Raw genomic sequence first — 144179 nt, 5'->3', positions numbered from 1 at the left:
GGTGGGGGTGGGAGGAGTCTTTGCAAATTTTCTGAGCCCTGGTCAGGCAGCGCTTTTTGCGATCTCCTGGATAGGAGGAAGAGGAGTCCTGATCATCTTTTCCGCCGTCCTCTCTTATAGTGCGGAAAATACGGTAATACATGTTTGGTTTTGGAGTAATGTTTGGCGCAGTGGAAGAATGGCCGTGCGCGACCCGAGGGTCCCTGGTTCAATCCCCACCTAGTACCAACCTCGTCATGTCCGTTGTGTCCTGAGCAAGACACTTCACCCTTGCTCCTGATGGGTGCTGTTTAGCGCCTTGCATGGCAGCTCCCTCCATCAGTGTGTGATGGGTAAATGTGGAAGTAGTGTCAAAGCGCTTTGAGTACCTTGAAGGTAGAAAAGCGCTATACAATTACAACCCATTTATTTATTTATTTATTTATATATAGTATGACAGCTATACTGTTATATTGAGTAAAAAAAACTAACTTGTGTCTTTACAAACCTTACACAATATATTTTTTCTAGTAAAACTCACAAAGAGACATTTCCCCAGGTATTATTAGCCATTGTGCATGTGTGGTTTAGGAGTTATGTTTAAATAAATGTCAAATTGAATGTGGCAGGTATACTGTCATGAGTAAAACCTAATTTTTGTAATTGTAAACCTTACCAAAATACCTGATTCTGGTAAAACTCACATAGATTGAATATTACATTTTTAGACGGATTGCTTGTTTGGTTTTGGAGTTATGTTTTTACAACTTTCATATTTAGTATGACAGTTATACTGTCATATTGAGTAAAAAAAACAACTAACTTGCGTCTTTGCAAACCTTACAAAAGATCATTATTCTGGTAAAGACTTAGACTTTCTTTTTATTGTCATTCAAATTTGAACTTTACAGCATAGATAACACAATTTCGTTACATAAGCTCATGGTAGTGCAGGATAAAAAAGCAATAAGGTGCATATATAAATAAATAAATATAAATAATATATAAATATACATATAAAATAAATAAATATACTTAAATATATATAAATAAATAAAAAGGATACTGTGCAGATAAATATATTGCACTTTTTCCACATGCGCCCACGTTTATGGGTGTATGTTATATTGTTATTTTTTTTTATTCCAGCGAGTTAATCCATTTTGAGGGGAGTTGAGGGGATAATTTAATTATAATGCGTTCAAGAGTCTTACGGCCTGAGGGAAGAAGCTGGAGGTTCTGCTTCGGAGGCTGCGGAACCTCTTTCTAGAGTCCAGCAGTGAAAACAGTCCTTGGTGGGGGTGGGAGGAGTCTTTGCAAGTTTTCTGAGCCCTGGTCAGGCAGCGCTTTTTGCGATCTCCTGGATAGGAGGAAGAGGATTCCTGAAGATCTTTTCCGCCGTCCTCACCACTCTCTGGAGAGACTTCCAGTCTGAGGCACTGCAGGCTCCAGTCCAGACAGAGATGCTGTTGGTCAGCAGGCTCTCTATAACAAAGATGCAGTTCTCCAAGCATTATTAGCTATTTGCATTTGTTGTTTAGGATTTATGTTTAAATAACTGTCATAGTGAGTAAAACCTAAATTTTGTATTTGCAAACCTTACAAAAACAATTGATTCTAGTAAAACTCACAGATACAATATCACAGGCATTTTTAGACATAATGCATGTTTGGTTTTGGAGTTGTGTTTATATAACTTTCATATTTAGTATTACAGTAATACTGTCATATTGAGTAAAAAAAAACAACTAACTTGTGTCTTTACAAACCTTACAAAATATTTTTCCCAGTAAAACTCAAAGATACATTTCTACAGGCATTATTAGCCATTTTGCATGTGCGGTTTAGGATTTATGTTTAAATAACTGTCATATTGAGTGTGACAGTAAAGTCATAGTGAGTAAAACAAACTAACTTGTGTCTTTGCAATGCTTACAAAAGAAAATGTTACTAGTAAAACTCACAAAAGATACATTTCTTCATGCATTATTAGAAAATGTTCATGTGTAGTTTAGGAGTTATGTTTTAATAACTGTCAAATTGAGTGTGGCAGTTATACTGTCATTAAGTGTTAAACCTAATTTTTGTATTTGCAAACCTTACAAAAACAACTGATTCTAGTAAAACTCACATAGATTCAATATTGCAGGCATTTTAGACATTTCACATATTTGGTTTAGGAGTTGTGTTTGAATACATTTTAATTGTTTTTTTCGTTAGGGCAAGTCCGACTGGCAGGAGGCCACGGGGAAGCCCCAGGACACATTGGGAAGACTATGTCAGCCGGCTGGCCTGGGAACGCTTCGGGATCCCCCGAGAAGAGCTGGACGAAGTGGCTGGGGAGAGGGAAGTCTGGGCTTCTCTGCTTAGGCTGCTGCCCCCGCAACCCGACCTCGGATAAGCGGAAGAAAATGGATACATTTAGTATGACAGTTATACTATTATATTGAGTAAAAAAAACTAACTTGTGTCTTTAAAAAACCTTACAAATTATATGTTTTCTAGTAAAACTCACAAAGATACATCTCCAGGCATTATAAGCCATTTTGAATGTGGTTTAGGGGTTATGTTTAAATAACTGCCATATTGAATGTGGCAGTTATACTGTCATTATGAGTAAAACCTAATTTTTGTAATTGTAAACCTTACCAAAATACCTGATTCTGGTAAAACTCACATAGATTCAATATTACAGGCATTTTTGGACGGATTGCATGTGTATTTTTGAAATTATGTTCATACAACTTTCTTATTTAGTATGACAGTGATACTATCATATTGAGTAAAAAAAAACTAACTTGTGTCTTTGCAAACCTTACAAAAGAACATTTTAGTAAAACTCAAAGATACATCTCCAGGCATTATTAGTCATTTTGCATTTGTTGTTTAGGAGTTATGTTTAAATAACTGTCATATTAAATGTAACAGTATACTCTCATATAGAGTAAAACCTAATTTTTGTATTTGCAAACCTTACAAAAACAACTGATTCTAGTAAAATTCAAATGCATTCAATATTACAGTTATTTTTAGACATTTTGCCTGTTTGGTTTAGAAATTATGATGGAATACATTTGTATTGCTTTTTTCGCATTATCTCAGGATTTTAGGAATATTACTGTCATATTGAGTAAAAAACTACTTTTTGTGTTTGCAAGCCTTAAAAAAAGCATATGTTTCGAGTAAAACTCACAATAATGCATTATTTCAGGCAATATTAGCTCATTTTTATGTGTAGTTTAGGAGTTATGTTTATTTACTGTCATATTGAGTGTACATTGTCATGGTGAAAAAAAACTATTTTTTTTATTTGCAAAAATTTCAAACACAACCGATTCTAGTAAAACTCACATGCATTCAATATTACAGTTATTTTTAGACATTTTGCCTGTTTGGTTTAGAAATTATGATGGAATACATTGTATTGCTTTTGTCGCATTATCTCAGGATTTTAGGAATATTACTGTCATATTGAATAAAAAACTACTTTTTGTGTTTTCAAGCCTTAAAAAAGTATATGTTTCGAGTAAAACTCACAATAATGCATTATTTCAGGCAATATTAGCTCATTTTTATGTGTAGTTTAGGAGTTATGTTTATTTACTGTCATATTGAGTGTACATTGTCATGGTGAAAAAAAACCTAATTTTTTTATTTGCAAAAATTTCAAACACAACCGATTCTAGTAAAACTCACATGGGTTCAATATTACAGGCATTTTCCCACATTTTGCATGTTTGATTTAGGAAATATGATTGAATATATTTTCATTGCTTTTTTCGCAACATATCAGGATTTTAGGAATATTACTGTCATATTGAGTAAAAAACTACTTTTTGTGTTTGCAAGATTTGAAAAAGCATATGTTTCGAGTAAAACTCCGTAGAATGCATTATTTGAGGTATCATTAGCCATTTTGCATGTGTAGTTAGGAGTTATTTTTAAATAACTGTCATATTGAGTGTGACAGTATACTGTCATAGTGAGTAAAACTTAATTTTTGTATTTGCAAACCTTATAAGAACAACTGATTCTAGTAAAACTCACATGGATTTAATATTACAGGCATTTTTAGACATTTTGCATTGTTGGTTTAGGAATTATGTTGGAATACATTTTTATTGCTTTTTTCGCATTATCTCAGGATTTTAAGAACATTACTGTCATATTGAGTAAAAAACTACTTTTTGTGTTTGCAAGCCTTAAAAAAGCATATGTTTCGAGTAAAACTCATAATAATGCATTATTTCAGGCAATATTAGCTCATTTTTATGTGTAGTTTAGGAGTTATGTTTATTTACTGTCATATTGAGTGTACATTGTCATGGTGAAAAAAACCTAATTTTTGTTTTTGCAAACTTTACTAAAACAACTGATTCTAGTAAAACTCACATGGATTCAATAATACAGGCATTTTTACACATTTTGCATGTTTAGTTTAGAAATTATGATTGAATACATTTTTATTGCTTTTTTCGCATTATCTCAGGATTTTAAGAACTTTACTGTCATTTTGAGTAAAAAAATACTTTTTGTGTTTGCAAGCCTTAAGAAAGCATATGTTTCGAAGAAAACTCCCAAGGATCCATTATTTCAAAATTGTCATATTGAGTGTGACAGTTTACTTTCATAAAGAGTAAAACCAAATTTTTGCTTTTGCAAACCTTACTAAAACAACTGATTCTAGTGAAACTCACAAGGATATAATATTACTGGCATTTTTAGACATTTTGCATTGTTGGTTTAGGAATTATGTTGGAATACATTTTTATTGCTTTTTTCGCATTATCTCAGAATTTTAAGAACATTACTGTCATATTGAGTAAAAAAAAATACTTTTTGTGTTTGCAAGCCTTAAGAAAGCATATTTTTCAAGGAAAACTCCCAAGGATCCATTATTTCAAACATTATTAGCCATTTTGCATGAGTAGTTTAGGAGTTATGATTAAAAAACTGTCATATTGAGAGTGACGTTTACTTTCATAAAGAGTAAAACCTAATTTTTGTTTTTGCAAACTTTACTAAATCAACTGATTCTAGTAAAACTCACATGGATTCAATAATACAGGCATTTTTACACATTTTGCAATGTTGGTTTAGAAATTATGATTGAAGAATTTTTTTTTGCTTTTTTCGCATTATCTCAGGAATTGAAGAACATTACTGTCATATTGAGTAAAAAAATACTTTTTGTGTTTGCAAGCCTTAAGAAAGCATATGTTTCGAGGAAAACTCCTAAGGATCCATTATTTCAAACATTATTAGCCATTTTGCATGAGTAGTTTAGGAGTTATGATTAAAAAACTGTCATATTGAGTGTGACAGTTTACTTTCCTAAAGAGTAAAACCTAATTTTTGTTTTTGCAAACCTTATAAGAACAACTGATTCTAGTAAAACTCACATGGATTTAATATTACAGGCATTTTTAGACATTTTGCATTGTTGGTTTAGGAATTATGTTGGAATACATTTTTATTGCTTTTTTCGCATTATCTCAGGATTTTAATAACATTACTGTCATATTGAGTAAAAAACTACTTTTTGTGTTTGCAAGCCTTAAAAAAGCATATGTTTCGAGTAAAACTCATAATAATGCATTATTTCAGGCAATATTAGCTCATTTTTATATGTAGTTTAGGAGTTATGTTTATTTACTGTCATATTGAGTGTACATTGTCATCGTGAAAAAAAACCTAATTTTTGTTTTTGCAAACTTTACTAAAACAACTGATTCTAGTAAAACTCACATGGATTCAATAATACAGGCATTTTTACACATTTTGCATGTTTAGTTTAGAAATTATGATTGAATACATTTTTATTGCTTTTTTCGCATTATCTCAGGATTTTAAGAACTTTACTGTCATTTTGAGTAAAAAAATACTTTTTGTGTTTGCAAGCCTTAAGAAAGCATATGTTTCGAAGAAAACTCCCAAGGATCCATTATTTCAAAATTGTCATATTGAGTGTGACGTTTACTTTCATAAAGAGTAAAACCTAATTTTTGTTTTTGCAAACTTTACTAAATCAACTGATTCTAGTAAAACTCACATGGATTCAATAATACAGGCATTTTTACACATTTTGCAATGTTGGTTTAGAAATTATGATTGAAGAATTTTTTTTTGCTTTTTTCGCATTATCTCAGGAATTGAAGAACATTACCGTCATATTGAGTAAAAAAATACTTTTTGTGTTTGCAAACCTTAAGAAAGCATATGTTTCGAGGAAAACTCCCAAGGATCCATTATTTCAAACATTATTAGCCATTTTGCATGAGTAGTTTAGGAGTTATGATTAAAAAACTGTCATATTGAGTGTGACAGTTTACTTTCCTAAAGAGTAAAACCTAATTTTTGTTTTTGCAAACCTTACTAAAACAACTGATTCTAGTAAAACTCACATGGATATAATATTACAGAATTTTTTAGACATTTCGCATTGTTGGTTTAGGAATTATGTTGGAATACATTTATTGCTTTTTTCGCATTATCTCAGATTTTTAAGAACATTACTGTCATATTGAGTAAAAAACTAGTTTTTGTGTTTGCAAGCCTTAAAAAAGCATATGTTTCGAGTAAAACTCACAAGAATGCATTATTTCAGGCAATATTAGCTCATTTTTATGTGTAGTTTAGGAGTTATGTTTAATTTACTGTCATATTGAGTGTACATTGTCATGGTGAAAAAAACCCACTTTTTCTAATTGCAAACCTTTCAAACACAACTGATTCTAGTAAAACATACATTGATTCAATATTACAGGCATTTTTACACATTTTGCATGTTTGGTTTAGGAATTATAATGGAATACATTTTTTTTTTTGCTTTTTTCGTAATTATCTCAGGATTTTAAGAACATTACTGTCATATTGAGTAAAAAACTACTTTTTGTGTTTGCAAGATTTAAAAAAGCATATGTTTCGAGGAAAACTCCTAAGGATGCATTATTTCAGGCATAAATAGCCATTTTGCTTGTGTGGATTAGGAGTTTTTAAATAACTGTCATATTGCGTGTGGCTGTTAGTTACCTAATTTTTGTATTTTTAAACCTGAAAACCTCCTGATTCTAGTAAAATTCACAAAGATACAATATTACAGGCATTTTTAGACATAATGCAGGTTTGGTTTTGGAGTTAGGTTTATAACTTTTCATATTTAGTATGACAGTTATACTGTCATATTAAGTAAAAAAAAAAAAAAAGACTTGTGTCTTTGCAAACCTTACAAAATATTTTTTTCCAGTAAAACTCACAAAGATACATTTCTCTTATTAGCCATTTTGCATGTGTGGTTTCGGAATTATGTTTAAATAACTGTCAGATACAGAGACAGAGACAGTATACATGGGGAAGGCGTGGCGCAGTTGGGAGAGTGGCCGTTCCAGCAACCTGAGGGTTCTTGGTTCGATCCCCACCTTCTACCAACCTCGTCACGTCTGTTGCGTCCTTGAGGGAGACACTTTACCCTTGCTCCTGATGGGTTGTGGTTAGGGCCTTGCATGCCAGCTTCCGCCATGAGTGTGTGAATGTGTGTGTGAATGGATGAATGTAAAAATAGTGTCAAAGCGCTTTGTGTACCTTGAAGGTAGAAAAGCGCTATACAAGTATAGCCCATTTACCATAGTGAGTAAAACCAAATGTTTGTATTTACAAACCTTACAAAAACAACCCATTCTAGTAAAAGTCACACAGATACAATATTGTAGGCATTTTTAGACATAATGCATGTTTGGTTTTGGAGTTATGTTTATATAACCTCCTTTCTGAGCCGCCACCTTATCGTGGTAGAGGAGTTTGCGGGGCCCACTGATCCTAGGAGCTATGCTGTCTGTGGGCTTCTATGCCCCCTCGTAGGCTCTCCCAAGACAAATAGGTCCTAGGTGAGGGATCAGACAAAGAGCAGCTCAAAGACCTTTATGAAAAGTACAAATAGAGGTCCTAGATTTTTCCTCGCCCGGCGCGGGTCACCGTGGCTCCCCTGTGGAGCCAGGCCCAGAGGTGGGGCACGATGGTGAGCGCCTGTTGGCTGGCTCAGCTCAATGAAGCAACGTGGTTCCCTCCACCAATGGGCTCACCACTCATGGGCTGGGTTATAGAGGTCGGGTGCTGAGCGGCAGCCGAAGGCAGGGCACTTGGCGGTCCGATCATCGGCTACATAAGCTAGCTCTTCTGACGTGAAATTAAAAGTTAAAGTTAAAGTACCAATGATTGTCACACACACACACTAGGTGTGGCGAGACTATTCTCTGCATTTGACCCATCACCCTTGATCACCCCCTGGGAGGTGAGGGGAGCAGTGGGCAGCAGCGGTGGCCGCGCCCGGGAATCATTTTTGGTGATTTAACCCCCAATTCCAACCCTTGATGCTGAGTGCCAAGCAGGGAGGTAATGGGTCCCATTTTTATAGTCTTTGGTATGACTCAGCCGGGGTTTGAACTCACAACCTACCGATCTCAGGGCGGACACTCTAACCACTAGGCCACTGAGTAGGTTGCTAGGCCACTAAATGTCACCTCGCTGGGAGGGAAGGAGCCTGAGCTGATGTGCGAGGTGGAGAAGTTCCGGCTAGATATAGTTGGACTCACTTCGACGCACAGGAACCTGTTCTCTCGAGAGGGGCTGGACTCTCTTCCACTATGGCGTTGCAAGCAATGAGAGGCTGGGGTGGCAATTATTGTTGTCCCCCCGGCTCAAAGACAAGAGTATGGGGTATCGGACTGTCTGATTGTGGCGGGTCGCTCCCTGTATGATCAGTGTAGGGCAGCCTTGGTCCGCCAAGGCTGCCCTTTGTCACCGATTCTGTTGTTAACTTTTATGGACAGAATTGCAGTCATGGCGTTGAGGGGATCCGGTTTGGTGGTTGCAGGATTAGGTCTCTGCTTTTTGCAGTTGATGTGGTCCTGATGGCTTCAACAGGCCAGGATCTCCAGCTCTCATTGGATGGCCGAGTATGAAGCGACTGGGATGAGAATCAGCACCTCCAAGTCCGAGTCCATGGTTCTCGCCCGGTAAAGGGTGGGGTGCCATTTCCAGGTTGAGGTGGCGATGGCACATACTAGATGGCCCCAAGTGGAGGAGTTCAACTACCTAGGAGTCTTGTTCACGAGTGAGGGAAGAGTGGATCATGAGATCCACAGGCGGATCGGTGCGGCGTCTTCAGTAATGAGGACGCTATATTGATCCATTGTGGTGAAGAAGGAGCTGAGCCAGAATTAAAAGCTCTAAATTTACCGGTCGATCTACATTCTCATCCTGCACCTATGGTCATGGTTATGACGGCCAAATTGAGTTTCCTCCGCCGGGTGGCGGGTCTCTCCCTTAGAGATAGGATAAGAAGCTCTGTCATCCGGGAGGAACTCAGAGTAAAGCGCTGCTCCTCCACATTGAGAGGAGCCAGATGAGGTGGTTCGGGCATCTGCTCAGGATGCCACCCGAACGCCTCCCGAGGGAGGTGTTTAGGGCAAGTCCGACCGGCAGGAGGCCACGGGGAAGACCCAGGACACATTGGGAAGATTATGTCTCCAGGCTGGCCTGGGAACGCCTCAGGATCCCCCGAGAAGAGCTGGAAGAAGTGGCTGGGGAGAGGGAAGTCTGGGCTTCTCTGTTTAGGCTGCTTCCCCCGCAACCCGACCTCGGTTAAGCGGAAGAAAATGGATGGATTTAGTAACGACAACAAAAAATGCCCATCCATCCATTTTCTACCGCTTATTCCCTTTTGGGGTGGCAGGGGGCGCTGGAGCCTATCTCAGCTACAATCGGGCGGAAGGCGGGGTACACCCGCCACCTCATCGCAAAAAATAATTCTAGTAAAACTCACATTGATACAATTTTACAGGTATTTTTAGACATATTGCATGTTTGGTTTTGGAATTATGTTTATATAACTTTCATATGTATTAGACAGTCTTTACAAACATTACAAACTATGTTTTTCCAGTAAAACTCACAAAAATAATGTTTTCCAGGCATTATTAGACATTTTTCATGTGTGGTTTAGGAAATATGTTTAAATAACTGTCATATTGAATGTGGCAGTTATACTGTTATTATGTGTAAAACCAAATTTTTGTATTTGCAAACCTTACAAAAACAACTGATTCTAGTAAAACTCACATAGATTCAATATTACAGGCATTTTTAGACATTTCACATGTTTGAATACATTTTTATTGCTTTTTTCGTTAGGGCAAGTCCGATCGGCAGGAGGCCACGGGGAAGACCCAGGACACATTGGGAAGACTATGTCTCAGGCTGGCCTGGGAACGCCTCGGGATCCCCCGAGAAGAGCTGGACAAAGTGGCTGGGGCTTCTCTGCTTAGGCTGCTGCCCCCGCAACCCGACCTCGGATAAGCGGAAGAAAATGGATGGATTTAGTATGACAGTTATACTGTCATATTGAGTAAAAAAACTATTTTTCATAGATTCAATATTACAGGCATCTTTAGATGGATTGCATGTTTGGTTTTGGAGATATGTTTATACAACTTTCATATTTAGTATGTCAGTTATACTGTCATATTGAGTAAAAAAAAAAAAACTTGTGTCTGCAAACCTTACAAAAGATTATTATTCTAGTAAAACTAACAAAGATACATTTTTCCAAGCATTATTAGCATTTGTTGTTTTGGAGTTATAATGCTTGCGTTGAGAGGCGACGGGCTCGGGTGGCAATTCTTGTTGCCCCCCGGCTCAAAGCCTGCACGTTGGAGTTCAATCCAGTGGACCAGTGGGTAGCTTTCCTCCGCCTTCTGGGTGGGGGGACGGGTCCTGACTGTTGTTTGGCCTTACGCGCCAAACGGCAGCTCAGAGTACCCACCCTTTTTGGATTCACTCGAGGGAGTACTGGAAAGTGCTCCACCGGGTGATTCCCTCGTTCTACTGGGGGCCTTCAACGCTCATCTTGGCAACAACAGTGAAACCTGGAGAGGCGTGATTGGGAAGAATGGCCGCCCGGATCTGAACCCGAGTGGTGTTTTGTTATTGGACTTTTGTGCTCGTCACAGATTGTCAATAACAATAACAACAATATGACAGTATAACTGTCATACTAAATATGAAAGTTGTAAAAACATAACTCCAAAACCAAACAAGCAATCCGTCTAAAAATGTAATATTCAATCTATGTGAGTTTTACCAGAATCAGGTATTTTGGTAAGGTTTACAATTACAAAAATTAGGTTTTACTCATGACAGTATACCTGCCACATTCAATTTGACATTTATTTAAACATAACTCCTAAACCACACATGCACAATGGCTAATAATACCTGGGGAAATGTCTCTTTGTGAGTTTTACTAGAAAAAATATATTGTGTAAGGTTTGTAAAGACACAAGTTAGTTTTTTTTACTCAATATAACAGTATAGCTGTCATACTATATATAAATAAATAAATAAATAAATGGGTTGTAATTGTATAGCGCTTTTCTACCTTCAAGGTACTCAAAGCGCTTTGACACTACTTCCACATTTACCCATCACACACTGATGGAGGGAGCTGCCATGCAAGGCGCTAAACAGCACCCATCAGGAGCAAGGGTGAAGTGTCTTGCTCAGGACACAACGGACATGACGAGGTTGGTACTAGGTGGGGATTGAACCAGGGACCCTCGGGTCGCGCACGGCCATTCTTCCACTGCGCCAAACATTACTCCAAAACCAAACATGTATTACCGTATTTTCCGCACTATAAGGCGCACCTAAAAACCACAAATTTTCTCAAAAGCTGACAGTGCGCCTTATAACCCGGTGCGCTTTATATATGGATAAATATTAAGATTTATTTTCATAAAGTTTCGGTCTCGTAACTACGGTAAACAGCCGCCATCTTTTTTCCCGGTAGAACAGGAAGCGCTTCTTCTTCTACGCAAGCAACCGCCAAGGTAAGCACCCGCCCCCATAGAACAGGAAGCGCTTCTTCTTCTACTGTAAGCAACCACCCGCCCGCGTAGAAGAAGAAAAAGCGCGCGGATATTACCGTACGGTACGTTTCATTTCCTTTGTGTGTTTACATCTGTAAAGACCACAAAATGGCTCCTACTAAACGACAGGGATCCGGTTCATGAAAAGACGCAATCTCTCCATCCGCACACGGATTACTATTTCACAGCAACTGATATTCCTGTGAGCCGCACTGTGGATACAACGGGAGCACGTACGGTGAATATTCGCACCACAGGGAATGAGAAGTCATCCTTCACTGTGGTTCTAGCTTGCCATGCTAATGGCCAGAAACTTCCACCCATGGTGATATTCAAAAGGAAGACCTTGCCAAAAGAGACCTTTCCAGCCGGCGTCATCATAAAAGCTAACTCGAAGGGATGGATGAAGAAAAGATGAGCGAGTGGTTAAGGTAAGTTTAAGTTTACGCGAAGAGGCCGGGTGGCTTTTTTCACGCAACTTCGTCCATGTTGATATACGATTCCATGCGCGCCCACATCACGCTGGTTTTAATATATTATTAAAGTTTGACTGACCTATTTGACTGTTTTTTTGACATTCCTTTAGCGCAGTTAGATGCGGCTTACAACACGGGGCGGCTTATAGGTGGACAATGTTTTGAAATATGCCGTTCATTGAAGGCGCGGCTTATAACCCAGGGCGCCTTATGGTGCGGAAAATACGGTATGTCTAAAAATGCCTGTAATATTGTATCTGTGTGAGTTTTACTAGAATCAGTTGTTTTTGTAAGGTTTTCAAAGAGGTTCCGCAGCCTCCGAAGCAGAACCTCCAGCTTCTTCCCTCAGGCCGTAAGACTCTTGAACGCATCATAATTAAATTATTTCCTCAACTCCCCTCAAAATGAATTAACTCGCTGGAATGAAATAAAAAATATAACATACACCCATAAACGTGGGCGCATGTGGAAAAAGTGCAATATATTTATCTGCACAGTAATCTATTTATCTATTTTTTATATATTTATATATATTTATTTATTATATATATATATATATGTATATAAATATATATAGTATTTATATATTATTTATATATATTTATGTATCGAAATATGCACCTTATTGCTTTTTTATCCTGCACTACGACATTTCGTTCTTATCTGTGCTGTAAAGTTCAAATTTGAATGACAATAAAAAGAAAGTCTAAGTCTAAGTCTAAGTCTTTACTAGAATAACGATCTTTTGTAAGGTTTGCAAAGACACAAGTTAGGTTTTTTTTTACTCAATGGTAATATACAGTATAACTGTCATACTAAATATGAAAGTTGTATAATCAAAACTCCAAAACCAAACATGCAATCCGTCTAAAATGCATGTAATATTGAATCTATGTGAGTTTTACCAGAATCAGGTATTTTGGTAAGGTTTACAATTACAAACATTAGGTTTCACTCATAATGACAGTATAACTGCCACATTCAATTTGACATCTATTTAAACATAACTCCTAAACCACACATGCACAATGGCTATTAATGCCTGGAGAAATGTCTCTTTGTGAGTTTTACTGGAAAAAAAATATTTCGTAATGTTTGTACCGACACAAGTTAGTTTTTTTTACTCAATATGACAGTGTTACTGTCATACTAAACATGAAAGTTATATAAACATAACTCCAAAACCAAACATGCATTATCTCTAAAAATGCCTGTAATTTAAAAGTTAAAAAGTTAAAGTACCAATGATTGTCACACACACACTAGGTGTGGCGAAATTATTCTCTGCATTTGACCCATCACCCTTGATCACCCCCTGGAGGTGAGGGGAGCAGTGGGCAGCAGCGGTGGCCGCGCCCGGGAATCATTTTGGTGATTTAACCCCCAATTCCAACCCTTGATGCTGAGTGCCAAGCAGGGAGGTAATGGGTCCCATTTTTTTAGTCTTTGGTATGACTCGGCCGGGGTTTGAACTCCCAACCTATCGATCCCAGGACGGACACTCTAACCACTAGGCCACTGAGTAGGTGGCCTAGTGTAATTTTGTATCCATGTGAGTTTTACTAGAATCAGTTGTTTTTGTAAGGTTTGCAAATACAAAATATGGGTTTTACTCACAGTATAATGTCACACTCAATCTGACAGTTATTTAAACATAACTCCTAAACCACACATGCCAAATGGCTAATAATGCCTGGAGAAATGTCTCTTTGTGAGTTTTTCAGGAAAAAAAACATTTTGTAAGGTTTGTAAAGACACAAGTTAGTTTTTATTACTCAATATGACAGTATTACTGTAATACTAAATATGAAAGTTATATAAACACAACTCCAAAATCAAACATGCATCATGTCTAAAAATGCCTGCAATATTGCATCCATGTGAGTTTTACTAGAATCAGTTGTTTTTGTAAGGTTTTTGCAAATACAAAAATTAGGTTTTACTCACTATGACAGTTATTTAAACATAACTCCTAAACAACAAATGCAAAATGACTAATAATGCTTGGAGAAATGTATCTTTGTTAGATTTACTAGAAAAAATATATTTTGTAAGTTAGTTTTTTTTACTTAATATGACAGTATAACTGTCATACTAAATCCATCCATTTTCTTCCGCTTATCCGAGGTCCGGTTGCAGGGGCAGCAGCCTAAGCAGAGAAGCCCGGACTTCCCTATCCCCAACCACTTCGTCCAGCTCTTCTCGGGGGATCCCGAGGCGTTCGACAGCCCAGCCGGGAGACATAGTCTTCCCAATGTGTCCTGGGTCTTCCCCGCGGCCTCCTGCCCGTCGGACTTGCCCTAATGAAAAAAGCAATACAAATGTATTCAAACACAACTCTAAACCAAACATGTAAAATGTCTAAAAATGCCTGTAAAATTGAATCTATGTTTTACTAGAATCAGTTGTTTTTATAAGGTTTGCAAATACAAAATGAGGTTTTACACATAATGACAGTATAACTGCCACACTCAATATGACAGTTATTTAAACATAACTCCTAAACCACACATGAAAAATGTCTGATAATGCGTGAAGAAATGTATCTTTGTGATTTTTATTAGAAACGTTTTCTTTTGTGAGGTTTGCAAAGACACAAGTTAGTTTTTTTTACTCAATATGACAATATGACACTCACTATGACAGTTATTTAAACATAACTCCTAAACTCATACTTGCCAACATTGAGACCTCCGATTTCAGGATGTGGGGGTGGGGGCGTGGTTGGGTGTGTGGTTAAGAGGGGAGGAGTATATTTAGAGCTAGAATTCACCAAGTCAAGTATTTCATATATATATATATATATATATATATATATATATATATATATATATATATATATATATATATATATATATATATATATATATATATATATATATATATACATATATATATATATATATATATATATATATATATATATATACACATATATAAAAAAACTTGACTTTCAGTGAATTCTAGCTATATATATATATATATATATATATATATATATATATATATATATATATATATATATATGTATGTGTGGGGAAAAAAATCACAAGACTACTTCATCTCTACAGGCCTGTTTCATGAGGGGTTCCCTCAATCATCAGGAGATATAAGACATATATCAATCAATCAATCAATCAATGTTTATTTATATAGCCCTAAATCACAAGTGTCTCAAAGGGCTGCACAAGCCACAACGACATCCTCGGCATAGCCCACATAAGGGCAAGGAAAAACTCACCCCAGTGGGACGTCGATGTGAATGACTATGATAAACATTGGAGAGGACCGCATATGTGGGTAACCCCCCCCCCCCTCTAGGGAGACCGAATGCAATGGATGTCGAGTGGGTCTAACATAATATTGTGAGAGTCCAGTCCATAGTGGATCCAGCATAACAGTAAGAGTACAGTCCACAGTGGGGTCAGCAGGAAACCATCCCGAGCGGAGACGGGTCAGCAGCGCAGAGATGTTCCCAACCGATATACAGGCGAGCGGTCCACCCCGGGTCCCGACCCCGGACAGCCAGCACCCCATCCATGGCCACCGGATCTGTGTGTCTCCCCTTCCACAAGGGATAGGGGGGAGCAGAGGAGAAAAGAAAAGAAACGGCAGATCAACTGGTCTAAAAAAGGGGGGCTATTCAAAGGTTAGAGTATACAAATGAGTTTTGAGATGGGACTTAAATGTTTCTACTGAGGTAGCATCTCTAACTGTTACCGGGAGGGCATTCCATAGTGCTGGAGCCCGAATAGAAAACGCTCTACAGCCCGCAGACTTTTTTTGGGCTCTGGGAATCACTAATAAGCCGGAGTTCTTTGAACGCAGATTTCTTGCCGGGACATATGGTACAATACAATCGGCAAGATAGGCTGGAGCTAGACCGTGTAGTATTTTATACGTAAGTAGTAAAACCTTAAAGTCGCATCTTAAGTGCACAGGAAGCCAGTGCAGGTGAGCCAGTATAGGCGTAATATGATCAAACTTTCTTGTTCTTGTCAAAAGTCTAGCAGCCGCATTTTGTACCAACTGTAATCTTTTAATGCTAGACATAGGGAGACCCGAAAATAATACGTTACAGTAATCGAGACGAGACGTAACGAACGCATGAATAATGATCTCAGCGTCGCTAGTGGACAAAATGGAACAAATTTTAGCGATATTACGGAGATGAAAGAAGGCCGTTTTAGTAACACTCTTTATGTGTGACTCAAAGGAGAGAGTTGGGTCGAAGATAATACCCAGATTCTTTACTGAGTCGCTTTGTGTAATTGTTTGGTTGTCAAATGTTAAGGTGGTATTATCAAATAAATGTCGGTGTTTAGCAGGACCGATAATCAGCATTTCCGTTTTCTTAGTGTTGAGTTGCAAGAAGTTAGCGGACATCCATTGTTTAATTTCATTAAGACACGCCTCCAGCTGACTACAATCCGGCGTGTTGGTCAGCTTTAGGGGCATGTAGAGTTGGGTGTCATCAGCATAGCAATGAAAGCTAACACCGTATTTGCGTATGATGTCGCCTAGCGGCAGCATGTAAATCCTAAAGAGTGCAGGGCCAAGAACCGAACCTTGGGGGACTCCGCACGTTACCTTAACATAGTCCGAGGTCACATTGTTATGGGAGACGCACTGCATCCTGTCAGTAAGATAAGAGTTAAACCACGACAAGGCTAAGTCTGACATACCAATACGTGTTTTGATACGCTCTAATAAAATGTTATGATCGACGGTATCGAAAGCAGCGCTAAGATCAAGAAGCAGCAACATAGATGACGCATCAGAATCCATCGTTAGCAGTAGATCATTAGTCATTTTTGCGAGGGCTGTCTCCGTAGAGTGATTTGCCCTGAAACCGGATTGAAAAGGTTCACAGAGATTGTTAGACATTAAGTGTTCATTTAGCTGCTGTGCGACAATTTTTTCGAGGATTTTTGAGATAAACGGAAGGTGGGACACCGGCCGGTAGTTTACCATGAGGTCAGGATCGAGGTTAGGTCTTTTGAGCAAAGGATGAATAACCGCTTTTTTGAATGCTAGTGGAACAGTGCCAGAGGAAAGTGATAAGTTTATAATATTTAGCACTGATGGACCTAATAATACAAAAAGCTCCTTAATAAGTTTCCCAGGAAATGGGTCAAGTAAACATGTTGTTTGTTTTGTCCCCTTAACACATCTTAACAATTCCTCTAATGTTATTTCATCAAAGAGAGAGAAACTATTTTGGAGGGCGGTATCCTTCGTAGATACAGTCGTATCTGTGTTAATAGAACCCAGTTGTAGCTGCGATGCATTGTCTTTAATCTCCTTTCTAATGAGTTCAATTTTCTTATTAAAGAAATTCATAAAATCATCTGCTGAGTGGGTGGAGCTACTGGGAGGAGTCCCTTGTTGGGTTAGCGATGCTACTGTACTAAACAAAAATTTCGGATCATTTTTGTTGAGGTGGATAAGATTTGAGTAATATTTAGCTTTAGCTAGGGTAAGCATGTGTTTATAAGTTATTAAACTATCACTCCATGCTTGATGGAAAACCTCAAGTTTAGTAGCGCGCCATTTGCGTTCCAGCTTTCTACATGATAATTTATGGGCTCTAGTTTCTTCTGTAAACCATGGGGTGCGCCTTTTAGGGGCTCCTTTAAGCTTTAGCGGTGCTATACTATCAATGGTGTCCCGCAGGGCGTCGTTAAAGTTGTTAGTGAGGTTATCAATAGAGCCGACATAATTTGGAAATGGTGCCATTACCGAAGGCAGTAGGCCAGCAAGAGTCATCGTTGTGGCAGCATTAATGTTGCGGCTGCTATAGTAGTTATTATTATTAGTTTGTTGACAATGAGTCAGAACTTCGAATTTTATAAGGTAATGATCGGACATTACTTTAGTATACGGGAGTATCGTAACTTTGGAGGTGGTGACACCCCTGACCAGCACTAGATCTATCGTATTTCCGTTGCGATGCGTAGGTTCATTTATTATTTGTGTAAGACCACAGCTATCAATTATAGTCTGGAGCGCCATGCACTGAGGGTCCGATGGGGTATTCATATGGATATTAAAGTCCCCCATTATGATTATATTGTCGGCGTGCGTCACTAAATCAGCAACGAACTCTGAAAATTCACTGATGAAGTCCGAATTGGGTCCTGGGGGGCGGTAGATAACAGCCAGGTGGAGAGGCAGCGGTGTGACAAACCTCATAGTAAGCATCTCAAACGGGTTATATTTATTATTTAGGTTCGGGGTAAGATTAAAGTTTTTATTGTGGATGAGTGCAACTCCCCCACCCCTTTTAATGGGACGGGCAATATGCGCTCCCGCATAGCCAGGAGGAGACGCCTCACCCAGCGCAAAGAAATCATCTGGTTTGAGCCAGGTCTCGGCGAGACCAATAACGTCAAGATTATTGTCTCTAATGACCTCATTCACTAATAACGTTTTGGAAGATAATGATCTTATGTTTAAGAAGCCCATATTATAGGTAGTGGGCTGTTTTGAGGAGTTTTTGTTGAAATTATCCGTAGTAGCAATATTAATAATGTTGTGTTTATTATGTGTAGTGCAATTTAAATAATTTCGACCATATCTAGGAATTGATATGACGGGAATTTTCCGATTGTTTGCTTGATGTTGTGATAAACCGAACGCATCATAACTTGCCACCTCAGTAGAGTGCATGTCTACTTTTGACACAGAAAAAACATTTTTGAGTTGTGTATTGTTCTAAAATAGTTGCTATGTGTGCAGGTATTATCCAGCCTGGTGCTGGCTAGTTCTATTTTAACAAACTTCTCACCCGGACTAGCGCTTCTTTGAGGATTAGCCTTTCGCTTTGTTGTTAGCCCCGCTCGGCATCCCCGCTTCTGCTTCCGCTCACACCGCTTACGTGTCTTCCGTTGACGGTCCTCGCTGGCACTTAACTCCGCTGCTTTCGAGGCCGCTGGATGTAGCCGGCGAAGAATCCCCATGCTAGCGAGGAGGTCGAAAGTACCCGCATCTTTCAGCCTATAACGGCCCAATCTATCCACATTCAGAATCGTCTGTCGGTCGTATCTGATCACGAAGTGTCCACGCTATGAGCCAGCCATGAAATAGACAGAATTGACGGGTATTTTTGCCAAATCGCTCTACACTTCCAAGAGCTTCTGCAAGCCGCTGCCATCAGGGCGCCGCCATCTTGGCTGAATATATATATATACAGGTAAAAGCCAGTAAATTAGAATATTTTGAAAAACTTGATTTATTTCAGTAATTGCATTCAAAAGGTGTAACTTGTACATTATATTTATTCATTGCACACAGACTGATGCATTCAAATGTTTATTTCATTTAATTTTGATGATTTGAAGTGGCAACAAATGAAAATCCAAAATTCCGTGTGTCACAAAATTAGAATATTACTTAAGGCTAATACAAAAAAGGGATTTTTAGAAATGTTGGCCAACTGAAAAGTATGAAAATGAAAAATATGAGCATGTACAATACTCAATACTAGGGTTGGAGCTCCTTTTGCCTCAATTACTGCGTTAATGCGGCGTGGCATGGAGTCGATGAGTTTCTGGCACTGCTCAGGTGTTATGAGAGCCCAGGTTGCTCTGACAGTGGCCTTCAACTCTTCTGCGTTTTTGGGTCTGGCATTCTGCATCTTCCTTTTCACAATACCCCACAGATTTTCTATGGGGCTAAGGTCAGGGGAGTTGGCGGGCCAATTTAGAACAGAAATACCATGGTCTGTAAACCAGGCACGGGTAGATTTTGCGCTGTGTGCAGGCGCCAAGTCCTGTTGGAACTTGAAATCTCCATCTCCATAGAGCAGGTCAGCAGCAGGAAGCATGAAGTGCTCTAAAACTTGCTGGTAGACGGCTGCGTTGACCCTGGATCTCAGGAAACAGAGTGGACCGACACTAGCAGATGACATGGCACCCCAAACCAGCCTAGAAATTCTGTCCATAAAGGTTATGAACAGAATCGGTGACAAAGGGCAGCCTTGGCGGAGTCCAACCCTCACTGGAAACGGGTCCGACTTACTGCCGGCAATGCGGACCAAGCTCTGACTCTTGCAAAGGGAGTGAACCGCCACAATAAGACAGTCCGTTACCCCATACTCTCTAAGCACTCTCCACAGGACTTCCAGGGGTAAATGGTCGAATGCCTTCTCCAAGTCCATAAAGCACATGTAGACTGGTTGGGCAAACTCACATGCACCCTCAAGGACCCTGCCGAGAGTATAAAGCTGGTCCGCAGTTCCACGACCAGGACGTAAACCACACTGTTCCTCCTGAATCCGAGGTTTGACTATCCGGCGTAGCCTCTTCTCCAGTACACATGAATAGACCTTACCGGGAAGACTGAGGAGTGTGATCTCACGATAGTTGAAACACACCCTCTGGTTCCCCTTCTTAAAGAGAGGAACCACCACCCCGGTCTCCCAATCCAGAAGTACCGCACCCGATGTCCACGCGATGTTGCAGAGTCTTGTCAACAAAGACAGCCCCACAGCATCCAGAGCCTTAAGGAACTCCGGACAGATCTCATCCACCCCCAGGGCGTTGCCATTGAGGAGCTTTTTAACTACCTTGGCATCCTCAGCCCCAGAAATAGGAGAGCCCACCACAGATTCCCCAGGCACTGCTTCCTCATAGGAAGACATGTTGGTGGGATTAAGGAGGTCTTCGAAGTATTCCCTCCACCGATCAATAACAGCTGCAGTAGAGGTCAGCAGCGCACCATCCTCACCATACACGGTGTTACAGTGCACTGCTGCCCCCCCTTGAGCCGGCGGATGGTGGTCCAGAATCGCTTCGAAGCCATCTGGAAGTCGTTTTCCATGGCTTCTCCAAACTCCTCCCATGTCCGAGTTTTTGCCTCTGCGACCGCTGAAGCCGCACTTCGCTTGGCCTGTCGGCTGCCTCTGGAGTCCCATGAGCCTAAAGGACCCGATAGGCTCTTTCTTCAGCTTGACGGCATCCCTCACTGCTGGTGTCCACCAGCGGGTTCTAGGATTACCGCCACGACAGGCACCAAACTCCTTGCGGCAACAGCTCCAATCAGCCGGCTCGACAAGAGAGGCACGTAACAAGGTCCACTCAGACTCAATGTCCAGCGCCTCGCTCGTGACATGTTCAAAGTTCTTCCGGAGGCGTTCCCAGCAAACCCTCACAATGCGTTTGGGCCTGCCGGTCTGTCAGGCATCCTCCCCCAAAATTATTTTTGTGAGTTTTACTGGAAAAACATAGTTTGTAATGTTTGTAAAGACACAAGTTAGTTTTACTCAAGATGACAGTATAACTGTCATAATACATATGAAAGTTATATAAACATAATTCCAAAACCAAACATGCATTATGTCTAAAAATACCTGTAAAATTGTATCCATGTGAGTTTTACTATAATCATTTTTTGCGATGAGATGGCGATGGTGTACCCCACCTTCCGCCCGATTGTAGCTGAGATAGGCTCCAGCGCCTCCTGCCACCCCAAAAGGGAATAAGCGGTAGAAAATGGATAGATGGGCATTTTTTGTTGTCGTTACTAAATCCATCCATTTTCTTCCGCTTAACCGAGGTCGGGTTGCAGGGGCAGCAGCCTAAACAGAGAAGCCCAGACTTCCCTCTCCCCAGCCACTTCTTCCAGCTCTTCTCGGGGGATCCTGAGGCTTTCCCAGGCCAGCCGGGAGACATAATCTTCCCAATGTGTCCTGGGTCTTCCCCGTGGCCTCCTGCCGGTCGGACTTGCCCTAAACACCTCCCTCGGGAGGCGTTCGGGTGGCATCCTGAGCAGATGCCCGAACCACCTCATCTGGCTCCTCTCAATGTGGAGGAGCAGCGCTTTACTCTGAGTTCCTCCAGGATGACAGAGCTTCTTATCCTATCTCTAAGGGAGAGACCCGCCACCCGAAGGAGGAAACTCTTGTCTTTGATCTTGTCTTTTCGGTCATAACCATGACCATGGGTGCAGGATGGGACTGTAGATCGACCGGTAAATTTAGAGCTTTTAATTCTGGCTCAGCTCCTTCTTCACCACAATGGATCGATATAGCGTCCTCATTACTGAAGACGCTGCACCGATCCGCCTGTGGATCTCATGATCCACTCTTCCCTCACTCGTGAACAAGACTCCTAGGTACTTGAACTCCTCCACTTGGGGCCATCTAGTATGTGCCATCGCCTCCTCAACCTGGAAATGGCACCCCACCCTTTACCGGGCGAGAACCATGGACTCGGACTTGGAGGTGCTGACTCTCATCCCAGTCGCTTCATACTCGGCCATCCAATGAGAGCTGGAGATCCTGGCCAGTTGAAGCCATCAGGACCACATCAACTGCAAAAAGCAGAGACCTAATCCTGCAACCACCAAACCGGATCCCCTCAACGCCATGACTGCAATTCTGTCCATAAAAGTTAACAACAGAATCGGTGACAAAGGGCAGCCTTGGCGGACCAAGGCTGCCCTACACTGATCATACAGGGAGCGACCCGCCACAATCAGACAGTCCGATACCCCATACTCTTGTCTTTGAGCCGGGGGGACAACAAGAAATGCCACCCCAGCCTCTCATTGCTTGCAACGCCATAGTGGAAGAGAGTCCAGCCCCTCTCGAGAGAACAGGTTCCTGTGCGTCGAAGTGAGTCCAACTATATCTAGCCGGAACTTCTCCACCTCGCACACCAGCTCAGGCTCCTTCCCTCCCAGCGAGGTGACATTTCACGTCAGAAGAGCTAGCTTATGTAGCCGATGATCGGACCGCCAAGTGCCCTGCCTTCGGCTGCCGCTCAGCTCACACTCTATAACCCAGCCCATGAGTGGTGAGCCCATTGGAGGAGGGAACCACGTTGCTTCATTGAGCTGAGCCAGCCAACAGGCGCTGGCCATCGTGCCCCACCTCTGGGCCTGGCTCCACAGGGGAGCCACGGTAACCCGCGTCCGGGCGAGGAAAAATCTAGGACCTCGATTTGTACTTTTCATAAAGGTCTTTGAGCTGCTCTTTGTCTGATCCCTCACCTAGGACCTATTTGTCTTGGGAGAGCCTACGAGGGGGCATAGAAGCCCACAGACAGCATAGCTCCTAGGATCAGTGGGCTCCGCAAACTCCTCTACCACGAAAGGTGGCGGCTCAGAAAGGAGGTTTTATAAACATAACTCAAAAACCAAGATTAGGTTGGTTTTTTTCACCATGACAATGTACCCTCATCCATCCATCCATTTTCCTACCGCTTATTCCCTTTGGGGTCGCGGGGGGGCGCTGGAGCCTATCTCAGCTACAATCAGGCGGAAGGCGGTGTACACCCTGGACAAGTCGCCATCTCATCGCAGGGCCAACACAGATAGACAGACAACATTCACACTCACATTCACACACTAGGGCCAATTTGGTGTTGCCAATCAACCTATCCCCAGGTGCATGTCTTTGGAGGTGGGAGGAAGCCGGAGTACCCGGAGGGAACCCACGCAGTCACGGGGAGAACATGCAAACTCCACACAGAAAGATCCCGAGCCTGGGATTGAACCAAGGACTACTCAGGTCCTTCGTATTGTGAGGCAGACGCACTAACCCCTCTTCCACCGTGCTGCCCAATTTACACTCAATATGACAGTAAATTAAACATAACTCCTAAACTACACTTAAAAATGAGCTAATATTGCCTGAAATAATGCATTCTTGTGAGTTTTACTCGAAACATATGCTTTTTTAAGGCTTGCAAACACAAAAAGTAGTTTTTACTCAATATGACAGTAATGTTCTTAAAATTCTGAGATAATGCGAAAAAAGCAAAAAAAAGTATTCCAACATAATTCCTAAACCAACATTGCGAAATGTCTAAAAATGCCTGTAATATTAAATCCATGTGAGTTTTACTAGAATCAGTTGTTTTAGTAAAGTTTCCAAAAACAAAAATTAGGTTTTACTCTTTATGAAAGTAAACGTCACACTCAATATGACAGTTTTTTAATCATAACTCCTAAACTACTCATGCAAAATTGCTAATAATGTTTGAAATAATGGATTCTTGTGAGTTTTCCTTGAAACATATGCTTTCTTAAGGCTTGCAAACACAAAAAGTATTTTTTTTTACTCAATATGACCGTAATGTTCTTAAAATTCTGAGATAATGCGAAAAAAGCAATACAAATGTATTCCAACATAATTCCTAAACCAACAATGCAAAATGTCTAAAAATGCCAGTAAGATTATATCCTTGTGAGTTTCACTAGAATCAGTGTTTTAGTAAGATTTGCAAAAGCAAAAATTAGGTTTTACTCTTTATGAAAGTAAACTGTCACACTCAATATGACAGTTTTTTAATCATAACTCCTAAACTACTCATGCAAAATGGCTAATAATGTTTGAAATAATGGATTATTGGGAGTTTTCCTCGAAACATTTGCTTTCTTAAGGCTTGCAAACACAAAAAGTTTTTTTTTTTACTCAATATGACAGTAATGTTCTTATAATTCTGAGATATTGCGAAAAAAGCAATAAACATGTATTCCAACATAATTCCTAAACCAACAATGCAAAATGTCTAAAAATGCCAGTAATATTAAATCCATGTGAGTTTCACTAGAATCAGTTAATTTAGTAAGGTTTGCAAAAGCAAAAATTAGGTTTTACTCTTTATGAAAGTAAACTGTCACACTCAATATGACAATTTTTAAATCATAACTCCTAAACCACTCATGCAAAATGGCTAATAATGTTTGAAATAATGGATCCTTGGGATTTTTCCTCGAAACATATGCTTTCTTAAGGCTTGCAAACACAAAAGGTATTTTTTTACTCAATTGACAGTAATGTTCTTAAAATCCTGAGATAATGCGAAAAAAGCAATAAAAATGTATTCAATCATAATTTCTAAACTAAACATGCAAAATGTGTAAAAATGCCTGTATTATTGAATCCATGTGAGTTTTACTAGAATCAGTTGTTTTAGTGAAGTTTGCAAAAACAAAAATTAGGTTTTACTCTTTATGAAAGTAAACTGTCCCACTCAATATGACAGTTTTTTAATCATAACTCCTAAACTACTCATGCAAAATGGCTAATAATGTTTGAAATAATGGATTATTTGGAGTTTTCCTCGAAACATTTGCTTTTTTAAGGCTTGCAAACACAAAAAGTATTTTTTTTTACCAATATGACAGTAATGTTCTTAAAATTCTGAGATAATGCGAAAAAAGCAATAAAAATGTATTCCAACATAATTCCTAAATCAACAATGCAAAATGTCTAAAAATGCCAGTAATATTAAATCCATGTGCGTTTCACTAGAATCAGTTGTTTTAGTGAAGTTTGCAAAAACAAAAATTAGGTTTTACTCTTTATGAAAGTAAACTGTCACACTCAATATGACAATTTTTGAATCATAACTCCTAAACCACTCATGCAAAATGGCTAATAATGTTTGAAATAATGGATCCTTGGGAGTTTTCCTTGAAACATATGCTTTCTTAAGGCTTGCAAACACAAAAAGTATTTTTTTACTCAATATGACAGTAATGTTCTTAAAATCCTGAGATAATGCGAAAAAAGCAATAAAAATGTATTCAATCATAATTTCTAAACTAAACATGCAAAATGTGTAAAAATGCCTGTATTATGAATCCATGTGAGTTTTACTAGAATCAGTTGTTTTAGTGAAGTTTGCAAAAACAAAAATTAGGTTTTACTCTTTATGAAAGTAAACTGTCCCACTCAATATGACAGTTTTTTAATCATAACTCCTAAACTACTCATGCAAAATGGCTAATAATGTTTGAAATAATGGATTATTGGGAGTTTTCCTCGAAACATTTGCTTTCTTAAGGCTTGCAAACACAATAAGTATTTTTTTTTACCAATATGAGAGTAATGTTCTTAAAATTCTGAGATAATGCGAAAAAAGCAATAAAAATGTATTCCAACATAATTCCTAAATCAACAATGCAAAATGTCTAAAAATGCCAGTAATATTAAATCCATGTGCGTTTCACTAGAATCAGTTGTTTTAGTGAAGTTTGCAAAAACAAAAATTAGGTTTTACTCTTTATGAAAGTAAACTGTCACACTCAATATGACAATTTTTGAATCATAACTCCTAAACCACTCATGCAAAATGGCTAATAATGTTTGAAATAATGGATCCTTGGGAGTTTTCCTTGAAACATATGCTTTCTTAAGGCTTGCAAACACAAAAAGTATTTTTTTACTCAATATGACAGTAATGTTCTTAAAATCCTGAGATAATGCGAAAAAAGCAATAAAAATGTATTCAATCATAATTTCTAAACTAAATATGCAAAATGTGTAAAAATGCCTGTATTATTGAATCCATGTGAGTTTTACTAGAATCAGTTGTTTTAGTAAAGTTTGCAAAAACAAAAATTAGGTTTTACTCTTTATGAAAGTAAACTGTCACACTCAATATGACAATTTTTGAATCATAACTTCTAAACCACTTATGCAAAATGGCTAATAATGTTTGAAATAATGGATCCTTGGGAGTTTTCATTGAAACATATGCTTTCTTAAGGCTTGCAAACACAAAAAGTATTTTTTTACTCAATATGACAGTAATGTTCTTAAAATCCTGAGATAATGCGAAAAAAGCAATAAAAATGTATTCAATCATAATTTCTAAACTAAACATGCAAAATGTGTAAAAATGCCTGTATTATTGAATCCATGTGAGTTTTACTAGAATCAGTTGTTTTAGTGAAGTTTGCAAAAACAAAAATTAGGTTTTACTCTTTATGAAAGTAAACTGTCCCACTCAATATGACCGTTTTTTAATCATAACTCCTAAACTACTCATGCAAAATGGCTATTAATGTTTGAAATAATGGATTATTGGGAGTTTTCCTCGAAACATTTGCTTTCTTAAGGCTTGCAAACACAAAAAGTATTTTTTTTTACCAATATGACAGTAATGTTCTTAAAATTCTGAGATAATGCGAAAAAAGCAATAAAAATGTATTCCAACATAATTCCTAAATCAACAATGCAAAATGTCTAAAAATGCCAGTAATATTAAATCCATGTGCGTTTCACTAGAATCAGTTGTTTTAGTGAAGTTTGCAAAAACAAAAATTAGGTTTTACTCTTTATGAAAGTAAACTGTCACACTCAATATGACAATTTTTGAATCATAACTCCTAAACCACTCATGCAAAATGGCTAATAATGTTTGAAATAATGGATCCTTGGGAGTTTTCCTTGAAACATATGCTTTCTTAAGGCTTGCAAACACAAAAAGTATTTTTTTACTCAATATGACAGTAATGTTCTTAAAATCCTGAGATAATGCGAAAAAAGCAATAAAAATGTATTCAATCATAATTTCTAAACTAAATATGCAAAATGTGTAAAAATGCCTGTATTATTGAATCCATGTGAGTTTTACTAGAATCAGTTGTTTTAGTAAAGTTTGCAAAAACAAAAATTAGGTTTTACTCTTTATGAAAGTAAACTGTCACACTCAATATGACAATTTTTGAATCATAACTCCTAAACCACTCATGCAAAATGGCTAATAATGTTTGAAATAATGGATCCTTGGGAGTTTTCATTGAAACATATGCTTTCTTAAGGCTTGCAAACACAAAAAGTATTTTTTTACTCAATATGACAGTAATGTTCTTAAAATCCTGAGATAATGCGAAAAAAGCAATAAAAATGTATTCAATCATAATTTCTAAACTAAATATGCAAAATGTGTAAAAATGCCTGTATTATTGAATCCATGTGAGTTTTACTAGAATCAGTTGTTTTAGTAAAGTTTGCAAAAACAAAAATTAGGTTTTACTCTTTATGAAAGTAAACTGTCACACTCAATATGACAGTTTTTTAATCATAACTCCTAAACTACTCATGCAAAATGGCTAATAATGTTTGAAATAATGGATTATTGGGAGTTTTCCTCGAAACATTTGCTTTCTTAAGGCTTGCAAACACAAAAAGTTTTTTTTTTTACTCAATATGACAGTAATTTTCTTATAATTCTGAGATATTGCGAAAAAAGCAATAAACATGTATTCCAACATAATTCCTAAACCAACAATGCAAAATGTCTAAAAATGCCGGTAATATTAAATCCATGTGAGTTTCACTAGAATCAGTTAATTTAGTAAGGTTTGCAAAAGAAAAAATTAGGTTTTACTCTTTATGAAAGTAAACTGTCACACTCAATATGACAATTTTTAAATCATAACTCCTAAACCACTCATGCAAAATGGCTAATAATGTTTGAAATAATGGATCCTTGGGATTTTTCCTCGAAACATATGCTTTCTTAAGGCTTGCAAACACAAAAGGTATTTTTTTACTCAATATGACAGTAATGTTCTTAAAATCCTGAGATAATGCGAAAAAAGCAATAAAAATGTATTCAATCATAATTTCTAAACTAAACATGCAAAATGTGTAAAAATGCCTGTATTATTGAATCCATGTGAGTTTTACTAGAATCAGTTGTTTTAGTGAAGTTTGCAAAAACAAAAATTAGGTTTTACTCTTTATGAAAGTAAACTGTCCCACTCAATATGACAGTTTTTTAATCATAACTCCTAAACTACTCATGCAAAATGGCTAATAATGTTTGAAATAATGGATTATTGGGAGTTTTCCTCGAAACATTTGCTTTCTTAAGGCTTGCAAACACAAAAAGTTTTTTTTTTTACCAATGTGACAGTAATGTTCTTAAAATTCTGAGATAATGCGAAAAAAGCAATAAAAATGTATTCCAACATAATTCTTAAATCAACAATGCAAAATGTCTAAAAATGCCAGTAATATTAAATCCATGTGCGTTTCACTAGAATCAGTTGTTTTAGTGAAGTTTGCAAAAACAAAAATTAGGTTTTACTCTTTATGAAAGTAAACTGTCACACTCAATATGACAATTTTTGAATCATAACTCCTAAACCACTCATGCAAAATGGCTAATAATGTTTGAAATAATGGATCCTTGGGAGTTTTCATTGAAACATATGCTTTCTTAAGGCTTGCAAACACAAAAAGTATTTTTTTACTCAATATGACAGTAATGTTCTTAAAATCCTGAGATAATGCGAAAAAAGCAATAAAAATGTATTCAATCATAATTTCTAAACTAAACATGCAAAATGTGTAAAAATGCCTGTATTATTGAATCCATGTGAGTTTTACTAGAATCAGTTGTTTTAGTGAAGTTTGCAAAAACAAAAATTAGGTTTTACTCTTTATGAAAGTAAACTGTCCCACTCAATATGACAGTTTTTTAATCATAACTCCTAAACTACTCATGCAAAATGGCTAATAATGTTTGAAATAATGGATTATTTGGAGTTTTCCTCGAAACATTTGCTTTCTTAAGGCTTGCAAACACAAAAAGTATTTTTTTTTACCAATATGACAGTAATGTTCTTAAAATTCTGAGATAATGCGAAAAAAGCAATAAAAATGTATTCCAACATAATTCCTAAATCAACAATGCAAAATGTCTAAAAATGCCAGTAATATTAAATCCATGTGCGTTTCACTAGAATCAGTTGTTTTAGTGAAGTTTGCAAAAACAAAAATTAGGTTTTACTCTTTATGAAAGTAAACTGTCACACTCAATATGACAATTTTTGAATCATAACTCCTAAACCACTCATGCAAAATGGCTAATAATGTTTGAAATAATGGATCCTTGGGAGTTTTCCTTGAAACATATGCTTTCTTAAGGCTTGCAAACACAAAAAGTATTTTTTTACTCAATATGACAGTAATGTTCTTAAAATCCTGAGATAATGCGAAAAAAGCAATAAAAATGTATTCAATCATAATTTCTAAACTAAACATGCAAAATGTGTAAAAATGCCTGTATTATTGAATCCATGTGAGTTTTACTAGAATCAGTTGTTTTAGTGAAGTTTGCAAAAACAAAAATTAGGTTTTACTCTTTATGAAAGTAAACTGTCCCACTCAATATGACAGTTTTTTAATCATAACTCCTAAACTACTCATGCAAAATGGCTAATAATGTTTGAAATAATGGATTATTGGGAGTTTTCCTCGAAACATTTGCTTTCTTAAGGCTTGCAAACACAATAAGTATTTTTTTTTACCAATATGACAGTAATGTTCTTAAAATTCTGAGATAATGCGAAAAAAGCAATAAAAATGTATTCCAACATAATTCCTAAATCAACAATGCAAAATGTCTAAATATGTCAGTAATATTAAATCCATGTGCGTTTCACTAGAATCAGTTGTTTTAGTGAAGTTTGCAAAAACAAAAATTAGGTTTTACTCTTTATGAAAGTAAACTGTCACACTCAATATGACAATTTTTGAATCATAACTCCTAAACCACTCATGCAAAATGGCTAATAATGTTTGAAATAATGGATCCTTGGGAGTTTTCCTTGAAACATATGCTTTCTTAAGGCTTGCAAACACAAAAAGTATTTTTTTACTCAATATGACAGTAATGTTCTTAAAATCCTGAGATAATGCGAAAAAAGCAATAAAAATGTATTCAATCATAATTTCTAAACTAAATATGCAAAATGTGTAAAAATGCCTGTATTATTGAATCCATGTGAGTTTTACTAGAATCAGTTGTTTTAGTAAAGTTTGCAAAAACAAAAATTAGGTTTTACTCTTTATGAAAGTAAACTGTCACACTCAATATGACAATTTTTGAATCATAACTCCTAAACCACTTATGCAAAATGGCTAATAATGTTTGAAATAATGGATCCTTGGGAGTTTTCATTGAAACATATGCTTTCTTAAGGCTTGCAAACACAAAAAGTATTTTTTTACTCAATATGACAGTAATGTTCTTAAAATCCTGAGATAATGCGAAAAAAGCAATAAAAATGTATTCAATCATAATTTCTAAACTAAACATGCAAAATGTGTAAAAATGCCTGTATTATTGAATCCATGTGAGTTTTACTAGAATCATTTGTTTTAGTGAAGTTTGCAAAAACAAAAATTAGGTTTTACTCTTTATGAAAGTAAACTGTCCCACTCAATATGACAGTTTTTTAATCATAACTCCTAAACTACTCATGCAAAATGGCTAATAATGTTTGAAATAATGGATTATTGGGAGTTTTCCTCGAAACATTTGCTTTCTTAAGGCTTGCAAACACAAAAAGTATTTTTTTTTACCAATATGACAGTAATGTTCTTAAAATTCTGAGATAATGCGAAAAAAGCAATAAAAATGTATTCCAACATAATTCCTAAATCAACAATGCAAAATGTCTAAAAATGCCAGTAATATTAAATCCATGTGCGTTTCACTAGAATCAGTTGTTTTAGTGAAGTTTTCAAAAACAAAAATTAGGTTTTACTCTTTATGAAAGTAAACTGTCACACTCAATATGACAATTTTTGAATCATAACTCCTAAACCACTCATGCAAAATGGCTAATAATGTTTGAAATAATGGATCCTTGGGAGTTTTCCTTGAAACATATGCTTTCTTAAGGCTTGCAAACACAAAAAGTATTTTTTTACTCAATATGACAGTAATGTTCTTAAAATCCTGAGATAATGCGAAAAAAGCAATAAAAATGTATTCAATCATAATTTCTAAACTAAACATGCAAAATGTGTAAAAATGCCTGTATTATTGAATCCATGTGAGTTTTACTAGAATCAGTTGTTTTAGTGAAGTTTGCAAAAACAAAAATTAGGTTTTACTCTTTATGAAAGTAAACTGTCCCACTCAATATGACAGTTTTTTAATCATAACTCCTAAACTACTCATGCAAAATGGCTAATAATGTTTGAAATAATGGATTATTGGGAGTTTTCCTCGAAACATTTGCTCTCTTAAGGCTTGCAAACACAAAAAGTATTTTTTTTACCAATATGACAGTAATGTTCTTAAAATTCTGAGATAATGCGAAAAAAGCAATAAAAATGTATTCCAACATAATTCCTAAATCAACAATGCAAAATGTCTAAAAATGCCAGTAATATTAAATCCATGTGCGTTTCACTAGAATCAGTTGTTTTAGTGAAGTTTGCAAAAACAAAAATTAGGTTTTACTCTTTATGAAAGTAAACTGTCACACTCAATATGACAATTTTTGAATCATAACTCCTAAACCACTCATGCAAAATGGCTAATAATGTTTGAAATAATGGATCCTTGGGAGTTTTCCTTGAAACATATGCTTTCTTAAGGCTTGCAAACACAAAAAGTATTTTTTTACTCAATATGACAGTAATGTTCTTAAAATCCTGAGATAATGCGAAAAAAGCAATAAAAATGTATTCAATCATAATTTCTAAACTAAATATGCAAAATGTGTAAAAATGCCTGTATTATTGAATCCATGTGAGTTTTACTAGAATCAGTTGTTTTAGTAAAGTTTGCAAAAACAAAAATTAGGTTTTACTCTTTATGAAAGTAAACTGTCACACTCAATATGACAATTTTTGAATCATAACTCCTAAACCACTCATGCAAAATGGCTAATAATGTTTGAAATAATGGATCCTTGGGAGTTTTCATTGAAACATATGCTTTCTTAAGGCTTGCAAACACAAAAAGTATTTTTTTACTCAATATGACAGTAATGTTCTTAAAATCCTGAGATAATGCGAAAAAAGCAATAAAAATGTATTCAATCATAATTTCTAAACTAAATATGCAAAATGTGTAAAAATGCCTGTATTATTGAATCCATGTGAGTTTTACTAGAATCAGTTGTTTTAGTGAAGTTTCCAAAAACAAAAATTAGGTTTTACTCTTTATGAAAGTAAACTGTCCCACTCAATATGACAGTTTTTTAATCATAACTCCTAAACTACTCATGCAAAATGGCTAATAATGTTTGAAATAATGGATTATTGTGAGTTTTCCTCGAAACATATGCTTTTTTAAGGCTTGCAAACACAAAAAGTATTTTTTTTTTACCAATATGACAGTAATGTTCTTAAAATTCTGAGATAATGCGAAAAAAGCAATAAAAATGTATTCCAACATAATTCCTAAATCAACAATGCAAAATGTCTAAAAATGCCAGTAATATTAAATCCATGTGCGTTTCACTAGAATCAGTTGTTTTAGTGAAGTTTGCAAAAACAAAAATTAGGTTTTACTCTTTATGAAAGTAAACTGTCACACTCAATGACAATTTTTAAATCATAACTCCTAAACCACTCATGCAAAATGGCTAATAATGTTTGAAATAATGGATCCTTGGGTGTTTTCCTCGAAACATATGCTTTCTTAAGGCTTGCAAACACAAAAAGTATTTTTTTTACTTAATATGACAGTAATGTTCTTAAAATCCTGAGATAATGCGAAAAAAGCAATAAAAATTTATTCAATCATAATTTCTAAACTAAACATGCAAAATGTGTAAAAATGCCTGTATTATTGAATCCATGTGAGTTTTACTAGAATCAGTTGTTTTAGTGAAGTTTGCAAAAACAAAAATTAGGTTTTACTCTTTATGAAAGTAAACTGTCCCACTCAATATGACAGTTTTTTAATCATAACTCCTAAACTACTCATGCAAAATGGCTAATAATGTTTGAAATAATGGATTATTGGGAGTTTTCCTCGAAACATATGCTTTCTTAAGGCTTGCAAACACAAAAAGTATTTTTTTTTTACCAATATGACAGTAATGTTCTTAAAATTCTGAGATAATGCGAAAAAAGCAATAAAAATGTATTCCAACATAATTCCTAAATCAACAATGCAAAATGTCTAAAAATGCCAGTAATATTAAATCCATGTGCGTTTCACTAGAATCAGTTGTTTTAGTGAAGTTTGCAAAAAACAAAAATTAGGTTTTACTCTTTATGAAAGTAAACTGTCACTCTCAATATGACAATTTTTAAATCATAACTCCTAAACCACTCATGCAAAATGGCTAATAATGTTTGAAATAATGGATCCTTGGGTGTTTTCCTCGAAACATATGCTTTCTTAAGGCTTGCAAACACAAAAAGTATTTTTTTACTTAATATGACAGTAATGTTCTTAAAATCCTGAGATAATGCGAAAAAAGCAATAAAAATTTATTCAATCATAATTTCTAAACTAAACATGCAAAATGTGTAAAAATGCCTGTATTATTGAATCCATGTGAATTTTACTAGAATCAGTTGTTTTAGTAAAGTTTGCAAAAACAAAAATTAGGTTTTTCTCTTTATGAAAGTAAACTGTCACACTCAATATGACAGTTTTTTAATCATAACTCCTAAACTACGCATGCAAAATGGCTAATAAAGTTTGAAATAATGGATCCTTGGGAGTTTTCCTCAAAACATATACTTTCTTAAGGCTTGCAAACACAAAAAGTATTTTTTTTTACTCAATATGACAGTACTGTTCTTAAAATCCTGAGATAATGTGAAAAAAGCAATAAAAATTTATTTAATCATAATGTCTAAACTAAACATGCAAAATGTGTAAAAATGCCTGTATTATTGAATCCATGTGATTTTAACTAGAATCAGTTGTTTTAGTAAGGTTTGCAAAAACAAAATTTAGGTTTTACTCTTTATGAAAGTAAACTGTCACACTCAATATGACATTTATTTAATCATAACTCCTAAACTTCACATGCAAAATGTCTAATGATGCCTCAAATAATGCATTCTACGGAGTTTTACTCGAAACATATGCTTTTTCAAAAGTAGTTTTTTACTCAATATGACAGTAATATTCCTAAAATACTGAGATAATGCAAAAAAAGAAATGAAAATATATTCAATCATATTTCCTAAATCAAACATGCAAAATGTGTAAAAATGCCTGTAATATTGAATCCATGTGAGTTTTACTAGATTAGGATGTGTTTGAAATTTTTGCAAATACAAAAATTAGTTTTTTTTCACCATGACAATGTACACTCAATATGACAGTAAATTAAACATAACTCCTAAATTACACTTAAAAATGAGCTAATGTTGCCTGAAATAATGCATTCTTGTGAGTTTTACTCGAAATATATGCTTTTTGAAGGCTTGCAAACACAAAAAGTAGTTTTTATTCAATATGACAGTAATGTTCTTAAAATTCTGAGATAATGCGAAAAAAGCAGTACAAATGTATTCCAACATAATTGCTAAACCAACAATGCAAAATGTCTAAAAATGCCTGTAATATAAATCCATGTTAGTTTTACTAGAATCAGTTGTTTTTATAAGTTTTGCAAATACAAAAATTAAGTTTTACTCACTATGACAGTATACTGTCACACTCAATATGACAGTTATTTAAAAATAACTCCTAACTACACTTGCAAAATGGCTAATGTTGCCTCAAATAATGCATTCTACGGAGTTTTGCTGTAAACATATGCTTTTTTAAATCTTGCAAACACAAAAAGTAGTTTTTTACTCAATATGACAGTAATATTCTTAAAATCCTGAGATAATGCGAAAAAAGCAATACAAATGTATTCCATCAAAATTTCTAAAACAAACAGGCAAAATGTCTAAAAATAACTGTAATATTGAATTCATGTGAGTTTTACTAGAATCAGTTGTTTTTGTAAGGTTTGCAAATACAAAAATTAGGTTTTACTCTATATGAGAGTATACTGTTACATTTAATATGACAGTTATTTAAACATAACTCCTAAACTACAAATGCTAAATGGCTAATGATGCCTGAAATAATGCATCCTTAGGAGTTTTACTCGAAAAATATGCTTTTTTTAATCCTTGCAAACACAGAAAGTAGTTTTTCCTCAATGTGACAGTAATATTCTTAAAATCCTGAGATAATGCGAAAAAAGCAATAAAAATGTGTGCCATCATAATTTCTAAACCAAACATGCAAAATGTGTAAAAATGCCTGTAATATTGAATCCATGTGAGTTTTACTAGAATCAGTTGTTTTTGTAAGGTTTTCAAATACAAAAAATAGGTTTTACACTTAACTTTATAACTCAATATGTGTGGCAGTTATACTACCACACTCAAGTTGACAGTTATTTAAACATAACTCCCAAACTACACATGACCATTTTCTAATAATGCATGAAGAAATGTATCTTTGTGAGTTTTACTAGTAACATTTTCTTTTGTAAGGTTTGCAAGGACACGAGTTAGTTTTTTTTTACTCACTTTGACAGTATACTGTCACACTCAATTTCAGTTATTTAAACATAACTCCTAAACCACACATACAAAATGGCTAATAATGTCTGTAGAAATGTATCTTTGTGAGTTTTACTGGGAAACAATATTTTGTAAGGTTTGCAAAGACACAAATTAGTTTTTTTTACTCAATATAACAGTATAACTGTCATACTATAAACACAAGTTATATAAACATAACTCCAAAACCAAACATGCATTATGTCTAAAAATTCAGCACTGCAACTACACATGCACCGGATTTAAACTAAATGTCCCTGCTGCTGAGATCCGAGTTGCAGGGCTGGCCACCACGCCAACATCATCCAGGGCTCCAGAAACATTTGTAGGTCAATGCCCCACAATAGATGCTGGAGGCACTATTCTGCCAGGACTTTTAGACACCGGTTCCCAAGTGACGCTAATGTCCGAAAGCCTATTTAATGCTCACTTTACCGAAGCTAAGCTCGAAAGGACCCCTACCCTTTTTCGTCTAAGAGCAGCTAATGGCCTGGAAATCCCCTATATCGGCTATGCGGTTCTTGATTTTGAGGTAGAGGGTGTTAAAGTTCCCGAAAGAGGAGTAGTAATTGTTGCGGATCAAAACTGTACACACCCCTTCATAATAGGTATGAATCTAATCGTGGGTTGTTGGGATGCCGTTTTTAAATGTCCTAAGACCTCTACTCTTCGGCATCTTCAAAAGCAAAAGGTGTGGAGGGAAGCTTTTGCTACATGTTCCCGTATAGAAGCTGTTGCTGCTGAAGATGGCTTGCTAGGCCACGTGAGATTGGCCTCGAAGACTAGTATTACATATCCCCCAAAGGAGATGTTGGTGCGGGGCTAACTACTGCGCCCTGCCACGCCAACTGCCGGTGCAGTTGGCGGGGCAAAATCACTGGTCGTGGTGAACAGAGGTAGGCTGCCCCTCCGTGTTTATAACCCCCATTCCTACAGTATTTCCTTAAAACGATTTGAGAAGCTAGGGCAGCTGTTCTGTGTTGATGATAGTGATGTGCATGGAGCTGAGGATCTGTGTTTATCTCTAGTAGAGGAGGGTGTGGTAGAAGTGTCACTCATTGATGCCACAGCCCAAACCAATCCAGAACTGTCCCCAGATGTTAGGGATTTGAGTGATAAACCGGATCTGTCTGAGCAGCAACAGGTGCAGCTATGCGCCCTGCTGGCGAAATGGGAGAAGGTGTTTGCACAACATGAGGACTTTGGAAGGACCAGTCTTGTGCAACACAGGATACTGACAGGAGATTCCGCCCCTACCAGGGAGAGATACCGACCCATCCCGCCTCTGTTGCATAAGGAAGTGAAGACACTGCATGCTTTCAGGTATGCTTGAACAGAGAGTGATAAAGGAAAGCTGCAGTCCCTGGGCAGCGCCTATAGTGTTAGTCCGCAAAAAGGATGGGAGTTGGCGCTTTTGTGTAGACTACCGGAGGTTAAACTCAGTTACACATAAAGACGCCTTTCCGTTCCCCTGAATCGAAGAGACCCTAACTGGTCTGAGCAAATCTGAATGGTTTTCGACCTTAGACCTCGCTAGTGGGTATTGGCAAGTGGAGGTGCACCCGGACGATCGTGAAAAGACTGCATTTACAACTCCCCTCGGACTGTTCGAGTTTGAACGCATGCCATTTGGTCTATGCAATGCACCTGCCACTTTCCAACGGCTTATACATCATTGTTTGAATGGTCAAATAGCGGAATCATTGTTGGTTTATCTTGATGACATAATACTTTTTTCTGTTGATTTCACTGCCCATCTACAGCACCTGGACCAGGTGTTTGAACGGTTGCAGCGACATGGACTTAAACTCAAGCCCTCTAAGTGCAAGCTCTTTCAGCGTGAGGTGAAATTCTTGGGACACGTGGTGGATCGGGATGGAGTGAGACAGGGCCGGCCCGTGCCATAGGCCGTATAGGCAAATGCTAAGGGCGCCGTCCATCAGGGGGCGCCACGCCAGTGCCACAAATGTTGGGAGGAAAAAAAAAAATAAAAAAAAATAAGTTGGTACTATTATTTCTAAATACAAAAAAATAATCCCACGTTAATTAAAATGCAAAGTAAAGCCTATTTAATAGAAATATTATTTGTTACAACATTACGCCCCCTCCTCCCCCGCACGGTGCGCCCCCTCCCTTCCCGTATCGTGACTCTTTTTGGACGTCCCCACATCAAAAAATCAACACAAGATGCCAAAACTGTCAGGTGCCCAGGGAAGAAAAAAGAGAAAAGAAGAGGAGGAGAAACGAGCAAAGACAGAGGTAGCAGGTAGGTAACGTTAGCCTACATGAAATTATTTGTCTGTTACAGAATGTGATAGTAACCTGGCTTTTTAGCATTAAGCTAATGTTACATGATTCGGCAATTGCTAATAGTTGTGTTTTAACATCGGGTTAATATTGTGGAGGGGGCTAAATTGTTATGGAAAATAATAATGTAACGTTAGGTAATTACAGTACTCCCACTTTACATTCCTCAGGGACATTTCTTTCTTTCTTTAGTTTATTTCGAACATGAACACACTTACATCATAATACATCACACAATTTCATATCATTTCATTTTACATCATGCCCGAAAAGGAGTAGGAAGAAGCAAAGCTTATTTAATCCTACCTCTTTCCCACTTCAAAGCGTTTACAAATATATAGAATCATTTCTGACCTTTTTATATAATAAAATAACATCTATGAGTTAGTATACAACAGTTTTGTACTATGTAATTAATTAATTAATTCAGTCATTATTAACATACTGAGATGAAGAATATCTTATTTTCAATAAGGTTGAAAGTATTTCTCATAATTCTTCTTCTTTGTACTCTGTAAGCACTATTATTTTGAACAACCTCTTAAACTGGATCATATCAGTACAATTTTTAACTTTTTTACTTAATCCATTCCATAATTTAATTCCACATACTGATATGCTAAAAGTTCTAAGTGTTGTACGTGCATATAAATGTTTGTATTAGATCTCTCCCAAGCAGGTGTTTTTTGTTTACATTGTTATTGCCTTCTGGTTAGCTAATGTTTGCCCTGCAGGTAATAGTCACTTTTCCACCCCTTTATATATTAGGTATAGTTGTAAGTAAAAAAAAAAAGGTCAAAGACAAAGCTATTCAGGTTCTTGTGAGTATATACACTTCACTGCCGATGTGGGGGGGGCGCCACCTAAAATCTTGCCTAGGGCGCCAGATTGGTTAGGGCCGGGCCTGAGTGAGACCGGACCCAGGTAAAATTAAGGCAGTACAGGACTGGGCCGCTCCGACCACTGTCAAGGAAGTGAGAGCGTTTCTTGGATTGGCAGGCTATTACCAACGTTTTGTGGCTGGGTTTGCTAAAATAGCCCGTCCCCTAAATAAATGTCGTTGGGACGGCCAGTGAGGCCGTCCCACCGACAAGAAGGCACAGGCCCACAAAATAGTGTGGACACCAGAGTGTCAGACGTCCTTTGAAGAGCTAAAAAAGGCTTTGACCGACAGTTGCCTGCCCGCTATGCAGACGAGAGTTCCCCCCGTTGCAGGGACTGACAACGATAATGTATGGGGGGGATGTGATGGGACACAGGTAGGGGATTTTATTTTTTTTGTTTCATTGTCATGCATGTCTGAGTGTTTTTATTGTTGTAGATTTTAATTGCATGTTTTTACATTTTACAATTTGATTGCATGTTTTTACACTTTGAGGACTTTGACTGTATTTTTAATTGCATAAGTTTATTCCTTGTGGACTTTGCTGGCATTTTAAGACGTTGCCCCTTTTAGCTTGTTGCCCCTGACAACCAAAGTGCCCAATCGAACGGCACCTGAAATCAGACGCACCTGTGGAGCATTAGGGCTGCACACATTTAAAAAAGGAGCGACCAGGAGGATCGTCAGGCTTGACAAGGAGGACCGGGTGAACGCGCGCAAGTTGAGAAGGAATCCCCAAGACTACCCAGCAGACCCGCAGGCTACCGAAAAAAAAACCCAGAATCCCACAATACGCAGGGGCAGAGGAAACTCTGACTCCAAAGTAAGTGTCGTGCCTTGTGGATTTGCAGGGGTATTTAACTGCCTTGGGCTGTGGGCTTGTGGCTCGTGTGTTGTGCGCTGGCTGTGTGGTTCTGTGAGCAGGAGCAATCGAACACGATTCATAAACCAAAGATGTATTATGTCTAAAAATGCCTGTAATATTTAATCCATGTGAGTTTTACTACAATCAGTTGTTTTTGTAAGGTTTGCAAATACAACAATTAGGTTTTACACATAATGACAGTATAACTGCCACACCCAATCAGTAGTTTTTTTACTCAATTTGACTAATATTTTTACAATCCTGAGATAATGCAAAAAAAGCAATAAAAATGTATTGCAACATAATTCCTAAACCAACAATGCAAAATGTCTAAAAATACCTGTAATATTAAAACTATGTGACAATTACTGTAATCAGTTGTTTTTGAAAGATTTGCAAATACAAAAATTAGGTTTTACGCATAGACATATAACTGCCACCTAAATATGACAGTTGTTTAAAACATATCTCCTAAACCACACATGCAAAGTGGCTAATAATGCCTGGAAGAATGTATCTTTGTGAGTTTTATTAGAATAATGATCTTTTGTAAGGATTGCAAAGACACAAGTTAGGTTTTTTTACTCAATATGACAGTTTTACTGTCATACTAAATATGACATTTATATAAACATAACTCTAAAACCAAACATGCATTATGTCTAAAAATGCCTGTAATATTGAATCTATGTGAGTTTTACCAGAATCAGGTATTTTGGTAAGGTTTACAATTACAAAAATTAGGTTTTACTCATAATGACAGTATAACTGCCACATTCAATATGGCAGTTATTTAAACATAACCCCTAAACAACATGCAAAATGGCTTATAATGCCTGGAGATGTATCTTTGTGAGTTTTACTAGAAAACATATCATTTGTAAGGTTTTTTAAAGACACAAGTTAGTTTTTTTTACTCAATATAATAGTATAACTGTCATACTAAATGTATCCATTTTCTTCCGCTTATCCGAGGTCGGGTTGCGGGGGCAGCAGCTTAAGCAGAGAAGCCCAGACTTCCCTCTCCCCAGCCACTTCGTCCAGCTCTTCTCGGGGGATCCCGAAGCGTTCCCAGGCCAGCCGGCTGACATAGTCTTCCCAATGTGTCCTGGGGCATCCCCGTGGCCTCCTGCCGGTCGGACTTGCCCTAACGATAAAAGCAATTAAAATGTATTCAAACACAACTCCTAAACCAAACATGTGAAATGTCTAAAATGCCTGCAATATTGAATCTGAGTTTTACTAGAATCAGTTGTTTTTGTAAGGTTTGCAAATACAAAAATTAGGTTTAACACTTAATGACAGTATAACTGCCACACTCAATTTGACAGTTATTAAAACATAACTCCTAAACTACACATGAACATTTTCTAATAATGCATGAAGAAATGTATCTTTTGTGAGTTTTACTAGTAACATTTTCTTTTGTAAGCATTGCAAAGACACAAGTTAGTTTGTTTTACTCACTATGACTTTACTGTCACACTAGATATGACAGTTATTTAAACATAAATCCTAAACCGCACATGCAAAATGGCTAATAATGCCTGTAGAAATGTATCTTTGAGTTTTACTGGGAAAAATATTTTGTAAGGTTTGTAAAGACACAAGTTAGTTGTTTTTTTTACTCAATATGACAGTATTACTGTAATACTAAATATGAAAGTTATATAAACACAACTCCAAAACCAAACATGCATTATGTCTAAAAATGCCTGTGATATTGTATCCATGTGAGTATTACTAGAATCAATTGTTTTTGTAAGGTTTGCAAATACAAAATTTAGGTTTTACTCACTATGACAGTTATTTAAACATAAATCCTAAACAACAAATGCAAATAGCTAATAATGCTTGGAGAACTGTATCTTTGTTATAGAGAGCCTGCTGACCAACAGCATCTCTGTCTGGACTGGAGCCTGCAGTGCCTCAGACTGGAAGTCTCCCCAGAGAGTGGTGAGGACGCCGGAAAAGATCTTCAGGAATCCTCTTCCTCTTATCCAGGAGATCGCAAAAAGCGCTGCCTGACCAGGGCTCAGAAAATTTGCAAAGACTCCTCCCACCCCCACCAAGGACTGTTTTCACTGCTGGACTCTAGAAAGAGGTTCCGCAGCCTCCGAAGCAGAACCTCCAGCTTCTTCCCTCAGGCCGTAAGACTCTTGAACGCATTATAATTAAATTATCCCCTCAACTCCCCTCAAAATGGATTAACTCGCTGGAATAAAAAAAATAACAATATAACATACACCCATAAACGTGGGCGCATGTGGAAAAAGTGCAATATATTTATCTGCACAGTATCCTTTTTATTTATTTATATATATTTAAGTATATTTATTTATTTTATATGTATATTTATATATTATTTATATTTATTTATTTATATATGCACCTTATTGCTTTTTTATCCTGCCCTACCATGAGCTTATGTCACGAAATTGTGTTATCTATGCTGTAAAGTTCAAATTTGAATGACAATAAAAAGAAAGTCTAAGTCTTTACCAGAATAATGATCTTTTGTAAGGTTTGCAAAGACACAAGTTAGTTTTTTTTTTACTCAATATGACAGTATAACTGTCATACTAAATATGAAAGTTGTAAAAACATAACTCCAAAACCAAACAAGCAATCCGTCTAAAAATGCATGTAATATTCAATCTATGTGAGTTTTATCAGAATCAGGTATTTTGGTAAGGTTTACAATTACAAAAATTAGGTTTTACTCATGACAGTATACCTGCCACATTCAATTTGATATGTATTTAAACATAACTCCTAAACCACACATGCACAATGGCTAATAATACCTGGGGAAATGTCTCTTTGTGAGTTTTACTAGAAAAAATATATTGTGTAAGGTTTGTAAAACACAAGTTAGTTTTTTTTACTCAATATAACAGTATAGCTGTCATACTATATATAAATAAATAAATAAATAAATAAATGGGTTGTACTTGTATAGCGCTTTTCTACCTTCAAGGTACTCAAAGCGCTTTGACACTACTTCCACATTTACCCATCACACACTGATGGAGGGAGCTGCCATGCAAGGCGCTAACCAGCACCCATCAGGAGCAAGGGTGAAGTGTCTTGCTCAGGACACAACGGACATGACGAAGTTGGTACTAGGTGGCGATTGAACCAGGGACCCTCGGGTCGAGCACTGCCATTCTTCCACTGCACTGCAGTTGTTTTTGTAAGGTTTTCAAATACCAAAATTAGGTTTTATTTACTTTGACAGTTATTTAAACATAACACCTAAACAACAAATGCAAAATAGCTAATAATGCTTGGAGAGATGTATCGTTGTTATAGCGAGCCTGCTGACCAACAGCATCTCTGTCTGGACTGGAGCCTGCAGTGCCTCAGACTGGAAGTATCTCCAGAGAGTGGTGAGGACGGCGGAAAAGATCATCAGGACTCCTCTTCCTCCTATCCAGGAGATCGCAAAAAGTGCTGCCTGACCAGGGCTCAGAAAATTTGCAAAGACTCCTCCCACCCCCACCAAGGACTGTTTTCACTGCTGGACTCTAGAAAGAGGTTCCGCAGCCTCCGAAGCTTCTGTAGCAGCTTCTTCCCTCAGGCCGTAAGACTCTTGAACGCATCATAAATAAATTATCTCCTCAACTCCCCTCAAAATGAATTAACTCGCTGGAATGAAATAAACAATATAACATACACCCATGAACGTGGGCGCATGTGGAAAAAGTGCAATATATTTATCTGCACAGTAATCTATTTATCTATTTATATATATTTATATATATTTATTATATATATATGTACGTATATATATATATATATATATATATATAGTATTTGTATATTATTTATATATATTTATGTATCGAAATATGCACCTTATTGCTTTTTTATCCTGCACTACGACATTTCGTTCTTATCTGTGCTGTAAAGTTCAAATTTGAATGACAATAACAAGAAAGTCTAAGTCAAAGTCTAAGTCTTTACTAGAATAACGATCTTTTGTAAGGTTTGCAAAGACACAAGTTAGGTTTTTTTTTTACTCGATGGTAATATACAGTATAACTGTCATACTAAATATGAAAGTTGTATAATCAAAACTCCAAAACCAAACATGCAATCCGTCTAAAAATGCATGTAATATTGAATCTATGTGAGTTTTACCAGAATCAGGTATTTTGGTAAGGTTTACAATTACAAAAATTAGGTTTCACTCATGACAGTATAACTGCCACGTTCAATTTGACATCTATTTAAACATAACTCCTAAACCACACATGCACAATGGCTATTAATGCCTGGAGAAATGTCTCTTTGTGAGTTTTAATGAAAAAAAAATATTTCGTAATGTTTGTACCGACACAAGTTAGTTTTTTTTACTCAATATGACAGTGTTACTGTCATACTAAATATGAAAGTTATATAAACATAACTCAAAAACCAAACATGCATTATCTCTAAAAATGCCTGTAATTTTGTATCCATGTGAGTTTTACTAGAATCAGTTGTTTTTGTAAGGTTTGCAAATACAAAATATGGGTTTTACTCACAGTATACTGTCACACTCAATCTGACAGTTATTTAAACATAACTCCTAAACCACACATGCCAAATGGCTAATAATGCCTGGAGAAATGTCTCTTTGTGAGTTTTGCAGGAAAAAAAATATTTTGTAAGGTTTGTAAAGACACAAGTTAGTTTTTATTACTCAATATGACAGTATTACTGTAATACTAAATATGAAAGTTATATAAACACAACTCCAAAATCAAACATGCATCCTGTCTAAAAATGCCTGCAATATTGCATCCATGTGAGTTTTACTAGAATCAGTTGTTTTTGTAAGGTTTTTGCAAATACAAAAATTAGGTTTTACTTACTATGACAGTTATTTAAACATAACTCCTAAACAACAAATGCAAAATGACTAATAATGCTTGGAGAAATGTATCTTTGTTAGATTTACTAGAAAAAATATATTTTGTAAGTTAGTTTTTTTTACTTAATATGACAGTATAACTGTCATACTAAATCCATCCATTTTCTTCTGCTTATCCGAGGTCCGGTTGCAAGGGCAGCAGCCTAAGCAGAGAAGCCCGGACTTCCCTATCCCCAACCACTTCGTCCAGCTCTTCTCGGGGGATCCCGAGGCGTTCGACAGCCCAGCCGGGAGACATAGTCTTCCCAATGTGTCCTGGGTCTTCCCCGCGGCCTCCTGCCCGTCGGACTTGCCCTAATGAAAAAAGCAATACAAATGTATTCAAACACAACTCTAAACCAAACATGTAAAATGTCTAAAAATGCCTGTAATATTGAATCTATGTGAGTTTTACCAGAATCAGGTATTGTGGTAAGGTTAACATTTACAAAAATTAGGTTTTACTCATAATAACAGTATAACTGCCACATTCAATTTGACATTTATTTAAACATAACTGGAGAAATGTCTCTTTGTGAGTTTTACTGGGAAAAAAATATTTTTTAAGGTTTGTACGGATACAAGTTAGTTTTTTTTATTCAATATGACAGTATTACTGTCATACAAAATATGAAAGTTATATAAACATTACTCCAAAACCAAACATGCATTATGTCTAAAAATGCCTGTAATATTGTATCCATGTGAGTTTTAGTAGAATTATTTGTTTTCCTAAGGTTTGCAATTACAAAATATGGGTTTTACTCACTATGACAGTATACTGTCACACTCAATCTGACGATTATTTAAACATAAGTCCTAAACCACACATGAAAAATGTCTAATAATGCGTGAAGAAATGTATCTTTGTGATTTTTATTAGAAACGTTTTCTTTTGTGAGGTTTGCAAAGACACAAGTTAGTTTTTTTTACTCAATATGACAGTGTAACTGCCACACTCACTATGACAGTTATTTAAACATAACTCCTAAACTCATACTTGCCAACATTGAGACCTCCGATTACAGGAGGTGGGGGTGGGGAAGGCATGGTCGGGGGTGGGGTGGGGGCGTGGTTGGGGGTGTGGTTAAGAGGGGAGGAGTATATTTAGAGCTAGAATTCACCAAGTCAAGTATTTCATATATATATATATATATATATATATATATATATATATATATATATATATATATATATATACACACACATATATAAAAAAACTTGACTTTCAGTGAATTCTAGCTATATATATATATATATATATATATATATATATATATATATATATATATATATATATATATATATATATATATATATATATATATATATATATATACACACACATATATAAAAAAAACTTGACTTTCAGTGAATTCTAGCTATATATATATATATATATATATATATATATATATATATATATATATATGTATGTGTGGGGAAAAAATCACAAGACTACTTCATCTCTACAGGCCTGTTTCATGAGGGGTTCCCTCAATCATCAGGAGATATAAGACATATATATATATATATATATATATATAAAAAATAAATACTTGAATTTCAGTTTTCATTTATTTACACATATACACACACATAACACTCATCTACTCATTGTTGAGTTAAGGGTTGAATTGTCCATCCTTGTTCTATTCTCTGTCACTATTTTTATAACCATGCTGAACACCCTCTCTGATGATGCATTGCTGTGTGGCACGCACAAAAGTGCTTTCATCAAATGCACGAGAGTCTGGAATTTTCCATCCCTCCCGAGCATGGCCAAAAACCGGTCAATCTTTGCTTCCTGAGGAAGATCTTCACTGCCAAGCACTTGGTATTCCACTACTTCTTCCCGGAGGCTATCCAGGTCCAATCGCAGCTGCGGCTTGGAACTTATAAGCGTGTTTCTTCATCTTACTCGTCGTCGGCGTTGCCATGGCTGTATCTTCCGCGTTCTTCTGCTTCGTCTCCTTGTTGTGTGCGCAGTTGTGCACTGCACTCTCTAAAAGCCCTGGATGTTATTGTTACATATGCATGTACAGTAGATGGCAGTATTGCCCTGTTTAAAGTGTGTCACAACATTGCTGTTTACGGCAGACAAACTGCTTTACGGTAGACGAAAACGTGACTGCTGTTGTTTTGTGTTGTTACCGCGCTGGGAGGACGTTAATGAAACTACCTAACAATAAACCCACATAAGAAACCAAGAACTCACCCTCGATCATTCTACAGTTATAACGTGATTGGGCAGGCATGCTGTTTATATCGTGGGAAAGCAGACGTGAATACAGGCTGTCCTCACTCAGATCAGCCTGAATTTCGGGAGATTTTCGGGAGAAAATTTGTCCCGGGAGGTTTTCGGGAGAGGCGCTGAATTTCAGGAGTCTCCTGGAAAATCCAGGAGGCTTGGCAAGTATGCCTAAACTACACATAAAAAATGGCTAATAATGCCTGAAATAAGGCATTCTTGTGAGTTTTACTCGAAACATATGCTTTTTTAAGGCTTGCAAACACAAAAAGTATTTGTTTTCCTCAATATGACAGTAAAGTTCTTAAAATCCTGAGATAATGCGAAATAAGCAAAAACAATGTATTCCATCATAATTCCTACACCAAATAAGCAAAATGTCTAAAAATGCCTGTAATATTGAATCTGTGTGAGTTTTACTAAAATCAGTTGTTTTGGTTTACAAATACAAAAATGAGGTTTTACTCTTTATGACTGTTATTTAAACATAACTCCATCCATCCAGCCATCCATTTTCTTCCGCTTATCCGAGGTCGGGTCGCGGGGGCTGCAGCCTAAGCAGGGAAGCCCAGACTTTCCTCTCCCCAGCCACTTCGTCCAGCTCCTCCCGGGGGATCCTGGGGCGTTCCCAGGCCAGCCGGGAGAGATAAGCTTCCCGTTTCCTGGGTCTTCCTGGGCCTCCTACCGGTCGGACGTGCCCGAAACACCTCCCTAGGGAGGCGTTCGGGTGGCATCCTGACCAGATGCCCGAACCACCTCATCTGGCTCCTCTCGAAATGGAGGAGCAATGACTTTACTTTGAGCTCCTCCCGGATGACAGAGCTTCTCACCCTATCTCTAAGGGAGAGCCCCGCCACCCGGCGGAGGAAACTCATTTCGGCTGCTTGTACCCGTGATTTTGTCCTTTCGGCCATGACACAAAGTTCATGACCATAGGTGAGGATGGGAACGTAGATCGACCGGTAAATCGAGAGCTTTGCCTTCCGGCTCGGCTCCTTCTTCACCACAACGGATCAATACAGCGTCCGCATTACTGAAGACGCCACACCGTTCCGCCTGTCGATCTCACGATCCACTCTTCCCTCACTCGTGAACAAGACTCTGAGGTCCTTGAACTCATCCACTTGGGGCAAGATCTCCTCCCCAACACTCCACCCTTTTCCGGGCGAGAACCATGGACTCGGACTTGGAGGTGCTGATTCACATCCCAGTCACTTCACACTCGTCTGCGAACCGATCCAGTGAGGGCTGAAGATCTTGGCCAGATGAAGCCATCAGGACCACATCATCTGCAAATAGCAGAGACCTAATCCTGCAAACACCAAACCGGATCCCCTCAACGCCCTGACTGCGCCTAGAAAATCTGTCCATAAAGGTTATGAACAGAATCGGTGACAAAGGGCAGCCTTAGCGGAGTCCAACCCTCACTGGAAACGGGTCCGACTTACTGCCGGCAATGCAGACCAAGCTCTGACTCTTGCAAAGGGAGCGAACCGCCACAATAAGACAGTCCGTTACCCCATACTCTCTAAGCACTCCCCACAGGACTTCCAGGGGTAAATGGTCGAATGCCTTCTCCAAGTCCATAAAGCACAAACTCCCATGCACCCTCAAGGACCCTGCCGAGAGTATAAAGCTGGTCCGCAGTTCCACGACCAGGACGTAAACCACACTGTTCCTCCTGAATCCGAGGTTCGACTATCCGGCGTAGCCTCTTCTCCAGTACACATGAATAGACCTTACCGGGAAGACTGAGGAGTGTGATCTCACGATAGTTGAAACACACCCTCTGGTTCCCCTTCTTAAAGAGAGGAACCACCACCCCGGTCTCCCAATCCAGAAGTACCGCCCCCGATGTCCACGCGATGTTGCAGAGTCTTGTCAACCAAGACAGCCCCACAGCATCCAGAGCCTTAAGGAACTCCGGACGGATCTCATCCACCCCCAGGGCGTTGCCATTGAGGAGCTTTTTAACTACCTTGGCATCCTCAGCCCCAGAAATAGGAGAGCCCACCACAGATTCCCCAGGCACTGCTTCCTCATAGGAAGACATGTTGGTGGGATTAAGGATGTCTTCGAAGTATTCCCTCCACCGATCAATAACAGCTGCAGTAGAGGTCAGCAGCGCACCATCCTCACCATACCGGTGTTACAGTGCACTGCTCCCCCCCCTTGAGCCGGCGGATGGTGGTCCAGAATCGCTTCAAAGCCGTCTGGAAGTCGTTTTCCATGGCTTCTCCAAACTCCTCCCATGTCCGAGTTTTTGCCTCTGCGACCGCTGAAGTCGCACTTCGCTTGGCCTGTCGGCTGCCTCTGGAGTCCCATGAGCCAAAAGGACCCGATAGGCTCTTTCTTCAGCTTGACGGCATCCCTCACTGCTGGTGTCCACCAGCGGGTTCTAGGATTACCGCCACGACAGGCACCAAACTCCTTGCGGCCACAGCTCCAATCAGCCGGCTCGAAAAGAGAGGCACGGAACATGGTCCACTCAGACTCAATGTCCAGCGCCTCCCTCGTGACATGTTCAAAGTTCTTCCGGAGGCGTTCCCAGCAAACCCTCACAATGCGTTTGGGCCTGCCAGGTCTGTCAGGCATCCTCCCCCACCATCGCAGCCAACTCACCACCAGGTGGTGATCGGTAGAAAGCTCCGCCCCTCTCTTCACCCGAGTGTCCAAAACATGAGACCGCAAATCCGATGACACAACTACAAAATCGATCATGGAACTGCGGCCTGGGGTGTCCTGGTGCCAAGTGCACATATGGACACCCTTATGTTTGAACTTGGTGTTTGTTATTGACAATCTGTGACGAGCACAAAAGTCCAATAACAAAACACCACTCGGGTTCAGATCCGGGCGGCCATTCTTCCCAATCACGCCCCTCCAGGTTTCACTGTTGTTGCCAAGATGAGCGTTGAAGGCCCCCAGTAGAACGAGGGAATCACCCGGTGGAGCACTTTCCAGTACTCCCTCGAGTGAATCCAAAAAGGGTGGGTACTCTGAGCTGCCGTTTGGCGCGTAAGGCCAAACAACAGTCAGGACCCGTCCCCCCACCCGAAGGCGGAGGAAAGCTACCCACTGGTCCACTGGATTGAACTCCAACGTGCAGGCTTTGAGCCGGGGGGCAACAAGAATTGCCACCCGAGCCCGTCGCCTCTCAACGCAAGCATTATAACTCCAAAACAACAAATGCTAATAATGCTTGGAAAAATTTATCTTTGTTAGTTTTACTAGAATAATAATCTTTTGTAAGGTTTGCAGACACAAGTTTTTTTTTTTTTTACTCAATATGACAGTATAACTGTCATACTAAATATGAAAGTTGTATAAACATATCTCCAAAACCAAACATACAATCCATCTAAAGATGCCTGTAATATTGAATCTATGAAAAATATTTTTTTTACTCAATATGACAGTATAACTGTCATACTAAATCCATCCATTTTCTTCCGCTTATCCGAGGTCGGGTTGCGGGGGCAGCAGCCTAAGCAGAGAAGCCCCAGCCACTTTGTCCAGCTCTTCTCGGGGGATCCCGAGGCGTTCCCAGGCCAGCCTGAGACATAGTCTTCCCAATGTGTCCTGGGTCTTCCCCGTGGCCTCCTGCCGATCGGACTTGCCCTAACGAAAAAAGCAATAAAAATGTATTCAAACATGTGAAATGTCTAAAAATTCCTGTAATATTGAATCTATGTGAGTTTTACTAGAATCAGTTGTTTTTGTAAGGTTTGCAAGTACAAAAATTTGGTTTTACACATAATAACAGTATTACTGCCACATTCAATATGACAGTTATTTAAACATATTTCCTAAACCACACATGAAAAATGTCTAATAATGCCTGGAAAACATAATTTTTGTGAGTTTTACTGGAAAAACATAGTTTGTAATGTTTGTAAAGACACAAGTTAGTTTTACTCAAGATGACAGTATAACTGTCTAATACATATGAAAGTTATATAAACATAATTCCAAAACCAAACATGCAATATGTCTAAAAATACCTGTAAAATTGTATCAATGTGAGTTTTACTAGAATCATTTTTTGCGATGAGGTGGCGGGTGTACCCCGCCTTCCGCCCGATTGTAGCTGAGATAGGCTCCAGCGCCCCCTGCCACCCCAAAAGGGAATAAGCGGTAGAAAATGGATGGATGGGCATTTTTTGTTGTCATTACTAAATCCATCCATTTTCTTCCGCTTAACCGAGGTCGGGTTGCGGGGGAAGCAGCCTAAACAGAGAAGCCCAGACTTCCCTCTCCCCAGCCACTTCTTCCAGCTCTTCTCGGGGGATCCTGAGGCGTTCCCAGGCCAGCCGGGAGACATAATCTTCCCAATGTGTCCTGGGTCTTCCCCGTGGCCTCCTGCCGGTCGGACTTGCCCTAAACACCTCCCTCGGGAGGCGTTCGGGTGGCATCCTGAGCAGATGCCCGAACCACCTCATCTGGCTCCTCTCAATGTGGAGGAGCAGCGCTTTACTCTGAGTTCCTCCAGGATGACAGAGCTTCTTATCCTATCTCTAAGGGAGTGACCCGCCACCCGAAGGAGGAAACTCTTGTCTTTGATCTTGTCTTTTCGGTCATAACCATGACCATGGGTGCAGGATGGGAATGTAGATCGACCGGTAAATTTAGAGCTTTTAATTCTGGCTCAGCTCCTTCTTCACCACAATGGATCGATATAGCGTCCTCATTACTGAAGACGCTGCACCGATCCGCCTGTGGATCTCATGATCCACTCTTCCCTCACTCGTGAACAAGACTCCTAGGTACTTGAACTCCTCCACTTGGGGCCATCTAGTATGTGCCATCGCCTCCTCAACCTGGAAATGGCACCCCACCCTTTACCGGGCGAGAACCATGGACTCGGACTTGGAGGTGCTGACTCTCATCCCAGTCGCTTCATACTCGGCCATCCAATGAGAGCTGGAGATCCTGGCCAGTTGAAGCCATCAGGACCACATCAACTGCAAAAAGCAGAGACCTAATCCTGCAACCACCAAACCGGATCCCCTCAACGCCATGACTGCAATTCTGTCCATAAAAGTTAACAACAGAATCGGTGACAAAGGGCAGCCTTGGCGGACCAAGGCTGCCCTACACTGACCATACAGGGAGCGACCCGCCACAATCAGACAGTCCGATACCCCATACTCTTGTCTTTGAGCCGGGGGGACAACAAGAAATGCCACCCCAGCCTCTCATTGCTTGCAACGCCATAGTGGAAGAGAGTCCAGCCCCTCTCGAGAGAACAGGTTCCTGTGCGTCGAAGTGAGTCCAACTATATCTAGCCGGAACTTCTCCACCTCGCACACCAGCTCAGGCTCCTTCCCTCCCAGCGAGGTGACATTTCACGTCAGAAGAGCTAGCTTATGTAGCCGATGATCGGACCGCCAAGTGCCCTGCCTTCGGCTGCCGCTCAGCTCACACTCTATAACCCAGCCCATGAGTGGTGAGCCCATTGGAGGAGGGAACCACGTTGCTTCATTGAGCTGAGCCAGACAACAGGCGCTCGCCATCGTGCCCCACCTCTGGGCCTGGCTCCACAGGGGAGCCACGGTAACCCGCGTCCGGGCGAGGAAAAATCTAGGACCTCGATTTGTACTTTTCATAAAGGTCTTTGAGCTGCTCTTTGTCTGATCCCTCACCTAGGACCTATTTGTCTTGGGAGAGCCTACGAGGGGGCATAGAAGCCCACAGACAGCATAGCTCCTAGGATCAGTGGGCTCCGCAAACTCCTCTACCACGATAAGGTGGCGGCTCAGAAAGGAGGTTTTATAAACATAACTCCAAAACCAAGATTAGGTTGTTTTTTTTCACCATGATAATGTACCCTCATCCATCCATCCATTTTCCTACCGCTTATTCCCTTTGGGGTCGCGGGGGGGCGCTGGAGCCTATCTCAGCTACAATCAGGCGGAAGGCGGTGTACACCCTGGACAAGTCGCCATCTCATCGCAGGGCCAACACAGATAGACAGACAACATTCACACTCACATTCACACACTAGGGCCAATTTGGTGTTGCCAATCAACCTATCCCCAGGTGCATGTGTTTGGAGGTGGGAGGAAGCCGGAGTACCCGGAGGGAACCCACGCAGTCACGGGGAGAACATGCAAACTCCACACAGAAAGATCCCGAGCCTGGGATTGAACCAAGGACTACTCAGGTCCTTCGTATTGTGAGGCAGACGCACTAACCCCTCTTCCACCGTGCTGCCCAATGTACACTCAATATGACAGTAAATTAAACATAACTCCTAAACTACACTTAAAAATGAGCTAATATTGCCTGAAATAATGCATTCTTGTGAGTTTTACTCGAAACATATGCTTTTTTTAAGGCTTGCAAACACAAAAAGTAGTTTTTACTCAATATGACAGTAATGTTCTTAAAATTCTGAGATAATGCGAAAAAAGCAAAAAAAAGTATTCCAACATAATTCCTAAACCAACATTGCAAAATGTCTAAAAATGCCTGTAATATTAAATCCATGTGAGTTTTACTAGAATCAGTTGTTTTAGTAAAGTTTGCAAAAACAAAAATTAGGTTTTACTCTTTATGAAAGTAAACGTCACACTCAATATGACAGTTTTTTAATCATAACTCCTAAACTACTCATGCAAAATTGCTAATAATGTTTGAAATAATGGATTCTTGGGAGTTTTACTTGAAACATATGCTTTCTTAAGGCTTGCAAACACAAAAAGTATTTTTTTTTACTCAATATGACAGTAATGTTCTTAAAATTCTGAGATAATGCGAAAAAAGCAATACAAATGTATTCCAACATAATTCCTAAACCAACAATGCAAAATGTCTAAAAATGCCAGTAAGATTATATCCTTGTGAGTTTCACTAGAATCAGTGTTTTAGTAAGATTTGCAAAAGCAAAAATTAGGTTTTACTCTTTATGAAAGTAAACTGTCACACTCAATATGACAATTTTTTTAATCATAACTCCTAAACCACTCGTGCAAAATTGCTAATGATGTTTGAAATAATGGACCCTTGGGAGTTTTTCTCGAAACATATGCTTTCTTAAGGCTTGCAAACACAAAAAGTATTTTTTTACTCAATATGACAGTAATGTTCTTAAAATCCTGAGATATTGCAAAAAAAGCAATAAAAATGTATTCCAACATAATTCCTAAACCAACAATGCAAAATGTCTAAAAATGCCAGTAATATTAAATCCATGTGAGTTTCACTAGAATCAGTTAATTTAGTAAGGTTTGCAAAAGCAAAAATTAGGTTTTACTCTTTATGAAAGTAAACTGTCACACTCAATATGACAATTTTTAAATCATAACTCCTAAACCACTCATGCAAAATGGCTAATAATGTTTGAAATAATGGATCCTTGGGATTTGTCCTCGAAACATATGCTTTCTTAAGGCTTGCAAACACAAAAAGTATTTTTTTAATCAATATGACAGTAATGTTCTTAAAATCCTGAGATAATGAGAAAAAAGCAATAAAAATGTATTCAATCATAATTTCTAAACTAAACATGCAAAATGTGTAAAAATGCCTGTATTATTGAATCCATGTGAGTTTTACTAGAATCAGTTGTTTTAGTGAAGTTTGCAAAAACAAAAATTAGGTTTTACTCTTTATGAAAGTAAACTGTCCCACTCAATATGACAGTTTTTTAATCATAACTCCTAAACTACTCATGCAAAATGGCTAATAATGTTTGAAATAATGGATTATTGGGAGTTTTCCTCGAAACATTTGCTTTCTTAACGCTTGCAAACACAAAAAGTATTTTTTTTTACCAATATGACAGTAATGTTCTTAAAATTCTGAGATAATGCGAAAAAAGCAATAAAAATGTATTCCAACATAATTCCTAAACCAACAATGCAAAATGTCTAAAAATGCCAGTAATATTAAATCCATGTGAGTTTCACTAGAATCAGTTGTTTTAGTAAGGTTTGCAAAAGCAAAAATTAGGTTTTACTCTTTATGAAAGTAAACTGTCACACTCAATATGACAATTTTTAAATCATAACTCCTAAACCACTCATGCAAATTGGCTAATAATGTTGGAAATAATGGATCCTTGGGAGTTTTCCTCGAAACATATGCTTTCTAAGGCTTGCAAACACAAAAAGTATTTTTTTACTCAATATGACAGTAATGTTCTTAAAATCCTGAGATAATGCGAAAAAAGCAATAAAAATGTATTCAATCATAATTTCTAAACTAAACATGCAAAATGTGTAAAAATGCCTGTATTATTGAGTCCATGTGAGTTTTACTAGAATCAGTTGTTTTAGTAAAGTTTGCAAAAACAAAAATTAGGTTTTTCTCTTTATGAAAGTAAACTGTCACACTCAATATGACAGTTTTTTAATCATAACTCCTAAACTACGCATGCAAAATGGCTAATAATGTTTGAAATAATGGATCCTTGGGGGTTTTCCTCGAAACATATGCTTTCTTAAGGCTTGCAAACACAAAAAGTATTTTTTTACTCAATATGACAGTAATGTTCTTAAAATCCTGAGATAATGCGAAAAAAGCAGTAAAAATGTATTCAATCATAATTTCTAAACTAAACATGCAAAATGTGTAAAAATGCCTGTATTATTGAGTCCATGTGAGTTTTACTAGAATCAGTTGATTTAGTAAAGTTTGCAAAAACAAAATATAGGTTTTACTCTTTATGAAAGTAAACTGTCACACTCAATATGACAGTTTTTTAATCATAACTCCTAAACTACTCATGCAAAATGGCTAATAATGTTTGAAATAATGGATTATTGGGAGTTTTCCTCGAAACATTTGCTTTCTTAAGGCTTGCAAACACAAAAAGTTTTTTTTTTACTCAATATGACAGTAATGTTCTTATAATTCTGAGATATTGCGAAAAAAGCAATAAAAATGTATTCCAACATAATTCCTAAACCAACAATGCAAAATGTCTAAAAATGCCAGTAATATTAAATCCATGTGAGTTTCATTAGAATCAGTTAATTTAGTAAGGTTTGCAAAAGCAAAAATTAGGTTTTACTCTTTATGAAAGTAAACTGTCACACTCAATATGACAATTTTTAAATCATAACTCCTAAACCACTCATGCAAAATGGCTAATAATATTTGAAATAATGGATCCTTGGGATTTGTCCTCGAAACATATGCTTTCTTAAGGCTTGCAAACACAAAAAGTATTTTTTTACTCAATATGACAGTAATGTTCTTAAAATCCTGAGATAATGCGAAAAAAGCAATAAAAATGTATTCAATCATAATTTCTAAACTAAATATGTAAAATGTGTAAAAATGCCTGTATTATTGAATCCATGTGAGTTTTACTAGAATCAGTTGTTTTAGTATAGTTTGCAAAAACAAAAATTAGGTTTTACTCTTTAGGAAAGTAAACTGTCACACTCAATATGACAATTTTTGAATCATAACTCCTAAACCACTCATGCAAAATGGCTAATAATGTTTGAAATAATGGATCCTTGGGAGTTTTCCTTGAAACATATGCTTTCTTAAGGCTTGCAAACACAAAAAGTATTTTTTTACTCAATATGACAGTAATGTTCTTAAAATCCTGAGATAATGCGAAAAAAGCAATAAAAATGTATTCAATCATAATTTCTAAACTAAACATGCAAAATGTGTAAAAATGCCTGTATTATTGAATCCATGTGCGTTTTACTAGAATCAGTTGTTTTAGTGAAGTTTGCAAAAACAAAAATTAGGTTTTACTCTTTATGAAAGTAAACTGTCCCACTCAATATGACAGTTTTTTAATCATAACTCCTAAACTACTCATGCAAAATGGTTAATAATGTTTGAAATAATGGATTATTGGGAGTTTTCCTCGAAACATTTGCTTTCTTTAGGCTTGCAAACACAAAAAGTATTTTTTTTTACCAATATGACAGTAATGTTCTTAAAATTCTGAGATAATGCGAAAAAAGCAATAAAAATGTATTCCAACATAATTCCTAAACCAACAATGCAAAATGTCTAAAAATGCCAGTAAAATAAATCCATGTGAGTTTCACTAGAATCAGTTGTTTTAGTAAGGTTTGCAAAAGCAAAAATTAGGTTTTACTCTTTATGAAAGTAAACTGTCACACTCAATATGACAATTTTTAAATCATAACTCCTAAACCACTCATGCAAAATGGCTAATAATGTTTGAAATAATGGATCCTTGGGAGTTTTCCTCGAAACATATGCTTTCTTAAGGCTTGCAAACACAAAAAGTATTGTTTTACTCAAAATGACAGTAATGTTCTTGAAATTCTGAGATAATGCGAAAAATGCAATAAAAATGTATTCCAACATAATTCCTAAACCAACAATGCAAAATGTCTAAAAATGCCAGTAAAATAAATCCATGTGAGTTTCACTAGAATCAGTTGTTTTAGTAAGGTTTGCAAAAGCAAAAATTAGGTTTTACTCTTTATGAAAGTAAACTGTCACACTCAATATGACAATTTTTAAATCATAACTCCTAAACCACTCATGCAAAATGGCTAATAATGTTTGAAATAATGGATCCTTGGGAGTTTTCCTCGAAACATATGCTTTCTTAAGGCTTGCAAACACAAAAAGTATTTTTTTACTCAATATGACAGTAATGTTCTTAAAATCCTGAGATAATGCGAAAAAAGCAATAAAAATGTATTCAATCATAATTTCTAAACTAAACATGCAAAATGTGTAAAAATGCCTGTATTATTGAATCCATGTGAGTTTTACTAGAATCAGTTGTTTTAGTGAAGTTTGCAAAAACAAAAATTAGGTTTTACTCTTTATGAAAGTAAACTGTCCCACTCAATATGACAGTTTTTTAATCATAACTCCTAAACTACTCATGCAAAATGGCAAATAATGTTTGAAATAATGGATTATTTGGAGTTATCCTCGAAACATTTGCTTTCTTAAGGCTTGCAAACACAAAAAGTATTTTTTTTACCAATATGACAGTAATGTTCTTAAAATTCTGAGATAATGCGAAAAAAGCAATAAAAATGTATTCCAACATAATTCCTAAATCAACAATGCAAAATGTCTAAAAATGCCAGTAATATTAAATCCATGTGCGTTTCACTAGAATCAGTTGTTTTAGTGAAGTTTGCAAAAACAAAAATTAGGTTTTACTCTTTATGAAAGTAAACTGTCACACTCAATATGACAATTTTTGAATCATAACTCCTAAACCACTCATGCAAAATGGCTAATAATGTTTGAAATAATGGATCCTTGGGAGTTTTCCTTGAAACATATGCTTTCTTAAGGTTTGCAAACACAAAAAGTATTTTTTTACTCAATATGACAGTAATGTTCTTAAAATCCTGAGATAATGCGAAAAAAGCAATAAAAATGTATTCAATCATAATTTCTAAACTAAACATGCAAAATGTGTAAAAATGCCTGTATTATTGAATCCATGTGAGTTTTACTAGAATCAGTTGTTTTAGTGAAGTTTGCAAAAACAAAAATTAGGTTTTACTCTTTATGAAAGTAAACTGTCCCACTCATTATGACAGTTTTTTAATCATAACTCCTAAACTACTCATGCAAAATGGCTAATAATGTTTGAAATAATGGATTATTGGGAGTTTTCCTCGAAACATTTGCTTTCTTAAGGCTTGCAAACACAATAAGTATTTTTTTTTACCAATATGACAGTAATGTTCTTAAAATTCTGAGATAATGCGAAAAAAGCAATAAAAATGTATTCCAACATAATTCCTAAATCAACAATGCAAAATGTCTAAAAATGCCAGTAATATTAAATCCATGTGCGTTTCACTAGAATCAGTTGTTTTAGTGAAGTTTGCAAAAACAAAAATTAGGTTTTACTCTTTATGAAAGTAAACTGTCACACTCAATATGACAATTTTTGAATCATAACTCCTAAACCACTCATGCAAAATGGCTAATAATGTTTGAAATAATGGATCCTTGGGAGTTTTCCTTGAAACATATGCTTTCTTAAGGCTTGCAAACACAAAAAGTATTTTTTTACTCAATATGACAGTAATGTTCTTAAAATCCTGAGATAATGCGAAAAAAGCAATAAAAATGTATTCAATCATAATTTCTAAACTAAATATGCAAAATGTGTAAAAATGCCTGTATTATTGAATCCATGTGAGTTTTACTAGAATCAGTTGTTTTAGTAAAGTTTGCAAAAACAAAAATTAGGTTTTACTCTTTATGAAAGTAAACTGTCACACTCAATATGACAATTTTTGAATCATAACTCCTAAACCACTTATGCAAAATGGCTAATAATGTTTGAAATAATGGATCCTTGGGAGTTTTCATTGAAACATATGCTTTCTTAAGGCTTGCAAACACAAAAAGTATTTTTTTACTCAATATGACAGTAATGTTCTTAAAATCCTGAGATAATGCGAAAAAAGCAATAAAAATGTATTCAATCATAATTTCTAAACTAAACATGCAAAATGTGTAAAAATGCCTGTATTATTGAATCCATGTGAGTTTTACTAGAATCAGTTGTTTTAGTGAAGTTTGCAAAAACAAAAATTAGGTTTTACTCTTTATGAAAGTAAACTGTCCCACTCAATATGACAGTTTTTTAATCATAACTCCTAAACTACTCATGCAAAATGGCTAATAATGTTTGAAATAATGGATTATTGGGAGTTTTCCTCGAAACATTTGCTTTCTTAAGGCTTGCAAACACAAAAAGTATTTTTTTTTACCAATATGACAGTAATGTTCTTAAAATTCTGAGATAATGCGAAAAAAGCAATAAAAATGTATTCCAACATAATTCCTAAATCAACAATGCAAAATGTCTAAAAATGCCAGTAATATTAAATCCATGTGCGTTTCACTAGAATCAGTTGTTTTAGTGAAGTTTGCAAAAACAAAAATTAGGTTTTACTCTTTATGAAAGTAAACTGTCACACTCAATATGACAATTTTTGAATCATAACTCCTAAACCACTCATGCAAAATGGCTAATAATGTTTGGAATAATGGATCCTTGGGAGTTTTCCTTGAAACATATGCTTTCTTAAGGCTTGCAAACACAAAAAGTATTTTTTTACTCAATATGACAGTAATGTTCTTAAAATCCTGAGATAATGCGAAAAAAGCAATAAAAATGTATTCAATCATAATTTCTAAACTAAACATGCAAAATGTGTAAAAATGCCTGTATTATTGAATCCATGTGAGTTTTACTAGAATCAGTTGTTTTAGTGAAGTTTGCAAAAACAAAAATTAGGTTTTACTCTTTATGAAAGTAAACTGTCCCACTCAATATGACAGTTTTTTAATCATAACTCCTAAACTACTCATGCAAAATGGCTAATAATGTTTGAAATAATGGATTATTGGGAGTTTTCCTGGAAACATTTGCTTTCTTAAGGCTTGCAAACACAAAAAGTATTTTTTTTTACCAATATGACAGTAATGTTCTTAAAATTCTGAAATAATGCGAAAAAAGCAATAAAAATGTATTCCAACATAATTCCTAAATCAACAATGCAAAATGTCTAAAAATGCCAGTAATATTAAATCCATGTGCGTTTCACTACAATCAGTTCTTTTAGTGAAGTTTGCAAAAACAAAAATTAGGTTTTACTCTTTATGAAAGTAAACTGTCACACTCAATATGACAATTTTTGAATCATAACTCCTAAACCACTCATGCAAAATGGCTAATAATGTTTGAAATAATGGATCCTTGGGAGTTTTCCTTGAAACATATGCTTTCTTAAGGCTTGCAAACACAAAAAGTATTTTTTTACTCATTATGACAGTAATGTTCTTAAAATGCTGAGATAATGCGAAAAAAGCAATAAAAATGTATTCAATCATAATTTCTAAACTAAATATGCAAAATGTGTAAAAATGCCTGTATTATTGAATCCATGTGAGTTTTACTAGAATCAGTTGTTTTAGTAAAGTTTGCAAAAACAAAAATTAGGTTTTACTCTTTATGAAAGTAAACTGTCACACTCAATATGACAATTTTTGAATCATAACTCCTAAACCACTCATGCAAAATGGCTAATAATGTTTGAAATAATGGATCCTTGGGAGTTTTCATTGAAACATATGCTTTCTTAAGGCTTGCAAACACAAAAAGTATTTTTTTACTCAATATGACAGTAATGTTCTTAAAATCCTGAGATAATGCGAAAAAAGCAATAAAAATGTATTCAATCATAATTTCTAAACTAAACATGCAAAATGTGTAAAAATGCCTGTATTATTGAATCCATGTGAGTTTTACTAGAATCAGTTGTTTTAGTGAAGTTTGCAAAAACAAAAATTAGGTTTTACTCTTTATGAAAGTAAACTGTCCCACTCAATATGACAGTTTTTTAATCATAACTCCTAAACTACTCATGCAAAATGGCTAATAATGTTTGAAATAATGGATTATTGGGAGTTTTCCTCGAAACATATGCTTTCTTAAGGCTTGCAAACACAAAAAGTATTTTTTTTTTACCAATATGACAGTAATGTTCTTAAAATTCTGAGATAATGCGAAAAAAGCAATAAAAATGTATTCCAACATAATTCCTAAATCAACAATGCAAAATGTCTAAAAATGCCAGTAATATTAAATCCATGTGCGTTTCACTAGAATCAGTTGTTTTAGTGAAGTTTGCAAAAACAAAAATTAGGTTTTACTCTTTATGAAAGTAAACTGTCACACTCAATATGACAATTTTTAAATCATAACTCCTAAACCACTCATGCAAAATGGCTAATAATGTTTGAAATAATGGATCCTTGGGTGTTTTCCTCGAAACATATGCTTTCTTAAGGCTTGCAAACACAAAAAGTATTTTTTTACTTTATATGACAGTAATGTTCTTAAAATCCTGAGATAATGCGAAAAAAGCAATAAAAATTTATTCAATCATAATTTCTAAACTAAACATGCAAAATGTGTAAAAATGCCTGTATTATTGAATCCATGTGAGTTTTACTAGAATCAGTTGTTTTAGTAAAGTTTGCAAAAACAAAAATTAGGTTTTTCTCTTTATGAAAGTAAACTGTCACACTCAATATGACAGTTTTTTAATCATAACTCCTAAACTACGCATGCAAAATGGCTAATAAAGTTTGAAATAATGGATCCTTGGGAGTTTTCCTCAAAACATATACTTTCTTAAGGCTTGCAAACACAAAAAGTATTTTTTTTTACTCAATATGACAGTACTGTTCTTAAAATCCTGAGATAATGCGAAAAAAGCAATAAAAATGTATTTAATCATAATGTCTAAACTAAACATGCAAAATGTGTAAAAATGCCTGTATTATTGAATCCATGTGATTTTAACTAGAATCAGTTGTTTTAGTAAGGTTTGCAAAAACAAAATTTAGGTTTTACTCTTTATGAAAGTAAACTGTCACACTCAATATGACATTTATTTAATCATAACTCCTAAACTTCACATGCAAAATGTCTAATGATGCCTCAAATAATGCATTCTACGGAGTTTTACTCGAAACATATGCTTTTTCAAATCTTGCAAACACAAAAAGTAGTTTTTTACTCAATATGACAGTAATATTCCTAAAATACTGAGATAATGCAAAAAAAGAAATGAAAATATATTCAATCATATTTCCTAAATCAAACATGCAAAATGTGTAAAAATGCCTGTAATATTGAATCCATGTGAGTTTTACTAGATTAGGATGTGTTTGAAATTTTTGCAAATACAAAAATTAGTTTTTTTTCACCATGACAATGTACACTCAATATGACAGTAAATTAAACATAACTCCTAAATTACACTTAAAAATGAGCTAATGTTGCCTGAAATAATGCATTCTTGTGAGTTTTACTCGAAATATATGCTTTTTTAAGGCTTGCAAACACAAAAAGTAGTTTTTATTCAATATGACAGTAATGTTCTTAAAATTCTGAGATAATGCGAACAAAGCAGTACAAATGTATTCCAACATAATTGCTAAACCAACAATGCAAAATGTCTAAAAATGCCTGTAATATAAATCCATGTTAGTTTTACTAGAATCAGTTGTTTTTATAAGTTTTGCAAATACAAAAATTAAGTTTTACTCACTATGACAGTATACTGTCACACTCAATATGACAGTTATTTAAAAATAACTCCTAACTACACTTGCAAAATGGCTAATGTTGCCTCAAATAATGCATTCTACGGAGTTTTGCTCTAAACATATGCTTTTTTAAATCTTGCAAACACAAAAAGTAGTTTTTTACTCAATATGACAGTAATATTCTTAAAATCCTGAGATAATGCGAAAAAAGCAATACAAATGTATTCCATCAAAATTTCTAAAACAAACAGGCAAAATGTCTAAAAATAACTGTAATATTGAATTCATGTGAGTTTTACTAGAATCAGTTGTTTTTGTAAGGTTTGCAAATACAAAAATTAGGTTTTACTCTATATGAGAGTATACTGTTACATTTAATATGACAGTTATTTAAACATAACTCCTAAACTACAAATGCTAAATGGCTAATGATGCCTGAAATAATGCATCCTTAGGAGTTTTACTCGAAAAATATGCTTTTTTTAATCCTTGCAAACACAGAAAGTAGTTTTTCCTCAATGTGACAGTAATATTCTTAAAATCCTGAGATAATGCGAAAAAAGCAATAAAAATGTGTGCCATCATAATTTCTAAACCAAACATGCAAAATGTGTAAAAATGCCTGTAATATTGAATCCATGTGAGTTTTACTAGAATCAGTTGTTTTTGTAAGGTTTTCAAATACAAAAAATAGGTTTTACTTACTATGACAGTTATTTAAACTATATGTATCTTTGTGAGTTTTACTAGAAAAAATATATTTTGAATGTTTACAAAAACAAAAGTTAGTTTTTTTTTACTCAATATGATAGTATAACTGTCATACTAAATCCATCCATTTTCTTCCGCTTATCCGAGGTCGTGTTGCAGCCTAAGCAGAGAAGCCCAGACTTCCCTATCCCCAGCTACTTCGTCCAGCTCTTCTCGGGGGATCCCGAGGCGTTCCCAGGCCAGCCAGCTGATATAATCTTCCCAATGTGTCCTGTGTCTTCCCCGTGGCCTCCTGCCGTTTGGACTTGCCTTAACGAAAAAAGCAATACTAATGTATTCAAACACAACTCCTAAACAAAACATGTAAAATGTCTAAAATGCCTTTAATATCTATGTGAGTTTTACAAGAATCAGTTGTTTTTGTAAGGTTTGCAAATACAAAAATTATGTTTTACACTTAACTTTATAACTCAATATGTGTGGCAGTTATACTACCACACTCAAGTTGACAGTTATTTAAACATAACTCCCAAACTACACATGACAATTTTCTAATAATGCATGAAGAAATGTATCTTTGTGAGTTTTACTAGTAACATTTTCTTTTGTAAGGTTTGCAAGGACACGAGTTAGTTTTTTTTTACTCACTTTGACAGTATACTGTCACACTCAATTTCAGTTATTTAAACATAACTCCTAAACCACACATACAAAATGGCTAATAATGTCTGTAGAAATGTATCTTTGTGAGTTTTACTGGGAAACAATATTTTGTAAGGTTTGCAAAGACACAAATTAGTTTTTTTTACTCAATATAACAGTATAACTGTCATACTATAAACACAAGTTATATAAACATAACTCCAAAACCAAACTTGCATTATGTCTAAAAATTCAGCACTGCAACTACACATGCACCGGATTTAAACTAAATGTCCCTGCTGCTGAGATCCGAGTTGCAGGGCTGGCCACCACGCCAACATCATCCAGGGCTCCAGAAACATTTGTAGGTCAATGCCCCACAATAGATGCTGGAGGCACTATTCTGCCAGGACTTTTAGACACCGGTTCCCAAGTGACGCTAATGTCCGAAAGCCTATTTAATGCTCACTTTACCGAAGCTAAGCTCGAAAGGACCCCTACCCTTTTTCGTCTAAGAGCAGCTAATGGCCTGGAAATCCCCTATATCGGCTATGCGGTTCTTGATTTTGAGGTAGAGGGTGTTAAAGTTCCCGAAAGAGGAGTAGTAATTGTTGCGGATCAAAACTGTACACACCCCTTCATAATAGGTATGAATCTAATCGTGGGTTGTTGGGATGCCGTTTTTAAATGTCCTAAGACCTCTACTCTTCGGCATCTTCAAAAGCAAAAGGTGTGGAGGGAAGCTTTTGCTACATGTTCCCGTATAGAAGCTGTTGCTGCTGAAGATGGCTTGCTAGGCCACGTGAGATTGGCCTCGAAGACTAGTATTACATATCCCCCAAAGGAGATGTTGGTGCGGGGCTAACTACTGCGCCCTGCCACGCCAACTGCCGGTGCAGTTGGCGGGGCAAAATCACTGGTCGTGGTGAACAGAGGTAGGCTGCCCCTCCGTGTTTATAACCCCCATTCCTACAGTATTTCCTTAAAACGATTTGAGAAGCTAGGGCAGCTGTTCTGTGTTGATGATAGTGATGTGCATGGAGCTGAGGATCTGTGTTTATCTCTAGTAGAGGAGGGTGTGCTAGAAGTGTCACTCATTGATGCCACAGCCCAAACCAATCCAGAACTGTCCCCAGATGTTAGGGATTTGAGTGATAAACCGGATCTGTCTGAGCAGCAACAGGTGCAGCTATGCGCCCTGCTGGCGAAGTGGGAGAAGGTGTTTGCACAACATGAGGACTTTGGAAGGACCAGTCTTGTGCAACACAGGATACTGACAGGAGATTCCGCCCCTACCAGGGAGAGATACCGACCCATCCCGCCTCTGTTGCATAAGGAAGTGAAGACACTGCATGTTTTCAGGTATGCTTGAACAGAGAGTAAAGGAAAAGTAAAGGAAAGCTGCAGTCCCTGGGCAGCGCCTATAGTGTTTGTCCGCAAAAAGGATGGGAGTTGGCGCTTTTGTGTAGACTACCGGAGGTTAAACTCAGTTACACATAAAGACGCCTTTCCGTTCCCCTGAATCGAAGAGACCCTAACTGGTCTGAGCAAATCTGAATGGTTTTCGACCTTAGACCTCGCTAGTGGGTATTGGCAAGTGGAGGTGCACCCGGACGATCGTGAAAAGACTGCATTTACAACTCCCCTCGGACTGTTCGAGTTTGAACGCATGCCATTTGGTCTATGCAATGCACCTGCCACTTTCCAACGGCTTATACATCATTGTTTGAATGGTCAAATAGCGGAATCATTGTTGGTTTATCTTGATGACATAATAATTTTTTCTGTTGATTTCACTGCCCATCTACAGCACCTGGACCAGGTGTTTGAACGGTTGCAGCGACATGGACTTAAACTCAAGCCCTCTAAGTGCAAGCTCTTTCAGCGTGAGGTGAAATTCTTGGGACACGTGGTGGATCGGGATGGAGTGAGACAGGGCCGGCCCGTGGCATAGGCCGTATAGGCAAATGCTAAGGGCGCCGTCCATCAGGGGGCGCCACGCCAGTGCCACAAATGTTGGGAGGAAAAAAATAAATAAAAATAAATAAGTTGGTACTATTATTTCTAAATACAAAAAATAATCCGACGTTAATTAAAATGCAAAGTAAAGCCTATTTAATAGAAATATTATTTGTTACAACATTACGCCCCCTCCTCCCCCGCACGGTGCGCCCCCTCCCTTCCCGTATCGTGACTCTTTTTGGACGTCCCCACATCAAAAAATCAACACAAGATGCCAAAACTGTCAGGTGCCCAGGGAAGAAAAAAGAGAAAAGAAGAGGAGGAGAAACGAGCAAAGACAGAGGTAGCAGGTAGGTAACGTTAGCCTACATGAAATTATTTGTCTGTTACAGAATGTGATAGTAACCTGGCTTTTTAGCATTAAGCTAATGTTACATGATTCGGCAATTGCTAATAGTTGTGTTTTAACGTCGGGTTAATATTGTGGAGGGGGCTAAATTGTTATGGAAAATAATAATGTAACGTTAGGTAATTACAGTACTCCCACTTTACATTCCTCAGGGACATTTCTTTCTTTCTTTAGTTTATTTCGAACATGAACACACTTACATCATAATACATCACACAATTTCATATCATTTCATTTTACATCATGCCCGAAAAGGAGTAGGAAGAAGCAAAGCTTATTTAATCCTACCTCTTTCCCACTTCAAAGCGTTTACAAATATATAGAATCATTTACTGACCTTTTTATATAATAAAATAACATCTATGAGTTAGTATACAACAGTTTTGTACTATGTAATTAATTAATTAATTCAGTCATTATTAACATACTGAGATGAAGAATATATTATTTTCAATAAGGTTGAAAGTATTTCTCATAATTCTTCTTCTTTGTACTCTGTAAGCACTATTATTTTGAACAACCTCTTAAACTGGATCATATCAGTACAATTTTTAACTTTTTTACTTAATCCATTCCATAATTTAATTCCACATACTGATATGCTAAAAGTTCTAAGTGTTGTACGTGCATATAAATGTTTGTATTAGATCTCTCCCAAGCAGGTGTTTTTTGTTTACATTGTTATTGCCTTCTGGTTAGCTGTTTGCCCTGCAGGTAATAGTCACTTTTCCACCCCTTTATATATTAGGTATAGTTGTAAGTAAAAAAAAAAAAGGTCAAAGACAAAGCTATTCAGGTTCTTGTGAGTATATACACTTCACTGCCGATGTGGGGGGGCGCCATCTAAAATCTTGCCTAGGGCGCCAGATTGGTTAGGGCCGGGCCTGAGTGAGACCGGACCCAGGTAAAATTAAGGCAGTACAGGACTGGGCCGCTCCGACCACTGTCAAGGAAGTGAGAGCGTTTCTTGGATTGGCAGGCTATTACCAACGTTTTGTGGCTGGGTTTGCTAAAATAGCCCGTCCCCTAAATAAATGTCGTTGGGACGGCCTCACTGGCCGTCCCACCGACAAGAAGGCACAGGCCCACAAAATAGTGTGGACACCAGAGTGTCAGACGTCCTTTGAAGAGCTAAAAAAGGCTTTGACCGACAGTTGCCTGCCCGCTATGCAGACGAGAGTTCCCCCCGTTGCAGGGACTGACAACGATAATGTATGGGGGGGATGTGATGGGACACAGGTAGGGGATTTTATTTTTTTTGTTTCATTGTCATGCATGTCTGAGTGTTTTTATTGTTGTAGATTTTAATTGCATGTTTTTACATTTTACAATTTCATTGCATGTTTTTACACTTTGAGGACTTTGACTGTATTTTTAATTGCATAAGTTTATTCCTTGTGGACTTTGCTGGCATTTTAAGACGTTGCCCCTTTTAGCTTGTTGCCCCTGACAACCAAAGTGCCCAATCGAACGGCACCTGAAATCAGACGCACCTGTGGAGCATTAGGGCTGCACACATTTAAAAAAGGAGCGACCAGGAGGATCGTCAGGCTTGACAAGGAGGACCGGGTGAACGCGCGCAAGTTGAGAAGGAATCCCCAAGACTACCCAGCAGACCCGCAGGCTACCGAAAAAAAAAAACAGAATCCCACAATACGCAGGGGCAGAGGAAACTCTGACTCCAAAGTAAGTGTCGTGCCTTGTGGATTTGCAGGGGTATTTAACTGCCTTGGGCTGTGGGCTTGTGGCTCGTGTGTTGTGCGCTGGCTGTGTGGTTCTGTGAGCAGGAGCAATCGAACATGATTCATAAACCAAAGATGTATTATGTCTAAAAATGCCTGTAATATTTTATCCATGTGAGTTTTACTACAATCAGTTGTTTTTGTAAGGTTTGCAAATACAACAATTAGGTTTTACACAGAATGACAGTATAACTGCCACACCCAATCAGTAGTTTTTTTACTCAATTTGACTAATATTTTTACAATCCTGAGATAATGCAAAAAAAGCAATAAAAATGTATTGCAACATAATTCCTAAACCAACAATGCAAAATGTCTAAAAATACCTGTAATATTAAAACTATGTGACAATTACTGTAATCAGTTGTTTTTGAAAGATTTGCAAATACAAAAATTAGGTTTTACGCATAGACATATAACTGCCACCTAAATATGACAGTTGTTTAAAACATTTCTCCTAAACCACACATGCAAAGTGGCTAATAATGCCTGGAAGAATGTATCTTTGTGAGTTTTACTAGAATAATGATCTTTTGTAAGGATTGCAAAGACACAAGTTAGTTTTTTTTACTCAATATGACAGTTTTACTGTCATACTAAATATGACATTTATATAAACATAACTCTAAAACCAAACATGCATTATGTCTAAAAATGCCTGTAATATTGAATCTATGAGTTTTACCAGAATCAGGTATTTTGGTAAGGTTTACAATTACAAAAATTAGGTTTTACTCATAATGACAGTATAACTGCCACATTCAATATGGCAGTTATTTAAACATAACCCCTAAACAACATGCAAAATGGCTTATAATGCCTGGAGATGTATCTTTGTGAGTTTTACTAGAAAACATATCATTTGTAAGGTTTTTTAAAGACACAAGTTAGTTTTTTTTACTCAATATAATAGTATAACTGTCATACTAAATGTATCCATTTTCTTCCGCTTATCCGAGGTCGGGTTGCGGGGGCAGCAGCTTAAGCAGAGAAGCCCAGACTTCCCTCTCCCCAGCCACTTCGTCCAGCTCTTCTCGGGGGATCTCGAAGCGTTCCCAGGCCAGCCGGCTGACATAGTCTTCCCAATGTGTCCTGGGGCTTCCCCGTGGCCTCCTGCCGGTCGGACTTGCCCTAACGATAAAAGCAATTAAAATGTATTCAAACACAACTCCTAAACCAAACATGTGAAATGTCTAAAATGCCTGCAATATTGAATCTGAGTTTTACTAGAATCAGTTGTTTTTGTAAGGTTTGCAAATACAAAAATTAGGTTTAACACTTAATGACAGTATAACTGCCACACTCAATTTGACAGTTATTAAAACATAACTCCTAAACTACACATGAACATTTTCTAATAATGCATGAAGAAATTTATCTTTTGTGAGTTTTACTAGTAACATTTTCTTTTGTAAGCATTGCAAAGACACAAGTTAGTTTGTTTTACTCACTATGACTTTACTGTCACACTAGATATGACAGTTATTTAAACATAAATCCTAAACCGCACATGCAAAATGGCTAATAATGCCTGTAGAAATGTATCTTTGAGTTTTACTGGGAAAAATATTTTGTAAGGTTTGTAAAGACACAAGTTAGTTGTTTTTTTTACTCAATATGACAGTATTACTGTAATACTAAATATGAAAGTTATATAAACACAACTCCAAAACCAAACATGCATTATGTCTAAAAATGCCTGTGATATTGTATCCATGTGAGTATTACTAGAATCAATTGTTTTTGTAAGGTTTGCAAATACAAAATTTAGGTTTTACTCACTATGACAGTTATTTAAACATAAATCCTAAACAACAAATGCAAATAGCTAATAATGCTTGGAGAACTGTATCTTTGTTATAGAGAGCCTGCTGACCAACAGCATCTCTGTCTGGACTGGAGCCTGCAGTGCCTCAGACTGGAAGTCTCCTCAGAGTGGTGAGGACGGCGGAAAAGATCTTCAGGAATCCTCTTCCTCTTATCCAGGAGATCGCAAAAAGCGCTGCCTGACCAGGGCTCAGAAAATTTGCAAAGACTCCTCCCACCCCCACCAAGGAGTGTTTTCACTGCTGGACTCTAGAAAGAGGTTCCGCAGCCTCCGAAGCAGAACCTCCAGCTTCTTCCCTCAGGCCGTAAGACTCTTGAACGCATTATAATTAAATTATCCCCTCAACTCCCCTCAAAATGGATTAACTCGCTGGAATAAAAAAAAATAACAATATAACATACACCCATAAACGTGGGCGCATGTGGAAAAAGTGCAATATATTTATCTGCACAGTATCCTTTTTATTTATTTATATATATTTAAGTATATTTATTTATTTTATATGTATATTTATATATTATTTATATTTATTTATTTATATATGCACCTTATTGCTTTTTTATCCTGCCCTACCATGAGCTTATGTCACGAAATTGTTATCTATGCTGTAAAGTTCAAATTTGAATGACAATAAAAAGAAAGTCTAAGTCTTTACCAGAATAATGATCTTTTGTAAGGTTTGCAAAGACACAAGTTAGTTTTTTTTTTACTCAATATGACAGTATAACTGTCATCCTAAATATGAAAGTTGTAAAAACATAACTCCAAAACCAAACAAGCAATCCGTCTAAAAATGCATGTAATATTCAATCTATGTGAGTTTTACCAGAATCAGGTATTTTGGTAAGGTTTACAATTACAAAAATTAGGTTTTACTCATGACAGTATACCTGCCACATTCAATTTGATATGTATTTAAACATAACTCCTAAACCACACATGCACAATGGCTAATAATACCTGGGGAAATGTCTCTTTGTGAGTTTTACTAGAAAAAATATATTGTGTAAGGTTTGTAAAACACAAGTTAGTTTTTTTTACTCAATATAACAGTATAGCTGTCATACTATATATAAATAAATAAATAAATAAATAAATGGGTTGTACTTGTTTAGCGCTTTTCTACCTTCAAGGTACTCAAAGCGCTTTGACACTACTTCCACATTTACCCATCACACACTGATGGAGGGAGCTGCCATGCAAGGCGCTAACCAGCACCCATCAGGAGCAAGGGTGAAGTGTCTTGCTCAGGACACAACGGACATGACGAAGTTGGTACTAGGTGGGGATTGAACCAGGGACCCTCGGGTCGAGCACGGCCATTCTTCCACTGCACTGCAGTTGTTTTTGTAAGGTTTTCAAATACCAAAATTAGGTTTTATTTACTTTGACAGTTATTTAAACATAACACCTAAACAACAAATGCAAAATAGCTAATAATGCTTGGAGAGATGTATCGTTGTTATAGCGAGCCTGCTGACCAACAGCATCTCTGTCTGGACTGGAGCCTGCAGTGCCTCAGACTGGAAGTATCTCCAGAGAGTGGTGAGGACGGCGGAAAAGATCATCAGGACTCCTCTTCCTCCTATCCAGGAGATCGCAAAAAGTGCTGCCTGACCAGGGCTCAGAAAATTTGCAAAGACTCCTCCCACCCCCACCAAGGACTGTTTTCACTGCTGGACTCTAGAAAGAGGTTCCGCAGCCTCCGAAGCTTCTGTAGCAGCTTCTTCCCTCAGGCCGTAAGACTCTTGAACGCATCATAAATAAATTATCTCCTCAACTCCCCTCAAAATGAATTAACTCGCTGGAATGAAATAAACAATATAACATACACCCATAAACGTGGGCGCATGTGGAAAAAGTGCAATATATTTATCTGCACAGTAATCTATCTATTTATATATATTTATATATATTTATTTATTATATATATATGTATGTATATATATATATATATATATATATATATATATATATAGTATTTATATATTATTTATATATATTTATGTATCAAAATATGCACCTTATTGCTTTTTTATCCTGCACTACGACATTTCGTTCTTATCTGTGCTGTAAAGTTCAAATTTGAATGACAATAAAAAGAAAGTCTAAGTCAAAGTCTAAGTCTTTACTAGAATAACGATCTTTTGTAAGGTTTGCAAAGACACAAGTTAGGTTTTTTTTTTACTCAATGGTAATATACAGTATAACTGTCATACTAAATATGAAAGTTGTATAATCAAAACTCCAAAACCAAACATGCAATCCGTCTAAAAATGCATGTAATATTGAATCTATGTGAGTTTTACCAGAATCAGGTATTTTGGTAAGGTTTACAATTACAAAAATTAGGTTTCACTCATAATGACAGTATAACTGCCACATTCAATTTGACATCTATTTAAACATAACTCCTAAACCACACATGCACAATGGCTATTAATGCCTGGAGAAATGTCTGTTTGTGAGTTTTACTGAAAAAAAAATATTTCGTAATGTTTGTACCGACACAAGTTAGTTTTTTTTACTCAATATGACAGTGTTACTGTCATACTAAATATGAAAGTTATATAAACATAACTCCAAAACCAAACATGCATTATCTCTAAAAATGCCTGTAATTTTGTATCCATGTGAGTTTTACTAGAATCAGTTGTTTTTGTAAGGTTTGCAAATACAAAATATGGGTTTTACTCACAGTATACTGTCACACTCAATCTGACAGTTATTTAAACATAACTCCTAAACCACACATGCCAAATGGCTAATAATGCCTGGAGAAATGTCTCTTTGTGAGTTTTGCAGGAAAAAAAAATATTTTGTAAGGTTTGTAAAGACACAAGTTAGTTTTTATTACTCAATATGACAGTATTACTGTAATACTAAATATGAAAGTTATATAAACACAACTCCAAAATCAAACATGCATCCTGTCTAAAAATGCCTGCAAAATTGCATCCATGTGAGTTTTACTAGAATCAGTTGTTTTTGTAAGGTTTTTGCAAATACAAAAATTAGGTTTTACTTACTATGACAGTTATTTAAACATAACTCCTAAACAACAAATGCAAAATGACTTATAATGCTTGGAGAAATGTATCTTTGTTAGATTTACTAGAAAAAATATATTTTGTAAGTTAGTTTTTTTTACTTAATATGACAGTATAACTGTCATACTAAATCCATCCATTTTCTTCTGCTTATCCGAGGTCCGGTTGCAAGGGCAGCAGCCTAAGCAGAGAAGCCCGGACTTCCCTATCCCCAACCACTTCGTCCAGCTCTTCTCGGGGGATCCCGAGGCGTTCGACAGCCCAGCCGGGAGACATAGTCTTCCCAATATGTCCTGGGTCTTCCCCGCGGCCTCCTGCCCGTCGGACTTGCCCTAATGAAAAAAGCAATACAAATGTATTCAAACACAACTCTAAACCAAACATGTAAAATGTCTAAAAATGCCTGTAATATTGAATCTATGTGAGTTTTACCAGAATCAGGTATTGTGGTAAGGTTAACATTTACAAAAATTAGGTTTTACTCATAATAACAGTATAACTGCCACATTCAATTTGACATTTATTTAAACATAACTCCTAAACCACATGTGCACAATGGCTAATAATGCCTGGAGAAATGTCTCTTTGTGAGTTTTACTGGGAAAAAAATATTTTTTAAGGTTTGTACAGATACAAGTTAGTTTTTTTTATTCAATATGACAGTATTACTGTCATACAAAATATGAAAGTTACATAAACATTACTCCAAAACCAAACATGCATTATGTCTAAAAATGCCTGTAATATTGTATCCATGTGAGTTTTAGTAGAATTATTTGTTTTCATAAGGTTTGCAATTACAAAATATGGGTTTTACTCACTATGACAGTATACTGTCACACTCAATCTGACGATTATTTAAACATAAGTCCTAAACCACACATGAAAAATGTCTAATAATGCGTGAAGAAATGTATCTTTGTGATTTTTATTAGAAACGTTTTCTTTTGTGAGGTTTGCAAAGACACAAGTTAGTTTTTTTTACTCAATATGACAGTGTAACTGCCACACTCACTATGACAGTTATTTAAACATAACTCCTAAACTCATACTTGCCAACATTGAGACCTCCGATTTCAGGAGGTGGGGGTGGGGAAGGCATGGTCGGGGGTGGGGTGGGGGCGTGGTTGGGGGTGTGGTTAAGAGGGGAGGAGTATATTTAGAGCTAGAATTCACCAAGTCAAGTATTTCATATATATATATATATATATATATATATATATATATATATACACACACACATATATAAAAAAACTTGACTTTCAGTGAATTCTAGCTATATATATATATATATATATATATATATATATATATATATATATATATATATATATATATATATATATATATATATATATATATATATATATATATAAATATATACACACACATATATAAAAAAAACTTGACTTTCAGTGAATTCTAGCTATATATATATATATATATATATATATATATATATATATATATATATATATGTGTGGGGAAAAAATCACAAGACTACTTCATCTCTACAGGCCTGTTTCATGAGGGGTTCCCTCAATCATCAGGAGATATAAGACATATATATATATATATATATATATATATATATATATATATAAAAAATAAATACTTGAATTTCAGTTTTCATTTATTTACACATATACACACATAACACTCATCTACTCATTGTTGAGTTAAGGGTTGAATTGTCCATCCTTGTTCTATTCTCTGTCACTATTTTTATAACCATGCTGAACACCCTCTCTGATGATGCATTGCTGTGTGGCACGCACAAAAGTGCTTTCATCAAATGCACGAGAGTCTGGAATTTTCCATCCCTCCCGAGCATGGCCAAAAACCGGTCAATCTTTGCTTCCTGAGGAAGATCTTCACTGCCAAGCACTTGGTATTCCACTACTTCTTCCCGGAGGCTATCCAGGTCCAATCGCAGCTGCGGCTTGGAACTTATAAGCGTGTTTCTTCATCTTACTCGTCGTCGGCGTTGCCATGGCTGTATCTTCCGCGTTCTTCTGCTTCGTCTCCTTGTTGTGTGCGCAGTTGTGCACTGCACTCTCTAAAAGCCCTGGATGTTATTGTTACATATGCATGTACAGTAGATGGCAGTATTGCCCTGTTTAAAGTGTGTCACAACATTGCTGTTTACGGCAGACAAACTGCTTTACGGTAGACGAAAACGTGACTGCTGTTGTTTTGTGTTGTTACCGCGCTGGGAGGACGTTAATGAAACTACCTAACAATAAACCCACATAAGAAACCAAGAACTCACCCTCGATCATTCTACAGTTATAACGTGATTGGGCAGGCATGCTGTTTATATCGTGGGAAAGCAGACGTGAATACAGGCTGTCCTCACTCAGATCAGCCTGAATTTCGGGAGATTTTCGGGAGAAAATTTGTCCCGGGAGGTTTTCGGGAGAGGCGCTGAATTTCAGGAGTCTCCTGGAAAATCCAGGAGGCTTGGCAAGTATGCCTAAACTACACATAAAAAATGGCTAATAATGCCTGAAATAAGGCATTCTTGTGAGTTTTACTCGAAACATATGCTTTTTTAAGGCTTGCAAACACAAAAAGTATTTGTTTTCCTCAATATGACAGTAAAGTTCTTAAAATCCTGAGATAATGCGAAATAAGCAAAAACAATGTATTCCATCATAATTCCTACACCAAATAAGCAAAATGTCTAAAAATGCCTGTAATATTGAATCTGTGTGAGTTTTACTAAAATCAGTTGTTTTGGTTTACAAATACAAAAATGAGGTTTTACTCTTTATGACTGTTATTTAAACATAACTCCATCCATCCAGCCATCCATTTTCTTCCGCTTATCCGAGGTCGGGTCGCGGGGGCTGCAGCCTAAGCAGGGAAGCCCAGACTTTCCTCTCCCCAGCCACTTCGTCCAGCTCCTCCCGGGGGATCCTGGGGCGTTCCCAGGCCAGCCGGGAGAGATAAGCTTCCCGTTTCCTGGGTCTTCCTGGGCCTCCTACCGGTCGGACGTGCCCGAAACACCTCCCTAGGGAGGCGTTCGGGTGGCATCCTGACCAGATGCCCGAACCACCTCATCTGGCTCCTCTCGAAATGGAGGAGCAATGACTTTACTTTGAGCTCCTCCCGGATGACAGAGCTTCTCACCCTATCTCTAAGGGAGAGCCCCGCCACCCGGCGGAGGAAACTCATTTCGGCCGCTTGTACCCGTGATTTTGTCCTTTCGGCCATGACACAAAGTTCATGACCATAGGTGAGGATGGGAACGTAGATCGACCGGTAAATCGAGAGCTTTGCCTTCCGGCTCAGCTCCTTCTTCACCACAACGGATCAATATAGCGTCCGCATTACTGAAGACGCCACACCGTTCCGCCTGTCGATCTCACGATCCACTCTTCCCTCACTCGTGAACAAGACTCTGAGGTCCTTGAACTCCTCCACTTGGGGCAAGATCTCCTCCCCAACCCGGAGATGGCACTCCACCCTTTTCCGGGCGAGAACCATGGACTCCGACTTGGAGGTGCTGATTCACATCCCAGTCACTTCACACTCGTCTGCGAACCGATCCAGTGAGGGCTGAAGATCTTGGCCAGATGAAGCCATCAGGACCACATCATCTGCAAATAGCAGAGACCTAATCCTGCAAACACCAAACCGGATCCCCTCAACGCCCTGACTGCGCCTAGAAAATCTGTCCATAAAGGTTATGAACAGAATCGGTGACAAAGGGCAGCCTTAGCGGAGTCCAACCCTCACTGGAAACGGGTCCGACTTACTGCCGGCAATGCGGACCAAGCTCTGACTCTTGCAAAGGGAGCGAACCGCCACAATAAGACAGTCCGTTACCCCATACTCTCTAAGCACTCCCCACAGGACTTCCAGGGGTAAATGGTCGAATGCCTTCTCCAAGTCCATAAAGCACAAACTCCCATGCACCCTCAAGGACCCTGCCGAGAGTATAAAGCTGGTCCGCAGTTCCACGACCAGGACGTAAACCACACTGTTCCTCCTGAATCCGAGGTTCGACTATTCGGCGTAGCCTCTTCTCCAGTACACATGAATAGACCTTACCGGGAAGACTGAGGAGTGTGATCTCACGATAGTTGAAACACACCCTCTGGTTCCCCTTCTTAAAGAGAGGAACCACCACCCCGGTCTCCCAATCCAGAAGTACCGCCCCCGATGTCCACGCGATGTTGCAGAGTCTTGTCAACCAAGACAGCCCCACAGCATCCAGAGCCTTAAGGAACTCCGGACGGATCTCATCCACCCCCAGGGCGTTGCCATTGAGGAGCTTTTTAACTACCTTGGCATCCTCAGCCCCAGAAATAGGAGAGCCCACCACAGATTCCCCAGGCACTGCTTCCTCATAGGAAGACATGTTGGTGGGATTAAGGAAGTCTTCGAAGTATTCCCTCCACCGATCAATAACAGCTGCAGTAGAGGTCAGCAGCGCACCATCCTCACCATACCGGTGTTACAGTGCACTGCTCCCCCCCCTTGAGCCGGCGGATGGTGGTCCAGAATCGCTTCAAAGCCGTCTGGAAGTCGTTTTCCATGGCTTCTCCAAACTCCTCCCATGTCCGAGTTTTTGCCTCTGCGACCGCTGAAGTCGCACTTCGCTTGGCCTGTCGGCTGCCTCTGGAGTCCCATGAGCCAAAAGGACCCGATAGGCTCTTTCTTCAGCTTGACGGCATCCCTCACTGCTGGTGTCCACCAGCGGGTTCTAGGATTACCACCACGACAGGCACCAAACTCCTTGCGGCCACAGCTCCAATCAGCCGGCTCGACAAGAGAGGCACGGAACATGGTCCACTCAGACTCAATGTCCAGCGCCTCGCTCGTGACATGTTCAAAGTTCTTCCGGAGGCGTTCCCAGCAAACCCTCACAATGCGTTTGGGCCTGCCAGGTCTGTCAGGCATCCTCCCCCACCATCGCAGCCAACTCACCACCAGGTGGTGATCGGTAGAAAGCTCCGCCCCTCTCTTCACCCGAGTGTCCAAAACATGAGACCGCAAATCCGATGACACAACTACAAAATCGATCATGGAACTGCGGCCTGGGGTGTCCTGGTGCCAAGTGCACATATGGACACCCTTATGTTTGAACTTGGTGTTTGTTATTGACAATCTGTGACGAGCACAAAAGTCCAATAACAAAACACCACTCGGGTTCAGATCCGGGCGGCCATTCTTCCCAATCACGCCCCTCCAGGTTTCACTGTTGTTGCCAAGATGAGCGTTGAAGGCCCCCAGTAGAACGAGGGAATCACCCGGTGGAGCACTTTCCAGTACTCCCTCGAGTGAATCCAAAAAGGGTGGGTACTCTGAGCTGCCGTTTGGCGCGTAAGGCCAAACAACAGTCAGGACCCGTCCCCCCACCCGAAGGCGGAGGAAAGCTACCCACTGGTCCACTGGATTGAACTCCAACGTGCAGGCTTTGAGCCGGGGGGCAACAAGAATTGCCACCCGAGCCCGTCGCCTCTCAACGCAAGCATTATAACTCCAAAACAACAAATGCTAATAATGCTTGGAAAAATTTATCTTTGTTAGTTTTACTAGAATAATAATCTTTTGTAAGGTTTGCAGACACAAGTTTTTTTTTTTTTTACTCAATATGACAGTATAACTGTCATACTAAATATGAAAGTTGTATAAACATATCTCCAAAACCAAACATACAATCCATCTAAAGATGCCTGTAATATTGAATCTATGAAAAATAGTTTTTTTACTCAATATGACAGTATAACTGTCATACTAAATCCATCCATTTTCTTCCGCTTATCCGAGGTCGGGTTGCGGGGGCAGCAGCCTAAGCAGAGAAGCCCCAGCCACTTTGTCCAGCTCTTCTCGGGGGATCCCGAGGCGTTCCCAGGCCAGCCTGAGACATAGTCTTCCCAATGTGTCCTAGGTCTTCCCCGTGGCCTCCTGCCGATCGGACTTGATCTAACGAAAAAAGCAATAAAAATGTATTCAAACATGTGAAATGTCTAAAAATGCCTGTAATATTGAATCTATGTGAGTTTTACTAGAATCAGTTGTTTTTGTAAGGTTTGGAAATACAAACATTTGGTTTTACACATAATAACAGTATAACTGCCACATTCAATATGACAGTTATTTAAACATATTTCCTAAACCACACATGAAAAATGTCTAATAATGCCTGGAAAACATAATTTTTGTGAGTTTTACTGGAAAAACATAGTTTGTAATGTTTGTAAAGACACAAATTATTTTTACTCAAGATGACAGTATAACTGTCTAATACATATGAAAGTTATATAAACATAATTCCAAAACCAAACATGCAATATGTCTAAAAATACCTGTAAAATTGTATCAATGTGAGTTTTACTAGAATAATTTTTTGCGATGAGGTGGCGGGTGTACCCCGCCTTCCGCCCGATTGTAGCTGAGATAGGCTCCAGCGCCCCCTGCCACCCCAAAAGGGAATAAGCGGTAGAAAATGGATGGATGGGCATTTTTTGTTGTCATTACTAAATCCATCCATTTTCTTCCGCTTAACCGAGGTCGGGTTGCGGGGGAAGCAGCCTAAACAGAGAAGCCCAGACTTCCCTCTCCCCAGCCACTTCTTCCAGCTCTTCTCGGGGGATCCTGAGGCGTTCCCAGGCCAGCCGGGAGACATAATCTTCCCAATGTGTCCTGGGTCTTCCCCGTGGCCTCCTGCCGGTCGGACTTGCCCTAAACACCTCCCTCGGGAGGCGTTCGGGTGGCATCCTGAGCAGATGCCCGAACCACCTCATCTGGCTCCTCTCAATGTGGAGGAGCAGCGCTTTACTCTGAGTTCCTCCCGGATGACAGAGCTTCTTATCCTATCTCTAAGGGAGAGACCCGCCACCCGGCGGAGGAAACTCAATTTGGCCGCTTGTACCCGGGATCTTGTCTTTTCGGTCATAACCATGACCATAGGTGCAGGATGAGAATGTAGATCGACCGGTAAATTTAGAGCTTTTAATTCTGGCTCAGCTCCTTCTTCACCACAATGGATCGATATAGCGTCCTCATTACTGAAGACGCCGCACCGATCCGCCTGTGGATCTCATGATCCACTCTTCCCTCACTTGTGAACAAGACTCCTAGGTACTTGAACTCCTCCACTTGGGGCCATCTAGTATGTGCCATCGCCACCTCAACCTGGAAATGGCACCCCACCCTTTACCGGGCGAGAACCATGAACTCGGACTTGGAGGTGCTGATTCTCATCCCAGTCGCTTCATACTCGGCCATCCAATGAGAGCTGGAGATCCTGGCCAGTTGAAGCCATCAGGACCACATCAACTGCAAAAAGCAGAGACCTAATCCTGCAACCACCAAACCGGATCCCCTCAACGCCATGACTGCAATTCTGTCCATAAAAGTTAACAACAGAATCGGTGACAAAGGGCAGCCTTGGCGGACCAAGGCTGCCCTACACTGATCATACAGGGAGCGACCCGCCACAATCAGACAGTCCGATACCCCATACTCTTGTCTTTGAGCCGGGGGGACAACAAGAATTGCCACCCCAGCCTCTCATTGCTTGCAACGCCATAGTGGAAGAGAGTCCAGCCCCTCTCGAGAGAACAGGTTCCTGTGCGTCGAAGTGAGTCCAACTATAACTAGCCGGAACTTCTCCACCTCGCACATCAGCTCAGGCTCCTTCCCTCCCAGCGAGGTGACATTTAGTGGCCTAGCAACCTACTCAGTGGCCTAGTGGTTAGAGTGTCCGCCCTGAGATCGGTAGGTTGTGAGTTCAAACCCCGGCCGAGTCATACCAAAGACTATAAAAATGGGACCCATTACCTCCCTGCTTGGCACTCAGCATCAAGGGTTGGAATTGGGGGTTAAATCACCAAAAATGATTCCCGGGCGCGGCCACCGCTGCTGCCCACTGCTCCCCTCACCTTCCCAGGGGGTGATCAAGGGTGATGGGTCAAATGCAGAGAATAATCTCGCCACACCTAGTGTGTGTGTGTGACAATCATTGGTACTTTAACCTTAACTTTTAATTTCACGTCAGAAGAGCTAGCTTATGTAGCCGATGATCGGACCGCCAAGTGCCCTGCCTTCGGCTGCCGCTCAGCACCCGACCTCTATAACCCAGCCCATGAGTGGTGAGCCCATTGGTGGAGGGAACCACGTTGCTTCATTGAGCTGAGCCAGCCAACAGGCGCTCACCATCGTGCCCCACCTCTGGGCCTGGCTCCACAGGGGAGCCACGGTGACCCGCGCCGGGCGAGGAAAAATCTAGGACCTCGATTTGTACTTTTCATAAAGGTCTTTGAGCTGCTCTTTGTCTGATCCCTCACCTAGGACCTATTTGTCTTGGGAGAGCCTACGAGGGGGCATAGAAGCCCACAGACAGCATAGCTCCTAGGATCAGTGGGCCCCGCAAACTCCTCTACCAAGATAAGGTGGCGGCTCAGAAAGGAGGTTATATAAACATAACTCCAAAACCAAAGATGCATTATGTCTAAAAATGCCTACAATATTGTATCTGTGTGACTTTTACTAGAATGGGTTGTTTTTGTAAGGTTTGTAAATACAAACATTTGGTTTTACTCACTATGGTAAATGGGCTATACTTGTATAGCGCTTTTCTACCTTCAAGGTACACAAAGCGCTTTGACACTATTTTTACATTCATCCATTCACACACACATTCACACACTCATGGCGGAAGCTGGCATGCAAGGCCCTAACCACAACCCATCAGGAGCAAGGGTAAAGTGTCTCCCTCAAGGACGCAACAGACGTGACGAGGTTGGTAGAAGGTGGGGATCGAACCAAGAACCCCAGGTTGCTGGAACGGCCACTCTCCCAACTGCGCCACGCCTTCCCCATGTATACTGTCTCTGTCTCTGTATCTGACAGTTATTTAAACATAATTCCGAAACCACACATGCAAAATGGCTAATAAGAGAAATGTATCTTTGTGAGTTTTACTGGAAAAAAATATTTTGTAAGGTTTGCAAAGACACGTCTTTTTTTTTTTTTTTTACTTAATATGACAGTATAACTGTCATACTAAATATGAAAAGTTATAAACCTAACTCCAAAACCAAACCTGCATTATGTCTAAAAATGCCTGTAATATTGTATCTTTGTGAATTTTACTAGAATCAGGAGGTTTTAAGGTTTAAAAATACAAAAATTAGGTAACTAACAGCCACACGCAATATGACAGTTATTTAAAAACTCCTAATCCACACAAGCAAAATGGCTATTTATGCCTGAAATAATGCATCCTTAGGAGTTTTCCTCGAAACATATGCTTTTTTAAATCTTGCAAACACAAAAAGTAGTTTTTTACTCAATATGACAGTAATGTTCTTAAAATCCTGAGATAATTACGAAAAAAGCAAAAAAAAAATGTATTCCATTATAATTCCTAAACCAAACATGCAAAATGTGTAAAAATGCCTGTAATATTGAATCAATGTATGTTTTACTAGAATCAGTTGTGTTTGAAAGGTTTGCAATTAGAAAAAGTGGGTTTTTTTCACCATGACAATGTACACTCAATATGACAGTAAATTAAACATAACTCCTAAACTACACATAAAAATGAGCTAATATTGCCTGAAATAATGCATTCTTGTGAGTTTTACTCGAAACATATGCTTTTTTAAGGCTTGCAAACACAAAAACTAGTTTTTTACTCAATATGACAGTAATGTTCTTAAAAATCTGAGATAATGCGAAAAAAAGCAATAAATGTATTCCAACATAATTCCTAAACCAACAATGCAAAATGTCTAAAAATTTCTGTAATATTATATCCATGTGAGTTTTACTAGAATCAGTTGTTTTAGTAAGGTTTGCAAAAACAAAAATTAGGTTTTACTCTTTAGGAAAGTAAACTGTCACACTCAATATGACAGTTTTTTTAATCATAACTCCTAAACTACTCATGCAAAATGGCTAATAATGTTTGAAATAATGGATCCTTGGGAGTTTTCCTCGAAACATATGCTTTCTTAAGGCTTGCAAACACAAAAAGTATTTTTTTACTCAATATGACAGTAATGTTCTTCAATTCCTGAGATAATGCGAAAAAAGCAAAAAAAAATTCTTCAATCATAATTTCTAAACCAAACATGCAAAATGTGTAAAAATGCCTGTATTATTGAATCCATGTGAGTTTTACTAGAATCAGTTGATTTAGTAAAGTTTGCAAAAACAAAAATTAGGTTTTACTCTTTATGAAAGTAAACGTCACACTCAATATGACAGTTTTTTAATCATAACTCCTAAACTACTCATGCAAAATGGCTAATAATGTTTGAAATAATGGATCCTTGGGAGTTTTCCTTGAAACATATGCTTTCTTAAGGCTTGCAAACACAAAAAGTATTTTTTTTTACTCAATATGACAGTAATGTTCTTAAAATTCTGAGATAATGCGAAAAAAGCAATAAAAATGTATTCCAACATAATTCCTAAACCAACAATGCAAAATGTCTAAAATTGCCAGTAATATTATATCCTTGTGAGTTTCACTAGAATCAGTTGTTTTAGTAAGGTTTGCAAAAGCAAAAATTTGGTTTTACTCTTTATGAAAGTAAACTGTCACACTCAATATGACAATTTTGAAATAATGGATCCTTGGGAGTTTTCTTCGAAACATATGCTTTCTTAAGGCTTGCAAACACAAAAAGTATTTTTTTACTCAAAATGACAGTAAAGTTCTTAAAATCCTGAGATAATGCGAAAAAAGCAATAAAAATGTATTCAATCATAATTTCTAAACTAAACATGCAAAATGTGTAAAAATGCCTGTATTATTGAATCCATGTGAGTTTTACTAGAATCAGTTGTTTTAGTAAAGTTTGCAAAAACAAAAATTAGGTTTTTTTCACCATGACAATGTACACTCAATATGACAGTAAATAAACATAACTCCTAAACTACACATAAAAATGAGCTAATATTGCCTGAAATAATGCATTATTATGAGTTTTACTCGAAACATATGCTTTTTTAAGGCTTGCAAACACAAAAAGTAGTTTTTTACTCAATATGACAGTAATGTTCTTAAAATCCTGAGATAATGCGAAAAAAGCAATAAAAATGTATTCCAACATAATTCCTAAACCAACAATGCAAAATGTCTAAAAATGCCTGTAATATTAAATCCATGTGAGTTTTACTAGAATCAGTTGTTTTTATAAGGTTTGCAAATACAAAAATTAAGTTTTACTCACTATGACAGTATACTGTCACACTCAATATGACAGTTATTTAAAAATAACTCCTAACTACACATGCAAAATGGCTAATGATACCTCAAATAATGCATTCTACGGAGTTTTACTCGAAACATATGCTTTTTCAAATCTTGCAAACACAAAAAGTAGTTTTTTACTCAATATGACAGTAATATTCCTAAAATCCTGAGATAATGCGACAAAAGCAATACAATGTATTCCATCATAATTTCTAAACCAAACAGGCAAAATGTCTAAAAATAACTGTAATATTGAATGCATGTGAGTTTTACTAGAATCGGTTGTGTTTGAAATTTTTGCAAATAAAAAAAATAGTTTTTTTTCACCATGACAATGTACACTCAATATGACAGTAAATAAACATAACTCCTAAACTACACATAAAAATGAGCTAATATTGCCTGAAATAATGCATTATTGTGAGTTTTACTCGAAACATATGCTTTTTTTAAGGCTTGCAAACACAAAAAGTAGTTTTTTACTCAATATGACAGTAATATTCCTAAAATCCTGAGATAATGCGAAAAAAAGCAATACAAATGTATTCCATCATAATTTCTAAACCAAACAGGCAAAATGTCTAAAAATAACTGTAATATTGAATGCATGTGAATTTTACTAGAATCAGTTGTTTTTGTAAGGTTTGCAAATACAAAAATTAGGTTTTACTCTATATGAGAGTATACTGTTACATTTAATATGACAGTTATTTAAACATAACTCCTAAACAACAAATGCAAAATGACTAATAATGCCTGGAGATGTATCTTTGAGTTTTACTAAAATGTTCTTTTGTAAGGTTTGCAAAGACACAAGTTAGTTTTTTTTTACTCAATATGATAGTATCACTGTCATACTAAATAAGAAAGTTGTATGAACATAATTTCAAAAATACACATGCAATCCGTCTAAAAATGCTTGTAATATTGAATCTATGTGAGTTTTACCAGAATCAGGTATTTTGGTAAGGTTTACAATTACAAAAATTAGGTTTTACTCATAATGACAGTATAACTGCCACATTCAATATGGCAGTTATTTAAACATAACCCCTAAACCACATGCAAAATGGCTTATAATGCCTGGAGATGTATCTTTGTGAGTTTTACTAGAAAACATATAATTTGTAAGGTTTTTTAAGGACACAAGTTAGTTTTTTTTACTCAATATAATAGTATAACTGTCATACTAAATGTATCCATTTTCTTCCGCTTATCCGAGGTCGGGTTGCGGGGGCAGCAGCCTAAGCAGAGAAGCCCAGACTTCCCTCTCCCCAGCCACTTCGTCCAGCTCTTCTCGGGGGATCCCGAAGCGTTCCCAGGCCAGCCGGCTGACATAGTCTTCCCAATGTGTCCTGGGGCTTCCCCGTGGCCTCCTGCCAGTCGGACTTGCCCTAACAAAAAAAAACAATTAAAATGTATTCAAACACAACTCCTAAACCAAACATGTGAAATCTCTAAAATGCCTGCAATATTGAATCTATGTGAGTTTTACTAGAATCAGTTGTTTTTGTAAGGTTTGCAAATACAAAAATTAGGTTTAACACTTAATGACAGTATAACTGCCACACTCAATTTGACAGTTATTAAAACATAACTCCTAAACTACACATGAACATTTTCTAATAATGCATGAAGAAATGTATCTTTTGTGAGTTTTACTAGTAACATTTTCTTTTGTAAGCATTGCAAAGACACAAGTTAGTTTGTTTTACTCACTATGACTTTACTGTCACACTCAATATGACAGTTATTTAAACATAAATCCTAAACCTCTCATGCAAAATGGCTAATAATGCCTGTAGAAATGTATCTTTTAGTTTTACTGGGAAAAATATTTTGTAAGGTTTGTAAAGACACACGTTAGTTGTTTTTTTTTACTCAATATGACAGTATTACTGTAATACTAAATATGAAAGTTATATAAACACAACTCCAAAACCAAACATGCATTATGTCTAAAAATGCCTGTGATATTGTATCTGTGAGTTTTACTAGAATCAATTGTTTTTGTAAGGTTTGCAAATACAAAATAGGTTTTACTCACTATGACAGTTATTTAAACATAAATCCTAAACAACAAATGCAAATAGCTAATAATGCTTGGAGAACTGTATCTTTGTTATAGAGAGCCTGCTGACCAACAGCATCTCTGTCTGGACTGGAGCCTGCAGTGCCTCAGACTGGAAGTCTCTCCAGAGAGTGGTGAGGACGGCGGAAAAGATCTTCAGGAATCCTCTTCCTCCTATCCAGGAGATCGCAAAAAGCGCTGCCTGACCAGGGCTCAGAAAATTTGCAAAGACTCCTCCCACCCCCACCAAGGACTGTTTTCACTGCTGGACTCTAGAAAGAGGTTCCGCAGCCTCCGAAGCAGAACCTCCAGCTTCTTCCCTCAGGCCGTAAGACTCTTGAACGCATTATAATTAAATTATCCCCTCAACTCCCCTCAAAATGGATTAACTCGCTGGAATAAAACAAAAACAAAATAACATACACCCATGGGCGCATGTGGAAAAAGTGCAATATATTTATCTGCACAGTAATCTTTTTATTTATTTATATATATTTAAGTATATTTATTTATTTTATATGTATATTTATATATTATTTATATTTATTTATTTATATATGCACCTTATTGCTTTTTTATCCTGCACTACCATGAGCTTATGTAACGAAATTGTGTTATCTATTATGTAAAGTTCAAATTTGAATGACAATAAAAAGAAAGTCTAAGTCTTTACCAGAATAATGATCTTTTGTAAGGTTTGCAAAGACGCAAGTTAGTTGTTTTTTTTACTCAATATGACAGTATAACTGTCATACTAAATATGAAAGTTGTAAAAACATAACTCCAAAACCAAACAAGCAATCCGTCTAAAAATGTAATATTCAATCTATGTGAGTTTTACCAGAATCAGGTATTTTGGTAAGGTTTACAATTACAAAAATTAGGTTTTACTCATGACAGTATACCTGCCACATTCAATTTGACATTTATTTAAACATAACTCCTAAACCACACATGCACAATGGCTAATAATACCTGGGGAAATGTCTCTTTGTGAGTTTTACTAGAAAAAATATATTGTGTAAGGTTTGTAAAGACACAAGTTAGTTTTTTTTACTCAATATAACAGTATAGCTGTCATACTATATATAAATAAATAAATAAATAAATGGGTTGTAATTGTATAGCGCTTTTCTACCTTCAAGGTACTCAAAGCGCTTTGACACTACTTCCACATTTACCCATCACACACTGATGGAGGGAGCTGCCATGCAAGGCGCTAAACAGCACCCATCAGGAGCAAGGGTGAAGTGTCTTGCTCAGGACACAACGGACATGACGAGGTTGGTACTAGGTGGGGATTGAACCAGGGACCCTCGGGTCGCGCACGGCCATTCTTCCACTGCGCCAAACATTACTCCAAAACCAAACATGTATTACTGTATTTTCCGCACTATAAGGCGCACCTAAAAACCAAAAATTTTCTCAAAAGCTGACAGTGCGCCTTATAACCCGGTGCGCTTTATATATGGATAAATATTAAGATTTATTTTCATAAAGTTTTGGTCTCGTAACTACGGTAAACAGCCGCCATCTTTTTTCCCGGTAGAACAAGAAGCGCTTCTTCTTCTACGCAAGCAACCGCCAAGGTAAGCACCCGCCCCCATAGAACAGGAAGCGCTGCTTCTTCTACTGTAAGCAACCACCCGCCCGCGTAGAAGAAGAAAAAGCGCGCGGATATTACCGTACGGTACGTTTCATTTCCTTTGTGTGTTTACATCTGTAAAGACCACAAAATGGCTCCTACTAAACGACAGGGATCCGGTTCATGAAAAGACGCAATCTCTCCATCCGCACACGGATTACTATTTCACAGCAACTGATATTCCTGTGAACCGCACTGTGGATACAACGGGAGCACGTACGGTGAATATTCGCACCACAGGGAATGAGAAGTCATCCTTCACTGTGGTTCTAGCTTGCCATGCTAATGGCCAGAAACTTCCACCCATGGTGATATTCAAAAGGAAGACCTTGCCAAAAGAGACCTTTCCAGCCGGCGTCATCATAAAAGCTAACTCGAAGGGATGGATGAAGAAAAGATGAGCGAGTGGTTAAGGTAAGTTTAAGTTTACGCGAAGAGGCCGGGTGGCTTTTTTCACGCAACTTCGTCCATGTTGATATACGATTCCATGCGCGCCCACATCACGCTGGTTTTAATATATTATTAAAGTTTGACTGACCTATTTGACTGTTTTTTTGACATTCCTTTAGCGCAGTTAGATGCGGCTTACAACACGGGGCGGCTTATAGGTGGACAATGTTTTGAAATATGCCGTTCATTGAAGGCGCGGCTTATAACCCAGGGCGCCTTATGGTGCGGAAAATACGGTATGTCTAAAAATGCCTGTAATATTGTATCTGTGTGAGTTTTACTAGAATCAGTTGTTTTTGTAAGGTTTTCAAATACCAAAATTAGGTTTTATTTACTTTGACAGTTATTTAAACATAACTCCTAAACAACAAATGCAAAATAGCTAATAATGCTTGGAGAGATGTATCGTTGTTATAGCGAGCCTGCTGACCAACAGCATCTCTGTCTGGACTGGAGCCTGCAGTGCCTCAGACTGGAAGTATCTCCAGAGAGTGGTGAGGACGGCGGAAAAGATCATCAGGACTCCTCTTCCTCCTATCCAGGAGATCGCAAAAAGCGCTGCCTGACCAGGGCTCAGAAAATTTGCAAAGACTCCTCCCACCCCCACCAAGGACTGTTTTCACTGCTGGACTCTAGAAAGAGGTTCCGCAGCCTCCGAAGCAGAACCTCCAGCTTCTTCCCTCAGGCCGTAAGACTCTTGAACGCATCATAATTAAATTATCTCCTCAACTCCCCTCAAAATGAATTAACTCGCTGGAATGAAATAAAAAATATAACATACACCCATAAACGTGGGCGCATGTGGAAAAAGTGCAATATATTTATCTGCACAGTAATCTATTTATCTATTTTTTATATATTTATGTATATTTATTTATTATATATATATATATATGTATATATATATATATATATATATATATATATATATATATATAGTATTTATATATTATTTATATATATTTATGTATCGAAATATGCACCTTATTGCTATTTTATCCTGCACTACGACATTTCGTTCTTATCTGTGCTGTAAAGTTCAAATTTGAATGACAATAAAAAGAAAGTCTAAGTCTAAGTCTAAGTCTTTACTAGAATAACGATCTTTTGTAAGGTTTGCAAAGACACAAGTTAGGTTTTTTTTTTACTCAATGGTAATATACAGTATAACTGTCATACTAAATATGAAAGTTGTATAATCAAAACTCCAAAACCAAACATGCAATCCGTCTAAAATGCATGTAATATTGAATCTATGTGAGTTTTACCAGAATCAGGTATTTTGGTAAGGTTTACGATTACAAACATTAGGTTTCACTCATAATGACAGTATAACTGCCACATTCAATTTGACATCTATTTAAACATAACTCCTAAACCACACATGCACAATGGCTATTAATGCCTGGAGAAATGTCTCTTTGTGAGTTTTACTGGAAAAAAAATATTTCGTAATGTTTGTACCGACACAAGTTAGTTTTTTTTACTCAATATGACAGTGTTACTGTCATACTAAACATGAAAGTTATATAAACATAACTCCAAAACCAAACATGCATTATCTCTAAAAATGCCTGTAATTTAAAAGTTAAAAAGTTAAAGTACCAATGATTGTCACACACACACTAGGTGTGGCGAAATTATTCTCTGCATTTGACCCATCACCCTTGATCACCCCCTGGAGGTGAGGGGAGCAGTGGGCAGCAGCGGTGGCCGCGCCCGGGAGTCATTTTGGTGATTTAACCCCCAATTCCAACCCTTGATGCTGAGTGCCAAGCAGGGAGGTAATGGGTCCCATTTTTTTAGTCTTTGGTATGACTCGGCCGGGGTTTGAACTCCCAACCTACCGATCCCAGGACGGACACTCTAACCACTAGGCCACTGAGTAGGTGGCCTAGTGTAATTTTGTATCCATGTGAGTTTTACTAGAATCAGTTGTTTTTGTAAGGTTTGCAAATACAAAATATGGGTTTTACTCACAGTATAATGTCACACTCAATCTGACAGTTATTTAAACATAACTCCTAAACCACACATGCCAAATGGCTAATAATGCCTGGAGAAATGTCTCTTTGTGAGTTTTTTAGGAAAAAAAACATTTTGTAAGGTTTGTAAAGACACAAGTTAGTTTTTATTACTCAATATGACAGTATTACTGTAATACTAAATATGAAAGTTATATAAACACAACTCCAAAATCAAACATGCATCATGTCTAAAAATGCCTGCAATATTGCATCCATGTGAGTTTTACTAGAATCAGTTGTTTTTGTAAGGTTTTTGCAAATACAAAAATTAGGTTTTACTCACTATGACAGTTATTTAAACATAACTCCTAAACAACAAATGCAAAATGACTAATAATGCTTGGAGAAATGTATCTTTGTTAGATTTACTAGAAAAAATATATTTTGTAAGTTAGTTTTTTTTACTTAATATGACAGTATAACTGTCATACTAAATCCATCCATTTTCTTCCGCTTATCCGAGGTCCGGTTGCAGGGGCAGCAGCCTAAGCAGAGAAGCCCGGACTTCCCTATCCCCAACCACTTCGTCCAGCTCTTCTCGGGGGATCCCGAGGCGTTCGACAGCCCAGCCGGGAGACATAGTCTTTCCAATGTGTCCTGGGTCTTCCCCGCGGCCTCCTGCCCGTCGGACTTGCCCTAATGAAAAAAGCAATACAAATGTATTCAAACACAACTCTAAACCAAACATGTAAAATGTCTAAAAATGCCTGTAAAATTGAATCTATGTTTTACTAGAATCAGTTGTTTTTATAAGGTTTGCAAATACAAAATGAGGTTTTACACATAATGACAGTATAACTGCCACACTCAATATGACAGTTATTTAAACATAACTCCTAAACCACACATGAAAAATGTCTGATAATGCGTGAAGAAATGTATCTTTGTGATTTTTATTAGAAACGTTTTCTTTTGTGAGGTTTGCAAATACACAAGTTAGTTTTTTTTACTCAATATGACAATATGACACTCACTATGACAGTTATTTAAACATAACTCCTAAACTCATACTTGCCAACATTGAGACCTCCGATTTCAGGAGGTGGGGGTGGGGAAGGCATGGTCGGGGGTGGGGTGGGGGCGTGGTTGGGGGTGTGGTTAAGAGGGGAGGAGTATATTTAGAGCTAGAATTCACCAAGTCAAGTATTTCATATATATATATATATATATATATATATATATATATATATTTATATATATATATATATACACATATATAAAAAAACTTGACTTTCAGTGAATTCTAGCTATATATATATATATATATATATATATATATATATATATATATATATATATATATATATATATATGTATGTGTGGGGAAAAAAATCACAAGACTACTTCATCTCTACAGGCCTGTTTCATGAGGGGTTCCCTCAATCATCAGGAGATATAAGACATATATCAATCAATCAATCAATCAATGTTTATTTATATAGCCCTAAATCACAAGTGTCTCAAAGGGCTGCACAAGCCACAACGACATCCTCGGTATAGCCCACATAAGGGCAAGGAAAAACTCACCCCAGTGGGACGTCGATGTGAATGACTATGAGAAACCTTGGAGAGGACCGCATATGTGGGTAACCCCCCCCCCTCTAGGGAGACCGAATGCAATGGATGTCGAGTGGGTCTAACATAATATTGTGAGAGTCCAGTCCATAGTGGATCCAGCATAACAGTAAGAGTACAGTCCACAGTGGGGTCAGCAGGAAACCATCCCGAGCGGAGACGGGTCAGCAGCGCAGAGATGTTCCCAACCGATATACAGGCGAGCGGTCCACCCCGGGTCCCGACCCCGGACAGCCAGCACCCCATCCATGGCCACCGGATCTGTGTGTCTCCCCTTCCACAAGGGATAGGGGGGAGCAGAGGAGAAAAGAAAAGAAACGGCAGATCAACTGGTCTAAAAAAGGGGGGCTATTCAAAGGTTAGAGTATACAAATGAGTTTTGAGATGGGACTTAAATGTTTCTACTGAGGTAGCATCTCTAACTGTTACCGGGAGGGCATTCCATAGTGCTGGAGCCCGAATAGAAAACGCTCTACAGCCCGCAGACTTTTTTTGGGCTCTGGGAATCACTAATAAGCCGGAGTTCTTTGAACGCAGATTTCTTGCCGGGACATATGGTACAATACAATCGGCAAGATAGGCTGGAGCTAGACCGTGTAGTATTTTATACCTAAGTAGTAAAACCTTAAAGTCGCATCTTAAGTGCACAGGAAGCCAGTGCAGGTGAGCCAGTATAGGCGTAATATGATCAAACTTTCTTGTTCTTGTCAAAAGTCTAGCAGCCGCATTTTGTACCAACTGTAATCTTTTAATGCTAGACATAGGGAGACCCGAAAATAATACGTTACAGTAATCGAGACGAGACGTAACGAACGCATGAATAATGATCTCAGCGTCGCTAGTGGACAAAATGGAACGAATTTTAGCGATATTACGGAGATGAAAGAAGGCCGTTTTAGTAACACTCTTTATGTGTGACTCAAAGGAGAGAGTTGGGTCGAAGATAATACCCAGATTCTTTACTGAGTCGCTTTGTGTAATTGTTTGGTTGTCAAATGTTAAGGTGGTATTATCAAATAAATGTCGGTGTTTAGCAGGACCGATAATCAGCATTTCCGTTTTCTTAGTGTTGAGTTGCAAGAAGTTAGCGGACATCCATTGTTTAATTTCATTAAGACACGCCTCCAGCTGACTACAATCCGGCGTGTTGGTCAGCTTTAGGGGCATGTAGAGTTGGGTGTCATCAGCATAGCAATGAAAGCTAACACCGTATTTGCGTATGATGTCGCCTAGCGGCAGCATGTAAATACTAAAGAGTGCAGGGCCAAGAACCGAACCTTGGGGGACTCCGCACGTTACCTTAACATAGTCCGAGGTCACATTGTTATGGGAGACGCACTGCATCCTGTCAGTAAGATAAGAGTTAAACCACGACAAGGCTAAGTCTGACATACCAATACGTGTTTTGATACGCTCTAATAAAATGTTATGATCGACGGTATCGAAAGCAGCGCTAAGATCAAGAAGCAGCAAATTAGATGACGCATCAGAATCCATCGTTAGCAGTAGATCATTAGTCATTTTTGCGAGGGCTGTCTCCGTAGAGTGATTTGCCCTGAAACCGGATTGAAAAGGTTCACAGAGATTGTTAGACATTAAGTGTTCATTTAGCTGCTGTGCGACAATTTTTTCGAGGATTTTCGAGATAAACGGAAGGTGGGACACCGGCCGGTAGTTTACCATGAGGTCAGGATCGAGGTTAGGTCTTTTGAGCAAAGGATGAATAACCGCTTTTTTGAATGCTAGTGGAACAGTGCCAGAGGAAAGTGATAAGTTTATAATATTTAGCACTGATGGACCTAATAATACAAAAAGCTCCTTAATAAGTTTCCCAGGAAATGGGTCAAGTAAACATGTTGTTTGTTTTGTCCCCTTAACACATCTTAACAATTCCTCTAATGTTATTTCATCAAAGAGAGAGAAACTATTTTGGAGGGCGGTATCCTTCGTAGATACAGTCGTATCTGTGTTAATAGAACCCAGTTGTAGCTGCGATGCATTGTCTTTAATCTCCTTTCTAATGAGTTCAATTTTCTTATTAAAGAAATTCATAAAATCATCTGCTGAGTGGGTGGAGCTACTGGGAGGAGTCCCTTGTTGGGTTAGCGATGCTACTGTACTAAACAAAAATTTCGGATAATTTTTGTTGAGGTGGATGAGATTTGAGTAATATTTAGCTTTAGCTAGGGTAAGCATGTGTTTATAAGTTATTAAACTATCACTCCATGCTTGATGGAAAACCTCAAGTTTAGTAGCGCGCCATTTGCGTTCCAGCTTTCTACATGATAATTTATGGGCTCTAGTTTCTTCTGTAAACCATGGGGTGCGCCTTTAGGGGCTCTTTTAAGCTTTAGCGGTGCTATACTATCAATGGTGTCGCGCAGGGCGTCGTTAAAGTTGTTAGTGAGGTTATCAATAGAGCCGACATAATTTGGGAATGGTGCCATTACCGAAGGCAGTAGGCCAGCAAGAGTCATCGTTGTGGCAGCATTAATGTTGCGGCTGCTATAGTAGTTATTATTATTAGTTTGTTGACAATGAGTCAGAACTTCTAATTTTATAAGGTAATGATCGGACATTACTTTAGTATACGGGAGTATCGTAACTTTGGAGGTGGTGACACCCCTGACCAGCACTAGATCTATCGTATTTCCGTTGCGATGCGTAGGTTCATTTATTATTTGTGTAAGACCACAGCTATCAATTATAGTCTGGAGCGCCATGCACTGAGGGTCCGATGGGGTATTCATATGGATATTAAAGTCCCCCATTATGATTATATTGTCGGCGTGCGTCACTAAATCAGCGACGAACTCTGAAAATTCACTGATGAAGTCCGAATTGGGTCCTGGGGGGCGGTAGTTAACAGCCAGGTGGAGAGGCAGCGGTGTGACAAACCTCATAGTAAGCATCTCAAACGAGTTATATTTATTATTTAGGTTCGGGGTAAGATTAAAGTTTTTATTGTGGATGAGTGCAACTCCCCCACCCCTTTTAATGGGACGGGCAATATGCGCTCCCGCATAGCCAGGAGGAGACGCCTCACCCAGCGCAAAGAAATCATCTGGTTTGAGCCAGGTCTCGGCGAGACCAATAACATCAAGATTATTGTCTCTAATGACCTCATTCACTAATAACGTTTTGGAAGATAATGATCTTATGTTTAAGAAGCCCATATTATAGGTAGTGGGCTGTTTTGAGGAGTTTTTGTTGAAATTATCCGTAGTAGCAATATTAATAATGTTGTGTTTATTATGTGTAGTGCAATTTAAATAATTTCGACCATATCTAGGAATTGATATGACGGGAATTTTCCGATTGTTTGCTTGATGTTGTGATAAACCGAACGCATCATAACTTGCCACCTCAGTAGAGTGCATGTCTACTTTTGACACAGAAAAAACATTTTTGAGTTGTGTATTGTTCTAAAATAGTTGCTATGTGTGCAGGTATTATCCAGCCTGGCGCTGGCTAGTTCTATTTTAACAAACTTCTCACCCGGACTAGCGCTTCTTTGAGGATTAGCCTTTCGCTTTGTTGTTAGCCCCGCTCGGCATCCCCGCTTCTGCTTCCGCTCACACCGCTTACGTGTCTTCCGTTGACGGTCCTCGCTGGCACTTAACTCCGCTGCTTTCGAGGCCGCTGGATGTAGCCGGCGAAGAATCCCCATGCTAGCGAGGAGGTCGAAAGTACCCGCATCTTTCAGCCTATAACGGCCCGATCTATCCACATCCAGAATCGTCTGTCGGTCGTATCTGATCACGAAGTGTCCACGCTATGAGCCAGCCATGAAATAGACAGAATTGACGGGTATTTTTGCCAAATCGCTCTACACTTCCAAGAGCGTCTGCAAGCCGCTGCCATCAGGGCGCCGCCATCTTGGCTGAATATATATATAAACAGGTAAAAGCCAGTAAATTAGAATATTTTGAAAAACTTGATTTATTTCAGTAATTGCATTCAAAAGGTGTAACTTGTACATTATATTTATTCATTGCACACAGACTGATGCATTCAAATGTTTATTTCATTTAATTTTGATGATTTGAAGTGGCAACAAATGAAAATCCAAAATTCCGTGTGTCACAAAATTAGAATATTACTTAAGGCTAATACAAAAAAGGGATTTTTAGAAATGTTGGCCAACTGAAAAGTATGAAAATGAAAAATATGAGCATGTACAATACTCAATACTAGGGTTGGAGCTCCTTTTGCCTCAATTACTGCGTTAATGCGGCGTGGCATGGAGTCGATGAGTTTCTGGCACTGCTCAGGTGTTATGAGAGCCCAGGTTGCTCTGACAGTGGCCTTCAACTCTTCTGCGTTTTTGGGTCTGGCATTCTGCATCTTCCTTTTCACAATACCCCACAGATTTTCTATGGGGCTAAGGTCAGGGGAGTTGGCGGGCCAATTTAGAACAGAAATACCATGGTCCGTAAACCAGGCACGGGTAGATTTTGCGCTGTGTGCAGGCGCCAAGTCCTGTTGGAACTTGAAATCTCCATCTCCATAGAGCAGGTCAGCAGCAGGAAGCATGAAGTGCTCTAAAACTTGCTGGTAGACGGCTGCGTTGACCCTGGATCTCAGGAAACAGAGTGGACCGACACTAGCAGATGACATGGCACCCCAAACCAGCCTAGAAATTCTGTCCATAAAGGTTATGAACAGAATCGGTGACAAAGGGCAGCCTTGGCGGAGTCCAACCCTCACTGGAAACGGGTCCGACTTACTGCCGGCAATGCGGACCAAGCTCTGACTCTTGCAAAGGGAGCGAACCGCCACAATAAGACAGTCCGTTACCCCATACTCTCTAAGCACTCTCCACAGGACTTCCAGGGGTAAATGGTCGAATGCCTTCTCCAAGTCCATAAAGCACATGTAGACTGGTTGGGCAAACTCACATGCACCCTCAAGGACCCTGCCGAGAGTATAAAGCTGGTCCGCAGTTCCACGACCAGGACGTAAACCACACTGTTCCTCCTGAATCCGAGGTTTGACTATCCGGCGTAGCCTCTTCTCCAGTACACATGAATAGACCTTACCGGGAAGACTGAGGAGTGTGATCTCACGATAGTTGAAACACACCCTCTGGTTCCCCTTCTTAAAGAGAGGAACCACCACCCCGGTCTCCCAATCCAGAAGTACCGCCCCCGATGTCCACGCGATGTTGCAGAGTCTTGTCAACCAAGACAGCCCCACAGCATCCAGAGCCTTAAGGAACTCCGGACGGATCTCATCCACCCCCAGGGCGTTGCCATTGAGGAGCTTTTTAACTACCTTGGCATCCTCAGCCCCAGAAATAGGAGAGCCCACCACAGATTCCCCAGGCACTGCTTCCTCATAGGAAGACATGTTGGTGGGATTAAGGAGGTCTTCGAAGTATTCCCTCCACCGATCAATAACAGCTGCAGTAGAGGTCAGCAGCGCACCATCCTCACCATACACGGTGTTACAGTGCACTGCTGCCCCCCCTTGAGCCGGCGGATGGTGGTCCAGAATCGCTTCGAAGCCGTCTGGAAGTCGTTTTCCATGGCTTCTCCAAACTCCTCCCATGTCCGAGTTTTTGCCTCTGCGACCGCTGAAGCCGCACTTCGCTTGGCCTGTCGGCTGCCTCTGGAGTCCCATGAGCCTAAAGGACCCGATAGGCTCTTTCTTCAGCTTGACGGCATCCCTCACTGCTGGTGTCCACCAGCGGGTTCTAGGATTACCGCCACGACAGGCACCAAACTCCTTGCGGCAACAGCTCCAATCAGCCGGCTCGACAAGAGAGGCACGTAACATGGTCCACTCAGACTCAATGTCCAGCGCCTCGCTCGTGACATGTTCAAAGTTCTTCCGGAGGCGTTCCCAGCAAACCCTCACAATGCGTTTGGGCCTGCCGGTCTGTCAGGCATCCTCCCCCACCTTCGCAGCCAACTCACCACCAGGTGGTGATCGGTAGAAAGCTCCGCCCCTCTCTTCACCCGAGTGTCCAAAACATGAGACCGCAAATCCGATGACACAACTACAAAATCGATCATGGAACTGCGGCCTAGGGTGTCCTGGTGCCAAGTGCACATATGGACACCCTTATGTTTGAACTTGGTGTTTGTTATTGACAATCTGTGACGAGCACAAAAGTCCAATAACAAAACACCACTCGGGTTCAGATCCGGGCGGCCATTCTTCCCAATCACGCCTCTCCAGGTTTCACTGTTGTTGCCAAGATGAGCGTTGAAGGCCCCCAGTAGAACGAGGGAATCACCCGGTGGAGCACTTTCCAGTACTCCCTCGAGTGAATCCAAAAAGGGTGGGTGCCGTTTGGCGCGTAAGGCCAAACAACAGTCAGGACCTGTCCCCCCACCCGAAGGCGGAAGAAAGCTACCCACTGGTCCACTGGGTTGAACTCCAACGTGCAGGCTTTGAGCCGGGGGGCAACAAGAATTGCCACCCGAGCCCGTCGCCTCTCAACGCAAGCATTATAACTCCAAAACAACAAATGCTTGGAAAAATGTATCTTTGTTAGTTTTACTAGAATAATAATCTTTTGTAAGGTTTGCAGACACAAGTTGTTGTTTTTTTACTCAATATGACAGTATAACTGTCATACTAAATATGAAAGTTGTATAAACATATCTCCAAAACCAAACATGCAATCCATCTAAAGATGCCTGTAATATTGAATCTATGAAAAATAGTTTTTTTTACTCAATATGACAGTATAACTGTCATACTAAATCCATCCATTTTCTTTCGCTTATCCGAGGTCGGGTTGCGGGGGCAGCAGCCTAAGCAGAGAAGCACAGACTTCCCTCTCCCCAGCCACTTTGTCCAGCTCTTCTCGGGGGATCCCGAGGCCTTCCCAAGCCCGCCTGAGACATAGTCTTCCCAATGTGTCCTGGGTCTTCCCCGTGGCCTCCTGCCGATCGGACTTGCCCTAACGAAAAAAGCAATAAAAATGTATTCAAACATGTGAAATGTCTAAAAATGCCTGTAATATTGAATCTATGTGAGTTTTACTAGAATCAGTTGTTTTTGTAAGGTTTGCAAATACAAAAATTTGGTTTTACACATAACAGTATAACTGCCACATTCAATATGACAGTTATTTAAACATATTTCCTAAACCACACATGAAAAATGTCTAATAATGCCTGGAAAAAAATATTTTTGTGAGATTTACTGGAAAAACATAGTTTGTAATGTTTGTAAAGACACAAGTTAGTTTTACTCAAGATGACAGTATAACTGTCATAATACATATGAAAGTTATATAAACATAATTCCAAAACCAAACATGCATTATGTCTAAAAATACCTGTAAAATTGTATCCATGTGAGTTTTAATAGAATCATTTTTTTTTGTCGTTACTAAATCCATCCATTTTCTTCCGCTTAACCGAGGTCGGGTTGCGGGGGCAGCAGCCTAAACAGAGAAGCCCAGACTTCCCTCTCCCCAGCCACTTTTTCCAGCTCTTCTCGGGGGATCCTGAGGCGTTCCCAGGCCAGCCGGGAGACATAATCTTCCCAATGTGTCCTGGGTCTTCCCCGTGGCCTCCTGCCGGTCAGACTTGCCCTAAACACCTCCCTCGGGAGGCGTTCGGGTGGCATCCTGAGCAGATGCCCGAACCACCTCATCTGGCTCCTCTCAATGTGGAGAAGCAACGCTTTACTCTGAGTTCCTCCCGGATGACAGAGCTTCTTATCCTATCTCTCAGGGAGAGACCCGCCACCCGGCGGAGGAAACTCAATTTGACCGCTTGTACCCGTGATCTTGTCTTTTCGGTCATAACAATGACCATGGGTGCAGGATGGGAATGTAGATCGACCGGTAAATGTAGAGCTTTTAATTCTGGCTCAGCTCCTTCTTCACCACAACGGATCGATATAGCGTCCTCATTACTGAAGACGCCGCACCTGTGGATCTCATGATCCACTCTTCCCTCACTCGTGAACAAGACTCCTAGGTACTTGAACTCCTCCTAGTAAAAACTCACATGGATACAATGATACAGGCATTTCATCATATTGAGTAAAAAAAAAAACGAACTTGTGTCTTTGCAAACCTTACAAAAGATCATTACTCTAGTAAAACTAACAAAGATACATTTCTCCAGGTTTATTAGCCATTTTGCATGTGTCGTTTATGAGTTATGTTTAAATTACTGTCAGATTGAATGTGACAGTATACTGTCATAGTGAGTGAAGCTAATATTTTGTATTTGCAAACCTTACAAAAACAACTGTCTCTAGTAAAACTCACATTGATACAATATTACAGGCATTTTTAGACATAATGCATGTTTGGTTTTGGAGTTATGTTTATATAACTTTCGAATTTAGTATGACAGTTATTCTGTCATATTGAGTAAAAAAAAGTAACTTGTGTCTTTACAAACCTTAAAAAATATTTTTTTCCCAGTAAAACTCACAAAGATACATTTCTCCAGGCATTATTAGCCATTTTGCATGTTTGGTTTAGGAGTTATGTTTAAATAACTGTTATATCAAATGTTGCAGTTATACTGTCATTATGAGTAAAACCCAGGTTTTGTATTTGTAAACATTACCAAAATACCTTATTCTGGTAAAACTCACATTGATTCAATATTACAGGCAGTTTAAGACTAATTGCAAGTTTGGTTTAGGAGTTTGGTTTTGAAATTATGTTTATATAACTTTCATATTTAGTATGACAGTTATAGCATCAGATTGAGTAAAAAAAATAACTTTTGTCTTTACAAACCTTACAAAATATTTTTTTCTAGTAAAACTTACAGAGATACATTTTTCCAGGCATTATTAGCCATTTTGCAGTTATACTGTCATTATGAGTAAAACCCAATTTTTGTATTTGTAAACCTTACCAAAATACCTGATTCGGGTAAAACTCCCATAGATTTAATATTACAGGCATTTTTAGACGGATTGCAAGTTTGGTTTTGGAGTTATGTTTATTTAACTTTCATAATTAGTACGAAAGTTATACTGCCATATTGAGTAAAAAAAACTAACTTGTGTCTTTACAAACCTTACAAACTATTTTTTTCCCAGTAAAACTTACAACGATACATTTCTCCAGGCATTATTAGTCATTTTGCATGTGTGGTTTAGGAGTTATGTTTAAATAACTGTCAGATTGAATGTGACCGTATACTGTCATAGTGGGTAAAACCTAATTTTTGTGTTTGTAAACCTTAACAAAATACCTGATTCTAGTAAAACTCACATAGATTCAATATTACAGGCATTTTTAGACGGATTGCATGTTTGGTTTTGGAGTTATGTTTATATAACTTTTACATTTATTATGACAGTTACACAAAAATGTTGAATAAAACAACCTAATTTGTGTCTTTACAAACCTTACAAAATATTTTTTTTCCAGTAAAAGTCACAAAGATACATTTCTCCAGGCATTATTAGCCATTTTGCATGTGTGGTTTAGGAGTTATGTTTAAATAACTGTCTGATTAAAAGTGACAGTCTACTGTCATAGTGAGTAAAACCAATATTTTGTATTTGCAAACCTTACAAAAACAACTGATTCTAGTAAAACTCACATGGATACAATATTACTGGCATTTTTAGACATAATACATGTTTGGTTTTGGAGTTATGTTTATATAACTTTCGAATTTAGTATGACAGTTATTCTGTCATATTGAGTAAAACAAAGTAACTTGTGTCTTTACAAACTTTACAAAAACTTTTTTTTTTCAGTAAAACTCACAAAAATGCATTTTGCCAGTCATTAGCCTTTTAGTATGTTTGGTTTAGAAGTTATGTTTAAATAACTGTCATTTTGAATTTGGCAGTTATACTGTCATTATGAGTAAAACCTAATTTTTGTATTCGTAAACCTTACCAAAACCTGATTCTGGTAAAACTCACAGAGATTAAATATTTTAGGCATTTTTAGACATAATGCATGTTCATTTTTGGAGTTATGTTTATATAACTTCTACATTTAGTTTGACAGTTATACTGTCATATTGAATGAAAAAAACTAACTTGCGTTGTTGCAAAACTTAAAAAAGATACATTTTCTAGTAAAACGAACAAAAGATACACGTCCCTAGGCATTATTAGACATGTTGCATGTTTGGTGTAGGAATTATGTTGAAAAACATTTTTATTGCTTATTTCGCATTATCTCAGGATTTTAAGAACATTACTGGCATATTGAGTAAAAAACTACTATGACAGTATACTGTCACATTCAATCTGACTGTTATTTAAACATAACTCCTAAACCATGCATGCAAAATGTCTAATAATAACTGGAGAAATGTATCTTTGTAAGTTTTACTGGAAAAACATAGTTTGTAAGGTTTGTAAAGACACAAGATAGCTTTTTTTTACTCAATATGATGGTATAACTGTCATACTAAATATGAAAGTTATATAAACATAATTCCAAAACCAAACTCCTAAACCAAACTTGCAATCTGTCTTAAACTGCCTTTAATATTGAATCTATGTGAATTTGACCAGAATCAGGTATTTTGGTAATGTTTACAAATACAAAATTTGGGTTTTACTCATAATGACAGTATAACTACAACATTTGATATAACAGTTATTTAAACATGACTCCTAAACCAAACATGATAAATGGCTAATAATGCCTGGAGAAATGTATCTTTGTGAGTTTTACTGGAAAAAAATAATTTGTAAGGTTTATAAAGACACAAGTTAATTTTTATTTAATATGATGGTATAACTGTCATACTAAATATGAAAATTATATAAACATAATTTCAAAACCAAAATGCACTATGTCTTAAAATGCCTGTAATATTTTATCCATGTGAGTTTTACCAGAATCAGGTATTTTGGTAAGGTTGACAAATACAAACATTAGGTTTTACTCATGACAGTATACTACCACATTCAATATGACAATTATTTAAACATAACTCCAAAACCAAACATGCGTTATGTCTAAAAATGCCTATAATTTTGTATCCACGTGAGTTTTACCAGAATCAGTTGTTTTTGTAAGGTTTACAAATACAAATTATTAGTTTTACTCATAATGACAGTATACTGTCACAATCAATCCGACAGTTATTTAAACCTAACTTGCAAACCAAACATGCTAAATGGCTAATAATGCCTGGAGAAATGTATCTTTGTGATTTTTACTAGAAACATTTTTTTTGTTAGGTTTGTAAAGACAAAAGTTATTTTTTTTACTCATATGATGGTATAACTGTCAAACTAAATATGAAAGTTATATAAACATAATTCCAAAACCAAACTCCTAAACCAAACTTGCAATCTGTCTTAAACTGCCTGTAATATTGAATCTATGTGAGTTTTACCAGAATCAGGTATTTTGGTAAGGTTTACAAATACAAAACTTGGGTTTTTCTCAAAATGACAGTATAACTGCAACATTTGATATGACAGTTATTTAAACATAACTCCTAAACCAAACATGATAAATGGCTAATAATGCCTGGAAAAATGTATATAAACATAACTCCAAAACCAAACATGCGTTTTGTCTAAAAATGCCTGTAGTATTGTATCTATGTGAGTTTTACCAGAATCAGGTATTTTGGTAAGGTTTACATATACAAAACTTGGGTTTTACTCATAAAGACTGCCACATTCAATATGACAGTTATGTCAACATAACTCCTAAACCACACATGCAAAATGGTTAATAATGACTGGAGAAATGTATCTTTGTGAGTTTTACTGGAAAAAACGAATTTGTAAGGTTTATGAAGACACAAGTTAGTTTTTTTTTTACTCAAAATGATGATATAACTGTCATACTAAGTATGAAAGTTATATAAACATAACTCCAAAACCAATAAATCTATGTGCATTTTACTAGAATCAGGTACTTTGGTAAGGTTTACAAATACAAAAATTAGGTTTTACTCATAATGACAGTATAACTGCCACACTCAATATGACACATATTTAAACATAACTCCTAAACAACACATGCAAAAAGGCTAATAATGCCTGGAGAAATGTATCTTTTTAAGTTTTACAGGAAAAAAAATATTTTAGTTTTTTACTCAATATGACAGTATAACTGTCATACTAAATGTAAAAAAATTATAAACATAATTCCAAAACCAAACATGCATTATGTCTAAAAATGCCTGTAATATTGTATTCATGTGAGTATAACTAGAATAATTTGTTTTTGTAAGGTTTGCAAATACAAAATATTGGTTTTACTCACTATGACAGTATACTGTCACATTCAATCTGACAGTTATTTAAACATAACTCCCAAAACAAACATGCTCAATGGCTAATAATGCCTGGAGAAATGTATCTTTGTGATTTTTACTAGAAAAAAATATTTTTTAAGGTTTGTAAAGGAAAAAGTTAGTTTGTTTTACTCAATATGATGGTATAACTGTCATACTAAATATGAAAGTTATATAAACATAATTCCAAAACCAAACTCCTAAACCAAACTTGAAATCTGTCTTAAACTGCCTGTAATATTGAATCTATGTGAGTTTTACCAGAATCAGGTATTTTGGTAAGGTTTGTAAATACAAAACTTGGGTTTTACTCATAATGACAGTATAACTGCAATATTTGATATGACAGTTATTTAAACATAACTCCTAAACCAAACATGATAAATGGCTAATAATGCCTGGAGAAATGTATCATTGTGAGTTTTACTGGAAAAAAATAATTTGTAAGGTTTATAAAGACACAAGTTAGTTTTTTTTATTTAATATGATGGTATAACTGTCATACTAAATATAAATGATAAATGATAAATGGGTTGTACTTGTATAGCGCTTTTCTACCTTCAAGGTACTCAAAGCGCTTTGACACTACTTCCACATTTACCCATTCACACACACATTCACACACTGATGGAGGGAGCTGCCATGCAAGGCGCTAACCAGCACCCATCAGGAGCAAGGGTGAAGTGTCTTGCTCAGGACACAACGGACATGACGAGGTTGGTACTAGGTGGGGATTGAACCAGGGACCCTCGGGTTGCACACGGCCACTCTTCCACTGCGCCACGCCGTCCCTAATATGAAAGTTATATAAACATAACTCCAAAACCAAACATGCATTATGTCTAAAAATGCCTGTAATATTGTATCTATGTGAGTTTTACCAGAATCATGTATTTTGGTAAGGTTTACAAATACAAAAATTGGGTTTTACTCATAATGACAGTATAACTGCCATATTCAAAATAACAGTTATTTAAACATAACTCCTAAACCAAACATGCTAAATGGCTAATAATGCCTGGAGAAATGTATCTTTGTGAGTTTTACTAGAATTTTTTTTTGTTGTAAGGTTTGTAAAGACAACAGTTAGTTTTTTTTTCCTCAAAATGATGGTGTAACTGTCATACTAAATGTAAAAGTTGTGTAAACATAACTCCAAAACCAAACATGCAATATCCAAAATTGCCTGTAATGATGTATCCATGTGAGTTTTACTAGAATCAGTTGTTTTTGTAAGTTTTGCAAATACAAAATAGTGGTTTTACTCACTATGACAGTATTCTGTCACATTCAATCTGACAGTTATTTAAACATAACTACTAAACCACACAAGGTTTGTAAAGACACAAGTTAGTTTTTTTTTACTTAATATGACAGTATAAACTGTCGTACTAAATATTAAAGTTATATAAACATAACTCCAAAACCAAACATGCATTATGTCTAAAAATGTCTGTAAATTGTATCTATGTGAGTTTTACCAGAATCAGGTATTTTGGTAAGGTTTACAAATACAAAAATTAGGTTTTACTCACCATGACAATATGCTTTCTTATTCAATCTGACTGTTGTTTAAACAAAACTCCTAAATACACATGCAAAATGGCTAATAATGCCCTTGTACAAAGGAAATTAAATAATTTTCAAAAATGTTCATCTTGTACTTGACATTGTTTATAGGGTTAGGCGCAATAAATGTTCAACTTCAGCCTAAACCCTTTCAGTTTGCAACATTTTCCTTTTCAATCTATGAATGTACAACTGTTTGTTTATTTTGTTGATGATTGACCGAAGAATAATAATAAACTAATAATATTAATAAACGAATATTTAGTATGACAGTTTTACTGTCATATTGAATAAAAAAACTAACTTGTGTCTTTTCAAACCTTACAAAAGATCAATATTCTAGTAAAACTAACAAAGATACATTTCTCCAGGCATTATTAGCCATTTTGCATGTGTGGTTTAGGAGTTATGTTTCAATAACTGTCAGATTGAGTGTGACAGTATACTGTCATAGTGAGAAAAACCCCATGTTTTGTATTTGCAAACCTTACAAAAACAACTGATTCTAGTTAAACTCACATGAATACAATATTACAGGCAATTTTAGACATAATGTATGTTTGGATTTGGAGTTATGTTTATATAACTTTCATATTAGTATGACAGTTATACTGTCATATTGAGTAAAAAAAAAACTAACTTGTGTCTTTACAAACCTCACAAAATATTTTTTTACAGTAAAACTCACAAAGATAAATTTCTCCAGGCATTATTAGCCATTTTGCATGTGTGGTTTAGGAGTTATGTTTAAAACACTGTTATATTGGATGTGGCAGTTAAAATGTCATTATGAGTAAAACCTAAATTTTGAATTTGTAAACCTTACCAAAATACCTGATTCTGGTAAAACTCACATATATTCAATATTACAGGCATTTTTAGACGGTTTGCAAGTTTGGTTTTGGTGTTATGTTTATATAAAGTTCATATTTAGTATGACAGTTATACTGTCATATTGAATAAAAAAAAAACTAACTTGTGTCTTCGCAAACCTTACAAAAGATCATTAACAAATATACATTTCTCTAAGCATTATAAGCCATTTTACATGTGTTGTTTAGGAGTTATGTTTAAATAACTGTCATATTGAGTGTGACAATTTACTCACTATCATCGTGAGTAAAACCTAATTATTGTATTTGCAAACCTTACAAAAACAACTGATTCTAGTAAAACTCACACGGATACAATATTACAGGCATTTTTAGACGTATTGCATGTTTGGTTTTGGAGTTCATTTTATATAACGTTCATTTATGGTCATAGTGAGAAAAGCACATATTTTGTATTTGCAAACCTTACAAAAATAACTGATTCTAGTTAAACTCACATGGATACAATATTACAGGCAATTTTAGACATAATGCATGTTTGGTTTTGGAGTTATGTTTATATAATATTAATTTATAGTATGACGGTTATATCGTCATATTGAGTTAAACAAACTAACTTGTGTCTTTACAAACCTTACAAAATATTTTTTTTTCCCAGAACACTCACAAAGATACATTTCTCCAGGCATTATTAGCCATTTTGCATGCGTGGTTTAGGAGTTATGTTTAAATAACTGTCATATTGAATGTGGCAGTTATACTGTCATAATTAGTAAAACCTAATTTTTGTATTTGTAAACCTTACCAAAATACCTGATTCCGGTAAATCTCACATAGATTCAATATTACAGGCATTTTAGACAAACTGCATGTTTGGTTTTGGAGTTATGTTTATATAACGTTCATATTTAGTGGGACGGTTATATGTCATATTGAATTAAAAAAAACTAACTTGTGTCTTTGCAAACCTTACAAAAGATCAGTATTCTAGTAAAACTAACAAAGATACATTTCTCCAGGCATTATTAGCCATTTTGCATGTGTAGTTTAGGAGTTATGTTTAAATAACTGTCATATTGAGTGTCAAAGTGAGTAAAACCAAATTTTTGTATTTGCAAATCTTACAAAAACAAATGATTCTAGTAAAACTCACACATATACAATATTACAGTCATTTTTAGACATAATGCATGTTTGGTTTTGGAGCTATGTTTATATAACTTTCATATATAGTATGACAGCTATACTGTTATTTTGAGTAAAAAAAACTAATTTGTGTCTTTACAAACCTTACAAAATATGTTTTCCCAGTAAAACTCACAAAGATACATTTCTCCAGGCATTATTAGCCATTTTGCATGTGTGGTTTAGGAGTTATGTTTAAAAAACTGTCAGATAGAGTGTAACAGATACTGTCATAGTGAGAAAATCCTATATTTTGTATTTGTATTTTTACAAAAAACAGTAACTAGTTAATTTCAAATGGATACAAAATTACAGGCCTTTTTAGACATGTTTGGTTTTGGAGTTAAGTTTATATAACTTTCATATTTAGTATGACATTTATACTGTCATATTGAGTAAAAAAAACAAACTTGTGTCTTTATAAACCTTACAAAATATGTTTTCCCAGTAAAACTCACAAAGATACATTTCTCCAGGCATTATTAGCCATTTTGCATGTGTGGTTTAGGAGTTATGTTTAAAAAACTGTCAGATAGAGTGTAACAGATACTGTCATAGTGAGAAAATCCTATATTTTGTATTTGTATTTTTACAAAAAACAGTAACTAGTTAATTTCAAATGGATACAAAATTACAGGCATTTTTAGACATGTTTGGTTTTGGAGTTAAGTTTATATAACTTTCATATTTAGTATGACATTTATACTGTCATATTGAGTAAAAAAAACAAACTTGTGTCTTTATAAACCTTACAAAATATTTTTTTTCAGTAAAACTCACAAAGATACATTTCTCCAGGCATTATTAACCATTTTGCATGTGTGGTTTAGGAGTTATGTTTAAATAACTGTCAGATTGAGTGTGACAGTAAACTGTCATAGTGAGAAAAAAACATTTTTTATTTGCAAACCTTACAAAAACAACTGATTCTAGTCAAACTCACACAGATACAACATTACAGGCATTTTTAGACATAATGCATGTTTGGTTTTGGAATTAAGTTTACTACCTTTCATATATAGTATGACAGCTATACTGTCATTATGAGTAAAAAAATAATGTTTGTATTTGCAAACCTTACAAAAACAACTGATTCTAGTAAAACTGATACAGATACAATAATGCAGGCATTTTTAGACATAATGCATGTTTGGTTTTGGAGTTATGTTTATATAACTTTTATATATATAGTATGACAGCTACACTGTTATTTTGAGAAAAACAACAAACTTGTGTCTGTACAAATTTTACAAAAACAATAGTCCGAGTAAAACTCACAAAGATATATTATTCCAGGCATTATTAGTCAATTTGCATGTGTGGTTTAGGAGTTATGTTTAAATAACTATCAGATTGAGTGTGACAGTATACTGTCATATTGAGAAAAACCCAAATTTTGTATTTGCAACCCTTACAAAAATAACGGATTCTAGTAAAACTCACACAGATACAATATTACAGGAATTGTTAAACTTAATGCATGTTTGGTTTTGGAGTTATAATTATATAATTTTCATATATAGTATGACAGTTATACTGTCATATTGAGTTAAATAAAAAAAACTTGTGTCTTTACAAACCTTACAAAATATTTTTTTCCCAGTAAAACTAGCAAAGATACATTTCTCCAGGCATTATTAGCCATTTTGCATGTATGGTTTAGAAGTTATGCTTACATAACTGTCATATTGAATGTGGCAGTTATACTGTCATTATGAGTAAAACCTAATTTTTGTATTTGTTAACCTTACCAAAATATCGGATTCTGGTAAAACTCAAATATATTCAATATTACAGGCATTTTTAGAGGTATTGCAAGTTTGGTTTTGGAGTTATGATTATATAACATTCATATTTAGTATGATAGTTATACCGTCATATTGAGTAAAAAAAAATAACTTGTGTCTTTTTAAACCTTACAAAAGATCATTATTCTAGTAAAACTAACACGGATTCATTTTTCCAGGCACTATTAGCCATTTTGCATGTGTTGTTTAGGAGTTATGTTTAAAAAACTGTCAGATTGAGTGTGACAGTATACACATCTTTTGTATTTGTAAACCTTACAAAAACAACTGATTCTAGTTAAACCCATGTGGATACAATAACACAGGCATTTTTAGACATAATGTATGTTTAAATTTTGGAGGTTTATATAACTTTCATATATAGTATGACACTGATACTGTCATAGTGAGTTAAAAAAAACTAACTTGTGTATTTACAAATTTTACAAAATATTTTTTACAGGCATTATTAGCCAATAACACAGGCAATTTTAGACATAATGCATGTTTAAATTTGGGAGGTTTATATAACTTTCATATTTAGTATGACGGTAATACTGTCATATTGAGTAAAAAAAAATTTTTTGTGTCTTTACAAACCTTACAAAATACTTTTTTCCCAGAAAAACTCACAAATATACATATCTCCATGTATTATTAACCATTTTGCATGTGTGGTTTTGGAGTTATGTTTAAATAACTGTCATATTGAGTGTGACAAAATACTGTCATAGTGAGAAAAACACATATGTTGTATTTGCAAACCTTACAAAAACAACTGATTCTAGTTAAACTCACATGGATACAATATTACAGGCAATTTTAGACATAATGCATGTTTGGTTTTGGAGTTATGTTTATATAACTTTCATATTTAGTATGACAGTTACACTGTCATATTGAATAAAAAAACTAACTTGTGTCTTTGCAAACCTTACAAAACCTTACATGTATCCAGGCATTATTAGCCATTTTGCATGTGTTGTTTAGCAGGTATGATTAAATAACTGTCATATTGAGTGTGACAAAATACTGTCATAGTGAGTAAAACATACTTTTTTATTTGCAAACCTTCAAAAACAAGTGATTTTAGTAAAACTCATATAGATTCAATATTACAGGCATTTTTAGACATTTTGCATGTTTGCTTTAGGAATAATGATGGAATACATTTGTATTGCTCTTTTGCATTATCTCAGGATTATAAGAACATTACTGTCATAATGAGTAAAAAACTACTTTTTGTTTTTTAAAACCTTACAAAATGTTTGTTTTCCAGTAAAACTCACAAAGATACATTTCTGCAAGCATTATTAGCCATTTTGCATGTGTGGTTTAGGTGTTATGATTAACTAACTGAATGTGACATTTTACTGCCATAGTGAGAGCCAATTTTTGTATTTGTAAACCTTAGAAAAACAACTGATTCTAGTAAAACTCACAGAAATACAATATTACAGCCTTTTTTTTAGACATATTGCATGTTTGGTTTTGTAGTTATGTTTATATAACTTTCATATTTGGTATGACAGTTATACTGTCATATTGAATTAAAAAAACTAACTTGCCTCTTTGCAAAACTTACAAAAGATTTTTTTTTTTCTAGTAAAACTAACAAAGATACATTTCTTCAGGCATTATTAGCCATGTTGCATGTTTGGTGGAGGAATTATGTTGAAAAATATTTTCATTGCTTAATTCGCATTATGTCAGGATTTTAAGAACATTACTGTCATAATGAGTAAAAAACTACTTTCTGTGTTTGCAAGCCTTAAAATAGCATATGTTTCGAGTAAAACTCACAAAGATGCATTGTTTTAGGCTTTATTAGCCTATTTGCAAGTGTGGTTAGGAAGTTATGTATAAATTACTGTCAAATTGAATGTAGCAGTTATCTGTCATTATGACTAAACCCTAATGTATGTAATGTAAACCTTACCAAATTACCTGATTCTTGTAAAACTCACATAGATACAATATTTTAGCATTTTTAGACATAATACATGTTCAGTTTTGGAGTTATGTTTATAGAACTTTCATATTTGGTATGACAGTTATACTGTCATATTGAATTAAAAAAACTAACTTACCTCTTTGCAAAACTTACAAAAGATAATGTTTCTAGTAAAACTAACAAAGATACATGTCTTCAGGCATTATTAGACACGTTGCATGTTTGGTGTAGGAATTATGTTGAAAAAGATTTTTTGCTTAATTTGCATTATCTCAGGATTTTAAGAACATTACTCTCATAATGCTCCTCTCTGAGCTGCCACCTTAACGTGGTAGAGGAGTTTGCGTGTCCCAATGATCCTAGGAGCTATGTTGTCCGGGGGCTTCCATGCCCCCTGGTAGGGTCTCCCAAGACAAACAGGTCCTAGGTGAGGGATCAGACAAAGAGCAGCTCGAAGACTTCTATGGAAATGCAAGAACCGAGACTCAGATTTCCCTCGCCCGGACGCGGGTCACCGGGGCCCCCCTCCGGAGCCAGGCCCGGAGGTGGGGCACGATGGCGAGCGCCTGGTGGCCGGGCCTGTCCCCATGGGGCCCGGCCGGGCACAGCCCGAAGAGGCAACATGGGTCCCCCCTCCAATGGGCTCACCACCCATAGCAGGGGCCATAGAGGTCGGGTGCAATGTGAGCTGGGCGGTAGCCGAAGGCAGGGCACTTGGCGGTCCGATCCTCGGCTACAGAAGCTAGCTCTTGGGACGTGGAACGTCACCTCGCTGGGGGGGAAGGAGCCTGAGCTAGTGCGCGAGGTAGAGAAGTTCCGGTTGGATATAGTCGGACTCACCTCGACGCACAGCAAGGGCTCTGGAACCAGTTCTCTCGAGAGGGGCTGGACTCTCTTCCACTCTGGCGTTGCCAGCAGTGAGAGGCGACGGGCTGGGGTGGCAATTCTTGTTGCCCCCCGGCTCAGAGCCTGCATGTTGGAGTTCAACCCGGTGGACGAGAGGGTAGCTTCCCTCCGCCTTCGGGTGGGGGGACGGGTCCTGACTGTTGTTTGCGCTTACGCGCCAAACAGCAGTTCAGAGTACCCACCCTTTTTGGATTCACTCGAGGGAGTACTTGAGAGTGCTCCCCCGGGTGATTCCCTCGTTCTACTGGGGGACTTCAACGCTCATATTGGCAACGACAGTGAAACCTGGAGAGGCGTGATTGGGAAGAATGGCCGCCCGGATCTGAACCCAAGTGGTGTTTTGTTATTGGACTTTTGTGCCCGTCACGGATTGTCCATAACGAACACCATGTTCAAGCATAAGGGTGTCCATATGTGCACTTGGCACCAGGACACCCTAGGCCGCAGTTCTATGATCGACTTTGTAGTTGTGTCATCGGATATGCGGCCTCATGTTTTGGACACTCGGGTGAAGAGAGGGGCGGAGCTTTCTACCGATCACCACCTGGTGGTGAGTTGGCTGCGATGGTGGGGGAGGATGCCGGACAGACCTGGCAGGCCCAAACGCATTGTGAGGGTTTGCTGGGAACGTCTGGCAGAGTCTCCTGTCAGAGAGAGTTTCAATTCCCACCTCCGGAAGAACTTTGAACATGTCACGAGGGAGGTGCTGGACATTGAGTCCGAGTGGACCATGTTACGCACCTCTATTGTCGAGGCGGCTGATTGGAGCTGTGGCCGCAAGGTAGTTGGTGCCTGTCGTGGCGGTAATCCTAGAACCCGTTGGTGGACACCGGCGGTGAGGGATGCCGTCAAGCTGAAGAAGGAGTCCTATCGGGTTCTTTTGGCTCATGGGACTCCTGAGGCAGCGGACAGGTACCGACAGGCCAAGCGGTGTGCGGCTTCAGCGGTCGCGGAGGCAAAAACTCGGACATGGGAGGAGTTCGGGGAAGCCATGGAAAACGACTTCCGGACGGCTTCGAAGCGATTCTGGACCACCATCCACCGCCTCAGGAAGGGGAAGCATTGCACTACCAACACCGTGTATGGTGCGGATGGTGTTCTGCTGACCTCGACTGCGGAAGTTGTGGATCGGTGGAGGGAATACTTCGAAGACCTCCTCAATCCCACCAACACGTCTTCCTATGAGGAAGCAGTGCCTGAGGAATCTGTGGTGGGCTCTCCTATTTCTGGGGCTGAGGTTGCTGAGGTAGTTAAAAAGCTCCTCGGTGGCAAGGCCCCGGGGGTGGATGAGATCCGCCCGGAGTTCCTTAAGGCTCTGGATGCTGTAGGGCTGTCTTGGTTGACAAGACTCTGCAGCATCGCGTGGACATCGGGGGCAGTACCTCTGGATTGGCAGACCGGGGTGGTGGTTCCTCTCTTTAAAAAGGGGAACCGGAGGGTGTGTTCTAACTATCGTGGGATCACACTCCTCAGCCTTCCCGGTAAGGTCTATTCAGGTGTACTGGAGAGGAGGCTACGCCGGATAGTCGAACCTCGGATTCAGGAGGAACAGTGTGGTTTTCGTCCTGGTCGTGGAACTGTGGACCAGCTCTATACTCTCGGCAGGGTCCTTGAGGGTGCATGGGAGTTTGCCCAACCAGTCTACATGTGCTTTGTGGACTTGGAGAAGGCATTCGACCGTGTCCCTCGGGAAGTCCTGTGGGGAGTGCTCAGAGAGTATGGGGTTTCGGACTGTCTGATTGTGGCGGTCCGCTCCCTGTATGATCAGTGTCAGAGCTTGGTTCGCATTGCCGGCAGTAAGTCGGACACGTTTCCGGTGAGGGTTGGACTCCGCCAAGGCTGCCTTTTGTCACCGATTCTGTTCATAACTTTTATGGACAGAATTTCTAGGCGCAGTCAAGGCGTTGAGGGGATCCGGTTTGGTGGCTGCAGGATTAGGTCTCTGCTTTTTGCAGATGATTTGGTCCTGATGGCTTCATCTGGCCAGGATCTTCAGCTCTCACTGGATCGGTTCGCAGCTGAGTGTGAAGCGACTGGGATGAGAATCAGCACCTCCAAGTCCGAGTCCATGGTTCTCGCCCGGAAAAGGGTGGAGTGCCATCTCCGGGTTGGGGAGGAGATCTTGCCCCAAGTGGAGGAGTTCAAGTACCTCGGAGTCTTGTTCACGAGTGAGGGAAGAGTGGATCGTGAGATCGACAGGCGGATCGGTGCGGCGTCTTCAGTAATGCGGACGCTGTATCGATCCGTTGTGGTGAAGAAGGAGCTGAGCCGGAAGGCAAAGCTCTCAATTTACCGGTCGATCTACGTTCCCATCCTCACCTATGGTCATGAGCTTTGGGTTATGACCGAAAGGACAAGATCACGGGTACAAGCGGCCGAAATGAGTTTCCTCCGCCGGGTGGCGGGGCTCTCCCTTAGAGATAGGGTGAGAAGCTCTGTCATCCGGGGGGAGCTCAAAGTAAAGCCGCTGCTCCTCCGCATCGAGAGGAGCCAGATGAGGTGGTTCGGGCATCTGGTCAGGATGCCACCCGAGCGCCTCCCTAAGGAGGTGTTTAGGGCATGTCCGACCGGTAGGAGGCCACGAGGAAGACCCAGGACACGTTGGGAAGACTATGTCTCCCGGCTGGCCTGGGAACGCCTCGGGATCCCCCGGGAGGAGCTGGACGAGGTGGCTGGGGAGAGGGAAGTCTGGGCTTCCCTGCTTAGGCTGCTGCCCCCGCGACCCGACCTCGGATAAGCGGAAGAAGATGGATGGATGGATGGATACTCTCATAATGAGTAAAAAACCTACTTTTTGTGTTTGCAAGCCTTAAAATAGCAAATGTTTCGAGTAAAACTCACAAGGATGCATTCTTTTAGGCTTTATTAGCCTATTTGCATTGGTGTTTAGGAAGTTATGTTTAAATAACTGTCAAATTGAATGTAGCAGTTATACGGTCATTATGAGAAAAACCCAATTTTTGTATTTGTAAACCTTACCAAATTACCTGATTCTGGTAAAACTCGCATGGATACAATATAACAGGCATTTTTAGACATAATGCATGTTCAGTTTTGGAGTTATGTTTATACAACTTTTATATTTGGTATGACAGTTATACTGTCACATTGAAATAAATAAACTAACTTGCATAGTTGCAAAACTTACAAAAGATAATTTTTCTAATGAAACCAACAAAGATACATGTCTTCAGGCATTATTAGACACTTTGCATGTTTGGTGTAGGAATTATGTTGAAAAACATTTGTATTGCTTAATTTGCATTATCTCAGGATTTTAAGAACATTGCTCTTATAATGAATAAAAAAACCTACTTTTTGTGTTTGCAAGCCTTTAAATAGCAAATGTTTCGAGTAAAACTCACAAAGATGCATTCTTTTAGGCTTTATTAGCCTATTTGCATGTATGTTTAGGAAGTTATGTTTAAATAACTGTAAAATTGAATATAGCAATTATCTGTCATTATGACTTAACCCTAATTTATGTAATTGTAAACCTTACCAAATTACCTGATTCTTGTAAAACTCACATAGATACAATATTTTAGACATTTTAAGACATAATGCATGTTACATTTTGGAGTTAAGTTTATATAACTTTCAAATTTGGTATGACAGTTATACTGTCATATTGAATTAAAAAAACTAATTTGCCTCTTTGCAAAACTTACAAAAGATAATTTTTCTAGTAGAGCTAACAAAGATACATGTCTTCAGGCATTATTAGACATGTTGCATGTTTGGTGTAGGAATTATGTTGAAAAACATTTTTATTGCTTAATTCGCATTATCTCAGGAGTTTTAGAACATTACTGTCATAATGAGTAAAAAACTACTTTCTGTGTTTGCAAGCCTTAAAATAGCATATATTTCGAGAAAAACTCACAAAGATGCATTGTTTTAGGCTTTATTAGCCTATTTGCAAGTGTTGTTAGGAATTTATGTATAAATAACTGCCAAATTGAATGTAGCAGTAATCAGTCATTATGACTAAACCCTAATTTATGTAATTGTAAACCTTACCAAATCACCTGATTCTTGTAAAACTCACATAGATTCAATATTTTAGACATATTTAGACATAATGCATGTTCAGTTGTTGAGTTATGTTTATATAACTTTCATATTTGGTATGACAGTTATACTGTCATATTGAATTAAAAAAAACTAACTTGCTTCTTTGCAAAACTTACAAAAGATAATGTTTCTAGTAAAACTAACAAAGATACATGTCTTCAGGCATTATTAGACACGTTGCATGTTTGGTGTAGGAGTTATGTTGAAAAAAAATTGTATTGCTTAATTTGCATTATCTCAGGTTTTTAAGAACATTCTGTCATAATGAGTAAAAAACTACTATCTGTGTTTGCAAGCCTTAAAATAGCATATGTTTAGAGTAAAACTCACAAAGATGCATTGTTTTAGGCTTTATTAGCCTATTTGCAATTGTGGTTTGGAAGTTATGTTTAAATAACTTTCAAATTGAATGGAGCAGTTATCTGTCATTATGACTAAACCCTAATTTATGTGATTGTAAACCTTACCAAATTACTTGTTTTTATAAAACTCACATAGATACAATATTTTAGGAGTTTTTTAGACATAATGCATTCATAGTTTTGGAGTTATGTTTATAGAACTTTCATATTTGGTATGACAGTTATACTGTCATTTTGAATAAAAAAAAACTAACTTGCCTCTTTGCAAAACATACAAAAGATATTTTTTCTAGTAAAACCAAGAAAGATACATGTCTTCAGGCATTATTAGACATGTTGCGTGTTTGGTGTAGGAATTATGTTGAAAAACATTTTTATTGCTTAATTTGCATTATCTCAGGATTTTAAGAACATTACCGTCATAATGAGTAAAAAATTACTTTCTGTGTTTGCAAGCCTTAAAATAGCATATGTTTCGGGTAAAACTCACAAAGATGCATTGTTTTAGGCTTTATTAGCCTATTTGCAAGTGTGGTTAGGAAGTTATGTAAAAATTAATGTCAAATTGAATGTAGCAGTTATCTGTCATTATGACTAAACCGCAATTTATGTAATTTTAAACCTTACCAAATTACCTGATTCTTGTAAAACTCACATAGATATAATATTTTAGGCATTTTTAGACATAATGCATGTTTAATTTTGGAGTTATGTTTATATAACTTTCATATTTGGTATGACAGTTATACTGTCATATTGAAATAAAAAAACTAACTTGCCTCTTTGCAAAACTTACAAAAGATAATTTTTCTAGTAAAACTAACAAAGATACATGTCTTCAGGCATTATTAGACATGTTGCATGTTTGTGTAGGAATTATGTTGAAAAACATTTTTATTGCCTATTTTGCATTATCTCAGGATTTTAAGAACATTACTCTCATGAGTAAAAAACTACTTTTTGTATTTGCAAGCCTTAAAATAGCAAATGTTTCGAGTAAAACTTACAAGAATGCATTGTTTTAGGCTTTTTTTAGCCTTTTTGCATTTGTGTTTAGGAAGTTATGTTTAAATAACTGTCAAATTGAATGTAGCAGTTATACTGTCATTATGAGAAAAACTGCAATTTTTGTATTTGTAAACCTTACCAAATTACCTGATTCTTGTAAAACTCACATAGATACAATATTTCAGGCATTTTTAGACATAATGCATGTTCAGTTTTGGAGTTATGTTTTTATAACTTTTATATTTGCTATGACAGTTATACTGTCATATTGAATTAAAAAAACTAACTTGCATAGTTGCAAAACTTACAAAAGATAATTTTTCTAATGAAACCAACAAAGATACATGTCTTCAGGCATTATTAGACACTTTGCATGTTTGGTGTAGGAATTATGTTGAAAAACATTTGTATTGCTTAATTTGCATTATCTCAGGATTTTAAGAACATTGCTCTTATAATGAATAAAAAAACCTACTTTTTGTGTTTGCAAGCCTTTAAATAGCAAATGTTTCGAGTAAAACTCACAAAGATGCATTCTTTTAGGCTTTATTAGCCTATTTGCATGTATGTTTAGGAAGTTATGTTTAAATAACTGTAAAATTGAATATAGCAATTATCTGTCATTATGACTTAACCCTAATTTATGTAATTGTAAACCTTACCAAATTACCTGATTCTTGTAAAACTCACATAGATACAATATTTTAGACATTTTAAGACATAATGCATGTTACATTTTGGAGTTAAGTTTATATAACTTTCAAATTTGGTATGACAGTTATACTGTCATATTGAATTAAAAAAACTAATTTGCCTCTTTGCAAAACTTACAAAAGATAATTTTTCTAGTAGAGCTAACAAAGATACATGTCTTCAGGCATTATTAGACATGTTGCATGTTTGGTGTAGGAATTATGTTGAAAAACATTTTTATTGCTTAATTCGCATTATCTCAGGAGTTTTAGAACATTACTGTCATAATGAGTAAAAAACTACTTTCTGTGTTTGCAAGCCTTAAAATAGCATATATTTCGAGAAAAACTCACAAAGATGCATTGTTTTAGGCTTTATTAGCCTATTTGCAAGTGTTGTTAGGAATTTATGTATAAATAACTGCCAAATTGAATGTAGCAGTAATCAGTCATTATGACTAAACCCTAATTTATGTAATTGTAAACCTTACCAAATCACCTGATTCTTGTAAAACTCACATAGATTCAATATTTTAGACATATTTAGACATAATGCATGTTCAGTTGTTGAGTTATGTTTATATAACTTTCATATTTGGTATGACAGTTATACTGTCATATTGAATTAAAAAAAACTAACTTGCTTCTTTGCAAAACTTACAAAAGATAATGTTTCTAGTAAAACTAACAAAGATACATGTCTTCAGGCATTATTAGACACGTTGCATGTTTGGTGTAGGAGTTATGTTGAAAAAAAATTGTATTGCTTAATTTGCATTATCTCAGGTTTTTAAGAACATTCTGTCATAATGAGTAAAAAACTACTATCTGTGTTTGCAAGCCTTAAAATAGCATATGTTTAGAGTAAAACTCACAAAGATGCATTGTTTTAGGCTTTATTAGCCTATTTGCAATTGTGGTTTGGAAGTTATGTTTAAATAACTTTCAAATTGAATGGAGCAGTTATCTGTCATTATGACTAAACCCTAATTTATGTGATTGTAAACCTTACCAAATTACTTGTTTTTATAAAACTCACATAGATACAATATTTTAGGAGTTTTTTAGACATAATGCATTCATAGTTTTGGAGTTATGTTTATAGAACTTTCATATTTGGTATGACAGTTATACTGTCATTTTGAATAAAAAAAAACTAACTTGCCTCTTTGCAAAACATACAAAAGATATTTTTTCTAGTAAAACCAAGAAAGATACATGTCTTCAGGCATTATTAGACATGTTGCGTGTTTGGTGTAGGAATTATGTTGAAAAACATTTTTATTGCTTAATTTGCATTATCTCAGGATTTTAAGAACATTACCGTCATAATGAGTAAAAAATTACTTTCTGTGTTTGCAAGCCTTAAAATAGCATATGTTTCGGGTAAAACTCACAAAGATGCATTGTTTTAGGCTTTATTAGCCTATTTGCAAGTGTGGTTAGGAAGTTATGTAAAAATTAATGTCAAATTGAATGTAGCAGTTATCTGTCATTATGACTAAACCGCAATTTATGTAATTTTAAACCTTACCAAATTACCTGATTCTTGTAAAACTCACATAGATATAATATTTTAGGCATTTTTAGACATAATGCATGTTTAATTTTGGAGTTATGTTTATATAACTTTCATATTTGGTATGACAGTTATACTGTCATATTGAAATAAAAAAACTAACTTGCCTCTTTGCAAAACTTACAAAAGATAATTTTTCTAGTAAAACTAACAAAGATACATGTCTTCAGGCATTATTAGACATGTTGCATGTTTGTGTAGGAATTATGTTGAAAAACATTTTTATTGCCTATTTTGCATTATCTCAGGATTTTAAGAACATTACTCTCATGAGTAAAAAACTACTTTTTGTATTTGCAAGCCTTAAAATAGCAAATGTTTCGAGTAAAACTTACAAGAATGCATTGTTTTAGGCTTTTTTTAGCCTTTTTGCATTTGTGTTTAGGAAGTTATGTTTAAATAACTGTCAAATTGAATGTAGCAGTTATACTGTCATTATGAGAAAAACTGCAATTTTTGTATTTGTAAACCTTACCAAATTACCTGATTCTTGTAAAACTCACATAGATACAATATTTCAGGCATTTTTAGACATAATGCATGTTCAGTTTTGGAGTTATGTTTTTATAACTTTTATATTTGCTATGACAGTTATACTGTCATATTGAATTAAAAAAACTAACTTGCATAGTTGCAAAACTTACAAAAGATAATTTTTCTAGTAAAACCAACAAAGATACATGTCTTCAGGCATTATTAGGCATGTTTGGTGTAGGAATTATGTTGAAAAACATTTTTATTGCTTATTTCGCATTATCTCAGGATTTTAAGAACATTACTGTCATAACGAGTAAAAAAATACTTTCTGTGTTTGCAAGCCTTAAAATAGCATATGTTTAGAGTAAAACTCACAAAGATGCATTGTTTTAGGCTTTATTAGCCTATTTGCAAGTGTGGTTAGGAAGTTATGTAAAAATTACTGTCAAATTGAATGTAGCAGTTATCTGTCATTATGACTTAACCGCAATTTATGTAATTGTAAACCTTACCAAATTACCTGATTCTTGTAAAACTCACATAGATATAATATTTTAGGCATTTTTAAACATAATGCATGTTTAATTTTGGAGTTATGTTTATATAACTTTCATATTTGGTATGACAGTTATACTGTCATATTGAATTAAAAAAAACTAGCTTGCCTCTTTGCAAAACTTACAAAAGATAATTTTTCTATTAAAACCAACAAAGATACATGTCTTCAGGCATTATTAGACATGTTGCATGTTTGGTGTAGGAATTATGTTGAAAAACATTTTTATTGCTTATTTCGCATTATCTCAGGATTTTAAGAACATTACTGTCATAACGAGTAAAAAACTACTTTCTGTGTTTGCAAGCCTTAAAATAGCAAATGTTTCGAGTAAAACTCACAAGGATGCATTGTTTTAGGCTTTATTAGCCTATTTGCATGTGTGTTTAGGAAGTTATGCATAAATAACTGTCAAAATGAATGTAGCAGTTATCTGTCATTATGACTAAACACTAATTTATGTGATTGTACACCTTACCAAATTACTTGTTTTTATAAAACTCACATAGATACAATATTTTAGGCATTTTTAGACATAATACATTTTCAGTTTTGGAGTTATGTTTATAGAACTTTCATATTAGGTATGACAGTTATACTGTCATATTGAATTAAAAAAACTAATTTGCCTCTTTGCAAAACTTACAAAAGATAATTTTTGTAGTAAAACTAACAAAGATACATGTCTTCAGGTATTATTAGACATGTTTGGTGTAGGAATTATGTTGAAAAACATTTTTATTGCTTATTTCGCATTATCTCGGGATCTTAAGAACATTACTCTCATAATGAGTAAAAAAACTACTTTTTGTGTTTGCAAGCCTTAAAATAGCAAATGTTTCGAGTAAAACTTACAAGGATGCATTGTTTTAGGCTTTATTAGCCTTTTTGCATGTGTGTTAAGGAAGTTATGTTTAAATAACTGTCAAATTGAATGTAGGAGTTATACTGTCATTATGAGAAAAACCCAATTTTTGTATTTGTAAACCTTACCAAATTACCTGATTCTAGTAAAACTCACATAGATACAATATACAGGGATTTTTAGACATAATGCATGTTCAGTTTTGGAGTTATGTTTATATACCTTTTATATTATTTAAAAGACTGTTTAAAAAAGAAGTACTGAAGAAGTACGAGGAGGAAAGAGAGTGATGCCCTAAGCACAGAGCGATGGGAGAGAGGTGTATGGTCAGAGAGTGTTTGGGCCTGTGTGTGTGTGTATGTGTGTGTGTGTGTGTGTGTGTGTGTGTGTGTGTGTTTTGTCTCGTCTTGTCTTGTTTTATAGTAACAGTGGTACTATTGTATTGTTAGTGTACAGGAGCTTTTCTTGTTTTTGTTTGTATAGTATTGTTCTTGTATTATATTGTTTATGTTAAATGTGGAATGAGTGAGAGGGGTTGGGATATTATAAGCATTTGCTTCATCCAACCCCTTTTCAAGCCTTGCATAAATGTCCCTGCCAAAATGTTTTAAAAAAAAAAGTGTGTGTTGTACTGTGCAGGTTTGAAATAAATAATTCAATCAATCAATATTTGGTATGACAGTTATACTGTCATATTGAATTAAAAAAACTAACTTGCATCGTTGCAAAACTTACAAAGATATTTTTTCTAGTAAAACCAACAAAGATACATGTCTTCAGGCATTATCAGACATGTTGCATGTTTGGTGTAGGAATTATGTTGAAAAACATTTTTATTGCTTATTTCGCATTATCTCGGGATCTTAAGAACATTACTGTCATAACGAGTAAAAAACTACTTACTGTATTTGCAAGCCTTAAAATAGCATATTTTTTGAGTAAAACTCACAAAGATGCATTGTTTTACGCTTTATTAGCCTATTTGCATCCGTGGTTAGGAAGTTATGTTTAAATAACTGTCAAATTGAATGTAGCAGTTATACCGTCATTATGAGAAAAACCCAATTTTTGTATATGTAAACCTTACCAAATTACCTGATTCTAGTAAAACTCACATAGATACAATATACAGGCATTTTTAGACATAATGCAGGTTCAGTTTTGGAGTTATGTTTATATAACTTTTATATTTGGTATGACAGTTATACTGTCATATTGAATTAAAAAAACTAATTTGCCTCTTTGCAAAACATACAAAAGATAACTTTTCTAGTAAAACTAACAAAGATACATGTCTTTAGGCATTATTAGACATGTTGCATGTTTGGTGTAGGAATTATGTTGAAAAACATTTGTATTGCTTTTTTCGAATTATCTCAGGATTTTAAGGACATAACTGGCATATTGAGTAAAAAACTACTATGACAGTATACTGTCACATTCAATCTGACTGTTAATTAAACATAACTCCTAAACCATGCATGCAAAATTTCTAATAATGCCTGGAGAAATGTATCTTTGTAAGTTTTACTGGAAAAATATAGTTTGAAAGGTTTGTAAAGAAAAAAGTTAGGTTTTTTTTACTCAATATGACAGTATAACTGTCATACTAAATGTAAAATTTATATGAACATAACTCCAAAACCAAACATGTTTTATGTCTAAAAATGCCTGTAGCATTGTATCCATGTGAGTTTTACTAGAATCAGTTGTTTTTGTAAGGTTTGCAAATACAAAATATTGGTTTTACTCACTATGACAGTATACTGTCACATTCAATCTGACTGTTAATTAAACATAAATTCTAAACCACAGATGCAAAATGGCTAATAACGCCTGGAGAAATGTATTTTTGTGAGTTTTACTGGAAAACATATTTTGTAAGGTTTGTTAAGACACAAGTTACTTTTTTTTAGTCAATATGACAGAATAACTGTCATACTAAATTCGAAAGTTATATAAACGCAACTCAAAAAATAAACACGCATTATGTCTAAAAATGCCAGTAGTATTGTATCCATGTGAGTTTTACTAGAATCAGTTGTTTTTGTAAGGTTTGCAAATACAAAATATTGGTTTTACTCACTATGACAGTATACTGTCACTTTTAATCAGACAGTTATTTAAACATAACTCCTAAACCACACATGCAAAATGGCTAATAATGCATGGAGAAATGTATCTTTGTGAGTTTTACTGGAAAAAAAAATATTTTGTAAGGTTTGTAAAGACACAAGTTAGGTTATTTTATTCAATATTTTTGTGTAACTGTCAAATCAAATCAACTTTATTTATCATAATAAATGTAAAAGTTATATAAACATAACTCCAAAACCAAACATACAATCCGTCTAAAAATGCCTGTAATATTGAATCTATGTGAGTTTTACGAGAATCAGGTATTTTGTTAAGGTTTACAAACACAAAAATTAGGTTTTACTCAGTATGACAGTATACGGTCACATTCAATCTGACAGTTATTTAAACATAACTCCTAAACCACATATGCAAAATGACTAATAATGCCTGGAGAAATGTATCTGTGTAAGTTTTACTGGAAGAAAAAAAAATAGTTTGTAAGGTTTGTAAAGACACAAGTTAGTTTTTTTTACTCAATATGGCAGTATAACTGTCGTACTAAATATGAAAGATAAATAAACATAACTCCAAAACCAAACTTGCAATCCGTCTAAAAATGCCTGTAATATTGAATCTATGTGAGTTTTACCAGAATCAGGTATTTTGGTAAGGCTTACAAATACAAAAATTGGGTTTTACTCATAATGACAGTATACTGCCTTCTACAAAATAACAGTTATTTAAACATAACTCCTAAACCAAATATGCTAAATGGCTAATAATGCCTGGAGAAATGAATCTTTGTGAGTTTTACTGGGAAAAAAATATTTTGTAAGGTTTGTAAAGACACAAAGTATATTTTTTTTTACTCAAAATGACAGCATAACTGTCATACTAAATATGAAAGTTAAATAAACATAACTCCAAAACCAAACTTGCAATCCATCTAAAAATGCCTGTAATATTGAATATATGTGAGTTGTACCAGAATCAGATATTTTGGTAAGGTTTACAGATACAAAACTTTGGTTTTACTCATAATGACAGTATAACTGCAACATTTGATATGACAGTTATTTTTAACATAACTCCTAAACCACACATGCAAAATGGCTAATAATGCCTGGAGAAATGTATCTTTGTGATTTTTACTACAAAAAAATATTTTGTAAGGTTTGTAAAGACAAAAGTTTTTTTTTTTTACTCAATATGATGGTATAACTGTCATACTAAATATGAAAGTTGTATAAACATAACTCCAAAACCAAACATGCATTATGTCTAAAAATGCCTGTAATATTGTATCCATGTGAGTTTTACTAGAAACAGTTGTTTTTGTAAGGTTTGCAAATACAAAATATTGGTTTTACTCACTATGACAGTATACTGTCACATTCAATCTGACTGTTATTTAAACATAAGTTCTAAACCACAGATGCAAAATGGCTAATAACGCCTGGAGAAATGTATTTTTGTGAGTTTTACTGGAAAAAATATTTTGTAAGGTTTGTTAAGACACAAGTTACTTTTTTTTAGTCAATATGACAGAATAACTGTCATACTAAATTCGAAAGTTATATAAACATAACTCCAAAAATAAACATGCATTATGTCTAAAATGCCAGTAATATTGAATCCATGTGAGTTTTACTAGAATCAGTTGTTTTTGTAAGGTTTGCAAATACAAAATATTGGTTTTACTCACTATGACAGTATACTGTCACTTTTAATCAGACAGTTATTTAAACATAACTCCTAAACCACTCATGCAAAATGGCTAATAATGCATGGAGAAATGTATCTTTGTGAGTTTTACTGGAAAAAATATTTTGTAAGGTTTGTAAAGACACATGTTAGGTTATTTTATTCAATATTTTTGTGTAACTGTCAAATCAAATCAACTTTATTTATCATATTAAATGTAAAAGTTATGTAAACATAACTCCAAAACCAAACATACAATCCGTCTAAAAATGCCTGTAATATTGAATCTATGTAAGTTTTACTAGAATCAGGTATTTTGTTAAGGTTTACAAACACAAAAATTAGGTTTTACTCACAACAGTAAACCATAACAGTATACGGTCACATTCAATCTGACAGTTATTTAAACATAACTCCTAAACCACACTTGCAAAATGACTAATAATGCCTGGAGAAATGTATCTGTGTAAGTTTTCCTGAAAAAAAAATAAAAATAGTTTGTAAGGTTTGTAAAGAAGCAAGTTAATTTTTTACTCAATATGGCAGTATAACTGTCGTACTAAATATAAAAGTTAAATAAACCTAACTCCAAAACCAAACTTGCAATCCGTCTAAAAATGCCTGTAATATTGAATTTATGTGAGTTTTACCAGAATCAGATATTTTGGTAAGGTTTACAGATACAAAACTTTGGTTTTACTCATAATGACAGTATAACTGTAACATTTGATATGACAGTTATTTTAACATAACTCTTAAACCACATGTGCAAAATGGCTAATAATGCCTGGAAAAATGTATCTCCGTAAGTTTTACTAGAAAAAAATATTTTGTAAGGTTTGTAAAGACAAAAGTTATTTTTTTTACTCAATATGATGCTATAACTGTCATACTAAATATGAAAGTTATATAAACATAATTCCGAAACCAAACTCCTAAACCAAACTTGCAATTAGTCTTAAACTGCCTGTAATATTGAATCTATGTGAGTTTTACCAGAATAAGGTATTTTGGTAAGGTTTACAAATACAAAACCTGGGTTTTACTCATCATGACAGTATAACTGCAACATTTGATATAACAGTTATTTAAACATAACTCCTAAACCAAATATGCTAAATGGCTAATAATGCCTGGAGAAATGAATCTTTGTGAGTTTTACTGGGAAAAAAATATTTTGTAAGGTTTGTACAGACACAAGTAAGTTTTTTTTTAAATTCAAAATGACAGCATAACGTCATACTAAATATGAAAGTTAAATAAACATAACTCCAAAACCAAACTTGCAATCCATCTAAAAATGCCTGTAATATTGAATCTATGTGAGTTTTACCAGAATAAGGTATTTTGGTAAGGTTTACAAATACAAAACCTGGGTTTTACTCATAATGACAGTATAACTGCAACATTTGATATAACAGTTATTTAAACATAACTCCTAAACCAAACATGCAAAATGGCTAATAGTGCCTGGAGAAATGTATCTTTGTGAGTTTTACTGGGAAACAATTTTTTGTAAGGTTTGTAAAGACACAAATTAGTTGTTTTTTACTTCATATGACAGAATAACTGTCATACTAAATTCGAAAGTTATATAAACATAACTCCAAAACCAAACATGCATTATGTCTAAAAATGCCTGTAATATTGTATCAATGTGAGTTTTACTAGAAACAGTTGTTTTTGTAAGGTTTGCAAATACAAAATATTAGCTTTACTCACTATGACAGTATACTGTCACATTCAATCTGACAGTAATTTAGACATAACTCATAAACAACACATGCAAAATGGCTAATAAACCTGGAGCAATGTATCTTTGTTAGTTTTACTAGAATAATGATCTTTTGTAAGGTTTGCAAAGACACAAGTTCGTTTTTTTTACTCAATATGATGGTATAATTATCATACTAAATATGAAAGTTAAATAAACATAACTTCAAAACCAAACATGCATTATGTCTAAAAAAGCCTGTATTATTGTATCTATGTGAGTTTTACCAGAATAAGGTATTTTGGTAAGGTTTAAAAATGCAAAACCTGGGTTTTACTCATAATGACAGTATAACTGCAACATTTGATATAACAGTTATTTAAACATAACTCCTAAACCAAACATGCAAAATGGTTAATAATGCCTGGAAAAATGTATATTTGTGAGTATTACTGGGAAAAAATTTTTTTGTAAGTTTTGTAAAGACAAAAGTTAGTTTTTTTTACTCAATATGACAGTATTACTGTCATACTAAATGTAAAAGTTTTATAAACATAACTCCAAAACCAAACATGCATTATGTCTAAAAATGCCTGTAATATTGTATCCATGTGAGTTTTACTAGAATCAGTTGTTTTTGTAAGGTTTGCAAATACAAAATATTGGTTTTACTCACTGTGACAGTTTACTGTCACATTCAATCTGACCGTTATTTAAACATAACTCCTAAACCACACATGCTAAAGGGCTAATAATCCCTGGAGAAATGTACCTTTGTGAGTTTTACTGGAAAAAAATATATTTTGTAAGGTTTGTAAAGACACAAGTTTTTTTTTTTTACTCCATATGACAGTATAACTGTCATACTAAATGTAAAAGTTATATAAACATAACTCCAAAACAAACATGCATTATGTCTAATAATGCCTATAATATTGTATCCATGCCAGTTTTAGTAGAATCAGTTGTTTTTGTAAGGTTTGCAATCACAAAATTTTGGTTTTACTCACTTTGACAGTATACTGTCACATTCAATCTGACTGTTATTTAAAAATAAATTCTAAACCACAGATGCAAAATGGCTAATAATAACTGGGAAAATGTATTTTTGTGAGTTTTACTGGAAAAAATATATTTTGTAAGGTTTGTATAGACAAAATTTAGTTTTTTTTACTCAATATGATGGAAACATGCTTTATGTCTAAAAAATCCTGTAATATTGTATCTATGTGAGTTTTGTCAGAATCATGTATTTTAGTAAGGTTTACAAATACAAAAAATACTCTTAATTACAGTATAACTGCCACACATAATATGACAGTTATTTAAACATAACTCCTAAACCAAACATGATAAATGGCTAATAATGCCTTGGGAAAAGTATCTTTGTGAGTTTAACTGGAAAAAAATATTTTGTAAGGTTTGTAAAGATATGTTAGTTTTTTTTACTCAATATGACAGTATATTTGTCATATTGAGTTTTACTACAATCGGTTGTTTTTGTAAGTCTTGCAAATACAAAATATTGGTTTTACTCACTATGACAGTATACTGTTACATTCAATCTGACAGTTATTTAAACATAACTCCTAAACCACACATGCAAAATGGCTAATAATGCCTGGAGAAATGTATCTTGTGAGGTTTACTGGAAAAAAGTATTTTGTAAGGTTTGTAAAGATACAAATTAGGTTTTTGTATTTAATATAATTGTATAACCGTCATAATAAATGTAAAAGTTATATAAACATAACTCCAAAACCAAACATGCAATCTGTCTAAAAATGCCTGTAATATTGAATCTATGTGAGTTTTACTAGAATCAGGTATTTTGTTAAGGTTTACAAATACAAAAATTCAGTTTTACTCACTAAGACAGTATACTGTCACATTCAATCTGACAGTTATTTAGACATAACTCCTAAACCACACATGCAAAATGACTAATAATGCCTGGAGAAATGTATCTTTGTAAGTTTTACTGGAAAAAAAAAAAGTTTGTAAAGACATAAGTTAGGTTTTTTTTTACTCAATATGACAGTATAACTGTCATACTAATAATGAAAGTTATATAAACATAACTCCAAAACCAAACTTGCATTCCGTCTAAAAATGCCTGTAATATTAAATGTATGTGAGTTTTACCAGAATCAGGTATTTTGGTAAGGTTTACAAATACAAAACTTGGGTTTTTCTCATAATGACAGTATAACTGCAAAATTTGATATGACAATTATTTTAACATAACTCTTAAACCACACATGCAAAATGGCTAATAATGCCTGGAGAAATGTATCTTTGTGATTTTTACTACAAAAAAATATTTTGTAAGGTTTGTAAAGACAAAAGTTTTTTTTTTTTACTCAATATGATGGTATAACTGTCATACTAAATATGAAAGTTGTATAAACATAACTCCAAAACCAAACATGCATTATGTCTAATAATGCCTATAATATTGTATCCATGCCAGTTTTAGTAGAATCAGTTGTTTTTGTAAGGTTTGCAATCACAAAATTTTGGTTTTACTCACTTTGACAGTATACTGTCACATTCAATCTGACTGTTATTTAAAAATAAATTCTAAACCACAGATGCAAAATGGCTAATACCGGTAATAACTGGGAAAATGTATTTTTGTGAGTTTTACTGGAAAAAATATATTTTGTAAGGTTTGTATAGACAAAATTTAGTTTTTTTACTCAATATGATGGAAACATGCTTTATGTCTAAAAAATCCTGTAATATTGTATCTATGTGAGTTTTGTCAGAATCATGTATTTTAGTAAGGTTTACAAATACAAAAAATACTCTTAATTACAGTATAACTGCCACACATAATATGACAGTTATTTAAACATAACTCCTAAACCAAACATGATAAATGGCTAATAATGCCTTGGGAAAAGTATCTTTGTGAGTTTAACTGGAAAAAAATATTTTGTAAGGTTTGTAAAGATATGTTAGTTTTTTTTACTCAATATGACAGTATATTTGTCATATTGAGTTTTACTACAATCGGTTGTTTTTGTAAGTCTTGCAAATACAAAATATTGGTTTTACTCACTATGACAGTATACTGTTACATTCAATCTGACAGTTATTTAAACATAACTCCTAAACCACACATGCAAAATGGCTAATAATGCCTGGAGAAATGTATCTTGTGAGTTTTACTGGAAAAAAGTATTTTGTAAGGTTTGTAAAGATACAAATTAGGTTTTTGTATTTAATATAATTGTATAACCGTCATAATAAATGTAAAAGTTATATAAACATAACTCCAAAACCAAACATGCAATCTGTCTAAAAATGCCTGTAATATTGAATCTATGTGAGTTTTACTAGAATCAGGTATTTTGTTAAGGTTTACAAATACAAAAATTCAGTTTTACTCACTAAGACAGTATACTGTCACATTCAATCTGACAGTTATTTAGACATAACTCCTAAACCACACATGCAAAATGACTAATAATGCCTGGAGAAATGTATCTTTGTAAGTTTTACTGGAAAAAAAAAAAGTTTGTAAAGACATAAGTTAGGTTTTTTTTTACTCAATATGACAGTATAACTGTCATACTAATAATGAAAGTTATATAAACATAACTCCAAAACCAAACTTGCATTCCGTCTAAAAATGCCTGTAATATTAAATGTATGTGAGTTTTACCAGAATCAGGTATTTTGGTAAGGTTTACAAATACAAAACTTGGGTTTTTCTCATAATGACAGTATAACTGCAAAATTTGATATGACAATTATTTTAACATAACTCTTAAACCACACATGCAAAATGGCTAATAATGCCTGGAGAAATGTATCTTTGTGATTTTTACTACAAAAAAATATTTTGTAAGGTTTGTAAAGACAAAAGTTTGTTTTTTTTACTCAATATGATGGTATAACTGTCATACTAAATATGAAAGTTGTATAAACATAACTCCAAAACCAAACATGCATTATGTCTAAAAATGCCTGTAATATTGTATCCATGTGAGTTTTACTAGAAACAGTTGTTTTTGTAAGGTTTGCAAATACAAAATATTGGTTTTACTCACTATGACAGTATACTGTCACATTCAATCTGACTGTTATTTAAATATAAGTTCTAAACCACAGATGCAAAATGGCTAATAACGCCTGGAGAAATGTATTTTTGTGAGTTTTACTGGAAAAAATATTTTGTAAGGTTTGTTAAGACACAAGTTACTTTTTTTTAGTCAATATGACAGAATAACTGTCATACTAAATTCGAAAGTTATATAAACATAACTCCAAAAATAAACATGCATTATGTCTAAAAATGCCAGTAATATTGAATCCATGTGAGTTTTACTAGAATCAGTTGTTTTTGTAAGGTTTGCAAATACAAAATATTGGTTTTACTCACTATGACAGTATACTGTCACTTTTAATCAGACAGTTATTTAAACATAACTCCTAAACCACTCATGCAAAATGGCTAATAATGCATGGAGAAATGTATCTTTGTGAGTTTTACTGGAAAAAAAATATTTTGTAAGGTTTGTAAAGACACAAGTTAGGTTATTTTATTCAATATTTTTGTGTAACTGTCAAATCAAATCAACTTTATTTATCATATTAAATGTAAAAGTTATGTAAACATAACTCCAAAACCAAACATACAATCCGTCTAAAAATGCCTGTAATATTGAATCTATGTAAGTTTTACTAGAATCAGGTATTTTGTTAAGGTTTACAAACACAAAAATTAGGTTTTACTCACAACAGTAAACCATAACAGTATACGGTCACATTCAATCTGACAGTTATTTAAACATAACTCCTAAACCACACTTGCAAAATGACTAATAATGCCTGGAGAAATGTATCTGTGTAAGTTTTCCTGAAAAGAAAAAAAAAAATAGTTTGTAAGGTTTGTAAAGAAGCAAGTTAATTTTTTACTCAATATGGCAGTATAACTGTCGTACTAAATATAAAAGTTAAATAAACCTAACTCCAAAACCAAACTTGCAATCCGTCTAAAAATGCCTGTAATATTGAATCTATGTGAGTTTTACCAGAATCAGATATTTTGGTAAGGTTTACAGATACAAAACTTTGGTTTTACTCATAATGACAGTATAACTGCAACATTTGATATGACAGTTATTTTAACATAACTCTTAAACCACATGTGCAAAATGGCTAATAATGCCTGGAAAAATGTATCTCCGTAAGTTTTACTAGAAAAAAATATTTTGTAAGGTTTGTAAAGACAAAAGTTATTTTTTTTACTCAATATGATGCTATAACTGTCATACTAAATATGAAAGTTATATAAACATAATTCCGAAACCAAACTCCTAAACCAAACTTGCAATTAGTCTTAAACTGCCTGTAATATTGAATCTATGTGAGTTTTACCAGAATAAGGTATTTTGGTAAGGTTTACAAATACAAAACCTGGGTTTTACTCATCATGACAGTATAACTGCAACATTTGATATAACAGTTATTTAAACATAACTCCTAAACCAAATATGCTAAATGGCTAATAATGCCTGGAGAAATGAATCTTTGTGAGTTTTACTGGGAAAAAAATATTTTGTAAGGTTTGTAAAGACACAAGTAAGTTTTTTTTTTAATTCAAAATGACAGCATAACTGTCATACTAAATATGAAAGTTAAATAAACATAACTCCAAAACCAAACTTGCAATCCATCTAAAAATGCCTGTAATATTGAATCTATGTGAGTTTTACCAGAAGCAGGTATTTTGGTAAGGTTTACAAATACAAAACCTGGGTTTTACTCATAATGACAGTATAACTGCAACATTTGATATAACAGTTATTTAAACATAACTCCTAAACCAAACATGCAAAATGGCTAATAGTGCCTGGAGAAATGTATCTTTGTGAGTTTTACTGGGAAACAATTTTTTGTAAGGTTTGTAAAGACACAAATTAGTTGTTTTTTTACTTCATATGACAGAATAACTGTCATACTAAATTCGAAAGTTATATAAACATAACTCCAAAACCAAACATGCATTATGTCTAAAAATGCCTGTATTATTGTATCTATGTGAGTTTTACCAGAATAAGGTATTTTGGTAAGGTTTAAAAATGCAAAACCTGGGTTTTACTCATAATGACGGTATAACTGCAACATTTGATATAACAGTTATTTAAACATAACTCCTAAACCAAACATGCAAAATGGTTAATAATGCCTGGAAAAATGTATATTTGTGAGTTTTACTGGAAAAAATTTTTTTTGTAAGGTTTGTAAAGACAAAAGTTATGTATTATTGTATCAATGTGAGTTTTACTAGAAACAGTTGTTTTTGTAAGGTTTGCAAATACAAAATATTAGCTTTACTCACTATGACAGTATACTGTCACATTCAATCTGACAGTAATTTAGACATAACTCATAAACAACACATGCAAAATGGCTAATAAACCTGGAGCAATGTATCTTTGTTAGTTTTACTAGAATAATGATCTTTTGTAAGGTTTGCAAAGACACAAGTTCGTTTTTTTTACTCAATATGATGGTATAATTATCATACTAAATATGAAAGTTAAATAAACATAACTTCAAAACCAAACATGCATTATGTCTAAAAAAGCCTGTATTATTGTATCTATGTGAGTTTTACCAGAATAAGGTATTTTGGTAAGGTTTAAAAATGCAAAACCTGGGTTTTACTCATAATGACAGTATAACTGCAACATTTGATATAACAGTTATTTAAACATAACTCCTAAACCAAACATGCAAAATGGTTAATAATGCCTGGAAAAATGTATATTTGTGAGTATTACTGGGAAAAAAATTTTTTGTAAGTTTTGTAAAGACAAAAGTTAGTTTTTTTTACTCAATATGACAGTATTACTGTCATACTAAATGTAAAAGTTTTATAAACATAACTCCAAAACCAAACATGCATTATGTCTAAAAATGCCTGTAATATTGTATCCATGTGAGTTTTACTAGAATCAGTTGTTTTTGTAAGGTTTGCAAATACAAAATATTGGTTTTACTCACTGTGACAGTTTACTGTCACATTCAATCTGACCGTTATTTAAACATAACTCCTAAACCACACATGCTAAAGGGCTAATAATCCCTGGAGAAATGTACCTTTGTGAGTTTTACTGGAAAAAAATATATTTTGTAAGGTTTGTAAAGACACAAGTTTTTTTTTTTTACTCCATATGACAGTATAACTGTCATACTAAATGTAAAAGTTATATAAACATAACTCCAAAACAAACATGCATTATGTCTAATAATGCCTATAATATTGTATCCATGCCAGTTTTAGTAGAATCAGTTGTTTTTGTAAGGTTTGCAATCACAAAATTTTGGTTTTACTCACTTTGACAGTATACTGTCACATTCAATCTGACTGTTATTTAAAAATAAATTCTAAACCACAGATGCAAAATGGCTAATAATAACTGGGAAAATGTATTTTTGTGAGTTTTACTGGAAAAAATATATTTTGTAAGGTTTGTATAGACAAAATTTAGTTTTTTTTACTCAATATGATGGAAACATGCTTTATGTCTAAAAAATCCTGTAATATTGTATCTATGTGAGTTTTGTCAGAATCATGTATTTTAGTAAGGTTTACAAATACAAAAAATACTCTTAATTACAGTATAACTGCCACACATAATATGACAGTTATTTAAACATAACTCCTAAACCAAACATGATAAATGGCTAATAATGCCTTGGGAAAAGTATCTTTGTGAGTTTAACTGGAAAAAAATATTTTGTAAGGTTTGTAAAGATATGTTAGTTTTTTTTACTCAATATGACAGTATATTTGTCATATTGAGTTTTACTACAATCGGTTGTTTTTGTAAGTCTTGCAAATACAAAATATTGGTTTTACTCACTATGACAGTATACTGTTACATTCAATCTGACAGTTATTTAAACATAACTCCTAAACCACACATGCAAAATGGCTAATAATGCCTGGAGAAATGTATCTTGTGAGGTTTACTGGAAAAAAGTATTTTGTAAGGTTTGTAAAGATACAAATTAGGTTTTTGTATTTAATATAATTGTATAACCGTCATAATAAATGTAAAAGTTATATAAACATAACTCCAAAACCAAACATGCAATCTGTCTAAAAATGCCTGTAATATTGAATCTATGTGAGTTTTACTAGAATCAGGTATTTTGTTAAGGTTTACAAATACAAAAATTCAGTTTTACTCACTAAGACAGTATACTGTCACATTCAATCTGACAGTTATTTAGACATAACTCCTAAACCACACATGCAAAATGACTAATAATGCCTGGAGAAATGTATCTTTGTAAGTTTTACTGGAAAAAAAAAAAGTTTGTAAAGACATAAGTTAGGTTTTTTTTTACTCAATATGACAGTATAACTGTCATACTAATAATGAAAGTTATATAAACATAACTCCAAAACCAAACTTGCATTCCGTCTAAAAATGCCTGTAATATTAAATGTATGTGAGTTTTACCAGAATCAGGTATTTTGGTAAGGTTTACAAATACAAAACTTGGGTTTTTCTCATAATGACAGTATAACTGCAAAATTTGATATGACAATTATTTTAACATAACTCTTAAACCACACATGCAAAATGGCTAATAATGCCTGGAGAAATGTATCTTTGTGATTTTTACTACAAAAAAATATTTTGTAAGGTTTGTAAAGACAAAAGTTTTTTTTTTTTACTCAATATGATGGTATAACTGTCATACTAAATATGAAAGTTGTATAAACATAACTCCAAAACCAAACATGCATTATGTCTAATAATGCCTATAATATTGTATCCATGCCAGTTTTAGTAGAATCAGTTGTTTTTGTAAGGTTTGCAATCACAAAATTTTGGTTTTACTCACTTTGACAGTATACTGTCACATTCAATCTGACTGTTATTTAAAAATAAATTCTAAACCACAGATGCAAAATGGCTAATACCGGTAATAACTGGGAAAATGTATTTTTGTGAGTTTTACTGGAAAAAATATATTTTGTAAGGTTTGTATAGACAAAATTTAGTTTTTTTACTCAATATGATGGAAACATGCTTTATGTCTAAAAAATCCTGTAATATTGTATCTATGTGAGTTTTGTCAGAATCATGTATTTTAGTAAGGTTTACAAATACAAAAAATACTCTTAATTACAGTATAACTGCCACACATAATATGACAGTTATTTAAACATAACTCCTAAACCAAACATGATAAATGGCTAATAATGCCTTGGGAAAAGTATCTTTGTGAGTTTAACTGGAAAAAAATATTTTGTAAGGTTTGTAAAGATATGTTAGTTTTTTTTACTCAATATGACAGTATATTTGTCATATTGAGTTTTACTACAATCGGTTGTTTTTGTAAGTCTTGCAAATACAAAATATTGGTTTTACTCACTATGACAGTATACTGTTACATTCAATCTGACAGTTATTTAAACATAACTCCTAAACCACACATGCAAAATGGCTAATAATGCCTGGAGAAATGTATCTTGTGAGTTTTACTGGAAAAAAGTATTTTGTAAGGTTTGTAAAGATACAAATTAGGTTTTTGTATTTAATATAATTGTATAACCGTCATAATAAATGTAAAAGTTATATAAACATAACTCCAAAACCAAACATGCAATCTGTCTAAAAATGCCTGTAATATTGAATCTATGTGAGTTTTACTAGAATCAGGTATTTTGTTAAGGTTTACAAATACAAAAATTCAGTTTTACTCACTAAGACAGTATACTGTCACATTCAATCTGACAGTTATTTAGACATAACTCCTAAACCACACATGCAAAATGACTAATAATGCCTGGAGAAATGTATCTTTGTAAGTTTTACTGGAAAAAAAAAAAGTTTGTAAAGACATAAGTTAGGTTTTTTTTTACTCAATATGACAGTATAACTGTCATACTAATAATGAAAGTTATATAAACATAACTCCAAAACCAAACTTGCATTCCGTCTAAAAATGCCTGTAATATTAAATGTATGTGAGTTTTACCAGAATCAGGTATTTTGGTAAGGTTTACAAATACAAAACTTGGGTTTTTCTCATAATGACAGTATAACTGCAAAATTTGATATGACAATTATTTTAACATAACTCTTAAACCACACATGCAAAATGGCTAATAATGCCTGGAGAAATGTATCTTTGTGATTTTTACTACAAAAAAATATTTTGTAAGGTTTGTAAAGACAAAAGTTTGTTTTTTTTACTCAATATGATGGTATAACTGTCATACTAAATATCAATCAATCAATCAATCAATGTTTATTTATATAGCCCTAAATCACAAGTGTCTCAAAGGGCTGCACAAGCCACAACGACATCCTCGGTATAGCCCACATAAGGGCTATGAAAGTTGTATAAACATAACTCCAAAACCAAACATGCATTATGTCTAAAAATGCCTGTAATATTGTATCCATGTGAGTTTTACTAGAAACAGTTGTTTTTGTAAGGTTTGCAAATACAAAATATTGGTTTTACTCACTATGACAGTATACTGTCACATTCAATCTGACTGTTATTTAAATATAAGTTCTAAACCACAGATGCAAAATGGCTAATAACGCCTGGAGAAATGTATTTTTGTGAGTTTTACTGGAAAAAATATTTTGTAAGGTTTGTTAAGACACAAGTTACTTTTTTTTAGTCAATATGACAGAATAACTGTCATACTAAATTCGAAAGTTATATAAACATAACTCCAAAAATAAACATGCATTATGTCTAAAAATGCCAGTAATATTGAATCCATGTGAGTTTTACTAGAATCAGTTGTTTTTGTAAGGTTTGCAAATACAAAATATTGGTTTTACTCACTATGACAGTATACTGTCACTTTTAATCAGACAGTTATTTAAACATAACTCCTAAACCACTCATGCAAAATGGCTAATAATGCATGGAGAAATGTATCTTTGTGAGTTTTACTGGAAAAAAAATATTTTGTAAGGTTTGTAAAGACACAAGTTAGGTTATTTTATTCAATATTTTTGTGTAACTGTCAAATCAAATCAACTTTATTTATCATATTAAATGTAAAAGTTATGTAAACATAACTCCAAAACCAAACATACAATCCGTCTAAAAATGCCTGTAATATTGAATCTATGTAAGTTTTACTAGAATCAGGTATTTTGTTAAGGTTTACAAACACAAAAATTAGGTTTTACTCACAACAGTAAACCATAACAGTATACGGTCACATTCAATCTGACAGTTATTTAAACATAACTCCTAAACCACACTTGCAAAATGACTAATAATGCCTGGAGAAATGTATCTGTGTAAGTTTTCCTGAAAAGAAAAAAAAAAATAGTTTGTAAGGTTTGTAAAGAAGCAAGTTAATTTTTTACTCAATATGGCAGTATAACTGTCGTACTAAATATAAAAGTTAAATAAACCTAACTCCAAAACCAAACTTGCAATCCGTCTAAAAATGCCTGTAATATTGAATCTATGTGAGTTTTACCAGAATCAGATATTTTGGTAAGGTTTACAGATACAAAACTTTGGTTTTACTCATAATGACAGTATAACTGCAACATTTGATATGACAGTTATTTTAACATAACTCTTAAACCACATGTGCAAAATGGCTAATAATGCCTGGAAAAATGTATCTCCGTAAGTTTTACTAGAAAAAAATATTTTGTAAGGTTTGTAAAGACAAAAGTTATTTTTTTTACTCAATATGATGCTATAACTGTCATACTAAATATGAAAGTTATATAAACATAATTCCGAAACCAAACTCCTAAACCAAACTTGCAATTAGTCTTAAACTGCCTGTAATATTGAATCTATGTGAGTTTTACCAGAATAAGGTATTTTGGTAAGGTTTACAAATACAAAACCTGGGTTTTACTCATCATGACAGTATAACTGCAACATTTGATATAACAGTTATTTAAACATAACTCCTAAACCAAATATGCTAAATGGCTAATAATGCCTGGAGAAATGAATCTTTGTGAGTTTTACTGGGAAAAAAATATTTTGTAAGGTTTGTAAAGACACAAGTAAGTTTTTTTTTTAATTCAAAATGACAGCATAACTGTCATACTAAATATGAAAGTTAAATAAACATAACTCCAAAACCAAACTTGCAATCCATCTAAAAATGCCTGTAATATTGAATCTATGTGAGTTTTACCAGAAGCAGGTATTTTGGTAAGGTTTACAAATACAAAACCTGGGTTTTACTCATAATGACAGTATAACTGCAACATTTGATATAACAGTTATTTAAACATAACTCCTAAACCAAACATGCAAAATGGCTAATAGTGCCTGGAGAAATGTATCTTTGTGAGTTTTACTGGGAAACAATTTTTTGTAAGGTTTGTAAAGACACAAATTAGTTGTTTTTTTACTTCATATGACAGAATAACTGTCATACTAAATTCGAAAGTTATATAAACATAACTCCAAAACCAAACATGCATTATGTCTAAAAATGCCTGTATTATTGTATCTATGTGAGTTTTACCAGAATAAGGTATTTTGGTAAGGTTTAAAAATGCAAAACCTGGGTTTTACTCATAATGACGGTATAACTGCAACATTTGATATAACAGTTATTTAAACATAACTCCTAAACCAAACATGCAAAATGGTTAATAATGCCTGGAAAAATGTATATTTGTGAGTTTTACTGGAAAACATTTTTTTTGTAAGGTTTGTAAAGACAAAAGTTAGTTTTTTTTACTCAATATGACAGTATTACTGTCATACTAAATGTAAAAGTTTTATAAACATAACTCCAAAACCAAACATGCATTATGTCTAAAAATGCCTGTAATATTGTATCCATGTGAGTTTTACTAGAATCAGTTGTTTTTGTAAGGTTTGCAAATACAAAATATTGGTTTTACTCACTGTGACAGTTTACTGTCACATTCAATTTGACCGTTATTTAAACATAACTCCTAAACCACACATGCTCTGTATATTTAGGAGACACGACGCAATGATGTAGTCACGCCAGTACGCCTTTAGTGTGAAGTTCTCGTCAGAGTCCTTTGCGTCGACAAGGTTTTGCAGGATACTTTGAGTGTAAAGAGCCTTAAATGCACGAATAACACCTTGATCCATGGGCTGAATTAGCGACGAGGTGTTTGGGGGCAAGAACTCAATGTGCACACCATCAAACGACACATCGACAGTGTGGCCTTCAGCATTATCCAAGAGCAAAAGTACTTTAAATTCGAGTCCTTTCTCTGCTAGATACAGTCTGACTTCCGGGATAAAACACTGGTGGAACCAATTTGAGATGAGGGAGTTTGTCATCCTGGCTTTTGGATTATGCATCCAGTACACAGGCAACACGTTTTTATTCTTATTTTTCAGGGCCTTTGGGTTTTCGGATTTATAAACAAGCCCTGGCTTTATCATAAAGCCGGCAGCATTCCCACACATAACTAAAGTAAAACGATCTTTTTGAGCCTTAAATCCAGGAGCGTTGGCTTCCTCCTTCATAATAAAAGTGCGAGACGGCATTCTTTTCCAAAATAAACCAGTTTCGGCCATGTTGAAAACTTGTTCAGGCCGGTAGCTTCTTTCCTTGATTAGAGTTTTAAATGTGTTGCGGACAAATTCCTCGGCTCTGGCTTTATCCGCTTCTTCGATAAAAGTTTTAAATGTGTTGTGGACAAACTCTTCAGCCGCGGCTTTATCCGCCGAGGCAGCTTCTCCGCGTAGAGAAACGTTCTTAAAACGCTTCTGGAACTTGTCGAACCAGCCCTTGCTGGCATTAAATGGAATCTTAGACGCACTCGACGTACCTTCCTCGGCGGCGTCGTTCTGGCATCCGTCGGGAACATAGTCACTTTTAGCAAAATCTTCATAAAGCTTCTTCGCCTTCGTGCGGATGATGTTCGTGTCGAGCCGGATATTTTTCATCTTGCATTCACTGATCCACACAGCCAGTACGGACTCCATCTTCACAATGGTCTTATTCCGCGGCGTCACCACCCTCTTCGCGTTCTTATTAAGAGTAATGGCTGCCGTCGCCCTTATGTTTTTTTCGTCCTTCTTTATGTAGCGTACAGTTGACTCGTTGATTCCGTAATGGCGGCCGACACTCGTGTAGCTTTTACCTAACTTCAACATGTCAAGGAGTTCCACCTTTTCAACAATAGTGAGCATTTTTCTCCGGCGCTTCGGTTCGGCGGGGGGAGCCTTCGAAGACGCCAAGCGTTTGGACGCCATATTATTTAGAAATTAAAGTCCAAAAATATCACAACACCGCTGAGCACCAGATAAACAAGAAGAAGACCGGAAGTACTTTGTCCGTCTTCCTTTTTTATTATTATTTTTTTTATGGCGGTGTCACGCCAAATTTCTTCCCCCTCCCCATTTCCTCTTATGTCATTTCCTTTTACTTACGTAATTTCCTCTTATGTCATTGACAGCGATCGATAGAATCCAAATCTCCTGAAAATGGCGGTGCCACTGAATGACATTTGTCTTAATCTTTCCCAGGGGACTTATGTCAAACACCAGCAGGCTTCGAAAAATTCCAGGTGGAGTGTTAGGGAAAATTTCAGGCGGAGTGTTGGGTCGCTGCTGGGATCTTCTGTCTTCGTGGTAACGTGCAAAAAATATAAATTAAAATATAATACTGTTAAATGTCTGTACTTTAAATCAACATTATTGTTGAAACCATTTAACTAATATTAATTAATGTATAATACTGTTAAATGTCTGTACTTTAAATCAACATTATTGTTGAAACCATTTAACTAATATTAATTAATGTATAATACTGTTAAATGTCTGTACTTTAAATCAACATTATTGTTGAAACCATTTCACTAATATTAATTAATATATAATACTGTTAAATGTCTGTACTTTAAATCAACATTATTGTTGAAACCACCGATTGTAGCTGAGATAGGCTCCAGCGCCCCCCGCGACCCCAAAGGGAATAAGCGGTAGAAAATGGATGATTGGATGGCATTTCACTACAATATTGTGTGTGCTGCTGTCCTGTGTTAAAGCCGAAGTGTTATCAATCGCTGTCAATGACGTAAGAGGAAATGACGTAAGAGAAAATGACCCCCGAAGCGGACGCAGGTCCATTTCGGGAGATTTTCGGGAGATAATTTGTCCCGGGGGTTTTCGGGATAGGCGCTGAATTTCGGGAGTCTCCCGGAAAATCTGGGGGGGTTGGCAAATATGCTGTATTATGAAAATAGTATATATCTGTATCATGAATCAATTTAAGTGGACCCCGACTTAAACAAGTTGAAAAATGTATTCGGGTGTTACCATTTAGTGGTCAATTGTACAGAATATGTATTTCACTGTGCAATCTACTAATAAAAGTTTCAATCAATCAATCAATCATTGTAGGGGGAATTTAAGGGGGGGTACACAGGATATGATGACATGTGTTATGTGTTGGACACCGGGAAGTGAAGGAACTAAGAGCGGGAATACCAACAGACCCTATTTTACTGGAAATAGTGTGGTGTTCGGGTCTGTGGGACCCATCCATCCATCCAT

The 144179-nt window shown here is 36.1% G+C and overlaps 1 protein-coding gene across 3 annotated transcripts; it reads right to left on the bottom strand.

Moving 5' to 3' along the window:
• Positions 1-73943: 73943 nt before the first annotated feature.
• LOC133574309 (putative CENPB DNA-binding domain-containing protein 1) lies at positions 73944-143120 on the bottom strand. Of its 3 annotated transcripts, none has more exons than XM_061926454.1 (3): positions 142451-143120; positions 86488-86691; positions 73944-74405 (listed from the first exon to the last, which is right to left on the bottom strand). In XM_061926454.1, exons 1-3 carry the CDS (start codon positions 142875-142877, stop codon positions 74224-74226), a joined length of 813 nt encoding a protein of 270 aa, XP_061782438.1. In that variant the 5' UTR covers positions 142878-143120; the 3' UTR covers positions 73944-74223. The 3 variants fall into 3 exon arrangements, with proteins under 3 accessions (XP_061782438.1, XP_061782439.1, XP_061782440.1); XM_061926455.2 differs by lacking the exon at positions 73944-74405 and adding an exon at positions 79767-80010 and having other exon boundaries at positions 142451-143113; XM_061926456.2 differs by lacking the exons at positions 73944-74405; positions 86488-86691 and adding an exon at positions 91706-92126 and having other exon boundaries at positions 142451-143049.
• Between the last annotated feature and the right edge of the window lie 1059 nt (positions 143121-144179).

Source organism: Nerophis lumbriciformis, linkage group LG31, assembly GCF_033978685.3.
Source record: "Nerophis lumbriciformis linkage group LG31, RoL_Nlum_v2.1, whole genome shotgun sequence".
In the NCBI taxonomy this organism is placed as follows: domain Eukaryota; kingdom Metazoa; phylum Chordata; class Actinopteri; order Syngnathiformes; family Syngnathidae; genus Nerophis; species Nerophis lumbriciformis.
This window is presented reverse-complemented; position numbering and strand designations above follow the sequence as displayed.

What these genes read in the sequence shown, in the direction of transcription:
- LOC133574309 (XM_061926454.1), bottom strand. Translation starts at nt 142,877, where the DNA reads ATGGCGTCCAAACGCTTGGCGTCTTCGAAGGCTCCCCCCGCCGAACCG. An exon ending in GAACGACGCCGCCGAGGAAG is followed by an intron (nt 86,692 to 142,450) that starts GTACGTCGAGTG and finishes TTTTTTTGTTAG; the next exon opens with GGCAAGTCCGACTGGCAGGA. An exon ending in GAAGAAAATGGATACATTTA is followed by an intron (nt 74,406 to 86,487) that starts GTATGACAGTTA and finishes TTTTTTCATTAG; the next exon opens with GGCAAGTCCGACGGGCAGGA.